General features: G+C 38.1%; 1 protein-coding gene across 4 annotated transcripts; it reads left to right on the forward strand.

Moving 5' to 3' along the window:
• The first annotated feature begins 8,864 nt into the window (after nucleotides 1-8,864).
• Nucleotides 8,865-117,273, forward strand: Rock1 (Rho associated coiled-coil containing protein kinase 1). Of its 4 annotated transcripts, none has more exons than XM_027403636.2 (33): nucleotides 8,865-9,137; nucleotides 34,622-34,703; nucleotides 42,996-43,096; nucleotides 43,582-43,719; nucleotides 46,815-46,990; nucleotides 48,065-48,149; nucleotides 49,371-49,515; nucleotides 51,836-51,974; nucleotides 54,521-54,612; nucleotides 63,964-64,123; nucleotides 66,345-66,405; nucleotides 70,374-70,459; nucleotides 74,303-74,351; nucleotides 77,843-77,978; nucleotides 79,061-79,152; nucleotides 79,245-79,491; nucleotides 83,215-83,321; nucleotides 85,082-85,232; nucleotides 88,287-88,447; nucleotides 90,111-90,295; nucleotides 92,836-92,905; nucleotides 94,494-94,588; nucleotides 95,850-96,015; nucleotides 97,658-97,751; nucleotides 99,443-99,531; nucleotides 101,915-102,103; nucleotides 103,043-103,202; nucleotides 110,159-110,229; nucleotides 110,433-110,521; nucleotides 112,618-112,696; nucleotides 112,845-113,106; nucleotides 113,913-114,120; nucleotides 115,833-117,273. In XM_027403636.2, exons 1-33 carry the CDS (start codon nucleotides 9,045-9,047, stop codon nucleotides 115,834-115,836), a joined length of 4,062 nt encoding a protein of 1,353 aa, XP_027259437.1. In that variant the 5' UTR covers nucleotides 8,865-9,044; the 3' UTR covers nucleotides 115,837-117,273. The 4 variants fall into 4 exon arrangements, with proteins under 4 accessions (XP_027259437.1, XP_027259436.1, XP_027259438.1 ...); XM_027403635.2 differs by having other exon boundaries at nucleotides 9,045-9,137; nucleotides 70,371-70,459; XM_027403637.1 differs by lacking the exon at nucleotides 8,865-9,137 and adding an exon at nucleotides 40,454-40,645 and having other exon boundaries at nucleotides 70,371-70,459.
• The last annotated feature ends 10,045 nt before the right edge of the window (nucleotides 117,274-127,318 follow it).

Consider the following 127,318-nt stretch of genomic DNA (forward strand, 5'->3'; position numbering starts at 1 on the left):
ATGGGTTTTGCATGCAGCCAACATTGATTATAATGTGCAAGATACTGGATCTTGGGTAGGAGAAGCCATCTCCAACTGTTTAAAAAGGCAACAGGAGATTAAAAGTTCTAGAGGTGAGGGTGGAAGGGCTTGGGAAGTAGAAGTGCCTTACAGAGGTCAACATAGGCACCAAGAGGCTAGAGGTTACTACTACTATGAACCAGAACCTTGGGGAGGAAGAGCCTTCCCCAGGAGACCACGAAGGCGCCAGGAACCTAGATGTTTCAGCTGTGATATAATGGGACATACTAAGAGAAATTGTAGACAAATGAAGTCTAACAATGCCTCATATGGAAGGCCACTGCCTTCTGGATTGTGTTGATGTGGTAAGGGCAGGCACTGGACCAATGAATGTAGATCGACCAGGGACATACAAGGAAACCCGTTAAGGCCAGAAAACCCCAAGGGAAGCCTCAAGAAGTCCCCCACATCGAGAAAGGTCCATGCATTCCCAGTAGCAGTGGGAGAAAATCTCTCACAGGACGAATAGGTAGTTCTTTGCCTATTGTGAAAAACGATACTGCTCTAGATGGTAGTTTGAATAGTGATGAAGAATCAAATGTGACTGGACAAAAAGAGAAACACATATTTTGGCAAACTTCTATTAATGACAAAAGGCCTCGGTTGAAAATGAAAATTAATTATAAAGTTATTACTGGCTTAGTAGACACTGGGGGCGATGTGACTATTATTACCCAAAAGTCTTGGCCTCAGAAATGGCCTCTTAGAGAGGCAAATGTACAATTTTTAGGAATTGGAACTCTATCTAGAGTTCAACAGAGTGTTAACTCGGTGGTCTACATTGGACCGAAAGGACAGAAAGGGAGACTAAAACCATACGTGGCAGATATAGTTATAAATCTCTGGGGTCATGATCTTTTACAGCAATGGAATACTCAGATTAATATCCCTTCAGTGTCAGATACAAATTATGTATAATCTTTAGATAGTAGAAAAGATCTGGTAAGACGCTGTGGAAAACGGTTACCAATCATCCATGCTGTACAGAAACTAGGTACAAATGATGGACCTTCAGAGGAGCCAAAGGCCCTGCCTTGAAGTGGATTCCAGATGAACCTGTTTGGGTAGGACAATGACCTATGACCTCTGAGAAGCTAGAGGCTTAAAAAATGTTAGTACAGGAACAGCTGGATGCTGGACAGATAGAGGAATCTACCAGTCCTTGGAATTCTCTGTATTTGTTATCAAAAAGAAGTGAGGTAAGTGGAGAATGCTGACAGACCTGAGAGCCATCAATAAGGTAATTCAACCAATGGGCTCTCTGCAACCTGGAATGCTGCTGCCTTCCTTAATACCTAAAGGATGGCTGATCATACATATTGATCTAAAAGACTGTAAACTTTACAGCTGTCTCTCCGAGAACTCTATTTCTCTTTTTCTAGTCCCTATTCAATTAAACCAATGCTGGATTTAGAGGTGAATTTGGCTTTCCTCCTCTATAATCCAAGCCCGTTGTTTAACTAAATTTAGAGTTTCTGTATTGTATCTAGAAGTCAATTGATGTAATGCAGAATGACAGAAAAATTTGGGGACTGTCTTTGTCTTTTCTTGGCTCTTTCTTTCAAGGTGTACACCCTCTTGTAATTGTTATTCTCCCATGGTTGCATTCCCCAGCATGTGTACATACACAAGCAAACATTTCTCTGCTAACTGTTTATGTTTGAGTCCCACACAGCCAATGAAGACCTGCCTGACAGCAATCCCTGGACACCCTGGAAAGAAAATGGGCCACACCTCCTCGACTGCACTGGATCCAACTTGCTCCATTTCAACTGACACTCCGGCCAAAGCTTCGGATACTGACTTCAATCAAGTTGAGGATTTCAAGCGAGTTCTTCAATCAAGTGAATCCCATCTAACATGGACTGGATACAATTCATTTAAGACTTTCACTATATAACATTTTCTTTCTACAGGACACCACAAGGCTTCCCATTTCAGCAGGAAGTAACTTGAAGGATGCTACGCCCCCTTTCCCCCATTGTTGTCACTTAGGATAGTATATATACTTAGTTAGGGATAGCTTTCTATTGTTTATGGTTGGAATTGGAAGGAGTTGTTCAGGCTTGGACACCTCTTTCAGATGACTTTAGGGTTTAGTTTAAATAGTTAGGATGTGACATAAGCAATTTGTTGTATCTTCTTATATTTCACCTTTACACTGTTAAGTTTTAATCCTCTTTTAGACTAAAAGGGGAATTGTAGGGGAAGCTGTAGCCATGCCTACGAGGGCATGGTCAGGGTGACGTAGAGTGAGAGTTGGTCAAGTGTCTGGTGTCTGGTTTCAGTTTCACTTTCTGCTTGCTGTACAGACTGCGGCTCGCCGGCTGGCTAGATTGCTCTGTAAGTAAGGCTTTTTCCCTATTAAAATCCCTTGTATCTCTACCTGGCTCCGTATTGGTAATTTCCTGCAATAGGGGTTAAAGCTGAAGATCAGAAAAGCAAAGAGGCCAGCCACCAGAGAGTTGTAACCTCTACCAATGCTCAGACTGAAGGGGGGGGGTTCTGCCCTCCAGACTGCATCTGTCTCCACCAAAACTCAGACTGCATTGAGCTCCTGTCTCCTCCATCTTACATTCCTCTCTAGTACTGGGATTAAAGGTGTATCACTCCAAGTGCTGAGGTCATCTTTGTGTGAGCTCTGTTTCTCTTTTAGACTGGCTCAATTTCGTGTAGCCTAGGGTGGCCTTGAACTCACAGAGATCCATCTGCCTCTGTTTCCAGAGTGCTGGGATTAAAGGTGTGTGCCACCAACACCTGGCCTCTATGGCTAACTAGTGTGGCTCCTCCAGGATTAAAGATGAGTACCACCACTGCTTGGCCACTATGGCTAGCTAGTGTGGCTCCTACAGGATTAAAGGTGAGTACCATCACTGCTTGGCCACTATGGCTAGCTAGTGTGGCTCCTACAGGATTAAAGGTGAGTACCATCACTGCTTGGCCTCTATGGCTAGCTAGTATGGCTAGCTTTGTACTTTGATCTTCAGGAAAGCTTTATTTGTTATATCATAACCAAAATATCACCACAACATTCTGTTTAAAGTTTGTCATCTCCATATTTACTTATGAATAAAACTTTTTTCCTGGACACTGTTTTGTTTTCTATTTCTGAGAAACTACCCCAAAACAGCAATCAAAGCAAAAATCATTTTATTATTTTATGATTCTGTTGTACAAGCAGTGCTTGAGGGATCAGCCAGTCTCTTATTCCATGTCTCATCAAAAGCTGGAGGTGACAGGTATCTAAGTATTTGAGAGGTGAATGAAGGAAGGTTGCAAGTTCAAGCACAGTTGGAGCCATATAGAAGATCCTTGGTTCTTGAGCAGGCCAGGTCTGAGGTATCTGTTCTCAAAGTCTAACAGACTCTTGGGTCCTCCCATGTACTGGTGCTAAATAAGCTAGGGCTCCTTGTGCCATGGTGATTTCAGTTAGTACAACTCCTCACAGCACAAAGCTGTTAGTTGCCAGACACTCTCAAAACTTATGCCCGGCATGGTGCCTGTGTTGCATTCTACTGGTAAAAGTCTCAGCCTAGCTTTAGTGTGGGTGGGAACTCCAGAGTGGATCCGGAGACAAAGTTCACCGAAAGCCATGTTTGGAAGCTACCGCTCACAACATTGCCGCCCCATGTTTACGAAAGCAATTGCATAAATATTCAACCAAGTGTATTTCCCACCAAATAACCAAATAAGAGAAATGTTGTTTGTTTCACTATATTGAAGACTACACTCCAATCTAACTTCTCTATGATCACTCCCAACAATGCCTCATTCTAATTCGTCTAGCAGTATAGTTTCTTCACTGTAGGTTCTAACATGAGTCTCATTTAAATTAAATGTTTTCAGTTGTCTGAATCACTAAGCCCAGAAAAGTTAAAAGAAAAATGGTCAACTTAGTCTATATGTTTTCATAGAGTTACCAACTCTATAATCTTTAATTGGTGACTAAGAACATTTAAAAAAAGATTCTAGGAGCTGGAGTTATAGCTTGGTGGCAAGACACATGCTTAGAATATGTGAGGCCCCAGCCTTAGTACTGAGCAACAACAATAACAACAAACCAAACTCAAATAATCAAGCAAACCCACAGACCATCTATTGTTATTCTTCATCCTTAAAGAAAAGCCATGTTTAATTTTTTAAGCACAGTAAAGATTAAAAGATACTCCTTTTTACTAGTTCTGTTTTGTTTACAAAAACTTATTACACCTTTTAAAAGATTTTTCTTTGTTAAACAGCATTTATGAACTTACAAAGTATATAATACTTCATGAATTTGCCTGTTCTTGCACCCAGGTCATGTTAGCCTTTTATCACTTCAGTTTTAGTTGTATGTACACTGCAAATGTGATCATTACATCTTATTTTTCTCACTTTGCTACAAGTCATGGAAACTCCAAAGGATGCCACTGGTTCTTGTACCCAGTGTTTAGAAATGGCTATCCAATCCAATGTTATTAAACACTGTCAAGACCTTCTTTACTCTGAACCTACAAAATCATTTTACATCTTTCCCTATGGACCATAATCATATTAATCTTTCTCTTACAAGGAATCATTTAAATTGTTGCTGATGCAAACAATACAATGCATTGTTGGCTCTCCATTTGGATTGAACAGTAGATGTAAGTCTTCCCAGTATTACTATTGTTGGGAAATTCTCTCTGTTCCATTTTGGTTCCTTTATGATTAATGATCAAGTAAGCCGTTAAGATCTTGAGCACCTGTTTCCCCATCTGTGGTACAGGTATACTCATAACAGAGTTTGTTTGAAATTATTATATACATCTTAATCTCTCTCTCTCTCTCTCTCTCTCTCTCTCTCTCTGTGTGTGTGTGTGTGTGTGTGTGTGTGTGTCTGTCTGTCTCTCTCTGTGTGTGTGTGTGTCTGTCTGTCTGTCTGTCTCTCTCTCTCTCTGTCTCTCTCTGTGTGTGTGTGTGTGTGTGTGTGTGTGTGTGTGTTTGTGTGTGTGTGTGTCCATGTTGGTATGCCATGTGCATGTGTTTAGTGTGTGTGGGGGTATCTTCAGAGGCCAGAAATGTCAACTCTTCTGGACCTGGTGGTTGTGAGCTGCCTGAAATGGGTTCTATAAAGAAAACTCACAACTTCTAGAAGAGCATAAACTGCTTTTAACTTCAACACTTTGTAGAGCAGTGCCTAGCTCTTGGTAAGCTATTTGTATACATCTTAATATATCCACCCTCCCCACCCCCCATTTTTTTTGCTTTTCCAAGACAGGGTTTCTCTGTGTAACAGCCTTGGCTGTCCAGGAACTCACTCTGTGGACCATGGTGGCCTCAAACTCACAGAGATCCACCTGCCTCGGCCAAGAATGGGTGCTGAGATTAAAGGCGTGCACCACTGTCACCCTTCAGCATCTTAATATATTCTTAAGTTTCAATAATAGAACATCATCTGCTATTACTTTTGCTTCTTAAAGAAAAGTTATTATAACTGTAGGGGGACAGGATCAACCAAAGAAACACACTTTGGCCCTGCAACCAGCGCCAAAGCAAAACACCCTGACCCTGAAACCAGATCCAAAGAAACACACTTTGGTCCCAGATTGAGAATCAGTGAAAGAAATATGTGCTGACCCTGAAATTAGAGCCAAAGGGCTAAAAAGAAACAAACTTGGGCCCTGAAACCAGAGCCAAATCTGCCCCAACCAACTAAATAGAAAATCAACCAATCCCTGAGCAGGGAAAAACCAACCAATCCCTGAGAACAAGACCTAGCCAATCTGAGCTCAAGGGATTGAAATCTGACCAATTTCCACCCTGGAAATCTTCTCTTTGGAAAAACTCTGCCCCTAAGAAGCCCTGTGCCTCTTCCATTTGCCGCTGTCCTCTTCACACTGGCAGAGGCAGCCACTCTTCTTGATTTCTCCCTCCCAATAAATCACTTGAATGAGGTTTGGGTGAGGCATTCTTTCACTGGAGCAGAGATGGATCCTGGAGTAGAGCAGAGCAAGACTGTAACACTTTTGCCAGGTAAACCTTCCCCTAGCCGATCAGGGGCAGAGTTGTTACACTCCAGTGAACTGCAGTAGAACTGTAACAACTTCGATGTGGAAGTCCTCCCTTACCAAAGTAGAGCTGTTACACTGGGGAAGCCTTTCCCTGGAGCAGGCCTGTAAGCCACTACACTTACTGTCACCTATGTTACTCCTTGACTCCTGTTTGCCAAAATACTTTTCCATCCAAGCTGTAACATTTAGTATTCCTTAGCTCCTGACTGCCAGGATCCCTTTCCACAATACTTACAACAATCATCAGAATAGCCTTATAGGTAAATACACATATGCTTCACATATACTTCTGGTAGGGTTATTGTCAATAACTTAACTTTATTAGTGTCTTATTGTCTTAGCTACCTGTACTTTTTCAAGTGTTTCCAAATGGAAAGCAATAATGTTCAGTTCTCTGAGAAAAAAAAATCCTAAGAATATCTTAAAATGGTAATAAAGGACAAGCAGGGCTTAGGAAATTTATTTCAGGGAAACTGCCAGATTATTTTCAGCCCTATGTTTAAAAATAAATCTAAATCACATGACTGATTTAAAATACTAGGGCCAAGAAAAGTCACTGCAAAAACATTTAATAAAATACCCAAGGGGGGCTGGAGAGATGGCTCAGGGATTAAGAGCACTGGCTGCTCTTCCAGAGGTCCTGAGTTCAATTCCCAGCAACCACATGGTGGCTCACAACCACCTTGAATGAGATCTGATGCCCTTTTCTGGCCTGCAGGGCACATGCAGGCAGAAGACTATACTTAAAAAATAAAATCTTTTAAAAAAATACCTGAAGTTTGTACCTAGTTTTCATCTTGGTTATGATTTTCTGTGAAGGCTTACTTCTTATCTTGATTTACACAGTGGACTTTATAGCTAAACATTTCTTGTACCTAATAAAATGAAAAAAGAAATAAACATTCAAACAATGAAGTGTTTCCCTAACCTCTAGCTCCCATGCTGGTGAACAGTTTAGAAGCCATTGCATTGCTTTTTATACAGGGGCATTTGGTTCATCTGTAGCATTTCCCAGTGTGAGGTAAAACACACCCATATGTTCAACCTCCAGAAATCTTTCATTTATCTATGAGCAAACCCAAGGATTGATTAGAAACAAATGCAGGTTGGCTTTCAGCTGAAGGCAGTGAAAAACAATCAGAAGCCTTTCAGCCTGTCACCCCACAGTCAATGAAGAAACTGAACTAGGAGGAGATGCCCATTATTTTCATAGCCCACATTAGTTGGGATAAAACCACAATTCTAAGTTTTACTGAGTGCCCTGAAGTTGAAAGAGGAGCATCAAGCAAGAAGACGAAACTAAAAGTTGATGTGAGAAAGGCAGCAGGAATAGCTTAAAAACATCGATTTTTTTCTATGAATTTTTCCTCTTTAATCAAATTGCGTTTAACTTTTATTGACTCTATCTTCCAGAGTCAATATTTTAAGGCTCTCTTGACACACACGGCGTGGGAACGCCGAGTGTGCCTGTGTGTGGTGACTTTTCCCATGGCATCGTAAACAGATTCAGCGTGGTGGGGCTCAAAGGGAGCTGACCAGAGTGGTCTGGAAAATCCAAATTCCACCGGTGCAGAAATAACTCTTTGGTACCTCCGGACAAAAAACATCCTCCTGCCCAGCCCAAAGTATCTATCTCTGTGATACCAAGCGTCAGGCCCAGAGGAAGCGAAGTTGGGACACCCGCCAGTAGCACCGCGACAAGCAGCAGCGAAAGGTCCACCTCCGCCCGGACCTCCGCGGCGGCTCCGCCCCCTGTCCCCGGGCCAGCCCGCCCCGCCCCCTGTCTCCCGGCCAGCCCCGCCCCCTGTCTCCCGGCCAGCCCCGCCCCGCCCCTGCTCCCGGCCAGCCCCGCCCCGCCCCCTGCTCCGGCACCCCGCCCCGCCCCTGCTCCCGGCCAGCCCCGCCCCGCCCCCTGTCTCCCGCCAGCCCCGCCCCGCCCTCTGTCTCCCGGCCAGCCCCGTCCCGCCCACCTCGACAGTCGCGACCCGGCCAGCCCCGCCCCGACAGGCGCCGGCGTGCGCGCGCGCGCGCGCGCGCGCGCCGCCCGGACTGTTCCCCTTCCGAACGCCCGCGCCTCGCCGCGCCGCGCCGCGCCTGCGCACTGCGCCGCGGCGGTCTGGGTTTGTTTGAACAGGAAGGCGGACATATTAGTCCCTCTCGGCCCTCGTCGCCCCACCCCCCCGGCGCTCGCCTCCGCCGCTCGCCCTGTTCCCAGCCCGGCCGCAGCCCCTCCCAGAAACTCCCTCCTCTGCAGCCGCGCGGACCCCCGGGTCGTCCTCCTCGCCCGCCGGCCGGCTCGCCTGCCGTCCCGCCGGAGCCTCCTGCCGGCCGCCGGCCTCGCCCTGCCCCGCCGGACACCGCCGGAGCAGCCCCGGCCGCGAGCGGATACGATGGGGGAGTGAGCCCGTGCTGGGGGAGCGGCTCGCGGCCGACGCGGATCCGTGGCCGGGCCGTCCGGGCCGAGAGGAGCCGGGGATGCGGGGTTAGACCGCCCCCGGCGGCTCCGCACCCGCCCTGCGCTCTCGCCTTTCCGCCGCGCCCTCCCTGGCTGCCCCGAGGGAGTCTCCACCCTGCTGCGCTCCCTCTTCCCGCCGCTGCCCTGCCCTGCGCCGCGCTGCGCCCCGCCATGGCGAAGGCTGTCGGGGCCCGCTAGGCTGAGGCGCCTCGCCGGAGCGGCCGGGCTGCTGGCGCCGGCGCCGCCGGGTGTCGCGAGGGGCTGCCGGGTGGGATGCAACTGGGGGCGTCCGGGCGGCTGCGGGTCGCTGTCACCCCCTGCCCGGGGTCTGCAGAGCACACGTCCCCTCAGTGAGGGCGAGCGCGGGGAGCCGGGCGCACCTGGTGAGCCCCAGGTTCCGGCTCGTCTGCCGGGCGGCTGCGTACCCACCGCCGAGGAAGTCGGTGGAACTTGCTTTCCGCTGCGGGTACGAAGATATTGTCACAATTAGCAGCATCATGTCGACTGGGGACAGTTTTGAGACTCGGTTTGAAAAAATCGACAACCTGCTGCGGGATCCCAAGTCGGAAGTAAATTCAGATTGCTTGCTGGTGAGTGCCGCTGTTTGCTTTGGGTTGCCGTGGGTTCCTCTTGTTTGCATTCTGGTTAACTGCGAGTCTCAGGTGTGCATAGTCATCTTGGGAAGATGCCAAATTTCTCTTTTGCAAGAATTTTGGAGCACCTGTAAACTTCATAGTTCGGGCCCCTTTTAAGCAATTTCACTGGTTCCCTGCTGGCTGCTCTCAAGTTAGGTTTTGATTCTGCTGCCAGTCCACCGAACGTAGTTAGAAACTGCTATTGCAGGTCTTCTTATCAGAACGGTTAACACGTAAAAATAGATAGTGTATCCTTTGTAGAATGACGATCTTACTATTAACCTTCCGGATTAGTTTGACAGTAGTATTGAAAAATCTACTATTTACAGGGGTTTTAGAATTGATACTGAGGAAGTGATTTTGAAGATAAAATTTTAGGTGTTTTGAGGCTAAAGAAACTTAGCTGAAACATCTATGGTAACTAATCTTAGGCCAGGCTTTTAAAACATCATTAATAAATACATTTCACATATATTAATAACTCTTTTTGATGGTAGTGAACTTATTATCACTTTAAAAAAAATTCTAAAGTTCGTAGATCATGAAAAGCCAAAATCCTACCTGAAAAATTGTCCAGTCATTGATAGCAAATACAATTATTTGTAAATAATTTACATTTCAGCACTGCTAATACTATGTCACAAACTGAGTTTTTCCATTTACTACTATATATTAATACTCTTTCAGTTCAAACAAAACCATGCCTGTTCCTTAAGCATCTTGATTGACTGAGCCATCTAGTTTAGTTTGCCCTTTATTCCTTTATTCCAAATCTTAAATATTCAACTATCTTTTGGGTATCTTTTTTTTTGGGCATCATATTAGCATCTTGATTTCTTATATTCTAAAATAAATTGTGTGGTTAGTATCCCTACTATCTCTGCCACTAATCTGGGCATTTTGTTGTGAAGTTTTTGGCAATACTAGTCCATGCTTTTGAGTTATTACAAAAGACTTTGAGTAGAAATTGAGGATCTAGATTGTTGCATAATCTCCATTCCCTTACCAGTTGGATTAATCACATTTGAGAATATGGTGCTGTTGGTGGAATAAAAAGACTTGAAATAATTATTTGCACCTCGTACTGGCTACTGTGTGCCTACTGTTGTCCGTCAATAGCTATGTGCCTCTTAGCACTCATAATTTCAAGTTTATGGGTTTTAGTATTACCAGGAGGACATAGGATTGGTTTGGAACAAACCTTTTTCAGTAGCTTTTTGTTTTGTTTTAAAGAGATAGGGCTCTATCTTAGTCATTGTTCTATTGCTGTGAAGAGACACCATGACCAAGTCTATTTTTATAAAACAAAGCACTTAATTGGGGCCTTGCTTACAGTTTCAGAGGCTTAGTCCATTATCATCATGGTGGGGAGCATTGAAGCAGGCAGGCAGGTGTGGTGCTGGAAATGTAGCTGAAAGCTACTCCTGATCTGCAAGCAGAGAGAGACACACACACAAACACTGGGCCTAGCACGGTCTTTGAAAACTAAGAGCCCACCCTCAGTGACCAACAAGGCCATACTTCCTAATCTTTTTCAAATAATGCCACTCCCTGATGACTAAGCGTTCAAATATATGAGCCTATGGGGAGCATTCTTACTCAAACTACTACAGGTTCTAACTATGGTGCCAAAGGTAGCCCCAAGAACACCTAGCCTCAAGCAATGAAATTCTTACTTCAGCATTGTAGGCATGCATAGTTTAGACTAGACTGTTCTGATTGTTAATTTATTGCAAGGACAATAAACAAACTAGTCTCCTATTTCATTTAAACACTTAATAAATGTTTCTATAGATCCAAATGTGAATTCAAATCCAGGTCTTGTTATGTGTGAGCTGGAGGAATTTTGTTTGTTTTTTGGGGGGATAGGGTTTCTCTGTATATCCCTGACTCCTGGGGGTTTTAGGTGAGTTATTTTAACCCCCAGAAACTCATTTTAACTTAAAGAAAGTTGTTATGAGAATTAAATAATACAAATTATCACAGTTTATAGTGGCTAGTAACCTGATAATTGGCAATCATTATTGTCATATTGTAGTGTTACGTTGTCTTCTTTAAGTGCAGAGTAATTTACCTGACACTTAAGGTTATAATCCAGATATGTATTGTTGAAACATCCAAAGAAAATATAACTGAAAATGTAGACATTAGATGGATTCAGCTAGGGGAGGGGTTTTTGGAGAGTGTTCACACAGTCATGTTTTATTTTGAAGTTATGGGAATTAATTCTAGGACCTTGCACAAATGCTTTACCTCTGACTTACATCTCTAGCCCCTTAGTCAGGATTTATAATGTACTTGCGGTAGTTTGAATAGGAATGTTCTCCTTAGGCTCGTATATTTGAATGCTTGATCATTAGGGAATGGCACTAGTTGATAGGGATTAGGAGGCATGGCCTTGTTGGGGGAAGTGTGTCACTGGGGGTACACCTTGAGGTTTCAAAAAGCCTATTTCAAACCCATAAACCCTCTTCTTCCTGCTGCCTTTGGATCCAGATGTAGAACTCTTTTTTGTTTTTTTTTTTTTTTTGGTTTTTTGAGACAGGGTTTCTCTGTGTAGCTTTGGAGCCTATCCTGGCACTCGCTCTGGAGACCAGGCTGGCCTCGAACTCACAGAGATCTGCCTGCCTCTGCCTCCCAAGTACTGGGATTAAAGGCATGTGCCACCAAAGCCCAGCCCAGATGTAGAACTCTTAGGTAACATTTCTGCCTGCCTGCTGCCATGCTCCTCACGATGAAGACAATGAATTAAACCTCTGGAACTATGAGCAAGCTGCAACCAAAGGCTTTCTTTTGTAAGAGTTGTAATGGTCACGGTCCCTTCACAGCAGCAGAATACTGACTGTCTTAGGGTTTTATTGCTGTGGAGAGACACGTTGTATCATTGGTTTATTATTTAAAAGCTAAAATTTACACATTTAAATGATATTGGGGTAGAAATACAACTGTAGGCGCTGTCTTTGGGTTGTGCTGTTTTTTTGAAGTAGTTCCTAAACTGACTTTAATTATTCTATTTTGCACTTGGATTTATATTTTTGTAAATTATTTTTTATAACTCAACCTTTTTTTTTTTTGGTTCTCAACCTTTCTAATGCTGTGAACCTTTAATATAGATCCTCATGTTGTGGTGACCCCCCCAACCATAAAATTATTTTTGTTGCTTCTTCATAATTGTAATTTTGCTGCTGTTATGAATCATAATATAAATTTCTGTGTTTTCCAATGGTCTTAGGCAAGGGTCATTTGACACCCACCTCCCCAGAGGGGTTGTGACCCACATGTTAAGAGCCATTGCTCTAGCTAGGGGTTTGTGCTTTTTGGTAAAAAATGATAATCAAGATACTTGCTTTTATATCCATTATAATATGTGTGAGCCCTGAGTGGTGGTACAAACTTGTAATCTTAATACTCAGGAGGTAGAGGCAGTTCAAAGTCATCTTCAGCTACATTGTGGGTTTAAGGTCAGCCTGGGCTACAGGAGATCCTGTTTCAAAACAAACAAACAAAATAAAACAAAACAAAATGCCCTTCCCATGAGTGAATGAGTAAAATATGTGTATGTATTTTATTTTTGTAAAACATAGCTCTTTTCTGTTTGGGATTATGAAATACAAAGTGTACTTTCCTTGTAATTGCTAAGTGACTAGTAGGAGGCTAGGTACTCAAAGTCTGATATTGTAGAGAGGCAAGAGGTTATCTTTAACTTTTGTCATTATTTAAAAGGTTAGCTAACCTCCAGTAATACTTTATCTCTAAACTGAAATAGTGGGTCATGTTAACACCTTTTTCTTTTTGCTGTCACCTAATAATACTTGGTGTTTGGAACTCTAAAAGACTATGGGGACACCATCGTGAGTTTAAAACAGTAATGGATCCTGTTTTCATGGAATTTTATAATTGTAGGAAAAGTAGTAAATGTCTATCATATTAAGATAGTGTTTGGGTAAGGCTTTGCAGGGAGATAGGGTATGTATGATCCATGCTTTTACTTAAAGGTTTGGGATATATTTAAAGACTTGTGGTAAAGCTGTCTTGAGTGTTGTCTTAAGGTTTCTATTTCTGTGAAGAGACACCATGACCACAGTAACTCTTCTAAAGGAAAACATTTAACTGAGATGGTGGCTTATAGTTCAGAGGTTCAGTCCATTGTTATCATGGTGGGGAACATGGTAGTGTGCAGGCAGACATGGTGCTGGCTATATGTTAATCAGAAGGTAACAGGAAGTGGACTGTGGCACTGGGTGGTATCTTGAGCATAGGAAAACTCAAGCCCGCCCCCACAGTGACACATTTCTTCCTATAAGGCCATACCCACTCCAACAAAGCCACACCTCCTAGTAGTGCCACTCCCTATGAGCTTATGGGAGCCAATTACATTTAAACTACTACATTCCACTACCTGGCCCCCATAAGCCTATACAGATATAATACAAAATGCATTTAGTCCAACTTCAAAAGTCCCCATGGTCTGTCACAGTCTAGTCTCAGCAATGCTTAAAATTACAAAGTTCTAGGTCTCTTTTGAGATTCATGGCAAATATCTTAACTGTAATCCCCTGTAAAGTCAAAAAAAAAAGCAGATCACATGCTTCCAACATATAATGGCATAGGACATACATTACCTTTCCAGAATGTTAGGGAAGGAAGCATAGTGAGTAAAAACTGACCCAAAGCAAGACCAATCGCCAGCTGGGCAAACTCCAAACTCTGCATCTTCATGTCAAGCTACTCTTCAGGTCTCAACTCCATTCAGCTTTGTTGACTGCAACACACTTCTTTCTCTTGGGCTGGTTACACTCCCTGTTAGCAGCTCTCCTTAATCCCATAGTCTTGCATCTCCAACATCTTGGAGTCTCCAAGGCAATCTAGGCTTCAACTTCACAGCTCCACAAACTGGGCTCTTTAGTAGGCCTCCATTTGGGGACAGCCTTAATACAATGCTGGACTCAGCAGCTTTCTTTAGTCTTGAGGCCCAAATTCCATAACCCATTTTGTTGTCTATTCTTAACTGTAAAGCCAGAACTATGTGGCTAAAACTGCCATGTTCTGCTGCTTCCTGGGATTGGAACATGGCCCCCCTGTTCAATTTTATCTTCATCAGCTTTCTGTTTTTGATTGTTACCTTTACTGCCTAAGTTTGGCTTTCCTTGAATTTGCTCTGTAAACTAGGCCGGCCTCAAACTCGGAGATCAGCCAGCCTCTGCTTTCTGAGAGCTGGGATTAAAGGCGTGCACCACTACACCCAGCTCTAGACTTTCCTTTAATTCCTTTTCACAGGTTGGAAATTTAGCTGGATGAGATCTTGCCCTGAGGTCACCACTCCCTTTATTCCTTTTCTTAATTTGTTTATCTCCTTGAACAGAGGCTTTATTTAGCTCCTTACCATATTTTTCCTTGGTCAGCTTGCTCCTTTTCATTATATATCTTTATTAGAGTTATCACTAATAGCTACATGACAGAGTCTGTTTTGAGATTTCTTCTGCCAATGGAATTAATCTAAAACTCTTGACTTTAGCCTCAGGCAGACATTCCCTAGACAAGAGCAAAATGCAGCTACTTCCTACACCAAAATATCACAAGGAAGATTTCTAGGCAACATACTAAAATTGTTATCTGAAACTTCTTGAGGTAGGCGCCGCTCTCCCCCCTTCCCCCATCAAATCACATTCACTACCACTGTCTTCCTACTAGTATGGACCATTAAGCAGTGCTTTAAAACATTCCACTGCTTTCCTAACCTAAAGTACCAAAGTTCATATTATTCCAAACAGTAACATGGACTGGCCTATCACAGCAATACATCAGTCCCTGGTATCAACTTCTTAGTTACAGTTTTATTGCTATGAAGAGACATTTCTTTTTTTTTTTTTTTTTTTTTTTTTTTTTTTTTTTCCCTGAAACAGGGTTTCTCTGTGGCTTTGGAGGCTGCCATGGAACTGGCTTTGTAGACCAGGCTAGCCTCGAACTCACAGGGATCCACCTGCCACTACCTTCTGAGTGCTGGGATTAAAGGTGTACGCCACTGCTGCCGACACCACCCAGTAAAAGAAAACTTAATTGAGATGGTGGCTTACAGTTCAGAGGTTCAGTCCATTATCGGTGGGGGGAGGGGCATGGGGTCCTGCAGGCAGACGTGGTACTGGCTACATCTTGATCAGAAGGCAACTGGAATAGACTGGGACATACAAGAGACCTCAAAGCTCACCCCTGTAGTGACACATTTCCTCCAACAAGGCCACACCTGTTGCAACAAAGCCACACCTCCTAATAGTGCCACCCCTATGAGCTTATGGGGGACCAAATTATATTCAGACTACCAAAATTGTGTCATTTGTGTAATTTTCATACATGAGTCTGGATTTTGTGAATCAGATTCACTTGAACTTGTTTAAAAATGGATTCTGAGCTTATGCCTAGCAAACAAAAATCAGAGTATTTGGGGATGATTCCTAGAATTTTGCATGAGATGTCGGGTTCTTAGACACATTCAAGCTGCAAAACTAGTTCTAGTGTGTGGGGGGGGTGTACAATATTTGAGTTGACTTTGGTAATTTTATAATGAAAAATTTCAAACATACAGAAGAAAAGTAATGTACCCTTGTTACCCAGCATTTGCATTTCTCACTGTCCATCATTCACCCTTTTCTTACTAGAGTATGTTAAATTCTGTGTATTATTTCACCCGTTCTCTCTCTCTCTCTTTGTGTGTGTGTGTGTGTGTGTGTGTGTGTGTGTGTGTGTGTGTGTGTACTCTAATGAGCATTCGTGTTTATTTTAGTTTATTTTGTTTGTTTTTTTGAGACAGGATTTCTCTGTGTAGTCCTGGTTTTCCTAGAACTTGCTCTGTAGATGAGGCTGGCCTCAAGCTGAGAGATGTGCACCTGCCTCTGCCCCCCAGTATTGGGAATAAAGGCGTGTGCCACCAATGCTGGGATTTAGTATGTCTTAAAAATAAAATAAAGGAAATTTTCTCATAGCCCCAATGAGTATTATATCTAAAGCAGGCATTCCTTGTTATCATTAATTTCCAATTTATATTTATACTTCTCAGAGTATCTAAAATATTGATTTTTGTTTTTTGTTTTTTTTTTAATCCAGTTACTTTATTAAAATCTAGGTATCTGCAAACCAAACAGTCCTACATTACATGTTAACTGGTTTTGTTTTGTTTGGTCTTTTAAGACTTTTAAATGGATGAGCAGTGGTGGTTTAACTGTGTTGGACTTTTTAGTAATTTTTTCTCATTGATGTGACTGTTTTCTTTTACATCACATCAAGAAGTAGATTGTGTGTAATTTTAGTATTCTTTCATATTTATTAACTAATTCTGTTTCCAGAAGGACTTGTCACTACCTATGACTGTTTACTTTGAAATACATTTCATGATACATAGGATGAATTCTTCAACTTTTAATTGCTACTTTGCAGAGGAAGGTATTTTTTTTGAGCCTTCCTGTGATAGGCTTGGCACAGACAGACTGTTCAAGAGTGTAGATAATAGTCAAGGAAACCCTTTAGTGAGGTGACAGTAGTACTTTTGGGACTACCTGCCACTGACTTAGGGACTAAATGAATGAATGAAGAGAGAAATGGGGGTGGAAGTTCCATGGAAAAGGGCCACATGTTCTAAGTAGAAACCATCATTTTGATATAGCAGTTGGCAGTAGAGGAGCCCAGGGGATGTCTCCTGGCTGCCTTCTCAACCCTACGGTCAGTCTCCTATGGTCTTTCTTTACCTGAAAAGCTACTAGGAGTGCATGTTTTTTGCCTCTGCCTCCCAAGTGCTGGGATTAAAGGTGTGTGCCACCACCATCCGACTGAATGTTGGAATTTTTAAAGAGTATAATAAAAAGTTCACTAATTCTAACTACTTTCAGTTAACTTTGTTAGATGTAAGTTTATTTACATTTCCAACTGTTAAAATTTAAATGAGATGCATTCCCCATGTGTTAATGTCCTTGTCCCCATCTGGTGGCATGTTTTTTTAAAGTTGTATAATATTTGAACATGGGGCCTAGTACCTAGGCCAATAGAACAGGCTCAGCTTTGCTTCCTGCCAGTTCTGTGTTTCCTGATTGCTGCTGTTTATCTGGATAGAGCCATTGCTTCTGTGGTCCTGAGAAATGTATCCATAAGGTTTGCCTGTAGGCAAGTCTGTGCAACATTATGGATGGGGAGGGTACAGCCCATTGTGGGTGGTGTGCCACAACTGCACAGATGACCCTGAGTTGAGAAGCAAGCTACTAGCCATGAAGAACTGAGTCAAAACAAAGCTCTCCCTCGGAGAGCTGCTTCTTTCAGTTGTTTTATCACCGCAGTGAAAAGAGTAACCATGACGAATGACTATTATGTTACCCTGAGCACACCTAGTCTTCATCATCTCAGGAACTAAGGAGGGTCAGGCCTGCTTAGTTACCTAGAGTGGAGAAAAGTAACTACACCTTGTCAAAACATTGTTTCAGATACAGTAGTCTTACTTTTTTTGCCACTTCTATGACAGGAGAAAAAAAATAAAATGTTTTCCCAATTGTTACCACTCACCTGCTTTTAGTTGTTTTCTATTCCTATGACAAACATCATAACCAAAAGCAGCTTGAGGAAGGAAGGGTTTGTTTGGCTTATACATCCTGGTCACAGTTGAGGGAAGCCAAGACAGGATTTCAAGTAGGCCAAGAACCTAGAGGCAGGAACTGAAGAAAACTCATTAAGAAACACCGCTCACTGGCTTGCTTCTGATGACTTACTCATCCTGCTTTTTTATATACAACCTAGCACTATCTGTCCAGGAGTGGCACCACCCACAATGGGCTGTGCCCTCCCCCATCAGTCATTAATCAAGAAAAATGTCCCCACAGCCTTGCCTACAGCCAAATCTTATGGATTCCATTTTTTCCAAATGACTCTAGCTTGTGCAATTGACAAAAAAACTAACACGTATACTCCCTAAAGGGGTTACTCATCTCATCCTATTTCTCATAGCTTGTAGTTGTACAGTGGGTAAGAGCATGAGTTCTGGAGTGGAACTGGTTCTGAACCCAACAAAGTTAGCCACTTATTAGCCTTGTGACTTTGGGCAAATTTCTTATGAGTTTTTAAGATTCAAGTGTATCATGTTCTAGTAAGATTAAGTATACCTTTTCTTAGGACTGCTAGGCATGTTAGAAAGGGTAATGCCTAGAAGTTCCTGATAATGAGTCAGGGTTAGCTATCATTGTCATCATTCATGTTGTTATTTATCTTCATTACTTTGACCTTATAGAAAAGAACTTGTGTTATCAAGTGAATTATTATTTACCTCTTCGTTCCACAGTTCAGCTTTTTTATTTAGTTGTATGATCTTGGGTAAATTATCTAACTTAGTTGAGCCTGAATAAGTGTATATATAGCTTATAAACTTCAGGATCATGGTAATACTTCATTTGTTTTAATTATAAAGAGAAATGAACAGGTGTCAATAGTTATTTTTCTCTGGGCTCAGTAGACAGAGACCAGGCCAGCTTAGAATTCATGGAGCTCTTTATCTGCCTGCCTCCAGAGTGCTGGGTACTTAATAAATGCTTTTGACTATGCTTTTCTGCTACTGTTTTCTTCATCCAAGTCCAAATTTTAACTCAGCCTTCTTGGACTAACAAACCAGTCTAGCAGTTTGCCAGTTGTAATCAATACTCTATTTTTTCCTTACTCTCAGTCCTGCCTCTTTGCATTGTCTTCATTGCCATTCCTCAGAACACACCTCTCTTCAGAATTGCTATATATAGTATTTCGTCTTGTTTGTTTTCATCTTTATATTCTCAACATCCATCATAACTACATTGGAATTTTGTTTTAAACTCTCACTATATCAGACCTCTTGTGTGGTTCAGTACCCATCTATATATAATATGTTTGGGGTTTTTTGCTTTGTTTTGAGACAGGATTTCTCAGAGTAACAGCTCTGGATGTCCTGGAACTAGCTTTGTAGACCAGACTGGCCTTGAACTCACAGAGATCCACTTGTCCCTTCTCCCAAGTGCGGGGATTAAAGGCGAGAGCCACCACCATTCAGCTGTATGCATCTGTTTTGTGTGCTAGTTTACCTTTAATAAGAATTTCTTGAGGTCTTAGCTGAATTCTGAATATTAATTCTATTAATATTTGTGTATTGTAAATCTATTCTGTACACTCCTCACTCTTAAATTTTCCTCTGAATTAATTTTTAGGTGATGAAACCTACCTTAAAATTTTGCATGTAAGATGAATTTATAGATTCAAAGAAAACTAATCTGATTAAATGTGAAGATTCAGTAAGTCTTTCTGTCTCTGCTCTCATGCTTTCTTTATATTGGCATCATTCTTTCTCCTCAGACAGGATTTAGTCACATATGAAAATACTGCTGCCCAGAGACCAGAGCATCACATCTAAACAGCTTTAGCTTTGACCACTAACTTCAAATCATTGACTGTCAAGTCTAGATCTCAGAAAGAAAAAAAAAAATCAATTTGTTATACTTAAGTTGGACTTCTACTTAACTCATCAGTTATGATGAGGATCACATGAGAATTATGGGAATGGCCAAAAGGGTTCTAGGAAAATGACAGCAGTGGGGCAAGGCAGATGATAGCATATCTATGTTCATCAGATATTCTTAGATGTTGACTAAGTAACTTAAACTCTCCTAAACTGCAGTTTTCCCAGTCTATAAAATAGAGTTAAGAATGTACTTCATAGGTTGTGATGAGAATGATGTGACATAAGCTTTGGACATTTTTCATAGCTGTGTTTGAAACCTCACAAAAACAGATAAGTAATTGGATTTTGGCTTCTTTTACCAACATGTTAAATTTGCCTGGCCTGGCTGTTCAGGTTACTGAAAGGCCTTCTGATGGTACCCTACTGAGATGCATGTCCCATACCATCTACAGACTTAAATAAAAGAAGTTATTAACTTCATGTATCTCTTAGAGTTTTAGATTATCTTAGTGAAAACAATGGGCTTGTTTTATAATGCCTCGTTCAGCTCATTCACTTCCTCTCTCTTAAATGTAGTGAACTAAAGTCTAAGGGTCTTTCATAAAGACTTTTTACCTACAATTGGGAATCTTTGGATTGGAAAGGTTTGAAAATTCAACCACATTTGTATAAACAGTAAAGAGTATACTGCTTATTGTATAAACAGTACAGAGTATACTGCTTATTGTATAAACAGTACAGAGTATACTGCTTATTGTATAAACAGTACAGAGTATACTGCTTATTGTATAAACAGTACAGAGTATACTGCTTATTGTGTAACAGTACAGAGTATACTGCTTATTGTATAAACAGTACAGAGTATACTGCTCTTGAAGAAGTCATAGGTAGATTTCAGTTTCAGTTAGTGCCTTTGATTCAGAGCTCAGATGATCTGCTGCTTTGATTTTGTCTCCTTTCCTGGGTAGACAACTTCTTGGGATTGCAAGATGATTGATTGTCATTAGCTTACATATTGCTTGTACAGTGAACACTAAAATCCTTCTGTTCTAACCTTCAGTTGGAGTTCTAACTGATCAGGCCAACTTAGCTCATGTGCCAGAATGTGAAACAGTGGTCAGAATACTAGCTAATGAGTTTAGGCCTGCTCATTTTTAGCACTGAAGGGTGAACCATGCTGTTTTAGAGGTGGATAAGGGAAGAGTAGGATTTGGAGCTCATGTACCAAGAAAAAGAATTGTGCTATACAGTCCCACATACTTCCTGAAGCCATCATGAAGGGAACTCAAGTAGTGATTATCTGCTTTTTTTTTTTTGGTTTTTCAACACAGGGTTTCTCTGTGTAGCTTTGGAGCCTATCCTGGCGCTCGATCTGGAGAGCAGGCTGGCCTCGAACTCACAGAGATCCACCTGCCTCTACCTCCCGAGTGCTAGGATTAAAGGTGTGTGCCACCATCACCCAGCAGGAAATTACTTTTAAATACTTCATTATTAAAATTTCTGACATTAGGAAAAGTATTTCAGTGCTGCTTTGAATGACCATGGTGAAGGATTTGCAAATGCTTATTTATTGATCAACTACAAGTGAGAACTAGCATTGATAGAAGTAGTGTAGTGGAATTTGTATTTTTAGTAGGGTTGTTAGATATTATTCCTCCTGCATCTCTTTGGAAACTACTGGTAGGAAATCAGAGTAAATCAAAGTAGGAATATATAGGAAAAGTCTTGCCTCCCATTTAAGACATTGAAAAAGCAGTTCATCAATATACTATGTTGGAGGGGGTTAGCACTTTCTGTTGGTAGAAAAAACTGGTTTGTTTCATTTTGCTTGGTAGACCTATTTTTTGTTGTGTGAGAATCAAATTTGATACCGAATCCAGGAAAAGTAGATCTAATTTTAAAGTTTTACTCTGTGTGTGTGTGTGTGTGTGTGTGTGTGTGTGTGTGTGTGTGTATGTGTGTGCGCGCATGCGCGCGCCCTCATGCACAATCATGCATGTGAGTATGTATATGGTCGTGTGTTGGATGGGTGTCAGGACTGTTTGGCAGGAGTCAGTTGTCTCCTATCATGTTGATTCTAGGGATCCTACTCAACTCAGTCTTGTTAGCAAGGACCTTTATCTTCTGAGATTGCTATTTGTGTGGGGGGGGTCATTTTATATCCAAACTGAATAAAATGATCCTTTAATTATTACATTTTTTAAATCCCAGTGTCCTTGCCTGCCATAAGAAAAGGGCTTGTTTCTAAGAACAAATATTTTCACAAAATCAAGATATTAGAAATTCTTAGATTTTTTTAAAATGAAAACCTTTTTTCTTTAATGAAAATATAAATAGACTATTTAAGACCTTGGCTGCTGGGCTACTATATTCTGTGACACTGATGTTCTTCAGGTGAGCCCACAAGCAGGGCCCTGATTGTCTTGTTCACAGGTGTGTCACTTGTTCTCAGAGCAATGCCTGGCCCTTGTAAGTTATACTATTATGTGTCATTGTCTCCCTCCCTCCTACAGTGGTTTTGAACTTCAGATGAGAGTTCACAAGCTAATAATGCTCATTTTTATAAGATTTGTCACATTTATTTAATCTTTACAATAGTCTTATGGATTAAGTGAAACCTATCATTGCCACATTATTAATACAATTACTCCTCAGAAAAAGGTTGAGCTACCTAACAGCATATAGTTAGTAAGTGGTAGACATGTTGATATTTAGTACATGGTACAGCAAGAAGAATATAACAATTTAATGTGCCTCAAAGATAGGTATTTCCTTTAGGGAGTAGGGAAGATAGGTATTTCCTTTAGGGAGTAGGGAAGAATACTTGGTACGCAGAATGCAGTGAATGTATTTTTAAATAAAATGAAAGTAGTGTGTAGGTCTCTAGAGTTTTGGTTGGCAAGGAGAGAGATAAAGTTGTTGAGGAAAAGACCTGAACAAACATTTATTGACAAGGTTGTGAAAACTTGTTGGGAACAGTAATCATAAACTTGATCAGATGAGGGGACTGGTGAGATGGGTCCGTGGGTAAAAGCAAAGCCTGATGTCCTGAGTTTGATCCCTAGAATCTATGGTAGTGAGATCTGACTCCCATAAATTGTCATTTGACCTCCACAAATATGACATGTGATGAACACACCAATAATTAATAAAATTTAAAAACATTTTTAAAAAAGAATATAATGAGATGAGGAGTAAAAGTGAGATCTTTGTCTGAATTTGCAGTATGATATGAGGTGAAGATAGTTATATATTGAGACCTAAACTGCCTGTGGAAGCAGCAGGAGACAATTGAGTGGAAGAGAGGCAGTGGCCATACCTGACATTTTAGAGGAAACAAATAGCTGTCTTGTCAGTGTAATTCCCTTGAAAGCACCTTGTACCTAGAATGTGAATATGTGCATTGTCTCCAATGTGTTGACTCAGTGCAAAGAAGCCACATGGGAAGGATTTTGTACTTCTGTTGATCTGTGTTCCTTGAGAGGGACATCAAGGAATTAGATGTTCTTTACTAGAGCTCTAGTAAAGCTATTTTATAGATAGACAAGTTTCAAGGAGATACAACTTTAGGTATGGATACAGCCAATAACCATCTTGACATTTAAGTAAGTTGAGGATTGTCTACTGTGGGTGTTGGCAAAGAGAATTGGAGCAATGTGCAGAGGCCCTCAACTACTCAGTTGGTGTTCTGGGTTTCCAAATGGTTGACATTAGGCTGCTACTGTGAATTGGATGTAAGAACAAGCAAAGATTGTAATGTGGAGGTTTGCAGACTATCTGATAGTTCATAAGGTTTAATTTTGTTGTCTGCAGAACTTGTGTTCTGGAATGTAGACTTGGGTCATCTGCCATCACCAGCCTTTGACATCACTAGCCTTTGACCATTCTGTGGATAAATTTTCTATTTACATTGAGTGATGATTTTCCTTGCTATCGTATGTTGATATCATTTGCTTCTCTGATATTAGCTATGGATCATGACTGTTATTCCTGAAGGTACTCATTATTCATCCTGAAATTTCAAATTTAGCATGCTCATGGCTTCCTAGTAAGATAACATGATGAATACTAACATGGTTAGTCTTCCAATTTATCCTGGGCAGGACAAATAGGCCTTTAAACACCCAGAAGCATGGTGTTCTGAAGAAGAATAATGGTGGAGAGTTATAGGGTGATGATTAATGACACCATCATGCATACCATTCAGTATTAAATAATAGTAATAGTTTAGGTAAAATAGGCAGAACTTTAGTTTGCTTTTATTGCTGAGACAAAACGCTATGACTAAAAGCAGCTTAGAAAGGAAAGGGTTTGTTTGAGCTTACAGTTTATAGTCCATCATTGAGGGGCGTCAGAACAGGAGTTAAAGCAGGAACTTGAAGACAGAACTGAAGCAGAGGCCATGGAGGAACTGGCTTGCTCTTTGGATTCATGATTTGATATATTCCTTACAGCTCTCAGGACAACCTGCCTAGGGGTGGCACTGTCCACCATGGACCGAGCCTTCTCATATTAATCATCAATCAAGAAGATGCCTTACAGACTTGCCTCAGAACAGTCTGACGTATCCATTTTCTCAGTAGAGGTTCCTTTTTCCTAGATAATGCTGTCTAGTGTCAAGCTGACAAAAATCTAAGTACAAAGTGGTTATGGGAAGAGTTAATATTATTTTGTTTGGTGAAGAGTTCACTGAATAGGGTCTTGGAATAGGAAAAGGGATTTCACAGCAAAGAGGGAACTTGGGGGGTTGGCAGGGAGGGTTGTGTGTCATCACTCAAGTATAAGGAAAAGATGTGTATTTGAGGAAGACACGATGGTCCTAAGAACTGAACATTGATTTGTTGAAGTTAACAGTATTGCCTTTGAGTATTAAGAATATGGTTATGTGTGGGCTTGTTTATGTGGATGTGTCACTTAGAAACACATATGTTGACTAGATATTGAAAACTTTTTTGTGATCATGAGCTTGGCTGCTTTGTGTGTTTATTTGAAACACCATGCCCAGCCTTAACTGCTTTTCATGCTTACAGGTTTTTTTTTCTATGTGAGATTGGGGTGGCATTAATAAATATCATTTGTCTCTATTGTATGATAAAATGTATCAACATTTAAGAAGAGCCAAGTGAGTGAGCCAGTATTTTTGACAAATGCATGATATTGTAAAATTATTTCTGAATAAAGTGATACATTCAAAGTGCCAATGTATTGTGACAGGTTGCATATGGAAGTAAATATTGAGAATTTGTCTCTCTTTTTTGGTTTGAAGTTCTTTTTTAAAATTAGAAACAGTTTCACTATTAAGCCTTGGCTGGTTTGAAACTCACTCTGTAGACCAGTCTGGCCTCAAACTCAGAAGTTCACAGTCTCTGCTTCCCCAGTGTCTGACTTCTGCTTTCTATTAAACTGAAAATTAAGAGATTAGTGGGTCTGAGGATTTAGCTAAGTAGCAGAGTACCTCTTAACATCTGTGAGGCCCTGGATTCAACTCTTAGCACACAGAGACTGAAAAGGGGAGGGAAAATGGTGGCGTTGAGACCTATACTTATGTGGGTGTATTTTGTATGAGTATAGGTTTTCTTTAAAGTATGCTTTATGAATTTGAAAAAGTCACCTATAGTTTTCTGAATTTCTCATGAGTATTGCATTCTTTCAAATGTATTATTTGTATCAGTTAATATGACCATATCCTTTTTCTCTTTAAATTTTTTTTTCTGGTTTTATTTATTTTTGTAGCCCTGGATGGCCTGGAATTATTTATTTTATTTTATTTTTTAATTTGCTTGGCAGTGGTGGTTCATGCATTTAATCCCAGCACTTGGGAGGCAGAGGCAGATGGATCTCTGTGGCCAGAGCTGCACAAAGAAACCTTGTCTTAAACAAAAACAAAACAAAAATACACATTTAAACTTTTTGAAATTACATTTTTAAAATTTGTTTTTTTGTGTGTGTTTGTGGTGGGAGTATGCACGTCTCAGCACATGTGTGAACAACCGGTGGGAATCATTTTTCTCCTTACATCATTTGGGTCATAAAAATTAGAACTCAGGTTGTTGGTCTTGGTATTAAAATAGTACCTTTATACACTGAGCCATCTGGCCAGACACTATGGTTTCCTTTTTAATAACTTGTAAGTCTTGCATCTTTGGAATAAACTCTAGTTGGTTTTGTTTATCATTTTTTATAGGTTGTTGCTCTACATTTGTTAATAGTTCATAGCCATATTCTCAAAAGATACTGGTTTGTAGTTTTCTTTTGTACTTCATCTGGCTTTGTTGTTGTTGGCTACACAAAATGAATTAGAAGTACTCTCCTTTCTTCTAGACGAGATTGTCTAAAATTATTGTTAATTCTCTTAAAGATTTGATAGAATTCTCTAGAGGAATCAGGTTGCTCTTTTCTTTTTGGTAGGAATTATACTATTAATATATTCATATTGAGTTATTTGCTTTAGTTTGTCCTCTCTAAGGAATTGTCAGCTTCCTCAAAACTGCCACATTTGTGTCTATTTTTTTAAATTATTGTTTCTGGGTCACATTTCCAGTATTTTCAAGATCTTTTGTGATACATCTATTTCATTTCTGATACTACTACTTTGTGTTGTCTGTTTTCTTTTGATAAACTTGCTAGGTTGTTAGTTTGATTGTTACTATCAGAGAACCAGCTCTGTTTCTCTTGAGTTTCCTTTGTGTATAATTTTATTAACAGTTATTTTCTCTGATTTATTTTCTCTGGATTGCTTTAGGCTTACTTAGTTCTGTCTAGTGTTTTTTGTTTTGTTTTGTTTTGTTTTTTTTGAGCATTACTCTTTTTGTTTTAGGCAAGCTGGCATTCTACACCTCAGTTTTTCTGCAGTCCAGCTCCTTTCTTCCTCCCTCCCTCCCTCCTGTTTTGTTTTTTGTTTTTCTCTGTATAGCTTGGCTGTCCTGGAACTTGCTCTGTAGACCAGACTGGCCTTGAACCCACAGAGATCCACCAGCTTTTTCCTTCTTAGTGCTGGGATTAAAAGTGTGTACCACCCCAGCCTGCATAGTGTTTTATGTCTTGAAGTGTGTACCACCCCAGCCTGCATAGTGTTTTATGTCTTGTTTGTTTATCCTTTTTGTTTGTTTCTCAAGACAGGGTTTTTTTTGTTTTTTTTGTTTTTTTTTTTGTATGTGTGTGTCTATCTCTCCCTGGCTGTCCTGAAACTTGCCCTGTGGACCAGACTGACCTCACTAACATCCACCTGCCTCTGCCTTCCGAGGGTCTGGGATTAAAGAGGTGTGCACCACCACTGCCCAGTTCAGAGTTTTTTTGTTTTTGTTTTTTATTTTTTGGATAAAGGCATATAATAGTACACAATTCCCTTTCAGCATTCACACACTTTGGGTATGTTGTATCTCCGTTTTTCTGTCAAATCAATATATATTGGTATTTCCCTTTGACTTCTTTGACCTGATGAATTTCTTAGAAATCTGTTATTTTTCCATGTGTTTGGAAGTTTTCCCTTTATCTTTTGTTTATTGTGGCTTGAATACAGTTTGATTAAGAGAACATATTGTTTGTTTTTAATTCTTCTGAATGGTTGGGATTTATTATGCAAAGGAGACAGACTGTCCTGGTAAGTACCTGTTAGCACTTGTAAAGAATGTGTACATAGTAGGCTGGAGAGATGGTGGTAAGCACTTTCTGTTCTTTTTTTTTTTTTTTTTTTAATTTATTTATTAGTTCCAGTTAGGGAACAAGCTTGTTTCACATGTAAGTCCCTTCTCTCACTCCCTCCCCTCACCCCCATCCCTTCTCCCCCACCCCCAGCTCACCCCCCCACCCCATCCACCCAACACTCCCCAGGCAGGGTAGGGATCTCAACGGGGGCTCTGCAAATTCCACCAAATCTTCCTGTGCTGTCCTGGGCCCTTCCCCATGTGTCCAGGGCCAGAGTGTATCCCTTCAGGTGGGATGGGCTCTCAAAGTCCCTTCTTGCACCAGGGAAGAATACTAATCCACCACCAGAGGCTCCCTGGAGTGCAGAGGCCTCCTTATTGACATCCATGTTCAGGGATCTGGATTAGTCCTGTACTGGCCTCCCCGACAGCATCTGGGGTCCATGTGCTCTCCCTTGTTCAGGCCAACTGTTCCTGTGGGTTTCTCCAACCTGGTACAGATCCCTTCGTTCTTCATTCCTCCCTCTCTTCAACTAAATTCCCGATTTCAGCTCAGTGTATATCTGTGGATGTCTGTCTCTGCTTCCATCAGCCACTGGGTGAGGGCTCTAGGATGGCATAAAGAGTAGTCATCAGTCTCATTTTAGGGGAAGGGCTTTTAGGTTATCCTTTCCACCATTGCCTGGATTGTCAGATCGTGTCATCCTTGTAGGTCTCTGGAGATCTCCCTGGTTCCAGATCTCTTCTCAGACCTATAGTGGCTCCCTTTGATATGGTATCTCTCATCCTGCTCTCTCTCCTCTATTCTTCCCCCAACTCAATATTTCTGCTCCTCCATTTCCTCTCCTCTACTCCTCTTTTCTTGCTCTTATTGTGGCAGCACCCTCTCCCCTAACCTCATGCTCCCAATTAGTTCAGGAGTTCATGCCACTTCCATTCCTGGGGACCATTTATCCCTTAGAGTCCTTCATGTTTCCTAGTTTCTTTGGTGAAGAGGATTGTAGGCTGGTAATCCTTTGCTCTATATCTAAAATTCATATATGAGTGAGTACATACCATGTTTGTCTTTTTGTGACTGGGTTACCTCACTCAGGATGGTTTCTTCTAGTTCCATCCATTTGCCTGGAATTTCAAGATTCCATTGCTTTTTTCTGCTGAGTAGTACTCCATTGTATAAATGTACCACATTTTCTCTATCCATTCTTTAGTTGAGGGGCATCTAGGTTGCTTCCAGGTTCTGGCTATTACAAACAATGCTGCTATGAACATGATTGAACATATGTCCTTGTTGTATGAACATGCACTATTCAGCATAAATCCAGCCACACTGAATCTTCTAGAAGAGAAAGTGGGAACTACCCTTGAACAAATTGGCACAGGAGACTGCTTCCTGAACATTACGCCAGTAGCACAGACATTGAGGTCTGCAATTAATAAATGGGACCTCCTGAAACTGAGAAGCTTCTGCAAGGCAAAGGGCACAGTCAGTAAGACAAAACGACCACCCACAGAATGGGAAAAGATCTTCACCAATCCCACATCTGACAGAGGACTGATTTCCAAAATATATAAGGACCTTCTTGAGCAGAAGCTAGCCACCAAAACACCAAACAATGAAACTAAAAAGTGAGGTGCAGAACTAAATAAAAATTCTCAATAGAGGAATATGAAATGGCTGAAAGACACTTAAAGTGCTCAAAATCATTGGCCATCAGAGAAATGCAACTCAAAACAACTCTGAGATACCACCTCACACCTGTCAGAATGGCTAAAATAAAAAATACCAATGACAATCTATGCTGGAGAGGATGTGGAGAAAAAGGAACACTCCTCCATTGCTGGTGGGAGTGCGAAACTTGTAAGACCACTCTGGAAATCAGTATGGCGGTTGCTCAGAAAAATGGGAATCAGTCTACCTCAAGATCCAGCCATTCCTCTCTTGGGCATATACCCAAATAGTGCATGTTCATACAACAAGGACATATGCACTTTCTGTTCTTGCAGAGGACCCGGGTTCAGTTCCCAGCATGCACATGATGGATCACAAGTCCCTGTGACTTCAGCTGCAGAGAATCCAATACCCTATTCTGACCTTCAGTTGCTCATAGCATGCATGTGATACACAGACATACATGCTACATTTTGGCAAAGCACTTGTGCACATCAATTTAATAAATCATTTTTTTAATTTTTTGTTTTTGTTTTTGAGACAGGGTTTCTCTGTGTAGCTTTGCAGCCTATCCTGGCACTCGCTCTGGAGACCAGGTTGGCCTTAAACTCACAGAGATCTGCCTGCCTCTGCCTCCCGAGTGCTGGGATTAAAGGCGTGCGCCACCAACACCTGGAGTAAATAAACCATTTTCTAAAAGAATGTGAGTACTGCTGTTTTGAGGTGGTATGTTTCATGTCAGATCCTGTGGTTTCACGATGTTGAGTTTCTCTGCCTGTTATTTTGCCGAAGTCTGTCAGTTGTGGAAAGTGAAGTGTTTGCATTGCCAATGAATGTATTTTTTCATTTCCATCAGTTTTTGCTTCTTCAGTTCTAGTTCCATAGCTATATGCATACACATTTAATAAGGTAGCTATGCCTTTTGATGGATTGACTTGTAACACTGTCACTTTTGCTTTTTGCTTTCCTTTGAGGACAAGTTTTAAGTGATGCTAATGTACTTTGCTCTCTCTCTGATTAATCTGTGCATAGTGAGTAGTTTCATCTTTTTATCTTTCAGCTTAATGTATGTTACATTTGAAGTGAATTTCTTTTTTCTTTGGTTAATAAACCCAACGTCTAGGCTTCCTTGAGGATGCTTTCTGTTCATTTGTTCTTCTGAATTAAGGCATGTTTTATGTGCCTTTGTCTATTTTGTGAATTTTAAAATAAAAAATTAGCCATTTGTTCCAGTGTGTTAACCTTGGAAATCAAATTAGATTTTCATTTTCCAGTGTTGTTTGGTTTTTTTTTTTTTGAGACAAGATCAGTTTCTTGCATGTGTCGAAGACTGACTTTGAACTTGCTTTGTACATAACGATCTTGAACTTCAATCCTTTTTCTCTACAGACTTGAGCCACGGTGCTGGTTTTTCAGTGCTCAGAATCAAACCTAGAGCTTCCTGCATGCCATACAAGCACTCTACCTCTTTGTTAGTGATTGCTGACAAATGTTTATCTCCAGCTGTTTGGATGGAAATTTCTTTTTAACATTAGAAGTACAAACACCAAAAGCACACAAAAGCGTAACAAAAAAGAAGACTACTTCTTACGGTCTATGCTGTTCTGTGGTGGCACATTCTTTAATGACTCAGCTAGCTAGGCTTGCCTTATGTTGAAAGTTTAAGGCCTATTGGGTTTATTGTTTATTTGTTTGTTTTTAAACGTGATTTTTTTTTTTTTTTTTGCCTTGGCATGCAAGTGATTTTCTAAATACTGTCACATACATGGCTGCTTTTGAGAATACAAATACCCCAAATGGTCTCACTGGGCCTATTACTGTGTTGTATTAGAAATCTCTCATATGCCCCCCATATCTCGTCTTGGTTCTCAGTAGAGCTTGTAGTAGCCTACCTTACACCAAAATTTTATGAGTAGCACTGCTGCCTACTTGTCTGCAGTCTCAATTATTTGAAGCAGATAAAGCCATTGGTTCACTAGTTATCTCTCATATAGATAGAAATGGACATAAACAGTAGACCCTTACTCTGTGCTGTCTTGGGGGTCAAGGTATGTGGGAATGGGACTCATTCTACCAGTTGCCCAAGACAGAAGACTGTCCTTGCCCGGGGATGGGTAGGAAAAGCAAGAAAAGAAGCTCCTTCCTACTCTTTTGATGAAATTTTTTTATTTGCCCATAAGCCTTAGTTTTCTGTAACACCTACAAAATTATTTGGACTACTGTCCAGTTAGTAAGGTGTGCGTGCGTGCGTGTGTTTAATGGCTTATTGATAATATTTATGGGGAGAGGAGAACCTAGAGTTTGCCAACTTGAACACAACATGTTTTCCAGGGTAAGGTGACGTGTACCTGTGGTCCCAGTGTTTGGGAAGATGAGGCAGTAGGATAAATAAGTTCAAGACCAGTTTGGCCTATATAGTAAGATCTAAAAAACAGCAAACTTAACAAAACCGGGAAATACTTGTATAAATATAGAATTCATTATATTTTTTCTGAAATATATATAGTTCAATAAGTCATTCAAACATGTACAACTGTCTGCAGTGTCATTTAATTCCAAATGATTTGGCTTCTTTTTCACTTGTTTGGTAGGTCCAAACTTGAGTGCCTTTTGTGTTGTGTTTTATATGTTAAGTTCCTTGTAGGTGTTTCCTCAGTCTTCTCAAGGGTCTCCTATCTTTATTACTGTCTGTGTTTTCAATGAATATTTCGCCTTGCTTACCTCTCAGGTGCCATTGTTTCCCAAGGCTTTACTCTTCATTCCTTTTCATTCTTTATTTACTCTTATTGGATAACTGCCTCCAAACCTCAAAAGAAAATTCTTTTTAATATTTGTTAGCTGCCATTTTGTTATTTATAACTTAAGCTCCTTGGGGAACTTTAATTTAGTATGTCCAAAACATCTTTTCCAGTTTTTGTTAATGAAGTCACCATTCTTGTAAGCTAGGCACACATTATCATTCTCAGCTCATCTTGCCCCTTGTAGTTAATCAAGTTCTTTTGCTTCTTTTCTCCACTCAGTTTTAATATTTATTTTAGTCTATTATCTGATTGTGCCTGTATTTTTACATCACAATATCCTCCTAATTGCTCCTTTTCTACCTGTGTGTTCTAGTGCTGATCATCATCTTATTTTATTGTAAGACTTCAACAAATTAAAGAAGTCATATGCCACTGTCCTCCTTCCTTTTAAACTCTTGTTCCCAAATGGGAATTGGAAGATAAACACTTAAATTTCTAGTCTGGTGTGTCATACTTTACTGTTCCCTAACCCATTTTTACAGTATTGCCTCCTCCAAATCCGTCTTAACCCTTTCCAGTCAGGAGCACTCTTCTCTAACTCCTTGCTTTTCTGCCTTGCTTTCCCGTCTTCATCTTACTCCTACTAGATCTTACCTTTATGAGTCAGCTCTCATATTTCCCTGCCTTTAAAGCCCTCCAAATTAGATAGTCCTTTCTGTTTATGTAGTCCTTACTTAAAATAGTTGGTAGATATCTTATATACTTTTTTGCTCTACTTCTGAATTCTTGAGAGACAAGAAGTTTTGTTGGTTTTTTCTTCTACAGTTTCTCTACACAAGAAAACTTAAATAATTATAACGGGACCTTTAAGAAATTCAAATTTCATATTTTTATTCATAAATTTAAAATTTTTATTTATGGGTATGTGCAGCATGTGTGTACTGATTTCTTCAGAGGCCAAAAAAGGCTATCAGGACCCCAGAAACTAGAGTAACAGACCCGATATGGGTGCTGGGAATCGAAAACCGGTCTTCCGGAAGAGCAGCAGTTGTTCCTAACCACTGAGATTTCTGCAGTTCCATAGTCTTCATTTTATAGAACTTTGGAGGATTTCTTGTCCTACTTTATGGTTGAATATTCATTCATATTGCTTGTATTGTACAGCTTTTCTACTGTATCAAAGTAGAAGCCTGAACCCCTCTTCTTTGCTATAGTGTTTTAACTTCCCTTAGCCTTAGTTGGTGTATGCTTTGATTACAATAGAATATCTTTCCATTAATTTTATTTCTTTGACTTAAAAAGACTTGAGTTTTGCCTGTAGGTGGCACTGAAAAACATAGATCATTCCATCTTACTATAGAATGAAAATATTTGATGGTAGGTCCAAACAGCTAGTGGCCAGATGCAGCTTGTAGGGGTGACCAGATTTTCATTAATAATTACCCTACCAAACTCAATGGTCAAACAAAAAGCAGTTGGAATTGCTGCATTATGGAAGATTTTAACATCATGACCTGAGTTGGCTCTTAAGATTTTATCACTATACTACCAAAATGTATAGTTTGTCATTCCTAGCAATAGGGAGACAAACTACAAATATAATTAAAGAAAAGTAGGACTGTTCAGGGCTTCACATGCTTATCCTAGTTTCACAAATCTGATACAAGTTAGATATAAAAATAGCTGCTAGTTCTCATTTTACAGTTGAGAAAACACAGGCTTAAAGAGGTTATGTGATTTGTCTTCTTAATAGCATGTAAGTACAAGTGTGTTTTTCTTTGGAATGTAATTTGTTTGGTTTTTTTTTTTTAAAGCTTGAAAATACTGTGGCCGGGCATTAGTGGCGCACACCTTTAATCCCAGCACTTGGGATGCAGAGACAGGTGGATGTCTGTGAGTTTGAGGCCAACCTGGTCTACAGAGCGAGTGCCAAGATAGGCTCCAAAGCTACACAGAGAAACTCTGTCTGGAAAAACAAAAAAGGGAAGGGAAGGGAAGGGAAGAAGAAGGGAAGGGAAGGGAAGGGAAGAAGAAGGGAAGGGAAGAAGGGAAGGAAGGAAGGAAGGAAGGAAGGAAGGAAGGAAGGAAGGAAGGAAGGAAGGGGAAATACTGTGACCTATCTGGAATTCATTGCTTTATTTGGATGATCCAAAATCTCTGTTCTCTCTATAGAGAACAATTAGTGCTATTACATAATCAGTACATAAAACCACATCGACAGAAGCACAACTCTTTAATGAAGACACTTTAGGGTTACCTGAAGGTGCTCTCTGCTATATCATACAGCAAGACATGGTCTCATTATCATTACAGACTTTCCCTTGGTCGTATGGATTGTTACACCTTCACATTGCCCAGCTCTTGCTTACATACTTAAATGTCTGGTTTTGAAAGGCAAAGGGCTCCTATTTGTCTTTTCTTGTTTGTTGTCCTGGAAGGTGCTTTAAAGAGAGAAAATGAGCCCTGTGAACACCTGTATGTTTTTATAATTAAATACACGTACAACTTGATTATGTGATTATGTGTGACTTTATTTCTAATTTTATGATTCATTAATTATTATTTAGCCATTACTCTGTAAAACATTTATAGTCACAAATGTAGTTTTTTGCTGAACACCTGTGATAAGTTTAGTAGTAAAATAAAATGGGATGTAAAATTTCGTGTCCTTGTAAATATACTTGTAAATATACTCATGAGTCATAATCGGATGCAGTCAATTTGGTGACTTTCCTACTTCACTGCTGGAAGCTTTAGAAACTTTAAAAACAGTGTACATGAAATAAAACATAATGGAACTTTTATCTTCCCTGTTGCTTATGTAGCCTTGTAAAGGATGTCAAATGAACACAAGATGAATTGAAGAAAGGACATTAAATATTAAAACCAGAAAATACTCTGATGTGCTAACACTACCTGTTTGTTTGTTCCTTTAGGATGGATTAGATGCTTTGGTTTATGATTTGGATTTTCCTGCCTTAAGAAAAAACAAAAATATTGACAACTTTCTAAGCAGATGTAAGTACTTTCTGTAGAGTTCAATGTTACTGTGCATGTAACTGAGTATCAGATTATTCAAGCCTGCTTCCCTTTTGTTGAATTTTTACTGTTTCGTTAGTTAATTCTATGTAATACTATTATAAAGAATGACACTACCTGCTGCACTAAAACAAGACACCTTGTGAGTGAAATTTTAAAAGCTAATTTCAGTACCTATCAAAAAAATCCACAAAGTAATTTGTGGAAAGGAGGATGAAAAGTAAATAAGTAAGTGTATATTTTAAAATGCATGTATGTGCATCTTCAAGTTTTAATATTATATTTGATCACTATCTTTGTTTATAAGAGAATTAGTTACTACATTTTGAAACCCACAGATAAAAATTGATTACATATGACAACCCATCATAAAAGGGTTTTCTTCATGACAGCTGGTTTATATGTGCTAACAGATGTTCTTTTCTAAAACTTTATTTTAAATTTTGAAGTTACTTAAAACTGTATAGTTAAAATAGTTTGAAATTTAAAAAATTAGCAGTAAGAAATAGATTATAAAATCCTTCCCACCCCATTTATTTGTTTCATTTAATATAGTCATACAAAATAGTTGTATTTTTTTCTTTCTTGCAATTTCTTTTTATCATTTCTACACAGAAGAGTTTTAATTGCCTATTTTGATTTTTTTTCTTAAAAATAAATCAGTTTTAGTTTTAGTACCAAATTCTGTGTTTGGGAACCTTTTTTTCTAGTGATGAAAAATGAGCCAAGTATTTTACCATTGAACTACCTCCCCATCTCTTTGAAGTGGGGAGTTTTAAGTATAAAATTGTTGCTAATTTCTTGTATTCTACTGAAAGAATTGAACCATTTTACTAGTTTATATTTGTTCACCCTCATACTTGATAACAGTGAAGTAACCAGAGATGGACTACTGCTGCTTGGTGAGGTTGATGATTAGTGTAGAGGTAGAGGGTAGAGTATAATTTTGACACATAGGGTAACATGTTGGGGAAAAAAAAGAAAACTTTCTTAATCTGCTATTGTTTTCTATTTTGTTTCTTTTATCTTGCACTGCATCTCAAGCCCACCTTAAACTCTGAGTGCCTTGCCTCACCCTCCTGAAAGTTTAGCATTCTATGTATGAGCTACAACATGTAATTAAGTTTATGTATTACATTTTATAAATGGAAACATTACTAGGATAGAAATAAGTAAAAGTCAAATGACCTTTTAAATTTAAAATTACATTTATATAGCTTATTTGAAATACTAAACTAGGGAAAAATGCAAGAAGAGTAATATTAATGGAACAAAATTTTTAACAAATCATAATATATGGTGATAAGTAAAAATCACAAATGAAGCTTTCTACCAGTAGTACAAAAAAATCATACCAGCATACTTTAACATATTAATAAAGGAAATGCATATCTTAGTAGATTCAGAAAATGATGCATAAAAATTCATATTCATAAATACCCTGTGAAAGAAATTTGTTTATCTTAATAAAGGAAACCTATAGTTTAGATTTTATTCTTCTGTATGTATGTATCCAGTTTTCTTAGTTTCACTTGTTGAAAGGCAATTTCTTTTCTAGTGTCTTTTTTTGGCATGTGTCAAATACTAAGTCACTGTGGCTGTATCTGTGAATTTATTTGTGGGTTATCTATTCCACTGGTCTATGTGGACAGTCTCATATACATTTAGTCACATGAGTTAGCAGTCATAGTCCTAGTTGTTTATTTGAGAATGAGTGAAGACATGGTGAGAAGAGTGAAATAGTGATTGTGAATATGTATAGGTTGTAAACTATTAGGAATATCACAAAGACTTTGCAGTACAAAATTTGTAATTATTTGCAAATTCAAAAGCTTGCTTATGCCCAGATGTTGAGGCCCATGCCTCTAATCTTGCAGTTGAGAACCCTGAATTTGGAGCCATTTTGAACTATGTAGTGGGAAAGAACTTAGAGGTAAAAAGCTTAGGAGGAAGAAAGGACATTTACTGGACACTGACTTTGAGGGATTGGGTTAAAATAGGAATATTGTGTTGTTAAAGGTGAAGAGATCAAATATGTCTACATGTGCTAGAAAGGGAATATATAATTCAGCATACACATATGCATGGTTGGTAACCTGGCAGTTTTCTGGGTGCTTCATTTGTTTTAGCTTAGTAAACAGAAAGAATATTCAGTGTAAGTGAAAATCAGTACGGGGTTTGTGAAGGATGTAAGAGAAAAACACACTACTGAAATACAGTGTCTGAAGATTTCTGTTCTAGTAAGACCAAAAACAACATGGAGAGAAAGAGTTTTATTTCAGCTTTTACCCGTTCCACATCAAAGTCTGTCATTGAAGGAACTCTGGGCAGGAACTGACGCAGAGGCAGTGGAGGGGTACTGCTTACTGGATTGCACTGCCTACCTTCTCATCTCACCTGGGACATCCAGCCCAGGGGGTGGCAGCACACACAGTGAACTGGACCTTCCCACATCAATCATCAATCAAGAAAATGCCCTGGGGCTAGAAAGATGGCTTAATGGTTAACAGCATTGCCTGCACTTCCAGAGGACCTGGTTCAGTTCCTAGCACCCACGGTGGTTCATGGCTGTCTGTGGCTCCAGTTCCAGGGGATCCGACACCCTCATATGGACATGCATGTAGGCAAAGCACCAATGTGCACATAAAACAAAAGTAAATCATTTTAAAAAAAAGAAAAGAAAATGCCCTACAGGCTTGCTTACTCAAAGGCCAGTTTGGTGAAGACATTCACTTGAAGTTCCCACTTCTCAAATGATTCTAGCTTATGTCAAGGTTACATGAAACTAGCCAGCACATATGCTATATTATATAGTAGGAGAATACTAGAAATTAGAATGAAATTAGAAATTGAAAGTATGTTAGGGAAATACATGATTGACAAATAGAATTAAAACTAGCCTGATATGTATGATTATGATTTAAATAAGATACATGGTTTTATATGTTTATCTAGACATGTTAAGCTGTGTAAGTGCAAACAGAGTAACTGGAGAGTTGGATTTAAATAGGATTGTTGTTTTGCCAAACTAAGAAGAATGCAGTAATTGAAATGGGAATATTGGAGAAATCAGTAAACTAAAAAATTTTCTAAGTGACCTGAGAGTCAGTAGATTTACAGCCATTTCATTTACAGTGAGAGATTTGTGAATGGAGATGGCAGCTGACTTCAACTAGTCTGCTGCTGGGTAGTCTAAGTGAGGTGAGAAAGTAGAGGTTATCGCTGGAGAGCTGGAGGAGAAACAGTGTCCTCAGATAAGGACCTGGTTTCCTTAAAGCCCAAGCTAAGGGTAATATTTACATTTTTAATAATTGGAAAAGTTAGAGGAATAATAATAATATATCATGATGTGAAGTAATCTGAAATCCAGATTTCAGTGTCTATAAATAACAGCTTTATTGGAACATTGTTGTGCTCAGCTTTTTTTGTTTTGTTTTGTTTTTCAGACAGTTTCTAATTGTTAACCAAGCTGGCCTTGAACTCAGAAATACACCTTCCTCTGATTCCTGAGTGCTAAGATTAAAGTGGTACACCACTGCACCCAGCACCATGCTCAGTTTTTAATGCCTCATTTGTGGCTGCTTTTGTGCTACAGTGGTTCAGTTGGATAGTTTGTTTTTTTGTTGTTGTTTGTTTTGGGTTTTGTTTGTTTGTTTGTTTGTTTGGTTTTTTTTTTGGTTTTTTGAGACAGGGTTTCTCTGTGTAGCTTTGGAGCCTATCCTGGCACTCACTCCGGAGACCAGGCTGGCCTCAAACTCACAGAGATCCGCCTGCCTCTGCCTCCCGAGTGCTGGGATTAAAGACATGTGCCACCACCCGGCTCAGTTGGATAGTTGTAACAGAGACCGACCATACATAGCCTTTGCTTATGCAGTGTGGTGTAAATCATACTGATATAATTACAAGTTGTATTTTAAGTGCCACATGTATCACATTTTACCTTTTTAGCTCGTATCTATTGTGTTCAAACAAGAATAGAAAAAATGTACTTTAAATGTCCTTTTGAGGCATGCTGTTATATTATCAAGTTAGCTGGTAACACATTTTTATTGTGCAGTTGACAGATCAGCTGTGCTAAAGAATACAGTATCCAGTGATGATATCAGACTGAATACCAATACTCCCAACTCAGAGGACAGCAATAGTTACATGAGAACTTAAAGTGGAATAGTCTCATCATAGTAGAATTTCTTACAAAAACAGAAAGTAAACTTATAAAATAAGTTTACTGCAAACTTATAAAATAAGCTATTGGCTTATCATATAGCTAAACAGAGGAAGTTATTCACTAATGGTATGTTATTAACAGCAACCAAACAAATATGAACAGAGAAAGAACCACTTGCTTAATACTGTTAGCTTTGGGGTAGAGTGCTTGCCTAGCATGTACAAGGACCTGGGTTCAGTCCTTGCCTGCCACCAAAATTAGAATTTGGACGAAAACAATTGCTCAAAGAATTAAGGAAAAGAAAACAGCTGCTATATTTTTTAAAGAATCAGTCTTGGGTGAGGGGGGTCTTTGCTCTCCCTCCCCTCCTTTTGGTTGTGTGAGTCCCTTGTGTAATAGCCCAAGCTTGGCCTGAAACTCAATCCTTTTGCCTCAGCCTTTCAAGTGCTGGGATTGTAGGCATGTATTACCATGCTCAGTTTGGGCTTCAGTTTGAGGTACAAATGTACCTTAGCAGTTATTCTATAGGTATCTTCTGACCATGTAGACTATAGAAAGTTTGGTCTTATTTCCTTTATAATGTACATTATAAAGTGAAATGAACATAACTGCTTACTTATTTTCTCTCTAGAACAGTGGTTCTCAACCTTTGCTTTGGTTCATTGCCCCTTTGGGAATTGAACCACCCTTTCACAGGGGTTGCCCCAATAAGAACAGGGGAAAACAGAGTATTTATATTAGGGTTCATAACAGTAGCAAAACTACAATCATGAATTAGCAACAAAGTAATTTTATGGTTGGGGTTACTACAACATGAAGAACTGTATTAAAGGGTTGCAGCATTAGGAAGGTTGAGAACCACAGCTGTAGAACATGGCCTGCCTATGCCAGGGATCCTATTTCTTCCCACCTTTAAGAATAGTGTGTACTACGTAGTGACAGAGTAAATATTTGTCTTACATATGATATCCTTAATTCTTAACCTCAGATCTGGTTCCTTTATAAGTTTGTCTATGTTTTATAAGATGCTGTATAGCCCCATCTCCATTTTTCTTAGTGCTACTATGAAATGATACTAGGGGGAAAAATCACTATGCTAATCCTTAATGTTTTTCCTGATTACTCATACCCTAATCTTGGTGTTTGGGTATTAATTATAATTGTTATAATCTGATCACATGCTGGTGATGAGAAGTAACAGTGGGTTTTAGGGTGTTAGTGTGATATAACTATAGAGCCCCCAAAGATTATTTATATGTAAAGGTGAAGATAAATGACTAATAATGTGAGAGGGAATAGTTTATCTTGGATTGATACTACACAACTATGTTAGAAAACATAGAATTAAAATTAAGAAGGGCCAGATGTAGTGGTGCAGAGGTAGGTGGGTTTCTGAGTTTGAGGCCAGCCTGGTCTATATAGTTCCAAAACACACAGAGCTGAAGTATTGAGACCCTGTCTCAATCCCCATCTGGCCCCCCAAAAATAATAAATAAAAATAGGAAGGTGTTTGCATGTAAAACAAATGGGACTATCATACTGTTTTTTTCTTGACTATTAGGGAAATTTCAGTGAAAATCAAGCCTAAGTTTCCTGTTGATGGAGTTTACAGATCCAGTAAAATCCAGTCATCTAAGATAGGTTTGGAAAAATCTTCTATTGTGTGTACTGTTGTCTACTTCAAAAGAATCATAAATAGCATCCCTCCACCAAGGAGTGCTTTGTTGAGTTTTTAAATCCTGAGATAAGGTGGGTAAGTAGTCCCAAATTCTGCAGGTTAGACTTTACTGTTTAAGTAAGTCTGTGCTTAGTTCTAGATTGAACTCTTGGTGAAGTGATATAGGGTAGCTAGGGCTGTAGAAAACTTAAGTTTGTTAGAACTGTTGGCCAGCAGACCTTTGCACTTGGTAGGATGCAAGCATGTGCTAGGACAAGCAAAATGTCAAGGAACTAGGAGGACCTATTTATTTCAAATGTTTTGTTTGCCAGTTTTCTCAAGATTTGCAACCTTTTTTTATGGTTCTACTCCTCTTATAACTAGAGTCTGGGATACTTTCTCAAGTGTCACTGGCCATTCTAAAACACAACCCCAGCTTAGGATTTTTTTAATTTCTCATGTGAAATGTTAAAATGCTCTTAAAATTCTCCCACTCCAGTCTTATCCTTACTGAATTTATCATTAACACCCTTCAGAGTAGTTTAGGTAAAGTGTAGATTTGATTTTGCTTATTTATCTGAGTTTCTTTTTACAGCTTCCAACCCATGCTAGTAGTTGTTGTTATTGTGCTTTGGTTTTTATATATTGAGTTTCAGAAACCTGTAATCTGGAAAACAAAACAAAACTTCCTATTATTAAATGGTAGCTTTTTTCTTTTATTTTCCTTGCTTGCTTCTTTTCCTTTTTCCTTTTTCTTGTTTTGGCTGGCCTAGAAGCTCACTGTGTAAACCAGGTGCCTTTGAACTCACAGAGATCTGCCTGTCTGCCTCTGAAGTGCTATTAAAGACATGTGTCACTATGCCCAGCAAATAATAATTTCTAACTACTGATTTACAGGCAAAACTCAGGCTCCTTAACCAGATTGGGGCTCCCCAGCCTCTTCTGCCACTTTAGGAAAAACATACTAGTCTAGCAACTAAGCCCTTGTGTACACAGTTTGACCACTCCATCACTTAAATGTTCCGTCTCCGTGATCTCTCACATGGCTAACAACTACTTTTCATTTCAGGTGTCATTGTCCCTAGAAAGTTTTTCTAATCCTTTCTCTCCAAGACAGGCTTTAATTAGTACTTCAGAAACCCTGCTTATCTCTTTTATACTGTTTTGAATTAGATTTTTCATTGTTTCATTCACTACCATTTGACCCTTTAGAAACACTAACAATGTTACCAGTTACCTTTCCATATCTCTAGTGATTACTTTAGAACCTCATGTAGAGTAGGCACAAATTACTTGTGTAAACGATTGGTTGAATATTTATCTGTATCTCTGTAGTGCCATCACGGTACTGTGACCTAGGAAGTTTATATATTTATCCTTGCATAGAAATTTATTAACATTGCATGTGTCTGTTGATCATAATTTACAACAATATTTAAGTTTAAACATATATTTTAACAGGAAGGCAAGAATATTATAGCTACCTTTATTAGAAACTAAAACTTTAACAATTTTTTATGTGTATGGACAACACTGAAATATGAAGCATTTCCATGCAATCTCATACCAGTGTTGATCCATATGGATTAAAATAGCCCTATTTTAATCTATGACCAAATTAGGAGCTAGACTATCTTTCCAGTGAGGATTTGTAAATTATTGTCATCAGTAACATGACAGGTTTGTTTAATTTCAGTAATCTCCACTGCATGTTTCAAAGTCTAGCTTAAGATTAATACTGTAAGTACTAAGATTGCCAGCTAGAAATTTAATTTTAATTCTTTAGTACATAGGTCTTTGATATGTTGAATTTGTATTTTTTTAAAGAATCATCATAAATGACTTAATAAACACAGTTTTATTTCATTGTTGTAAAAACATCTACCTATGTTTTCTAAATCAAATCTGATGTTTCCCTAAAATGCCAGAAATCAATTAAAATTAACTAATCATATTATTTTTGATGCAGCATTTATATTCAGCTTGGGGATGTACCTTAGTTGGTAAAATATACTTGCCTAGTGTAAATGGAGCCTTTGGTTCAACCCCCAGAACCACATAAACTTTGGATACATGAGATACTATTTTTAAAAATTTAAAAGGCACAGTAGTTTTTATATTTATAACTTGATGTCATTAGATTTTTATAAAAACTTTTGATATAATAATGAAATCATTACAGAATTTATTTGAAACAGTTCTTAGCATAGCAAATTTCTCTATTTTATAAGTTTAGATTTTACATTTGTCATTTATTTCAAGGGATAGAGTGCTGGAGCTAAACACAGAGCCTCATGAGGCAAGCACTTAACCACTGATCCATCCCAGCCCTAACTTCTAATGAAGAGTTGTTATTGCCTTTTTGTTGTGCTTTTCAGTCATTTGATTGTAAAGTAAGTAGTGTTCAGTACAATACTTTGGTGTCTTAATTATATTTTTTATACAGATAAAGACACAATAAATAAAATTAGAGATTTACGGATGAAAGCCGAAGATTATGAGGTAGTGAAGGTGATTGGCAGAGGTGCATTTGGAGAAGTTCAATTGGTAAGTTACTAAGAATTTTTATAAACAACTTTTTAAAAGTGAAAAACAAAACACTTGCCTGTTTAACAATCTTTGCAAAAATAATTGTTTTCATAAAACCTTTTCTTTAAATGGCATGCCTAAGGCATGAAAACCTTGGGTCAGATCTGGAGGTAGTAGGGAAGTGTTTTCCTTAAGCATTTCAGTAAACATCTCATGTCTCACAGGAAACTCCTTTCTAGAATTCTGTGGAATAAAGTTTTATGAACAGGGCAACATACATGATGGGACAGATTATGGGAAATATAAGGAATAGAAGATTTATTTATATTTATAACATTACTTGTGGTAATGAAGGTCCTGATACTAGTTAATTGGGATAAGTAAACAGAAACAAAGAAACAAAAACAACCACATTATTTAGTAAGTATTAAAGCCATGTTGTAAATTGTTCAGCAAAACATTGAGCTTTAAATGTTAACCAGTGGCTTGTTTTCAATTTTAAGGTAAGACATAAATCCACCAGGAAGGTGTATGCTATGAAGCTTCTCAGCAAATTTGAAATGATTAAGAGATCTGATTCTGCTTTTTTCTGGGAAGAAAGGGACATTATGGCTTTTGCCAACAGTCCTTGGGTTGTTCAGGTATGGTTTTGATCCTGTTTTCTTAATGTTGTACTAGTTTGTAAAAAACATGTCTGAGACATTTATTTTTTTAGAACAGTAATAATTTATTGGTGGTTATAAAATTGTCTAACATATCACTAATTTTGAAGTCATGAATTTTGTTGCGTTATCTTTGGAAAGTTCAGAACAAAATAATTGTTTTGTTTTGTTTTTGTAGAATTTAATCTGCTTTGATTTAAGAAATGTAATTTCTACCCTAACTTTAGGGTGTGTGTGTGTGTGTGTGTGTGTGTGTGTGTGTGTGTGTGTGTGTGTGTGTGTGTGTGTAAACATGAGGTCCTCATACCTTTTTAACTTCCTAGTCATGTAAATGTCTCTTTTATTGAAGTAAGAGAGTGGGGACATAAGAAGATTGAGTTTCACTAAGGCCCAAATAACACTGTGTTGGCCTTAAGTTTTTAGTGCCAGGGAACACATACCCCAATGTCAACATGGTGTAGCACAGCCATGGCCACAATACTGGAGGCAGAGGCACAAGGTTCTGGAGTTCCAGGGAACACCCTATCTCTAAAAGAAATACATAAGTTCTAGTAGTATTGATTGCCATTGGCCAACTTATTTAAAGTTCATGGGTCATGAATTTCCTTGCTTATAAATATGAAGCTGTCTTTAAGATCTTTTTGATCTAGACAGGATCTTATGCTAGGCCTCATACTTTTGTGTAGCTGAGGATAGCTTTGTACTCTGAGCCTCCTGCCTCTACTTGCTGAGTGCTGAGGTAATAGGTACATGCAACAAATGCTTATAACCAGTGAACCATCTCTTTAGCTCCCATATTTTAAATTTGAAGTCTCCATTTTTTGTCACCTGTGTATATCAGGGTTTCTTAGCTTCAGTATTACTAACTTTTTGTGCCAGGTAATACTTCTTGTCCTTTTTCTTTTGTTTTTGAGGAAAGGTCTCACTGTGTAACATTGGTGGCCTGGAATCCTATATATTGGTAAGGCCAGCCTGAAACTGGTCATTGGAGGCATATGTTGGAGTTGATAACTCCTGAAAAATGGATGCTTAGTATTATTTCTGTTAAAGATTTAGATATCTTCAAGTTTTATTTTATTTATTACATTGTATGTAAGTAAGGTAAGCTGCAACCAGAATAACAATGCTTCTTTAATTATGGTACTCAAGTGAGAAATTATACATTTACTCTGGGGTAGTCATGAATTAATGCTTTATTTCTCATCCTTACTCCTAAGTTTAGTTACTTTTAATTTCATGATCCATGGGCATATATTGTATGAGTGTTTGTGTGTGTGCGCAGGTGCATGTGCATTTGTTGAGGCAGGATGAGAACTAGTGCCATTTGCCTTCCTCCTTTGAGACAGGATCTTTCATTGATGCAGAATGCGGCTGGCCAGCAAGTCCCAGCTATCCTGTATCCATCTCCCCAGCCTGGAGATTACTAGTGAATGCCCTACATTTTCACATGGCTTCTAGGGATCAGACTCAGGTTCTTGTGTTTGTTGAGGCGAATGCTTTACCAGCTGAGCCATTGGTCCCTGATTAGTTTTTAAATTAATAAAAGTGGGTAAAAGCATTTGTTCTTGAAAACTTGAAGACATAAGTTCAAATCCCCAGCACCAATGTCAGCAGTTAAGAGCACTTCCAGCTGTTCTTTTAGAGGACCCAGGTTTAATTCCAAGCACCCACATGGCAGTTCACAACCATCTGTAATGCTAGTTACAAGGGATCTGATTCCTTTTTTTTTGGCCTCTATAGACACTAGGCATGCATCTTCTGCATAGGCATAATTGCAGCAAAAATACACACACACACACACACACACACACACACACACACACAAAGACTTGGATGCAACAACATGTGCCTGTAGCATAGCACTGGGGGGGATAGATACAGGCAGATCCAAAGAGCTTGTTGACTGGCAGCCTGGATGAAACAGCAAGCTTCCAGTTCAGTGTGAAAGCCCATCTCAGTGCTGAAAGTGATAGACGATACCCAGTGTCATGATCTGACACCAGCATACTAAATGTAAATCCACCACATTGAGCACAGACATGTCACATAAAAAACACATAAAATCAATTGAAGCAAGCCTGTTACTAAAATGATTAAATGCTATTGAGAAAATGAAATGTGAAGGCTTTAAGACATCTATGTAAGTCTGGTGGTGTTTTGTTCTGAAATAGTGTTTACTGAAAAACTGCTTTTTTCTTTTTTTTTAACTTAAGCTCTGAGCACACAATAGATTTATTCCCAATATTTTACGGTTTCTTGCTAATGATTTTGGTCTTCCTTCTAACAATCCAAAAAGATAGTTGTTGTTAGATGCACTCCAAGTTAGAGGTTATGTTTATTTATTTATTTTTGTTTTTTGGGACAGTTTCTCTGTGTAACAATCCTAGCTGTCCTGGAACTAGCTTTGTAGACCAGGCTGGCCTCGAACTCACTGAGATCCGTTTGCCTCTGCCTCCAAAGTGCTGGGATTACAAATGTGCTCCACCACTGCCTAGCAGAGGTTATGATTATTTTGTTCATTAAAAATGTGTTAAATTTTTTTCAGCTGCCAGGCATTTAGATACTAGTTGAGAATTAGGTTTGCCAAGTAAAATCAATTTACAGTCAAAAACTGTGATCAGTCAGAAACACGGAGAGGTTAAGCAAATTTCCAGAGCGAGGCAGCTAATGCAGAACAGTTAAGCCAAAGCCAAGTTCATGAGACCTGAGAGTTATAATGTTCATTTTAAAGTTAACAGTAAACTCTCATGTGCATGTTAAAAAATAGAAGTACAATATTTCATTGCTTAAGAAGTTTGTCCTTGTTGGAACTATTATAAAAACCTTTCAGTATAAAAACTTAGAGCTATAAAATGACTCCCGTTGCCTCTATGGAATATTTAGTTTATAGCTCTTTGGTGTGTGTGCATAGGATCCTTGTGGTGTTTATGTTTGCCCTAAGAATTGACCTGCACTTAAAGCTGTCCTATAGTTCAACCATTTACTTCCATCTTATAGTAGTATTTTTGTTAGGTATTAATATGAAAACAAAATGTTCCAAAAATTATTTTAATTATTTTTCTTTTAATTTGTAGCTTTTTTATGCATTCCAAGATGATCGGTATCTCTACATGGTGATGGAATACATGCCTGGTGGAGACCTTGTAAACCTGATGAGCAACTATGACGTCCCTGAGAAATGGGCACGATTCTATACTGCAGAAGTAGTTCTCGCATTGGATGCAATTCATTCCATGGGTTTTATTCATAGGTAAAGATAACAATGCTTTTAGTTTCTTACTTTTTGAAAGGAGTAGTGAAAGAGAACTTAAACATCACTTGATTAATATTTTCTATTCCTGGCCTACTTAATTTCTCCCCTATGACACAGGTGGCATGTTAGAATTCTAGTGCATTTAGCTTAATCTTGTTGTAAATATATTCGTTAATAATGTTAATCTAGTTTTATAATTTTTATATCATGTATTAAAAGGTGAAAACTATTGCCAGGCATGGTGGTGCACGCCTTAATCACAGCACTCCGGAGGCGCAGAGGCAGGTGGATCTCTGGGAGATCAAGGCCAGCCTGGTCTACAAATTGAGTTCCAAGACAGGCAGCTAGTGCTACTTATTACACAGAGAAGCCCTGTCTCCAAAAACTAAACATAAAATAAAAATTGTAAAGTGGTTTCCAAAAGTTATGTGATGAGTATTACTTTATTTTAATTTTTATTACCATATTACACATAATAGGTTTGTTATGTTTTTACTTCTGTTTAATGTATTTTGATCATATTCATCACCTGTTACCCATTCATGTCCTGTTCCTACTGATCTTCCTGTAGCCAACTAATCTCCCTTGTACTTTAGTATCTTTTTTCTTCCCTGTGACTTTAATTTGGGTTGCTTACAGGAGTGTGGTTGTGGGGTCATTTTCAGGAACATAAGGATTTAGCAGTGGCAATGCCGCTGAAGGAAATGTCTTTCATTCCCTAGGCAAACATTGGTGTTTCATTTGCCTTCTGTGTATAGATGATACGCATTTTTTTACTGAAGTTACTGATTTTATCATAAGAATCAAACTGTGAGCTACACACAGAGACCCTGTCTCAAAAAAACATAAAAAAGAAAAAAAAACTGCATTTAAAAACAAACAAACAAAAACCCAGTACGTAAAGGAGTGTTTTGATGCACTTGAGTCTCTGGGTGTGAATAAGAGCACATACTGATTTAGGTTGTCTCATGTAGGTTAAGGGGACTTGGTCTGAAGTACCTGCTTCATAGCCTTTGTCAGTGTCTGATCTGTTTCAGTAATACTCTGTTGTTTGTTTTTTCTCTCACTCAGAGATGTAAAGCCTGATAACATGCTGCTGGATAAGTCTGGACATTTGAAGTTAGCAGATTTTGGTACTTGCATGAAGATGAATAAGGTTAATTTTTAAATTCTAATTTTGTTTTGTAATTCAAGATAGTATTTCCTTAGAAAATGCTGTTAAAAATTCACTAGCCATATCTGTATTTGTCCAGAATCAACAGGACCATATTTGTTGTTCTTGTTACTGTGGCTACAATGTTGTATTAGTAACTTGTCAGTGGTTTATTTTTCCCTCTCTATTTGGGGTAAATGTAGATTGCTAGATTTACTAAATCTTTCATAACAGCTTTGTCATATATATTACTGGTAAGTAGAAAGGGGAATTAGTGCAAATGTTACTAAATGTTAAAATCATAAAAATGAATTTCATATGTTTCAGAAATATTTTATGAATAATTGCTGTCTCTTAAAATATACAAGATTTTTGTGGTTTAAGAGTGAGTTGTGGGGCTGGAGAGATGGCTCAGAGGTTAAGAGCACCTGCTGCTCTTCCAGAGGTCCTGAGTTCAACTCCCAGCAACCACATAGTGGCTCACAACCATCCCTTATGAGATCTGGTGCCCTCTTCTGGTATGCAGATATACATGGAGGTAGAATGTTGTATACACAATAAATAAATAAAATCTTTTTTAAAAAGTGAGTTGTAAGACAAACTCATGTTCGCTATTTGTATAATAATAATTTATATGTATAGCTAAAAGAGGAAATATGCCACCTTTCTTAGTTTATAATGGCTTATTTATATTTTACAGCAATTAGAAATATATAGTTATCATTTTGAGATATTGATTAAAAGGAAAAGCTACATAAAAACTATTGTGTCAACATTTAGTTTTAATTCAATCGAGTAGGTAAAAATAAATATTTTTGGAGGAGGGCATTAAAATGCAGATTTTATAGTTATTCCATGGTAGCACTGTTAAGCCCTTTGCCTTACACATGCTGCTCAATTTCATTTCTGTCCAGCTAGCTTTTCCCTATTTTTATCACAGTTCTAGCACAGTCAGATAGTTTGGTTAAAATATGATGAAATCAGTATTTGTATGTTGTGAAATGCTTTGTTATATAATCCTGTCAATCTCTTTGCCTTAGTTTGGTCTCTGCAGTTAATCTGCAGTCATTATATTGGCAGTTAGAAGAATAAGAAATGTTGGCATCTAGTGAGTACTACTGTGAATAGTGTGTTTTGGTATGATATTACATAATTCAGTTCTTCTTTAGGCTATTTTAAATTGAAAACAATTAAATCCTAATCCAGGCTTGCTTCTCCTTTTAGGAAGGTATGGTACGATGTGATACAGCAGTTGGAACACCTGATTATATTTCACCTGAAGTATTAAAATCCCAAGGTGGTGATGGCTATTATGGACGAGAGTGTGACTGGTGGTCAGTTGGGGTATTTTTATATGAAATGCTTGTAGGTGAGTAAAGGAGCTGTGCGCGTGCGTGCGTGCGTGTGATCAGTGCTTTTGTGCCCTGATTTTTAAATTATTTTATGTGTATGAGTATTTTATCTGCAGTGAATGTTTTGTCTGTGTGCCATGTGCATGCCTGACTGTCCTGCAGAAGGTGGGGAATAGAGCTTGGGTCCTATGTAAGAGCAGCAAGTGTTCTTAACTGCTGAGGCATTTCTCCAACTTCTGTTTTGTGTAAGCATCTTATGTTTTTCATCCTAAACTCATCACTTGGCTTCTCATAAAATACTATATTAAGCAGTATTAATTTGTGTGAAATAAACATGCTCCCTAATGTGTTTTGTCTGTGTTTTAAAAGTTGTTTATAGTATAACTTTGTGATGTTAACTGTTTTTTCCTTTTTCTTTTTTCTTTTAAATTTTTAAAATTCAAATTAGAAGCAAACAAGCTTCACATGTCAATCCCAGTTCTCACTCCCTCCCCTCCTCCCCCACCCCCTACCAACCCCTCACCTCATCCCCCCTCTGCTACCCAGGGAAGATAAGGCCCTCCATTGGGATTGCCAAAGACTGTCATATCATCCAGGTCAGGCTTAGGCCCTCCCCCATAGCTCCAGGCTGAGAGAGCATCCCTCCACGTGGACTGGGCTCCCAAAGTCCATTCATATGCCAGGAATAAATACTGGTCTGCTACCAGAAGTCCTGTAGATTGCCGAGGCCTCCTCACTGACTGCTATGTTCAGGAGGATCTGGATCAGTCCCGTGCTGGCCTCCCAGCCATCAGTCTGGGGTCCATGAGTTCCCTGTTGTTCAGGTCAGCTGTTTCTGTGGGTTTCACCAGATGTGTCTTGACCCCTTTGTTCTTCACTCCTCCCTCTTTGCACTGAACTGGGTTCTAGGAGTTCAGTTCAGTGTTTAGCTGTGGGTGTCTGCTTCTGCTTCCATCAGCTACTGGATGAAGGCTCTAGGGTGGCATATAAGGTAGTCATCAATCTCATTATTGGGGAACAGCTTTTAAGGAAGCCTCTCCACTATTGCTTAGATTGCCAGTTGGTGTCATCCTTGTAGATCTCTGGAACTCTCCCTAGTGCCAGATCTCTCCTCAAATCTATAATGGTTCCCTCTATTCTGATATCTCATCCTGCTCTCCTCTATTCTTCTCACAACTCAGTCTTACTGCTCCCCCATTTCCTCCTCTTCCTTATCTAAAATCCATATATGAGTGAGTTAATACCATGTCTTTTTGTAACTGTGTTACCTCACTCAGGATGGTTTCTCCTAGTGCCATTCATTTGCCTGTGAATTTCAAGATTCCATTCCCCCCCCCCCTGAGTGGAACCCCATTGTGTAAATGTACCACATTTTCTCTATCCATTCTTCAGTTGAGGGGCATCTAGGTTGCTTCCAGATTCTGGCTATTACAAATAGTGCTGCTATGAACATAGCTGAACAGATGTCCTTGTTGTATGAATGTGCTTCTTTTAGGTATATGCCTAAGAGTGGAATTGCTGGAACTGGAGGTAGACTGATTCCCATTTTCCTGAGGAATCGTCATACTGATTTCCAAAGGGGTTATACAAGTAGGCACTCCCACCAGCTATGGAGGAGTGTTCCCCTTTCTCCACATCCTCTCCAGCATAAACTGTCATTGGTGTTTTTGATTTTAGCCATTCTGACAGGAGTAAGATGGTATCTCAGAGTTGTTTTGATTTGCATTTCCCTGATGGCTAAGGATGGTGAGCATTTTAGACTCCTCTATTGAGAATTGTCTATTTAGTTCTGAACCCCACTTTTTAATTGGATTATTTTGTGTTTTGGTGACTGGCTTCTTAAGTTCTTTGTAAATTTTGGAGATCAGTCCTCTGTCAGATGTGGGTTGGTGAATATCTTTTCCCATTCTGTGGGCTGCCTTTTAGTCTTATTAACTGTGTCCTTTGCCTTACAAAAGCTTCTCAATTTCAGGAGGTCCCATTTATTAATTGTTGATCTCAGTGTCTGTGCTACTTGTGTTATGTTCAGGAAGCGGTCTCCTGTACCAATTTGTTCAAGGGTACTTCCCACTTTCTCTTCTAATAGGTTCAATGTGGCTGGATTTATGTTGAGGTCTTTGATCCATTTGGACTTAAGTTTTGTGCATGATGATAGATATGGGTCTATCTGCAGTCTTCTACATGCTAGCATCCACTTATGCCACCACCAGTGTGTACTTTTAGTTTAACAAATATTTATTTTTTTTTAACCAGGTAACTGATAGATTCTTTCTTGAAAATATGTATTTTTACAAATGTATTTCTTTGACTTTCATTTTTTTCTGTCAATTTTTTCAGGTGATACACCTTTTTATGCAGATTCTTTGGTTGGAACTTACAGTAAAATTATGAACCATAAAAATTCACTTACTTTCCCTGATGATAATGACATATCAAAAGAAGCAAAAAATCTCATTTGTGCCTTCCTTACCGACAGGTAACTAATTTTGACACTGTGTTTCCTTTAGTTGTTGTTATGTGTATACTGGGGCTCCAGCATACAGGTTAGCCCTACTCTCCTCTCAAAGCCAAGTTGTCACACTTGCACAGCATGTACTTTTTCCTGCTGAACCATCTCATCAGCTTATGCACTTCTTTAAATTCTAAGGTATTCCCTCTTATCTTGCCTCTCAGTTTTTAAAGTTCTTTCATGAGAACTATTGGAATTTAAAAGCCGATGTCTTGAAAATTACTTACGATAATGAAGCCTGACAAAAGGTTAGGATATTGTGATATCCTTTTTGGCTGTCAGCTTAGTGCATACGAACAGGCGGCTAATAGCCAGATAATTTTTCTTTTGTTGTATTTTAACTTAATTATAAGACTGATAACTATTGAATCTTGGATTTTTTGTTTTTCTTTCTTCCCACAAGGCTCAGGCTGTCCTGGAATTTACTTTGTAGACCAGACTTCCTCAGACTCAAAGAGATCTACGTGCCTCTGCCTTCTGAGTGCTGGGTTAAAGATAGGTGACACCACACCTAGCTGTACATTTTTTTTCTTGATGCATTAAAACCTCTGAAATTTGTGTGCATCTTTCATCACTGATTTGCACTAATGGAAAGCATATTCCTCTTAGTTACAAAAAAGTGATGATACACCAGTTTTGATTTATACTAGTTTTGATTTGGTGGTATATAGTATTAAAATTAGTGCCTTTCTTATAAACTTAGTTATGGCTGTTGTGTTTTCCTACTGCAACAAGTGTTTATAAACAGATGTGATTTTGAAACAAAAAAAATGGAACATTTTATACACTTTTGTAGTTTACTGTAATATTTATGTTTGCAGTTCTGGAAATTGACCCAGGACTTAAGATATACAGGAAAGTAGGGATTTAGTTCAATGGAGTACTTGTGTAAGAACTTGGGTTAATTACTTTGAATGCACAAGACAGAATCAAATAACTTTGTAAGATTACATTTAATGTTGGTTGTATATTCCTAATTTAAGTAGCAACAGAAGCCTATATTTATATATATTTCAATTTGATCTTTAATTAAAATTAATATATCTTGAATATGTTCTTTAGAGCTTGAAAGACACAGTTCAGATTTTTACTTTTTAATGTAAGTAACTGTCTTGTGTTGTATGTTTGGTGCTAGCCATATAGAAATAAACAAGTTACATGGCATCTGCCTCAAGTAACCTCATAGTTCTCTTGGGAGAAATAGACAAACATTCTACAGTGGGAGTTACAGTGAGATAAGTACTGTGTACCCATGAATGTAGCCTGAGAAATCGAGTCATTGAAAGATGCTAACAAAGTGTTACACATATAAAACAATGTTTGTAACTTTTGAAAAAATCGCCAAAAACACCTATTTTCACTGTTTTAGTTCATTATGCCCTCCAAAAAGAGGGTAGTGGTACTTGTGGATTTTGTTTTTATTCATTGTTAAGTGTTCCTGACTGTTTACTGCAGACTGAGCCCAAGACATTGTTCAATCTTATGTGCTATGCCACTGGACTACAGTCTCAGAGTAGTTTCATCTGGCCTTGAGTTTGTAATTCTCCTTCCTCTGCACTTACTGACAGGATATAGTCAAATCCCCCATGCTCTGCTTTGCCATTAAAGGTTTTCATTGATTAAAAAGGCTGAATACGCCGGGCGTTGGTGGCGCAAGCCTTTAATCCCAGCACTCAGGAGGCAGAGGCAGGTGGATCTCTGTGAGTTCGAGGCCAGCCTGGTCTCCATAGCGAGTGCCAGGATAGGCTCCAAAGCTCACAGAGAGAAACCCTGTCTGGAAAAAAAAAAACAAAAAAAAAAAGAATGAATAGGGTTTTTGTTGTTGTTTTGATTTTTTGAGACAGAGTTTCTCTGTAATTTTGGAAGCTGTCCTAGAACTTGCTCTATAGACCAGGCTGGCCTGGAATTCACAAAGATCGGCCTGTGTCTGTCTCCCTAGTGCTGGAATTAAAGTTTTGAGCCACCAGCTGAATAGTTCTTAAAAATAAAGTGGAAATTAAAATTTTAAATGTTTCTGGGATCTTTGGTAGAATTTGGTATGAATTAAAGTTTTTTACACAAAAACTTTATACCACAAATTTTAAAAACAAGAAAAGTCATTGTGTTTGACTTGTCATATAAATCTTTTTGTCTGGGTTTTCATTAACAATGAAAAATAGGAATAAGTCTGCTTTTTTATTGTTTTCCTTTCAAAAAAATTTCTTTAATGTCAATCTGCTGTTTTTCTGAAATTTTTGCTGATAATAGATTTTGGTTTTTTCAAGACAGGATCCCTCTGCATAGTCCTGGCTGTTGTGGCACTTGCTCTGTAGACCGAGCTGGCCTCTAACACAGAGATTTGCCTGTCTCTGCCTCCTGAATGCTGAGAGTAAAGGCATGAGCCACCACACCCCACCTGATAATTTTTAAGATGACAGATCCGCTGAGATTTGTTGTTCTGTCACAAAGAAACCTATACAGGTTATAATAAGATCTTAAATGATTTATTATGTTTCCTCTTCCTTTCTATTTAGAGAGGTGAGATTGGGCAGAAATGGTGTAGAGGAAATCAAACGTCATCTCTTCTTCAAAAATGATCAGTGGGCTTGGGAAACACTCCGAGACAGTAAGTTATTTTTTTTTTTTCCCTTGGGCACTCAAGAGTGTTTGAAAGTAGTTGTAGGAAGTTTAAAGTGCCTTGCTAAATATTTGTGTATAGTTGATGAAAATAAGTTCACAGTGCTTTATAAAAATTGTCTAAGCCTAGTTAAAAAGAATATTTGATAATGCTGTAGAACTTTGTGGAGCTGTGCCTCTCATGTTACTTGCACATACCATACTGGTGGAAATAGAGTTGGGCTCAACAGTCATAGTTGATACTTGATCATTTTTGAGTTACTCTCCATATAGAAATAACTATAGGCTTAGTTATTTCTGTATGAAAAAAATCAGTAAGTAGGAACAATTGGAATCAAAATGTTTTCCCAGTTGGGCGGTGGTGGCACACACCTTTAATCCCAGCACTAGGGAGGTAGAGACAGGTGGAACTCTGTGAGTTCAAGGCCAGCCTGGTCTACTGAGTGAGTTCCAGGACAACCCCCAAAGCTACAGAGAATGCCTGTCTTGAAAAACAAAACAAAAAATGTTTTCCCCTGTTAAAAGACTAGTTTTCTCTTATTTTAATTAATACTTAAGGTATAAGAAGGCTATGTTACTGCTAAGTACAGATTGTAACTCAGTTTTTGTATGGACATTGGAACTTCTGGTATACTTGATTTGAAGATTGCAGTTGTGAAATAAATACATAGTATGCTAGAAATTTTCAGTCATTGTAGAATATTTCCTTAGTTTTTATAAAAGAAAGTTAAAGTTACAAGGTGATCTGAAGAAAACTGTACATAAGTTATATTAATATGATGTAATAGCACCAAAGATATTCCAGATTTGGAAAAATTTTAGAATTTTCTTTCCTTTTTATTTATCAGAAGAATAATGCTGCTATGTCATAGTCATGTACTCTCCTGGATTCTGTTAGGAACATTAAGAGTGTGGAATTCATGAGACAGTGGTAGTTTTTACTTGAAGGGTAAATTTTTTAATTAATTTTGAAGAAATGGGTTAAGGATATTTGCTAGTTTTAGTGGTATATTCTAGTTATCAAAGATTACTAAACAAAGTAGTTACATATTTTTATAACATATTGTCCTAAGCTAGAAACTTACCAAGAAGAAGGAGAAGCAAATTACTCTAGAGGCCGATAGATTGTACTATAGCAAAAAGTGTCATTGACTGTGTACTTACAGGCTTATTAGAGAAGCTACAGCAGCAATGTGACCTTGGGAGAACTCAGTAACAGTTACACCTAGGGAAAAACCTGCTCAAATGATAGATGGGATACTATTATTGTGTTTAGGCTGCAAGGCTAGACAGCAACGAGCAGGAAATGAGGCAGATAGTTACACTGAAAAGTTTTGTTCTTTTATTCATGTATGCTTTTAATAAATTTAGAAAGGTTAAAAAAAAAAAAACTAAAAAAGTATATATGGAGACCGAAGAGAAGTATCTTTTGAGTTGTTTTTGATTTTTTTTTTTTAAGAATTAGGAAATATTCAGGTAACTATAGAATAACTACATAGTAAACCATTTTAAAAATTGGATGGTTCTATTTCTCTTTTGGCTTGAAAAGTTGGTATTAGGCGGAAGAGAAATATTTGAATCCCTATTTCAGGCCAAGTATGATTTTATTCCAGGCATTTGTCCTGACCTGCAGGACGTCAACTTGGGGCAAGAGAGTCAGGGATAGGGAATGGGGACAAGAGACACAGAAAGAAAGACCACAAAACAGGGTTCTGATCAAGTGGCAAACTTTACTTTTCTCAGGCTAGCTTATATAGTCGGCCGAGCAAGATATGGGGAGGGGGTAGGATGGGTTGTTTGTGAGGCAGGTGTTAGTGTAGGCAGGATATTAGGAAGCCACAAAGAGGATGTTTGGGAGGGTAAAGAGTTTATGAGTAAGAGGCCCAGGAAGGGTTGCCTAGGTGACTGAGCCTGTGGGTGGAGGATTGGGTCAAGTTGTTTCTTTTCTTGAGCTGAGGTTCTAAGGAGCTGCTATGTAAAGGTTAACTATGTAGCCTGCCAAGCATGGCCTAGGATCTCATGCCAAGCCGTGAGATTTGGCTCCCAACAGGCATTGGAAGAAACAACAGTGTCAAAGTTTCCCCTTGTGCAGCTTACAGTTGTATGGGAATTGGAGTTCAAATCCATGTCACTTTATTATAACGCGGCATGTCTTTCATAAAACTGCTTTTATCTATTTAAAAAGTGGGGGGAGGACTTATAGCTTTAAAGCAAATGACTTTATACTTAATAATTTATTGCTGTCTTTTGTTATTTTTTTTTTTTTTTTTTTTTTTTTTTTTGGTTTTTGAGACAGGGTTTCTCTGTGTAGCTTTGGAGCCTGTCCTGGCGACCAGGCTGGCCTGGAACTCACAGAGATCCGCCTGCCTCTGCATCCCGAGTGCTGGGATTAAAGGTGTGCACCACCAATGCCGGCTGTGATTTTTATTAGTATTGTCATTTCTTTATATTTTAAAGAGTTGTATTGCTTTCTGTTTTCTAGAGGTTTTTTGTTATTGCTGTTGTTTTGTTTGTTTGGTGATACTGAGAATCAGGTAGAGGATTTTATGTGTTCCAGACAAGCACTGTACCACCAAACCACATGTCTATCCTCACAGTTTTGTGGTAGTCTTTGTTAGATTCAGCATACTTAGGAGCATTTTTATAGTTTTTCTTAAACTTTATAGGCTCTGCTCTGTGATTATTGGAAAACAAAAAGCTGTAGAACTACTATAATTTTTTTATCTTTCCCCGATTCCTGAGTCTTTATGGCCTTCTCCTAAAATGTCAAAATTCTTTATTCTGAACTGGACTTAATGAATTAAGCTTTAAATAATTATATATAATGATTATAATTCCTTTTGATGATTCCTTTATTTTTAATAACTGGATGTTTGCTTACATGTATGTATATGTAATGTGTGTGCCTGGTGCCTACAAAGGCAAGAAGAGGGTGTTGTATCCCTGGGACTAGAGCTGTAGATAGTTTGCACTGCCATATGTGTACTAGGAACCAAACAGGCTCCCCAAGAACAGCCAGTGCTCTAATGGCTGAGCATCTCTCCAGTTCAAACTATTATTACTTTTAATACTTTTGAGTTTCCATTTTTCCTTGGTAAAATTGCTTTTCTTTTACAGTTCATCTAGTTTTATAACTCAAAATGTTTTAAAGTAACCGTGACAATTAGTCTCCTAGTCAACCTGTTTTTCTCCATGTCTCCTGAATCTATTCACCTTTTATTTAAAGGCATAAAATTTAGATTATAAGATTACTTTTATATCTACTTGAGACAGAGTTGAAGAAGTGACAGGAGTATGAGATTAAGTTAGAAAACTGGGGCTGGAAAGAAGGCTCAGAGGTTAAGAGCACTGACCGCTCTTCCAGAGGTCCTGAGTTCAATTCTCAGCAACGACATGGTGGCTCACAACTATCTATAATGAGATAAAGCACTCATACATAAAATAAATAAAGCTTAAAAAATAAATAAATAAATCTTTAAAAAGAGAGAGAGAGAGACACAACTAAAGAAATGAAAAGACCCTCTTCCCCTGAAGAACCTTACCACACCACAAGCCATTGGCAATGCAGGGATTCAAATCTACATCTGTGTGATTTTCCAGCCTTTGATCATTTTAATATTTTGTTCTATTTAAAGATTTTTCTCCTATTTAATAATACTTACAGAAAAATAAGGCTTCAACATGTTGACAGTAAACTTTTGTGTGGAAGTACATGATCCGATGTTTATTACATCCAGTGTTGTGTTATAATGCTGTTAACCATAGTGTGGTTACCTGCAAAACATTTCCTTATTCATCATCTCATTGGAAAGAAAGTACTGACATTGCTTAATCTACCTGTAGCTGGTGAGAAATACATGAGGTACCAGTGACAAACTGTCTGCTTATGTCCTTTCAATTTAGTAAGAAACAAGTGAGTTTTATTTATTAAGACTCATACACTCTCTCTGAATTTTACACTCTCATGGTAAAAACTACTTAGTTAATAAGGAATTTAGGGTCTAACTTGCAAGTCAGAGCTTTTTAAAAATTTAGACTTTGTTGACATTGTAATGGATTCATTTTTGTTTTAAATAAGTATTTTTCCTTTGAAGGAGTAGAGTGGGCATGACAAAATCCTTTACTTTAGTCATATTTAACTTGTATCAGCATTAAATATATTCACATTGACATACAACATCATCATTGTGAATCTCCAAAACTATCATTCCAAATTAAGAATCTTTATTCATTAAATCTAATGTCCTTTCTTCTTTCTCCAGTTGACCCACATTAAGAAATGTATAACTTTCTGTCTCTATGAATTTGATTATACAAGAGATACCCTTATTTAAGTAGAACACCATAGTATTTACCTTTCTATTGCAGGCTTGTTTGACCTAGCTGATATCTACCTGTCTCATCTATGTTGCAATGTCAGTCATGGTTTCCATTGTTAGTATGTATGCCACATTTTGTTAAACCCATTTATCAGTCATTAAATATTTAGATTTCTCCACTGTCCAGCTATTCCTCGACTAATGTTAGTATAGAAATATATTTATTATGTTACATTATAGCTATTTTATACCTTGCAGAGTATATATAGATGCTTGCAGAAATCTTCAGTCTTGAGTATCACAACGTGGAATTTAAGAACCATTTGCATTTCCGTGTTTTTGAAGAATGGATCGTTACCCACTCTGATGCCGCTCATAGTGGCTTTGGTTTGCAGCTTCCTAATGACTACTGATGTTAAACACCTTTATGTGTGGCCATCTATATAATTTTTTCTTTTCCCTACTTTTAATTGGTTCAGCTTTTATTTCTAATTATTATTCTATGCATTTTTAAAAGTCTCATGAGTAAAAACTAGGTCGTTAGTAAATAATCCTGGCTTTTATATTAATCTATGTGGTTATCTTTCCTTTTTTTAATCATATAACTGATTACACCTTTGACTCTGTGCATCTTCATGTGGGTCTTTTGGAGGCTTCCTTTATTTGTATTCAGTTCCCTAGATATTTAAATTCATGTATTTTATCAGATTTGGGGAGTTCTGGACTTTATTTCTTTAACTATTTTTCCTGCCTCTTTTTCTCCTTTTCCTGCCAGAACTATTAGGATGTACATGTCCAGTTGATGGTGTGCCACAGTTCCTTTAGGCTCTGCTTACTTTTTCATTTCACTGCCAGAATTTATTTATTTATTTATTTATTTGGTTTTTCGGGACAGGGTTTCTCTGTGTTGCTTTGGAGGCTGTCCTGGAACTAGCTCTTGTAGATCAGGCTGGTCTCGAACTCATAGAGATCCACCCACCTCTGCCTCCCGAGTTCTGGGATTAAATGTGTGCCATCACCGCCTGGTTACTGCCAGAATTTCTATTTGGTTCCTTTTTCTATTTCCTGATAGTTAAGGCATCATTCTCCTGCTTCTGTATGGTTCTTATAAAATTGTATTTAGTAATTGAGATGTCTCGGATTTTTCAATGATGATTTTTAACATTTTTTTTTTCAAAAATGCCCTGTGAATGAACCATATATTGCTTTAAAAATACACATGTATGCCTTGTAATTTTTTTGTCAGGAGTCTGACATTTTGAATGTTACAATGTTAGCTCTGAAATTAGACTAGTCCTTTAAGGATTGTTGGTTATTGTTGCCTGTGGGCATTGACTGTCCAAACTCATTTTATAAAGTTCATGTCCCCTGTCTATGGTCTCTGTTCTGTTAGCCAATTACAGAAATTTCCTGAAACACAAAATTGTGAGCACCTGTTTTTTTTTTTTTCTTACCTTTATTTTGATTTTATTAATTTATGTGTATGTGTGTTCACCTGTGTGTATGTATGCATACCACATGCATGTAAATAAGCATTAACAAAAGCCAGAAGAGGGCATCAGCTCCCCTGGAACTGGAGCTAAAAGTGATTGTGAGCCACTTGATGAAGGTGCTGGAGACAGAACTTGGGTCTTCTGCAAGAGCAGCAAGTACTCTTAACTGCTGAGCCATCTCTTTGGGTCCACAAGTCCCTCTCTTTTTAAAACATCCCCTGCTTGTTTTAAGGTGTTTATTAGATCATATGGTTAAGAAAGTTGCTTCTGACAGTTTTTGCTAAGAAACCTTTACTTCAGTAGAGAGAGGTGTTTTGGGGATTCCCTGTTAGTTTTGTTGATGCTCACCAGGTTATTGGCTGGCTGTTTGTTTATTTTCCTTTTTTGGTTTTTTGAGGCTGGGTTTCTCTGTTCCTTTGGAGCCTATCCTGGAAGGTGTTCTGTAGACCAGGCTGGCCTTGAACTCACAGAGATCCACCTGTCTCTGCTTCCCTAGTGCTGTGATTAAAGGTGTGTGCCACCACCGCCCAGCTATTGGTTATTTGTTAACAAAGCCTGTTTATAATTAAATACTGTTGACAATAAGCCACTATTTCTCATGTGATTGGGTGGCACTATACACAGACAGTCTAAACATCTCAACTCTGAAGAGAGATTTTAGACCTCTCCCAGGATGTCTTCACTTACATCTCAACAGTTTTTAAAAAATAGCAGAAAAACCTTGACACATTTAAAACTACTCTGATGGGCAGGTAAGGTGGCTCAGTAGGTAAAGTTGCTTGCTACCAAAGGCTGATCCTTGAATTTTAAACCAGGATCACCGTACCTACAAGTTGTCTTCTGACCTCCATAATATGCCATGCTATGCCATGGGCATGTATGCACACATAAGTATAATAAAATATTTTTAATAATCAAAAGGAAAACCAAGTACACTGATAACAGCAAGAGAAAATACGGCACATTTGTTGGCTTCTTTAAAATATTCCTATATGATATTTTTTCCATTTTAAAATATTAAATATTAAATATTTTAATTTATATGTATGAGTGCATGCACATCTGCACCATTTAGTGCCTGTGGAGGTCAGAGGGCATTGGATTATTCCCCTGGTGCTGGAGTTATGGGTTGTTGTGAGCCCCTGTGTAGGAGTTGGGAACCAAACCTAGGTCCTCTGCAGGAGTAACAAGTGCTCTTAACTTCATCTCTCCAGCCCCAAGTTTTATAGTTTTGTTTTGAGCAGGGTTTCTCTTTGTCATCCTGGCTGTCCTGGAACTTACTTTGTTGAACTTGAACTTAGAGATCCTCCTGCCTCAGCTTCCTGAGTTCTGGGGTTAAAGGTGTATACCACCACACCTGGCACATTTTCTTTTCTTTTCTAATTTTTATTTAAATTAGAAACAAGCTTGTTTTCCATGTCAGTCCCAGTTCCCTCTCCCTCCTCTCCTCCCCTACCCTCCACTAACCCCTTAACCCATCTCCTTTATGCTCCCCAGGGAGGGTGAGGCCTTCCATGGGGTATCTTCAAAGTCTGTCACGTAATTTGGACCAGGGCCTAGGCCCTCTCCTGACTACATGATAATTTTAAAAAGTTTTTTTAGCTTTAGCAGTTGACTAGATAAATCTGTTTTGTGGACATGGGAGCAGAGCCTGTTGTCCTTAGCATTATAAAGCTGTTTAACAGTATTCATGGACTCAGATGCCAATAGCATTTCTCCCTCTATTCATGATAGCTGCAGTTGTGTACATTGTCAACTGTTATTTCAGTGGACAAAAAAAGTTCAGATTGAAAGCTATTGTTTTAAAAAGTAAATTTGCCAGGTGTGGTGGTTCACAAATTTAATTCCAAGCACTCAGGAGGCAGAGGCAGGCAAGTCTCAGTAAGTTTAAGGCCAGACGAAGCTTCACAGTAGGACTCTAAAAAGGAAGGAAAGAAAGAAAAAAAGAAAGATTGGTTGATTGATTTATGATTAGTTTTGCCAAGACCATAATTTATTCCTCACTTTGCAAATCAGACAGTTGCTATTACTGGGATGATGACATTATCTAATTAGGAAATTCTTTTGACCATGAAAGTGAGTGGTAGAAAGGCCCCTCCTTCCCCCTTTGTTGTTACTGTTAGTTAATGTTATGGCTTTATTGGACTAACTTGTTGGCTTTGTTCCAAAATTGGCCAAATAGTTTTTTTTTTATTATTTTTATATGAATTAGAAACAAGACTGTTTTACATGCCAATCCCAGTTCCCTTCTCCCTCTCTTCCTCCCCTACCACCCCCCAACTAAAACCCTACCTATCTCATACCCTTTCTTCTATTCTTCCCCTGACTCAACCTTTCTGCTCCCTCATGACCTCTGCATCCTTCCTCTTCTTCCCTTCTCATTCTCGTAGCTCCCTCCCCCCTCTTCCTGTGCTCTCAATTTGTTCAGGGGATCATGACCCTTTCCCCTTCTAAAGGGGACCTGTATGTCTCTCTTAGGGTCCTCCAACTAGCTTCTCTGGCAGTGTGGATTGTAGGCTGGTAATCCTTTACTATGTTTAAAATCCACATATGAGTGAGTACATATCATGTTTGTCTTTTTGTAATTGGGTTACCACACTCAGAATGGTTTCTTTTAGTTCCATCCATTTTCCTGCAAATTGGCCAAATAGTTCTATTGCCTAAGGTTGAACTTGATAAATATTTTTCTTGCCTGAATCCCAGTGATTCAGAAGAAAAAAATAGCTCCTTTATATAAGAAAGTCCATGAAAGAAGATCAGTTGGTTTTGCTCACATTCATCTTTTTCTCTAAAGAAAGTGAAATAATTGTGTCAAATGTAATGATCCAGTATTTTCTTGGCTGCTCTGTCTTTACACTAAAGATTTTATACTTTAGTATCATAGTCAAGCTCCAGAAGACATTAGGAACATTAATTTCTTGTGGTATTTTCTCTTGTATTATGAATATTTAAACAGTTCCTAGGGTTTTACATTGTTATTTAGGTGCCCTTTAACTTTATCCCATCATGAATGATTTCCTACATCTTCTATTTCTAGGACAACTAAGAAATAACTTTTATTTCTGGTTTTCTGCATGACAGATTAACAACTTAAAAAAAAACTATTCAGCAATTAAACCTTTTTTTTAAAAAAAGTATACTTTGTTGTGTTCTGTAGCAAATCTTAATTGCTTGCAGCATTCAACTTAATCTTGAAGCATAAGTAACTGAGTGTATAATCATTTTCATTTAATTTTGAATTCTAGTAAATCTTAGTATTATAGAATTTAATGCATCTTATGTTAGGGTTCACAAGTTATTTAGAAACAAGAAGCCATCAGTATTTAGTGTGGAATTCTGTTTACTTGCTTTAGATGAAGTCTGTTTTGTTGCTCAGTATCCTTGAACTTCTGAGCTGAAGCACTCCTGACAACCTCTTGAGTAGCTGGGACTAGGCACATGCTACTGTGCTGAGCTGATGTAGATCTCTGATCCACAATATTTGTATACTAAGTTTGAAAAGAACAACTACTTTCTTTCTGCTTTTAGCTGTAGCACCAGTTGTACCTGATTTAAGTAGTGACATTGATACCAGTAATTTTGATGACTTGGAAGAAGACAAAGGAGATGAAGAAACATTTCCTATTCCTAAAGCTTTTGTTGGCAATCAACTACCTTTTGTAGGATTTACATATTATAGCAATCGTAGGTAAGTATACTAAGCAGTAATTTAGGGGTAAGTGATAATTTTTTATATTCACAAAATTTCTTAAGACATCTACATATTGTTAAATCTCATTCGTGTTCAGAATATAGTTTTTCAGGAAAATCTATATTGAATTATGTAACATATATATTTTTTAAAGACTTATTTATTTATTATATATACAACATTTTGCTTCCATGTATATCTGCACACCAGAAGAGGGCACCAGATCTCATAATGGATGGTTGTGAGCCACCATGTGGTTGCTGGGAATTTAACTCAGGACCTCTGGAAGAGCAGTCGGTGCTCTTAACCTCTGAGCCATCTCTCCAGCCCCTATGTAGCATATCTTAAAGTGAAAAATAACAGATGAAACAATACTGTTAGTACTGATAATTCAGTCACTATTTTTATTTAAAGAGTTATGGCTCAAAAATTTTGGAACAACATAAGACATTTCTTCACCATATTGATGCTACTAAAAGCCCATCATAATTAGTTCTTGAAAAATTGTTTCCTCCAAAAGAAAAAATATTGAGTGACCATTCCCATGAATGATGTAACATCAAATAGTACCTATTGTGTAATGTTGGACAAATAACTGTAACCTTTAATGATTCAGTCCCCAGAAAATAGGGATAACAATAATGATAGCAGTGGCTCCTGCATAATTCTTAATTGTTTAAGGGCTACATGAATAAAATTGTAGTAAAGCACAGCTGTGCTTTGCATGGAGTGAGCACTCAGTGTTAGCTCTTATGACCACTGGTACCATCTGCTGTTAGTACCTGATAGACATAGCTTTACATGTACTTAAGGCATAAGCTTAACCTTTGACATTATTTCATTGTGCTGGGCATTCATCCATTCAACGAATATATTTGATATCTTGCTCTTTATCACATGTATGATCCATACTATGGTACATTATAAGATACGGTGCATATCCAGTGAGAAAATGGATGATCTGTACAATATAAGTTAATAAGTTCTACTCAATAGAAACAAAGTGCTAGACCAGTACCAGGCAAACAAAGCACATGACAAATCTTCTGGTTTAAATCTGCACATCATTGTTGTTCATTACTTCAAACTTTTGTTTTCATCAATTTATTCTTCATGGTGTGGTTTTAAATATGTAGCATGATTACTAAATTTTAATTATAGCTAATTTTACTTTAAAGAGTCTTATCATTTTTGTCCAAATTTTCATAGTGAGGGATTTGGTCTATTGTAGATAGAAAACAAGAGGGCACTGTAGCCCTGCCTCCTAAACCCAATTCTCCAGGGATTTACTTAGAACAACACTGGGTGTATGTACAGCACCAGTGACACCTGAGCTTTCATCATAGAAAAGCCTACTATTTAACTCCTTCCTTCTGGCAATTACATAATACTGTAATACTTATGTTGGCATATGTACACAGGAGATCTGGATAGGTTTTCCTAAAGTCTGATTTTATTTGTTATATTATTTAGGTTATAATGTTAGGAAATAACTTTGACTGCTTTTCTAAAATGTCTAAGCATTTTGTATAGTATGTGAATGTTCAGTAAAATGAAGTAAATACAATATTGGTAACATTTTTAGTAATCATATCTGTACTATGGAGCTGCCTGGTTCTATGCACTTTTATTAGTGCTATTTTGTAGCAAATCTAAAATATAGAAATCTGTGGGAGAGCCTAAAGTGTGTTGCTAATGTTTTAAGAACATTTAGAATTCTCTTTCTCAAGATACTGAGTGAAGAATTAAAAATAAAAAATTAAAAAAAAAAACACATAAAAGTTCAAAGCCTGGATGGAGTTAAAAGCAAAATTAGAAGAAACACACTGAAGTTGTGATTTCTTTGAATTTTAACAGCAACTATTGGAATACTTTGTGTAATAAATACCACTTTGTTTCTTGATGTTGCTGTATCATTACTATGTTTTCATTTAAGTATATTTAAAATTTGGCAAGTTTTTATTTTCATTCTATTTTATACAGTATAAATATTGATATATTTTCCTATAAAATGTTTTATAATCACAGTATTTGCTTAAGAACTATTTAACTTATATGTCTGTTTCTAAAATAAAAATTAAGCTTGTACTTAATTTTTTAAAATTAGCTAGTATAATACTGAGCATAAAACAAGCACAGCATACTTTTTGTTTGTCTGTAAATATTGAAAAGGTGGGTTGTTGTTGTTGTTTTTAATTCCTTACCCTGTACCCTGTAGATACTTACCTTCAGCTAATGCCAGTGAAAATAGAACCAGCTCCAGTGTGGATAAAAGCTTGGTAGGTATTTCTTGCTGTCAGTCTGGTATTTATTTTTAAATTCACAGATAATGTAGTTGTATGCATGCTATTGAGTAAGCGTATGTACTGCTTATGATGTGCAGTTAGTGAGTTTATATATTTATGACATTCGTTCGTTTGCCTGTTGGAGACAGCGTTTCTCACTTAGCCCTTGCTGTCCTGGAACTCGCTTGTGGACCACACATATATATGAATAGAAAGTAAGTTATAAATTGTTACTGATTGGCAATTATTATCCTTTAAATCTTTGAATTAGGAATGTATGAGAAACCATTTTGTCATTAAGGAAATTGGAGATTGAGCATAATGGTACATGGCTGTAATTTTAATACACTGGAAGCTGAGCAGGGGAGGATCACAAATTCAAAGCCAGTTTTGGATATGTGGGGTTCCAGGTTAACCTGGCTGTATCAAAAGGAAACTTTTGGACTAACAGCAGAGGAAAGCCATTGCTCCTATACTGCTGGGAGGAAGGAGAGAGAATTGTGTTGCTATAGCTCCTAGAAAGCCTGGCATAATAGAAGAGGAACGCAGAATATAGAACACCAAGCATAACAAAGAAGAGTATTGGGAGACAAACTTCATATCCCCAGCTTTCTTATTTTCCCTTGTATTCTGAGACTAATCATAACACAGCAGATCCAGGTAATGTAGCTTGTAGGTTTTATGGCAAAAGTAGAAGGTGTTATGTAGCATGAAAAATAAAAGCCCGTAGACAGATATTGGGGTTCAAGATGAAGATCAGAAAAGCAAAGCAGCCAGTCACCAGGGAGTTCTTGCCTCTACCAAGGCCTGGGCGATCCTGTCGTCAGTGTGACTGCAGATTGAATATAAACTGAGACCCTAAGCTCCTGTCTTATACCTCTCTAGTTCTGGGATCAAAAGCGTGCGTGCACCACCACTGCCCACCATCTATGGCTAACCTAGTATGGCTGCTGGGATTAAAGTTGTGTACCACCACTGCCTGGCCTCTATGGCTGTGGCTAGCTGTGTATTCTGATCTTCAGGCAAGCTTTATTAGATCATAAACAGAATATCACCACAGTGGTATATTTTTAAGACTGAAAGGGAGTTGGAGAAATAGAGAATAATCGGTAGTTTCAGCGTAACGTAATTGTTGATTCTTTGGAATTAGGACTGTATGATATACATAAGTATATTATTAAGGAACTTGGTGTGTTCTAGTTAGAAATTCTTTCTGGTGTTCATGTGGCTAAAAAACAAGCCTTCCTTCCTTAAATTTAAAAGGACCCTTTTTAGTTAAATAGGACTTTGCTGGGGAAAATTCCTACTTTTAGGAGTAATTGTTATTCTTAAAGCATTCTTAAAATACCTTATTTACATAGGACACTTTTTGTTTACTTTTGTGTTGGACTTTGGGCATTTTCTGATACTGGGATTAAAGCCAGTGTCTTATAAGCTTGACCACTGAGTTATATCTTCTTCATCATTTTGCTTATGCTTTTAACAAGAAGCAAAGGAGTAGCAATTATTTTTTAAATTGTTTTTACATGTTTTTCAAGATTGAACATTTTTATGCATATGTGTGTGTGCCTGGTGTATGTTGGGTACACTATGTGAGCACAAATACCTGTGGAAGACAGGAGGGAGTGAGCCTCAGGTCACCTGGAACTAGATCTACAGGTGGTTGTGAGCTCCCTGATATGGGTGCTAGGAACTGAACTCTGGTGCTCTGTAAGAGTATTAAGGGAAGGTACTATGTAGCTCTTACTGGCCTCAGACTCGGTGTCTAGTTAAAGATGACCATGAACTTGAGCCTTGTACCCCTTAATCCCAAGTGATGATATTACAGGTATGGGTCACTTACATGCACTGTATGTGATACTGGGGAATAGAAGCCAGGATTTCATGCATCCCAGTGCATCTGAGCCATTTCCCCAATGATACATATTTAGTTTTTACTTGGTTTGGTTTTTTGAGATAGAAGCCTTCCTAAGCTATGATACTATCTATGATGACCTTGAATTATAAATTTTCTGATTCCACCTCTGAAGTGCCAGCAGCCATTTTTTAAAAAGCAGTTACAGTTGTTTTCCTTTTGATGTATTTTCTCTTAATGTAAGAAAACATATGATTTTTTAAAAAATGAGAAAAGGGGAAAGGAACTAGTCATTTTAAAAAAAACCAAAGTGTGTGTGTGTGTGTGTGTGTGTGTGTGTGTGTGTGTGTGTGTGTGTGGTGTGTGTGTGTGTGTGTGTGTGCGCCGCGCGCGCGCGCGCGCGCTCGCACCTTTGCAGGTCAGAAAAGGGTGCAGGATACCCTGGAGCTGGAGTTACAGGCATTTGTGAACTACTTGATAATGAATGCTGGGAATTGAACTGAGACCCTCCAGAAGAGCAGTAAGTGCTCTTAGCCACTGAGCCATCTCTCTAGACACTCATCACTTTTTTCTTTTGGGCTTTTTTTCTAAACATTTTTAAAATCACTTTATTTTTGAAAATTATAATTACAACCTTCCCTCCTTCCTTTCCCTTGATTCCTGTCCTCTCATGATGCCCATCCTTGTTTTCTTTCAAATCTGTGGGCTTTTGAATTTTCATTCCAAAAACTGTTGGCAAAATATATAGCTAAAAGGAGCCCAAAAATTATTAAAATGAAAATACTACTTCCTAGGGAAAATAACAAAAAATTTTTTTGTAATCTTGTACTTCCTGGATTTTCTCTAGGATGTAAGTTAACTAGTACTTGAGTAAATCTTCAGTTGATTTATTTGGATATTCTGGATTGTTTTGTTTTGTGGTTATTCTGTGTTTTGTTTTGTTTTGTTGTGATTGTGTAAATTTCCACTAGTGGCTGATGTCTTTGGTTATCACTATTCCTTTGCAGTACAATTTATGTTAGCCTAAAACTGTGTACAAAAATCTGATTTAATGACCAAATCTCCTTGAAAGTTGTAGCTGAGATGCACATTGTGAGGCCAAATATAATGAACAAAATTTTTCTTACTGCTTTAGATACTGACTTTCCTTATTTTTTGTTGCATTTACCATTGTAATTTTAGTAATTAATTTAATTCCTCTTGTTTTCATGACTTTTTAAATTTTTAGCCCCTTTCACTGCTCAACTAATATTAAATGTTTCCCATAGTGTTTGTATCCATAGACTCACATGAATGCCCATTTTATTTCTCTTAGCTCCACACCTGAATCTATCTTCCTGGGTACTTCGCAGACACATAAGACTAGACCAGAGTTAAACTGACAATCTTCCTCTGTCCAAACCTTCACTGACAATGTTCTAGATTTCTTGCCTTTTGTAATAGTAATATCTCTGTTTTTTGTTTGTTTTGTTTTGTTTTGTTTTGTTTAATTCTTGCTTTCTAGATCTATCTTCTAACTAACATACTCTTCATGCTTAGAGCCAGGGTTTTGCTACATACCCACACCTGAATTGTTTCAATAGCTTCTTACCTGGATACTTTCTTCCTAGTCTGCTGCCCTTTAACTATTCATCTTACTAGTTAAATTGGGGTGTGTGCATATGTGCATGTGTTGCATATGTGTATGTGAAGAGATCAGATCCAGAGATCAGATCCAGTATCTTCTATTACTGTCTACCTTATTCTTTGATTCAGGGTACTTCACTAGAGTTCACTGATTGACTAAGGTCATCTTGTCTTCACCCTCCCTGTTTAGCAGTGGGATTGCAACCATGTGCAGTCATGCCCAGCTTCTTATGTAGGTGCTTGTGTAGCAAGTACTTCCTAATGAACTAATTCCTAGCCCTAGAATAATAGTGTTTTGATATACATATGAATTATGCCCAAGTGTATTGAGACAATACCACTTAATATTGTTGAGAAAGATAAAGGATTAAACTAAATAGCCATATTCCAAATAGCTATACAATAGTAACAAAAGGTGTTACTTTTAATTTCTGTAGACATTAACAGAATGAAGGGTTTTTTTGTTTGTTTTTTAAAGCAGGAAAGTTTACAGAAAACAATCTACAAGCTTGAAGAACAACTGCATAATGAAATGCAACTAAAAGATGAAATGGAGCAGAAGTGCAGGTGAGACTGTCCCTCAATGATGTTCTCATTAGGAGTTATGTACATATTTTATATTTTAGAACATACAATATACTCTGTAAACACCTGGAGGTATATATAAGATGGGATGTTAAAGTTGATATTTATGCACGTCTATAAAAATGTGTCTTGGCTAGAACTGTAAGTGGTATTAATGACTTGGAATGTAAAATTACAGTAGAGTGGGTGCTTTGCATTCAATGGCCCTGGATTTGATTCCCAGCACTGCAAAAAAAAAAAAAAAAAAAGGAAACACTTGTGTTCCTGTTAGTTACATATGTTTTCTTCAGACTGTTTAAGCTCTATTTGCTATGGTAGCTTTTAAAAAGTGTGCTTAGTTTTCATTCGTTTAGTTGCCTCATTTGTTATGTTTCCCTCCTGATTTAACTAGCTAATTGAAGGGGCTTTCTGAAGTGCAAAATAATGTTCTAACCTAAAATGACTATCATACTTCCACTGAGATTTTTCTAGAACATAATTTTTTGGTTTTCTTTTTCCTGGTTGAATCAAATTCTATTGATAACATATATTTATGATATAGAGCAGTGGTTTTCATCTTGTGAATCACGACTCCTTTAGGGATCAAACAATCCTTCACAGGGTTCACCTAAAACCATTCTGCATATCAGATATTTACGTTACAATTCAAAACAGTAGCAAAATTACATTTATGAAGTAGCAATGAAAATAATATTATGGTTGGGAGCTACCACAACATGAGGAACTGTATTAAAGGGTCACAGCATTAGGAAGGTTGAGAACCATTGAAATATTCAAAGGATGATCAAGGTATTTTAAAATAACCATAATGTTGGTACTTGTTAACTACATATAATAACTTTATAATTACATTTCATGACTTACTGAATAAGTGAAATATAATTATAACAGATACTGTATTCAATAAATGGAATTGGGAAAAGTTGAAAGTGCTGGAGGCATAGTAAATAATTAAGATTTTTCTCTGCCTACCTTTCCTGGTACATTATATAATTAAGTGTGTAATTTTAAAATTTAAACTGAAGTCAAGATTTGGAACAAGTTTATAAGAGTAAAGAGTAGAAAGAGGAAAGGAATAGATTCAAACTTACATAAATACTAAGAAGTTCCTGCGTCAAAACAAACAAACAAACAAAACCTAGGGGCAGGAAAGATAGCTCAACAGTTAAGAATGCTTACTGCTCTTGCAGCAGCTGTGTGAAATGATTCACAACCACCCATAAGTCCAGCTCCAGGGGATCCAACACCTCTCCCGGACTCCATGGTTATCTGCGCTCAAGTGTGTACATACCTTGCCCATAGGCATACATGTACACATATTTTAAAATAAAATAAATCTTCAAAATTTTAAGAAAATTTCCAAAGTAACTGGTGGTGTTGGTAATAAGGGGTTTAGGGGAGATATCAGAATAGCCACAAATGGATAATAATCATATAAAAAATGTATAACCTCAAGAAATAGAAATGACCGATTTTAATCAGCCCATAGTAGGCTGAGGCAAGAGGGTTAAAAGTTTTTTTTTAACACAGGCACTCAAATAATTTTAATTACATTTGTTCAACAAAGATTTTAGTTTGTGTCAAATAATGTCCATACCAACAATATAGTACCAAATAAAAGACGATATAGCCCCTGCTTATGTAGAATTTGTAAACATCAGGGAAAATAATGTAGATAATTATAAATCAGTATAATATATGGTAAATTAGGGAGAATAAAATGATTCAGGAGTAAATTAGAAGCATGCAATATTTGGAGGCCCTCTAATCCCAACATTGAGGAGGTGGAGCAGGAAGGTCACAAGTTCAAGGCTAACCTCGGTTTTTATATACATACATAACCATGCCTGCTCCCCTCAAAAACCCAAAAAGATAAAAAAAAAAAAAAATGAGGATTATATCAGGAGATACTTACACTTTGTTGGGTGTTTTTAAAGACCAGAGCCAGAAAGTTGGGCATAGCATAAATAACAAAAACCCAGAGACAGATATGTGTTCAAGCTGAACATCAGAAAAGCAAAGCAACTGGCCACTAGAGAGTTCTCACCTCTACCAATGCTCAGGCCAAATGATCGGTCTACTGAAACTTAGATTGCACCTCCAGACTGCACTGTTTTCTACCAAGCCACAGAGTCCTAGACTGCCATGCTGTCTCCTCAACATGGCTGGAGACTGACTTTGCCTTATATACCTTATATACCTACCTAGTGCTGGCATTAAAGGTGTAAGTTGTTATTCTTTTTTGGATGATTTACTCTTGTGTAGCCCTGGGTGGCCTTGAACTCAGAGAACCATCTGCCTGTCTCCTGAGTCGTGGGATTAAAGGTGTGTGCCACCAACGCCTAGCTCTAGGGCTATGGCTGTGGCTAACTGTGGCTTTATTAAGTCATAAACAATATATAACCTCAATGAGTGAGAAGAGGAAAAGAAAGTATTAAAGTCCAGGAATTATACGTATGTAGAGGCCTTGTTGTAAGGGGACTTCATGTGTGTTAGATGAGAAGAAAAGTCAGAGATGGGCGGGGCAAATATGCAAGCTCAGAATATTAATGGACTTTTGTTTGTTGTTGTTGACAAGATAAGGGATTTGTAATTTACCTTAAGTATTGTGGAAATACACTAAAAGTCATTAAAGAGGTGAGAAATGGTTCACCATCATCCACTGGCTTTTAGGCCAGGTGGGCATGATAGCTACTGGTAATTCCAGTTCTCTGTAGGCAGAGTAGAGATGGATCCTTCTAGGCAAACTGGCTAGCTAGACTGGGCCAAATTGACAAGTTCCAAATTTTCCAGGCTGCCTTAGTAAAAAAGTGGAACATAATCAAGGAAAATACTTAATGTCAGTTTCAGGCCTCTACATCTATGTATCTGCACACAGGGGCCCACAAACATGCACACCTACAGATTGAAAACAACTCCCTAATTATTTGGTTGGCCTTTTATTTTTCACTTAATTGATTAAAAAACAAAAAGGGAAGATGAGTCAGGGATAATTCCTGGCTGATATAAACTATTTGGACATTCTAGAAGAAAAGCAAATTAATATTGAAGGGAGCTGTATAGGACAGGTTAGTTTTGCATGTGTGGAATGAGGTATTTGAGATATTCACATGAGCATATTACATATACAGTATGTGTAGAACAGAGGTTCTCAACCTTCCTAATATTGTAACCTCTTAATACAGTTCCTAATGTTGTGGTGACTCCCAACCTTAAAATTATTTTGCTGCTACTTGATAGCTGTAATTTTGCTACTGACATGAATTGTAAAGTAAGTATCTGATATGAAGGATTCCTGATATGCAACCCCCAATGGGGTTGTGATTCACAGGTTGATTCCCACTATGTTAGAAGGTCAAAACTGTGATTAGAGCCAAAGAAAACAAATTGTGGCCTCGAGGCCAGCGTAATCCACAGATCACTACAGAGTGAGTTCCAGGATAGACTCTTAAAGCCACAGAGAAACTCTTATCTTGAAAAACCAAGATGGATGGATGGATGGATGGATGGATGGATGGATGGATGGATGGATGGATACATACATTCATTCATTCATTCATTCATTCATTCATTGTTCCACAGAAGCAGATGTCTTCATCAGACAGCCAAGAGATCACACAACAAACACACACACACACACACACACACACACACACACACACACACACACACAGAGAGAGAGAGAGAGAGAGAGAGAGAGAGAGAGAGAGAGAGAGAGAGAGAGAGATTTTTAAGAAAATCAAGTGAAAAAAGTAAAGAATAGGTGTTAAAACTGGGTAATGAAAGTAAATATATCTATAATCAGTATTTTTTTTGTTTTTGCAGAACTTCAAACATAAAACTAGACAAGATAATGAAAGAATTGGACGAAGAGGTACTTTTTAGTTTACTAAGTATTTTTTCTTCTCTTTTCTTCTCTCACATTAGTTCATTTCTAGTGAAAATCTTATTTGAAATCATAAAGACATAACCAGAAAATTAAGATGAAAATTTTACCTTAGACTCTAGGTTCCAGTATACAGATTATACTTTAGTTTCCTTTATTCTTTCTTCTGTGACCTTGTTGAAAGTTTAGTACATAGATTTCAGTTTTGTGGTTCTTGATAACTGAAAAGCAAAAAGAAGCAAGAGATTAAAAATAGAAGCTGTGCCCAGTGATGGTGGCAGACGTCTTTAATCCCAGTACGTGGGAGGCAGAGGCAGGTGGATCTCAGTTTGAGGCCAGCCTGGTCTACAAAGTGTGTTCCAGGACTGTTTGACAGAGAAACCCTGTCTTGACAAACCCAGTAAAAAAAAAAAAAATAAAAGCTGCAACTATGTCAAAAAGAGGCAGATTGAGAAGAAAAACATAAAATAATTTGAAATGATTGATATAGACATGATACCACATGACCAATAGGGCTTAGAATTGGTTTTATAAGTATTCATGTTTTTCCTTCCAGCCTGGTTTTATTAGCAGATAGATATTATTTTATACAAATATATAATACATTTTTATTCTTAGCCTTCTAATGTGTGTGATCACTTTCTTAGGCAGAAATAGACAATTTTGATAGTATTCTTCTAATGTATAGTTGTATAATTTCCTTTTTTAGATTTAATCTTTGTTCTCTTTTTCTTCCCTGAGGTAACGGTATTTGTTTGGGCTTTTGTTTGTTTGTTTGGGATTTTTTTGTTGTTGCTTTTTTTCAAGACAGAGTTTCTTTGTGCAACAGTCCTGGCTGTCCTGTAGCCACCTGCTTCTGCCTGGCTGTAATTGTATCTGTTAGTGATATTTTTCCCTTTAACTTGTGTCTTAGGACATAAATGTAGTCATCTAAAGATTTATTGACAGCATTTTTCCATTAGCCACAGGTCAGTATGAACTTAGTCTTACTTAGCACTGTATTTTTTCATTTTGAGTGTTTTCAGAATCAGTCCTAAATTCAGATAAACTAGGTTGAAGTTACTTATCTTTCTAAATTCAAGAATGGGAGGAAGATCTTAATTACTAAATTAGCTTAATACTACTTAAAGAGGGGCAAAGTGAAAGTACTGTTCCCTCTTCTTACCACTAAACACAGCTAAATCCCCTATACATTAAATGTAAAACAAATGTAAAGAGATCTGAAAGGTGTGAAGAAAGCAGATCTTTCTTGATTCCTAAGAAAAACCACGGATGTGGGGCTGAAGCTGTGGTTTATGGAGTGCTGGTGTGGCATGAGTTCAGTACTCAGGATCTCATACAGGAGGGATGCACATGCCTGTAATCCTAATGCCTGGGAAATGGAAGCTCGAGGAACAAAAGTTGAAGGTCGTCTTCAGATGTACAGCAAGTTCAGGGCTAGCCCGGAACTCATTAGACCCTGTCTCAGAAAATAAAATAAATAGTGGGAATACTATGGGTCTCCTCTCCCCCGTCCCCCAAAAGCCAAGAGTAGACTTCATAGCCAAGGCAGATCTTATCCTGAGCCATAGAGTAAACTTAAAAGAATCAGAATGATAGTGTGTCCTGACCAAATGTAATGAGTAGCAGATAACAAGAACATTGAACACAGAAAGTCAAAAGAGGAAAAGAAACACTCTGAAAAAGGATGAAAAATACATTGGTATGTTGATATCTTTAAGCTTCTATGTTAAAAAAGAAAGTTGAAGCTTTTCATCATTGAATAGCTACATAATTAAATGAAAATACAAAATTAAAATTTGTGATATGAAGTGCCTAAAGAAAAGCTTATAACACACGTGTTTATATTAGAAGAACAGTCGCTAGTGATTGATCTTAACAAAAGCTCTTATAACACACATGCTTATATTAGAAGAAAAGTCGCTAATGATTGATCTTAACAAAAGCTGTGAAAAGGGTAAAAGCTGAGGTTTTGGAAATGACATGAAGAAAATAGACAGAACCAGAGAACCTGTTTGAAAAGATCTGCAGAACTGGCAAAGCTCTATCAAGACGGAAATCGGTAAAGTAGCTGTGTATAACACTCGGAAAGTGAATCCATGAATTTAAAACTCCCCATTCCCACAAAGATGTGAATCTCAGTGACCCCATAACTTCACTAGAGAATTCTGCCAAGTTTAAAGAGAACACTAAATAATTTACAGCACCTCCAAAATAAGAACACTTCCTAATTCATTTTGTTAGACTGATAACCTTCTACCAAATCACAGATTATAGAGCACACTATCAAATGGAAGTCCTTAGCAAAATGTTAACATAGATCTCAGCAGCACATAAAAAGATAATGATAATGTATCAGGAAAACAGATTGAAGAACAGAAATACACTCTTGCAATTATGGCTCACTGACCTTTGACAAAGAGGAAAAGCATTTTGGGAGAGTAAGTGTAATCCTTCAACAATGGTACTGGAACAATTGTGAGCCAAGATCTGAACCTTAATGTGTCATACCTTGTGACCATTAACTTAATAGTAGATTTAGATATAAATATAAAAGAGTAAAGCTTTTAGGAGCTTGTCTTGGTGATTTATGCTTAAAATCCTACCACAACCTCCTGTATACTGAGATTGTGTGTGTGCGTGTGCGTGTGCGTGTGCGTGTGCGTGTGTGTGTGTGCCAGTGCCATCATGTCCAGCTTCAAGTTGGATTTAAAGTTCAAAGAGGTGGTTCAGTAGGCAGAGGCTCTGATAGCCTGAGTACTACCCCCATACCTTATAAGGTGGCAGGAGAAAATAGGTTCCTGTGAGTTGTCCTCCAGCCTCCACACATACAATGAGTTTTAAAGTTAATATGGCAAAATCTTAGAACTGGAAATACTATGGAGATCTGTATCACCTCTAAAATCTGATAATATATTACATAAAAGATAGTGTTTACTTATAGATGGGGAAAGTACACAGTAAAGCAGAGTTTCCTGATGTCAGGTCTTAAATGTAAAAACAAAGCAACAAAAACCTGCCGACACTGGTAATACTGGTGATGGTAGTTCAAACACAGAAAGTGTGTCTGTGTCTAGTTCAAGTAGGAGTGTCTTACTTTTTATAAGACATGCTTTATCTGTTACTGTAAAGTTGTCATTTCAGTATACTACCTGGGGCTCAGGATATGGCTGAACATTACTGTAACCTTAGTTTGGGAATGCAGTATGGAGACAGGTGAGCCAGTTTCAGTGAGAGACCATATTTCACGAGATATAGAGGAGAAACGATAGAGGAAGGCATCTGACATCGATTGCTGCCTCCACACACGCGCATTCACACATATACTGTATGCACATACTCACAACTGAAAAGAATATACAATCTGATTTTAAGCAAAAAAAAAAAAAAAGCATCTTAAGGTTTCATCTGAAGTATTTTTTTAAAGAGCAAACTATCAGTATTGTTTGCGGTTGTAACTGTTGTTGTTATGATTCTAGGGGAATCAAAGAAGAAATCTAGAGTCTGTGGTATCTCAAATTGAGAAGGAAAAAATGTTGCTACAACATAGAATTAATGAATACCAAAGAAAAATGGAGCAGGAAAATGAGAAGAGAAGAAATGTAGAAAATGAAGGTAAATTGTTATTTTGAAAAATGCTGGACTATCTAGGCAAACACTGAGCTCTCTATAAGTTTTTTAAGCCATTTGGTAACAATGACTTTATTTCTAAATTATTTTATAAATGTGCTTATAAGTATGCAGTATGATATATACATAAGGCTCTTCATATAGGGCTCATAACTGTATAATGTATTTAGTGATACAAAGATATTGAACTATCAATCATAAAAATATACAGCTTAACAAACCATCTCCTTATGTTGTTAAATATGTATATATTTCAGTAGATATGCATGTGAAAATGTATGTTTGATATATTTGGTTTCTTCTTAAGATATTGATTCAAGATTGTCCTAAGAAGGAAGAAAGCCAATTAAAAGAAGATATAAGGGAAAAATTCTTGTTATTCTACCATTTACTGTCTTTTGATTTTTGTACATTTTAAAAGTATTGAATTATTCAAGTAATTAATAATGTTCAAAAGCAAATAAAAAACTAGCTTTATAACTAAATGTGGTGCTTTCCTATATCTCAACACTCAGGAGGTTCAGGCAGGAGAGTCACTTGAGCTCTTGTGTTTGAGAAGAGCCAGCAGGGAATAGTAAATCAAATCTCAAAGAGAATAAAAACAAAAAACAAACAACAACAACAAAAAACAGCAAAAGGAGCTGTGTATTATTAACATCAGTAGATTGGTCCCATGAAGACCATAAAAGAATTTAGAGTACTACTGTAACAGAAACAAAGCTAGCTGTTTTACTCTGTATTAAAAAACTCTGTTCTGTTTGTTGCTTGTTTTTCAAGGCAGGGTTTCTTTGTGTAGCCCTGGTTGTCCTGGAACTAGCTCTGTAGAGCAGATTGGCTTTGAACTCACAAATTGAATTCTAGTATTAAAGGTGTGTGCCACTACTGCCTGGCAATGCTCTACTTTTTGACAGATTTAGAATATAAGAACTTGTAAGATAGAGTTTGGTTTTGGTAGTGGGAAGGGACCTAATTTCACTGATTGTTGTAGTCTAAGAATAAATTTCATTTTAAAAGATGTTTTTTTCTAATAAAAGGATGTAATTTCTACATATTCTTTGACTTCCTAGTTTCTACACTAAAGGACCAGTTGGAAGACTTACGGAAAGTGAGTCAGAGCTCACAGCTTGCTAACGAGAAGCTGGCACAGTTACAGAAGCAGGTAAGTTCTTCAGTGGGATCCTCTTAAAATTATAGTTAATTAAAAGAAATGTGATCATGTTTGGTCAAAATTCTTTTTTTCTTTTTTAATAGTTAGAAGAAGCCAATGACTTACTTAGGACAGAATCAGACACAGCTGTAAGATTAAGGAAGAGTCACACAGAGATGAGCAAGTCAATTAGTCAGCTAGAGTCCTTGAACAGAGAATTACAGGAGAGAAACAGAATTTTAGAGAATTCCAAGTCACAAGCAGACAAAGATTACTACCAGCTGCAAGCTGTATTGGAAGCTGAGCGAAGAGACAGAGGGCATGATTCTGAGATGATTGGAGACCTACAAGGTAATACTTTTTCTCATGTAAACTGTATGTCACATATAATTTGCCATTGTAAGTTTTTGTTTTATTCTTATTGTGATGTGTGTGGATGCATGGTAGAGTGTGCTATGTGTTGCCATGGGGCAGAGGAGTACAACACCAACACCTGGGTGGGGTGGTCAGAGAAAAACTTGGTAGAGGTAGCTTGTTCTTTCCACCCTTGATCTCAGGTTGTCAGGCTTGCATGGTAAGCCCTTTATATACAAAGCTATCTCGTCAGCCCCCAGTTTAAGCATTTTTAAGTGTATATTTCAGTGTCAGTAAATACATTCAACGTTACTATCTATCTGTCCACGAATCTCCAGATCATTTTTATCATCCCAAACTAACTGCCTGTTACACAGTAACTCATCCTACTTTCTGTGCCTGGGAACTAGACACTCCATGTTCCTCGTGGAACACACAGTTTTTATCTTTAAATTTTGTTTTTAATTTTTTGTAGGCTAGGGAATCACACCTAGGATTTTAGTCATGCTAATCTACCATGTAAACTATAATTCCAGTCCTGTTCTTTAACTTGTGCTTAAAAATCTATAAAGTGTATAATTTAGCTATGCTTGGTGGTTTGTTGTTTTTGTTTGTTTGGTTGGTTTGGTTTTTTTGTTTTTTGAGATAGAGTTTCTCTTTGTAGCCTGTCCTGGAACTCACTTTGTAGACCAGGCTGGTCTTGAACTCACAGAGATATCCTGCCCCTTCCTCCTGAGTGCTGGAATTAAAGGTGTGTGCAACCACTGACCACCTCATGTAGCTACTTTTTAATATGAGGCTTTTTTTATATATCATTGCTCTCACAGAAAACAATTTGGTGTAAGTAGAAGTGGTCTTTCTATAGAGCTGGCATAGTGTCTGTATTTGTGTTGTGCTGTGATCCTTTCACAGATGTTTCTGTGAAGTAATTTTTATAGCCAAATTTTTGAATATTTGGTTGGAAAACTTGCCTAAGTTTTAAGTCTTATTCACAATTCGCTTAATCCAGGCTGAGAAGGGTTATTACTCCTAAATCTCAGGAATTCCTTGGTTGTGGAAACAGGACCCCTTACAAAAGACCCAGGGAACTAGGAAAGGTTGGAATTAGAAATATTAGCATTCTTTGTGACACTAAAAAGCAAATCAAACATAACTGATAGTGAGTAAAAGGAACAGTTTTAAAAGGTAAATACCATTTGATTTGTTTTCCAAAGATGTCTGCCTTTGCTTCCTGTATATTTTCCTGATTTTTGTTGCTCTTCAGTAGCAACATACGCTCTACCTACACAAAAGACACACATGAGAATTTTCAGACCTCTCAGGAAAGACTGGAGGATAGGGAGAGTATGTTTTAACCTTAGTCATGGAAGGGAACATATTTTGGGTCTCATGGAACTTAATTCTGAGGAGAGAGGTCAGGTCAGTTTTTGTGACTACAGAAATGGAAATTAGGAGCTCCCATTGGCTCATCACTGAGGAAAGTTGAACAGTTTTATTTCTCAGGCACCAGGCTTCAAATATATCCAGATAAAACCAAGGAAGGAGCATCATCGTAGTTACTGGGAAAACTCCACACTTGTTTAAGTCAAGTTTTTCTCAGTGCTTTATTTTGGGGGATTGGGGGAGATGGTTTTTTGAGACAAAGCTTCTCTGTGTAACAGTCCTGACAATCCTGGAACTCTGTTTGAGGACCAGACTGTCCTCGAACTCACAGAGATCTGCCTGCCTCTGTCTCCCAAGTGTTGGGATTAAAGGCCTATACCATTATGCCTGGCCTCACTGCTTTTTGTAAAGCAAATTAGCTGAGTGAAAATCTCATTGCTCAAAGATTAGTTCCATAAATTCTTCCAGTTCTTAAAAATGTTTGTTATCTTTTGCTTATGACCAAGCTTTGAACTAATTACTTCCAAAGTTGAGACCATCATCATGCTTACTGTTTTTTTAACAGAATCTTTTAGATATTAGTGAAAGTTAAGAAGGGTTTATAGTATAATTTACTATATGCTTGTCCTTTTTATTGCTTATTTCATTTTATTTTTTACGTAAGAGATAATCCTAGTTTGGGGTTTTGTTTTGTCTGAAACCATCTCAGTGTGTGGCCCTGGCTGGCCTGAGAACTCACAGAGATCTGCTTGCCTCTGCCTCTTGAGTGTCGTAATATCCCATTCTGGATTTCCTGTTGTCACCCACCAGTATAATTTAACGTATTATCCCACACTCATAGTACTGAACATTGAGATTTAGATCTAGAAGCTCGATCTGTCTAGTAACTCAATGTGTCTCAGGTAGGGTTTGAACAAGAAGACTTTAATAGTGGTTAAATGTAAGGAAGCAGGAGAAGTCTGCCTTTTTATTGGTAGCATTTGGTTGTTGTACAGTCTTTTTTTTTTTTTTTTTCAAAACAGTGCCCATCATTATATTCAGAAGGTTGTACAACTATCTCCTCTATCTAGTTTTTAAATTTCATTAACTTCTAAACACATTTCACCCATTAAACTTCCTAATTTTCTCCACTTTCATGTAGCCACTAGAAGCTACTGATTTTATCTCTGAATTTACTTGATCTGTATATTTTCTGTAGGCATCATGTAATGTGATTTTTTTGCATGAGGCTTCTTTTGTATAATGTAATATTTTTTTAATTTTTATAATATGTATTAGTATCTCACTAAAGGCTAAGTTTTGTTTGTACTACAGTTTTTATGTTGGTAGAGCTTACAGATTCACCTTTTTGTTACTGTAAATAACAATGTTGTGAACATTAATTTACAATATTTGCCATCTGTGTTCTTTTGAATGTATAATTTAGGTGTGAAATTGCTTGGTTGTGTAGTAATTCCATGATTTTGTGGGATTGCTAAACTGTTTTCTACAGTGGCGGAACCATTTCATTTTCCCATGTCAAGGAGTTGGGATTCTGTTTTTTCTTCATTTTGTTGTTAGCATTCCTAATGAGTAATGACGTCAAGCATCTGATACCCAATTGTTTCTGCACCATTTGTTTTAGAGGCTGATGTGAGGGTTGGGGGAGGGAATGATTGGGGCTATTTTTTCCATCTAAAAGTAATTCTAACCAAGCAATAATCATCTTTCTCTGAACCTGGGTTTCAATTTTAGTTTTCAGTGAACAGGCCTTGTTCTTCCTTGGTTAAATGTCTTTTTAGGACAGTGGTTCTCAGCCTATGGTTTGTGATCCCTGGGGGGGGGGGGGTGGTATCAAACCACTCTTCCATGGGGATGGCCTAAAACAATCAGAAAGCACAGATATTTACATCACGACTCATAACAGCAGCAAAATTACAGTTATAAAGTAACAGTGAAAATAATTTTATGGTTGTAGGCCACCACAATATGAGGAACTGTATTAAAGGGTTGAAGCATTAGGAAGATTGAGAACCACTAGGCTAAAGAGATAGTTCAGCAGTTAATAACACTTGCTGCTCTTGCAAAAAGGACCAGAGTTAAAACACCAGCGCCCACCTGACTCTTTAGAACTATCTGTATGTCACTCCCATTCCAATGGGCCCAGTTCCCTCTCTGGTCTCCATGGGCACCACACGCAAATGGGGCACAACATACATGCAGGAAAAACACTCATACACATAAAAATTCAAAACTGAACATAAACAAGCACCTAGAAATCCTCACTCTCAAATAATCACAATTCTGATTTATAATACCATAAATTAATTTTGCTTTATCCTTTCCCTCATTTCATAGCACGAATTACATCTTTACAAGAGGAGGTGAAACATCTTAAACATAATCTTGAAAGGGTAGAAGGAGAAAGAAAAGAGGCTCAAGACATGCTTAATCACTCAGAAAAGGTAAGTGATTTAAAGAGGCTCAAGACATGCTTAATCACTCAGAAAAGGTAAGTGCTTTACTGTCTAATTATAGCTTGGTTGTCAGAGGTCATAAGGTAGTTTTATACATTCATTTGTAGCATTTGTACTTCATTGTGTGGTTGGTTTCTTGGTATGTGGGAATGTATGTGTGATGTGTTTGGCATCTTGTTACTAATTTTTGTTTGTACTCTAAAAAGCTTTGGATGCTTAGTGGATAATCACAGTAATTTGATTTGGAAATAATTTTTAATAAGAAAATTGTTCCTATGGCTGGAAGATGGTTTATCAGGTAAAAGCACTGGCTGTTCTTCCAGAGGACCCAGGTTCAATTCCCAGCATCCACATGGCAGCCCCCAATTGTCTGTAATTCTAGTTCCAGGGAATCCGATTGCCTCATACAGACAACATGCATGCAGGCAAAACACCAATGCACATTAAAAAAGAAATTTTTCCTAGTTCCTTTGTACATGGGTAAAAGGGAGGTATTAATCCTTGCTATGTTAAATCGTATGAAAACAGAAAATAAAGGACTAGACCCTAACAGATCATGCATGCTTCTTCCATGTTGTTAGGGGGAAAAGGGGAGGGGTGTGTAAAATAAAAAAGACCAAAGGAATTGGCTTGTGCACCACTCCCATCCCTCCCTCCCTCCCTCTCCTTCCTGTAAGATCATGCTTTGTGGTTTGTGTGGAGACAAGTATAGGTTCCAGGGTTCTAACTGGGGTTGTCAGGCTTAGTGGCAAATGTCTTTATCCATTGGGGTCATTCTGCTGGCCCTCGAATTTATTTGGACTTTTATCAAAATGTCACTTCTGAGTACCTTGCTGAGGAGAGGATCAAGCAGTTACTTTACAGATGTGGGTCTTAACTTTCACTGTTTCCCTCAGAAATGATTTTAAAAGCCTCTACTTTGGCATATTCTATCCCAGAGGGGTTTTTTGTTTTTGTTACTATTCTCTCATATATTACGTCCCCAGTCACAATTTCCCCCCCTTCCTCTCCTTTTAGTCCCTTCCCCCATCTGCCTCTCCCCCAGATGTTCTCCTCTTTTTCCTTTCAGAAAGAGCAGGCCTCCCAGATATATCAACTGAACATGGCACAACAAATTACAGTAAGACTAGGCACATAACCCCCATATCAAGGCTGGATAAGGCAACAAGAGTAGGATAAAAAGGGTCCCAAAAGCAGGTAACAGAGACACCTCCACTCCCGATATTAAGAGCCCTACAAGAACACTCAAGCTACACAACCATAACACATATATGAAGGGGACATAGCTCAGACTCATGCAGGCTCCCTGTGTGGTTCAGGCTCAGTGCCAAGCTGGTATAAATGTAGGAATAGGATAAAAAGAAGGAAGAGTAAACGTACACAAGACTGAAATCCATTCTTACTGTTCTCATCTGAACATTTCACTGCCTTGTTCCAAGATGCTTCATTTTTTAAAGGGAAATAAATGTGAATTTAGATATAAATATAGATGAATGTCTTATATTTTTAAAAAGTTTTATTTAGAGCAAGAATTGAATAGCAAAGTGAAAGATTGTTGCATTCATTTGTGACTCTAGTGTGACACCGTCCTGACATAACCAGAGCAGAGGGGCCTCTGCATCAGTTGCAGGGATGCGCTCAGTGGGGAGGGATGGCAGCGAAGGGGGATGGTGAAGTGTTCATCTCCTGTGAAACACTGAGCAATTTAGAATTGATTCTAGTCCATGGCTCTCATTCTAATTTTTTAGGAAAAGAATAATTTAGAGATAGATTTGAACTACAAACTCAAGTCTTTGCAACAGAGGTTAGAACAAGAAGTAAATGAACACAAAGTAACTAAAGCGAGGTTAACTGACAAGCACCAGTCTATAGAAGAGGCAAAGTCTGTTGCCATGTATGGTAAGTGTTACTATTTCTATGATTTGTTTTAAATAATGCTTATACAAATTTGGTTTTGATCAAAACTTCATTTCTATGACAGAGACTATAAGTAAGCATTGCTACCTAAGAAGAGAATATATTTTATTATATCACTCCTTTTTAATCACAATTTTACCTTCTATAGTTTCCTCATTTTATTTACCATATCTTCACTATAAAAGTTAATGAAATCATAGTAAGCATGCTGACCTGAAATCTCAGCACTGGAGAAGCTAAGGCAGGGCAATTGTGAGTTTGGGGTTTGGATCTAAAACAAATTAAAGTCAATGGATTTTGTGGAATATCTAACTATGTAAAGATATGTTACATTTGTTTATCTTATAGAGTATTGCTTTAACTAGGCATAGATGTGTGGTGCATTTAATTATGTATAGATGTGTAACTTTTTGTTTATGCTGCATTTGTTTAATTCCGTAAAGATGCGTTGCTGTTTTACCTTGCCTGCCTAAGGTACCTGATTGGTCTAATAAAAAACTGAATGTCCAGTAGCTAGGCAGAGGAGGCATAGGTGGGGCTGTCAAGCAGAGAGAATAAGTAAGAGGAAGAATCTAGACTCCAGAGAGAAAGGCAGAAAGAAAGGGAGATAGATGCCCACGACTAGCCAGCAAGTCAGCCACCAACCAGTCAGACATGAAGTAAGACATACTGAATGAAAGAAAGGTAAAAAAAGCCTCAAGGCAAAATGTAAAGAAGAGAATAAGTTATAAGAGCTAGTAAGAAATAAAACATAAGATAAGGCCTAGCTAGCATTCTTAACTAATAATGAGTCTCTGTGTCATGATTTGGGAACTGGTTGACAGCCCAAAAGAAAGCCTGCTACAAGTGGACTCTTCTTTTTTTCCCCAGTTTTTCAGTCTGTCCCTTGATTTTTCTTCATGATCCATTTTGGACTTCATTGTTACTTAGGTTCTTTTTTTGCCTCTTTTTTTTTTTTAATTCCTTTATATTTACTTTGTTTTATAGCTTCCAGCCACAATCCTAGTTTAAACCAACCAGTTGCCTCATTTTATTATTACTTCAGATGTACCTGAGGTCAGTGTTAGTCCATTGTATTATCTCCAACTGCAGTTTTAATTGATGTTCTTAAAAGACTGCTCTTATTATCTGGAGAATGCTTTGAAAAGGAGCAATGGAAATAGGATGATCTATAAACTTAAACTGATGTTTCTCTCCCAGAGGCTTATATGAATTATAAAATACTCAGCTAGTAGCTCAAGCTTATTACTATTCTCTTACATTTAAATTAATCCATTTCTATTGGATTGCCATATTGTAGTGAGATAGCCGTCATGTCCAAGGACCATGCTCAAATATAAGTTAAATGTAATTTAAGCAGATGGCTATCACAGGTTCCCGCTCTAAGGATCTGCACAGGCTGCTTTTCTGTGACCCGACTGAAAGCAACAGAGAGTGCTGGGGTCAGGGACCCCAGATCTAGTCCTACCCTCAGTCACATCCACACCTGTGACCATACCCAAACGTTTGTGGTCAGTGCTACAGGTGTGGGCAGGGTGGTTATCTCACCACACCACATGGCTCGTGTGGCTTTACCTGTCTTTCAGCATCTTGCTTCTTGAGCGACTAGCTGGTGTCTTTCCTGACTGCCCTTCTTCTTACCCACCTTAGTTTGGTTTTTACACCTAATCTTATCCTGCCTCACTATTGGTCAGTCAGCTTCTTCATTAAACCAGTCAGAGCATAATTTACACAGTGTATAGGAATATTCCACAGCAATGACCCATTAGAAAATTAGGATCTGTGCACTGGTGGTGAGCAGAAGGCATTGAAGCAGAAGCACAAAGGACAAAAATGTGATGGAAGGAAGCAAGAAAGACTCAGGTATTTAGTTTGAACAGCTGAATGAATGGTTATGTCCTTATACAGAAATTGATATAAGTGCAATAGAAGTGATTTGGGGATTGGAGCGAAAGGTATTACTTTCAGTGTGTTAAGTTTGGGGGCTAGGGATATATTTCAGTGGCAAAACACATGCTAAGCCTGTGTTCAAATCTCAGCACATCCCCGAAAACAACAACTGATTACTTTTGTCAACTACCTAGATGGATATATTAACTACTCAATTGGTATGTAAGTCTGGAACTCAAGGGTAGATATCTGGAGTCCAAACATAAGTGAAGTGAATTTGTGTTACACTGGAGAGAAGGGATTCAGGAGACAGTGGTTATGTTAGTACAGCTGTATTTATAAGGTTAGGGAAATTTGAACTTCAACTCTAATTGTTTGTCTTGAGACAGTCACGCACCAAGAATAGCAAAAAGATTTTCTTGGTTATACAACCTTCTACTGCCATGACTGTGGTAAAGTAAAAATTCTCAGAATTTGACTTACCGTATCCCAGAATAAGGATCCTGTTAAATGCTAGGGTCTTCTGATAATGATTGAAAGAGGTGTTCTGCAACATGGAATCTTGTCATTGAGTTGAAGAATTCCTGTCTATAGAGCTTTTGAAGTTTTTCCAAACCAATGCAAGAAAGAAGCCAGGTACAATCCTGGCGCATGCCATTATTCCCAGCACTCAGGGAGGCAGAGGCAGGCGGATCTTTGTGAGTTCGAGGCCAGCCTGATCTACAGAGGGAGTTCCGGGAAAGCTACACAGTGAAACCCTGTCTTGAAAAACTAATAAGCAAACAAATAAGTTAATGCGATTAATAACTTAAGTCATGTTTTTCTATTCTTTACCTTCATTTCATACCTTATTCTTCTTTCCAATTACACTTCATCTTCCAGTCTAGACACTATTGAATTGTCTCCTCTCCTTTGGGCAAGGGCTAGATTGAGACTTATTATTATATATTATATTATTATTTTATTATATTATTATATTTTATAATTTTTTTCTTCAGATCGTCTTATCATGTAAGTTACTAAAATGCTCTTAGAACTTTTATAATTAATACCTATTACAGTTACAGAATAAAATCAATAGAGATTTTAAAGACCAATTTCCAGACCATTTAAAGTGAAAAATATTAAGTGTTTGTTCTGTTGCAGAAATGGAAAAAAAGCTGAAGGAAGAGAGAGAAGCTCGAGAAAAGGCTGAAAATCGAGTTGTTGAGACTGAGAAACAGTGCTCTATGCTAGATGTTGATCTGAAACAATCTCAGCAGAAGCTAGAACATTTGACTGAAAATAAAGAAAGGATGGAAGATGAAGTAAGACACAGTACTAACTTTAATTTTATCCTTCTTTTAAAAGAGAAACTATTCTAGGTTGTGACTGGAGAAATTTTATCTGTATTTGAAACAGATGATTTGAATGAAGTATGTATTCACTGCTATACTGTCATCCCAGAACTTAGAATTTTCATTTCAGATAGCTATTAAACATTAATTCCCTAGAAGTTGTTCCATTGTGTATCACGACAGTGCATGCAACTGTGTCAAAATGTCTTAGTTCCTCTTAGAAGCTATTTCCTTAAAAAAAGACTATGGAAAGTATCTGTGCTGTCTAGAAAAGCATTAAAAACAATTAACTGCTGCTTGGAATAGCTTATATTGATAGAAAACATGTAGTACATATTTATAATGCTGCTGACAAAAAGATAAAAGGCATTATGTATGTTGGTGGTTACTTTACTGTAAGTATTTTAAACATTATTTGTAAGCAGCCTCCAAGACTTGTCTTGCTGGAGGCAACATTGGAGAACAGATGTGTACTTGTAAGAAGATGTGTGAGTCATGGGAAAAGAAAATGGGTCCAGAGATGAAAGCATGATGTGGAGCTGTCACAAGAGACATTTGGTCTCTAAAGTAACCAGTGTTCTTTTAAAACTTTATATACACCTGACTAACAAGAGATGAGAAATAAACTAGCAAGCAGGTTATCGCTGTCTATATATTGAAAGTTTGGAAGATGCAGCTGGAAGTTGCTTAGATGTTAAGGACATTACTGCTCTTCAGGAGAACCTGGGTTTAATTCCCAGCACCCACAATGGCAGCTCACAACCATTTGTAACCCCAGTTTCTGGGAACCCAGCACCTTCTTGTGGCCTCTGCAGACACCAGGCACAGGCATACCATGTAGGCTAAGCACCATAAACATAAAGTAAAATTAAATTTTTAAAACAAGTGAACTCCAAATTTTTTTTAATTAAAAGAGAACTCAAAATTGGGGTTATTAAGATGAGTAAGATAGGTAGGTATATCTGTATACTTTTCAGGAACAGACAGTTTAGAAAGCCCAATCATAATTTCAAGCACAACATATGTGTGACTCTATAAAAATTAAGGAAAGCCTTGCTAAGGGTGTGGTGTTTGGGAACTGAAGAATAAAACATCTTAAGATTATTCATTAAGTCTGAGCATGCTGTAGTGTCAAACTGTCCAGGGAAAGGACAGAAAGGAGAATTGCCTGTACAACATGCAGGTGAAGGGTTAGTGCTATCCCTTGCAGACAGCAGAATGAACATGTGTACACTGCTGCAAGAATTTTGAGTTCATTGGCTCCTACAGTAATAAATACTTAATATTAACTATTTTTTTTTAAGTTTTAGGATCATATAAATAGAACATATCAACATTTGTGGAAGAACAGCTAAGTTCAAGTACTCATTTGAAATGTCCCTTCACACATGACTTTTAACCATTATTTTCCAAAATTTCCAGACTAGGTGAAATTAAGATTTTTTCTTTTTCCCACAGATTTCATATCTAAAATTTAGATACTGTTTTCACCCTAGTAAATATGCAGTAATAGACACAAATTAGAATAATGCAAAAGATAATAATGTTCTTGAAATTTGATTAGTAGCCTTTCAAATATCTAATGAATTTCTAAAATGATTAAGATGATTAAGATCGGTTTTCTCATTCATAGGTTAAGAATCTCACACTGCAGCTGGAACAGGAATCAAATAAACGGCTATTGTTACAGAATGAATTGAAGACTCAAGCATTTGAAACAGACAATTTAAAAGGTTCAGAAAAACAGATGAAACAGGAAATAAATACTTTATTGGAAGCAAAAAGATTGTTAGAATTTGAGTTTGCTCAGCTTACAAAGTAAGTTTTAAAAGTATCTTTTAGTGTTTCATTGACCTATAAATACTTGATATTTTGTGTGTCCAGATGACTTCAAAATTTGTGAAAAAGAAGACAGAATATTTTTATTTAATTATTTTCGTATGATAAAAGAATTTAGTTTCAAAGAAGGTTTGCAAGGAAGTTCAGTCATTAGAAGGACAGGCTTATTAAATTAAAATTACAGCTATTTAAAGGAAAAAGCATAGATTAGTAAAGCTTTTGGCTTTACAGTCAGTCTGTTCATGGTGGAAATAACCAGCTTTCTCATGATTTTCATATCTATAAATATCATTACATTTCTCCAGACTAGCATACACAAATGAAGGCTGCCCTATTTGAGAAGAAGTGTTCCAAATGGCTTTAGTTTAGTGATTACAATTAGACTTGAGGTGAGGATTGTTTTGTTTCTTTGGTTCATCTCAGAGTTGCAGTCTTTTTTTTTTTTTTTCTTTCTATTACTGCTGAGATACCATGTGCCTGCTTACCTGAGATGAAGACAAATCAAGGGTGTCATTGGCCTGCTTTAAAATGATAGGAAAAATGGGTATTCCTTATACCAAGTTGTGATTTTATTTCCGCCAAATGTATGTTTCATACCTTTAGGCCCATTTTGTTGCTTTTGTATTTTGGGTGTGTTGTCACTCTCCCCGCCTTCTTTTTTTTTTTTTTTTTATTTTATTAGTTCTAGTTAGGGAACAAGCTTATTTCAAGTCCCTTCTCCCTCTCCCTCCCCTCACCCCCAACCTTCCTCTCCCCACCCCAGCCCACCCCCCACCCCATCCACCCACCACTCCCCAGGCAGGGTAGGGCCCTCAACGGGGGCTCTGCAAAGTCCACCAAATCTTCCTGTGCTGGTCCTGGGCCCTTCCCCATGTGTCCAGGGCCAGAGTGTAACCCTTCACGTGGGATGGGCTCTCAAAGTCCCTTCTTGCACCAGGGAAAAATACTAATCCACTTCCAGAGGCTCCCTGGAGTGCAGAGGCCTCCTTATTGACATCCTGTTCAGGGGGCTGGATCAGTCTTGTACTGGCCTCCCCGACAGCATCTGGGGTCGATGTGTTCTCCCTTGTTCAGGTCAACTGTTCCTGTGGATTTCTCCAACCTGGTACAGACCCCTTCGTTCTTCATTCCTCCCTCTCTCTTCAACTAAATTCCTGATTTCGGCTCAGTGTATATCTGTGGATGTCTGTCTCTGCTTCCTTCAGCCACTGGGTGAGGGCTGTAGTTCCTGGGTCGGTCGGCGGAATGCCCTCCCCGCCTTCTTAACCCCAAGAGGGTTTCTCTGTGTTATTTTGGAACTCATTCTGTAGGCCAGGCTGGCCTCAAATCTAGAGATCCGCCTGTCTCTGCCTCCCAAGTGCTAGGATTAAAGGTGTGCACCACCACCACCACCACCACCACCACCACCACCACCACCACCACCACCACCACCACCATTACGCCAGTTTCATTGTAATAAGTTGTCCATTTTTACTAAGTTGGATTTATGTTGGCAAATTTCTTTTTTTCATTTAGAAGCCCCATTTTTACCAGTTAATACATATGCCATTCACTGATTAGGTAACTTCTATAAGAAAAAGACTTCAAAATTGTGTTATTTTTCCAGCTCATCTGGTGAGGCCTCACTGCCCAGCTCCATCTTGCACCTTATAAAATGATGCTCTGCAGAGAGCATAGGCCCTTTCGTAATGGGAGCACATTGACTGTGGATCTCTCCAAACCATAAAAATGCCACTGACACATTTTCCCCCAAGCAACTGTCAGCATTCAGTAGACATTTGTAATGTGTTTTCTATCAACTACATGGCTTGTTACTAAACTACAAAGCAATTTCTATCTAATATTAAAGCCTAGCAGCCTGGGATAAAATTATTAATCCTTGAAAATCTGGGTCTTTGAGTTCCATTTTGTTCCTATGTATTTGAGTCTACCTCTCCTAGGAGTGTTCTTTTTCCTGTGAGGTGTGTTTACTGTGTGTGATAACATATTTTGTCTTTCTCCTTACCAGTTTATTTCTTTTCTTTTCCTTTTATATTCCCTAAGTAATTATTTTTATACCCCTTCCTGTTTAATTGCCAAAATATATTACACTTTATATTTTTCTTTAAGTAATTTATGATCTCTGCTTTTAAATGTTTACTACACAAAACATTTAAAATACATTCCTGTGACCTTTTTTGCCTGTAAAATGTATTTTTGTCTTTTTTCCACAAATATTTACAGGGAAAAAAACAAACCATAGCGGTGTCATTGTTTTATGTCGTGTTTGGAGAGACCCACAGTTAATGTGCTTCTGAAGGAAGCTTCCATTACGAAGGGGCCTGTGCTCTGCACACCATCATTTTATAAAGTGCAAGGTGGATCCTGACAGTGCAGCCTCACCAGATGAGCTAGAAAAATAACACAATCCTGAAATCTTTTTCTTACAGAAGTTATTGTATCAAACCTTTTGTTTTTTAGTAACTTAATGAAACCCATCATAAATATGAAAACTGATTGCTGATTTTCTTTTGTCTAAGGCAATACAGAGGAAATGAGGGGCAAATGCGAGAGTTACAAGACCAACTTGAAGCTGAGCAGTATTTTTCTGTAAGTGAAAGTTACTTTTTTTTTAAAGATTTTTATTTATTTATTATGTATACAACATTCTGCATCCATGCTTGCACACCAGAAGAGGGCACCAGATCTCATTACAGATGGTTGTGAACCACCATGTGGTTGCTGGGAATTGAACTTGGGTCCTCTGCAAGAGCAGTCAGTGCTCTTAACCTCTGAGCTATCTTTCCAGCCTCCAAAAGTTATTTTTAATATAGAGACTCTAAAAGCAGACTTAAGAAACTTAAGAGGTTTTTGGTTTTTCGGTACAGAGTTTCTCTGTGTAGCTCCTGGCTGCCCTGGAACTCACTCTGGAGACCAGGCTGGCCTCGAACTCACAGAGATCCTCTTGCTTCTGCCTCAAAAGTGCTGGGATTAGGAGTGTGCTACTACTGGCCAGCTTGAAATTTAAGAGTTTTTTTCTGAAAATTATATTTCTTTTCAAGGTTCATTGTCTGTTTAAATTGTGAAAGGTGGGAGGTGGTGGGACCCCTTTTTGTGCAGTTTTCCAGCAGTTAATTACCACCAAATCACAGCCATAAATAAAACTTTTGATAGCTGGACATGGTGATACAGGCCTTTAATCACAGGGCTCCAGATGCAGAGGCAGGTGGATCCAGGCTAGCCAGGGCTACAGAGTAAGACCTTGTCTCAAAGACTTGTTTTCTGGGCATGTAATGTATACCTAATGCCCAGCACTTGGAGACTAAATTAGAGTGGGGTGGGTTTCTTGAGTTCAAACATAGCATGGGTCACACAGGAAATTCTAGCCCAGTCTAAGCTCTTAATACCTATCAAAAAAGTAAAACAAAAAAAAAAAATGTTTTTAAAGACTTTGTTGAAGACTCTGCTTGCCTATAAGCACTAATTAATATGTGTGCTCATGAGCATATTTAGCTTGTAGAAATAACTAATGCCTTAGATATTTTTCCTGTTTAGCTCAGTCTATAGTTTGCTTTGGTTTTGCTTTTTTGAGACAGGGTTTCAGCCCTGGCTGTCCTGAAACTCTGTAGACCATGCTGGCCTTGAACTCACAGAGATCTGCCTGCCTGTGCCTCCAGAGTACTTGGAATTAAAGGTGTGTGCCACCACCACCTGGTTGTTTGTTTTTAATGGTTTATTTTTATTTTATGTGCATTGGTGTTTTGCCTGCATGTATGTTTGTGTAAGGGGGTTGAATCCCCTGGAGCTGGAGTTACAGTTAGTTGTGAGCCACTTTGTGGCTTTTGGGAATTGAACCTGGGTCCTCTGGAAGAACAGCCAGTACTCTTAACCACTGAGCAATCTCTCCAACCCCAGCAATTTCTTTAAATTATCTTAAAAGTTAAAACAAGTTAAATTGGGGGTATAGAGATGGTTCAACAGTTTAATTTAAGAGCAGTCTGCTCTTCTAGAGGACCCAGTTCAATTCCCAGCATCCACATGGTGGCTCACAACTATCTGTAATTTCAGCTCCAAAGGATCCAACACTGTCATACAGACATACATGCAGGCAAAACACCAATGCTCATGAAATTAAAATTAAAAAAGAAAAATTCTGAACTCACCATAAACATTTCATTCTTATCACTTGTTTTCACAGACACTTTATAAAACCCAGGTAAAGGAACTCAAAGAAGAAATTGAAGAAAAAAACAGAGAAAATTTAAGGAAAATACAGGAGCTGCAAAGTGAAAAGTATGTTCATTTTGCTTTGGAACAGAACAGGAAGACATTCATAAATTTAAGTTGAAAGGTGGGGGAGTAGGGGTCCCATCATTCTGATGGGGCTAATTTATTGGACTAATTAATAGCAAATCAGATTAGTCAGCATTAAGACTCTAGATTGAGAGCATCTGGCTTTCTCTTCTGGCCACTTTAAGATCCAGGCAACAACGCAGTAAAACATTCCGATAAAACACTCATTACATAAAATAAAGTAAATAATTTTTTTAAAAGAGGAGGTAGTGGTGATCATGGTTAGGGATACTTAATTCCCCAAATTTACTGAGAAACTACAAAAATCGAGGAAATATACACATGGCCAAGAGAGGATCTTTGGAACAAACAGACAAATGAAAGTAATCTAGTCCAAGTGTAAATGTCAATTCTGAAAGTTAGTTTGAGACAGAATCTCTTGTACCCAAGGCTGGCCTTAATCAGTCCTGCTGCCTCCACCTTCTTTGCAAATGGTAGAATTCTAGACTTGACCACCATACTCAAGCAATTCTGAAAAGCTTCAGAGTATACTTTCTAATATTTCTGGATAGTTCACAGTGGTTTAAATCTGTATATTTTCATAATCTCATGAATTACTTAAAGATAATGTAGTATAACCCTCTCAGTTTATAAAGTGTAAGTAACTTGCCCAGTAGAAATTCGCATGATTAGTGATGTGAATAAGTGTCTTGAATCTGACCTCCAGGTGAGCCAGTGGTTTTTCAACTTTGCCTTCCCGTCTTACGTTCCAGACCCACAGCAATTTTTTTTTTCTAAAAGTAAATAGCTTAAGAAATTAAAATCATTCTTTTCATGAGTATTTTGTAGTGGATTTAAAGTTTAAAAAGTAAAATTCTTGATTCTGTCATTTAGAGAAAATTGTGTGTAGTTTTTTTGGGAATGGTGTTTAGTGTTTTCAGAGAGACTCTCACTATGTAGTCCAGGCTGGCCTTGAATTCTCAGTCTCTCTGCCTCAAGATTTCAGTCATTAGAATTACGGGTGTAGGCTGGGCAGTGGTGGTATATGCCTCCAATCCCAGCACTTGGAAGGTAGAGGATCTTCAAGATTGAGGACAGCCTGGGTTACACAGAGAAACCCTGTCTTGGAAAAACAAAACAAAAGAACTACAGATACAGGCTGCCATGTCTAGTAAGATAATTGTTGTCATTTATGTGATCAAGTAAGAAGAATGAACTGAAATTTTTCTGTTATTACTCATTTCACTTAAAACTGTTGCAGAGAAACTCTTTCTACTCAGTTGGATCTAGCAGAAACAAAAGCTGAGTCTGAGCAATTGGCTCGAGGAATTCTGGAAGAACAGTATTTTGAGTTGACTCAAGAAAGCAAGAAAGCTGCTTCAAGAAATAGACAAGAGATTACAGATAAAGATCACACTGTTAGCCGGGTAAGTGATAGGTGAATATCTGACTGAAAATGATTTAAGTCAAAATAGGTAACATTTTAAAGTATCGGGGAGTGTGTGCATACATATTTACTAATGCCTCTTATGTAAAGTGACCTTTCTGTACTTGTGTTTATCTTATCTAAAACAGTTGAGAATGATAGAAAGTCTTATTCAGCACACTGGGTTTTTTTCCCTGCTACAGATCTGTGTTACAATTTATTGGAGTAAATGCTTATCCTAAACTCATTTTTTTTATTTTCTTACTATGTTAAGAGTGTTTGTATGGACTAGATTTCTTTGAAATTTGAGTCACTATTCTGGGGTAAGAAGAAACTCACTGTTAATAATTCATTGTGATCAAAATCAGTCCTACAATTCTCTGTTGTTAAGGTCCATACTGTACTCTGTATAGTAATTTGGGATCAGTGGGAGTTACAGAAACTTTTCTTTGGAAGTTAGCAAGCACTATGATGTAAACACGCCTGGGTTCAAATCCTGGCTTTGCCTCTGAGGAGTTTTGTAATTTTGGCAAATCTGAGGCTTAGAGAATTAATGCAATCTGCTGAGATCACATAACTTCTCAGAGGCAAAGGACCTGAGTTTGAATCTCTTAACACCCTTATAAGAACATGTACATGGCTAGCTACCCTTGTCTGTAATCACAGCTTTGGGAATAGAGACAAGCAGATCCTGAGAGCTTCCTGTGCACTCAGACTAGCCAAAATAGTGAATTTCCTGTTCAATTAGAGACTGTGCCTCAGTGTCTTAAAGGAGATATAGAGGAAGATATCCCATGCCTGCTTTGGATTTTGTATGCCTATGCTCCAGCATGTGGCTGTCCTGAACTCACTTTGAATTCACTTTGTAGACTAGGCTGGCCTTGAACTCACAAAGATCCACTTGCCTCTGCTTCCTAAGTGCTGGATTAAAGACAACCAGCTACATTACTAGATCTTATCTTAACCTTCTCCCTACTTCCTCCCTCACCCAACCAAAGGGGTTGGAGGCAGGGGCAGAAATAGTGTTCTTTCTGTGCAGTTGTTACTATGATTACAAGAAAACAGTATACTTGGAATAGTCAAGGCTGAACATAATATTTTCATCATCTTCAGATGAGAAAACTGAGACACAGGAGAATGACTTGCCCCAGGGTCACATAGGTTAATAGCAGAGCTAGGAACAAGTTCAAATTTCCTAGTCTTGCATCTAGTTCTGTTTATAATACACCTTTTGACTTTATTATGCTTAACATATATAAACACATACACATACATACATGTGTACACATACCATTTTTAGAAGGTAATTATTCCTAATATATTTGTAACTTACGTATTAACTTTTGGGGGGCAAGGGGGTTTCGAAACAGTGTTTGTCTGTGTAGTTCTGGTTATTCTGAAACTCACTCTGTAGACCAGCCTGGTGCTGAACTCAGAAATCCAATATTCTTTTCTTCCTGCATGCTGGGATCAAAGGTGTGTACCACTATGCCTTGCTCACTCACATATTTTAAACTGGAAACTAGGCATTTTCTATAGTTAAAGTAATATTTAACCGGTTTTATCAGCAGAAGATGTTAAGCATTGTTTTAAAGATTTTTAACTTTAAGTATGAAAACATAGTCTTTGTTTGCTTTGTTTAGCTTGAAGAAACAAACACCATGCTAACCAAAGATATTGAAATACTAAGAAAAGAAAACGAAGAGCTAAATGAAAGGATGAGGACAGCAGAAGAAGGTATATGGCGTTTCCTTAACAAATGACAGTGTGGGGCTGGAGAGAAGGCTCAGCAATTATGAGCACTTGATGCTCTTACAAAAGACCCAGGTTCGGTTCCCAGTTCCTAGAGATCCCACACCTTCTCACAGCTTCTGAGGGCACCAACCGTACACATGAGACACGTGTGCAGCCAGGACATTCATACACATAAAATAAAAATAAATCTGTTTTAAGTTTGTGATAATTAATTTTTTTTTAAGCTATAATATGAGGGCTAGTGAGACAGGTCATTCACTAAGATAGCTTGCTGTTCTTACAGAAGACCCAAGTTTTGTTCCTAGTATCCACATTTGGCAGCTGACAACTAACCTCCTTGTAACTCTGATTGCCTCCAAATGCTCCCTACCAGAGTGCATGTGCGAATGCATACACACCTTTATTATTTTTTTTTAGAAGGCAAAAGCAAGTTTTGATAGTATAAACAATTTAGTGTCTCTAAAATCAGTATCAAGGTGATTTACTCTTAAGGTTATGAAGTCTGACTTCCAGCAAGATGTGTCCCTATACATGAATACATGAAGGTGCAGTTTTAATGCTTCATTAAACCAACATTGATTTAAATCCTGTCTTTCATGGACCTTGTTTTCAGGACAGGAATTATCATACAAAAATCCATCCAAATCCAAGATATTTTGGAGAACTGTTGTCTCCTTGGTAGACCCTCTCCATGTGATCACCTTCAGTCAAGATGGCCGTGAAGTCACTTGATCTCCCTCTTCCCCAACCCTAGTCAAAATGGCCAGTGCCAATGTGGCTACACTTAAGTTTAAGTTAAGATGGTGGGAAACCATGTGTTGTTTCCCAGAACAGCTCTAATTTAGAGTTACAAGTTTTAAGTTAACTTCTTGTTACAGATTTTTAACCATAAATATTGGGATTCCCTTAGCTGTTTTTTAATAAAGTAAACATTATAACTTTAATGACATGAATCTCTGTCATTACATCAGATTCAGTAGCCAGAAAGCCCAGAGGCGAATTCTAAGCCCAGGCAGCTAGTTGCAGTGTAACAGCTGAGCTATCACCAAGACACACAGAACATAGTAACTCATGCATCCAATACTAATCAGAAACAAACATGCAGTGCCCACATACGTTTATACATTTAACTGAGCCTGATGCAATTTTGCACATACCTTTTTTAAAAAAGCGAAAAACAATGTAGCCATTCATGACAGCTGACACCTTTCATTTCTGCACTCAGGAGGCAGAGGCAGACTATGAGTTCCAGGTCAGCCTGGTTGAGACCATGTCAATAAATAAATAAATAAACAAATAAATAAATAAATAAATAAATAAATGCTAATTCTGTGATTAATCATTAGTTGTTTTTTACATTGCGTTTTTTAATACTTGTTTTCGGGTATTAACTTATGTAGGCTTAAGAATTATATTAATGATCTGGACAGGGAACAAATTCATGCAGTCCTAACACCTGAGAGGTGGAGGCAAGAGAATTGGAAGTTTAAGGGCATCCTGGGCTACATATATGTAAAACAAAATCAAGTAGATACCTTAATGAAATTACTGAAAGGTACTGTGTATTACTGTGTAGTGTATAGTAATTTCAACAATTGAGGACATTGTTAGTTTGGAATGCAGATAAAATTATTTAATGCTGTACAGTAATGTTTTACCTGATTTATTGGCAGAATATAAGTTGAAGAAAGAGGAAGAAATAAATAATCTTAAGGTTGCCTTTGAAAAGAATATCAGTACTGAACGGACCCTGAAAACACAGGTACATGTGCCGTCAGTCCTTGCACTCAAGCATGGTAAAATCAGAAAACTAATAATTGTTCTTTATGCTTGTTTTTTACTAAATGAAGGTCATGGGGTTTAGCTTTTCGTTAGAATAAACAAGATGAATCCCTGTTAAATATAGAAGACTTACATGAACGTAGAATTTCAGTTAAGAAAGTTAATTCGTCTAGTAATTTCACTCGTAAGCTTATGATGATGCAGCTCAATAGAGGAACAGCTGCTTTGTGTGCATGGGGATCTGACTTCCATCCCAAGAAAGAGAATGTTTTTTTGTTGTTTTGGGTTTTTTGTTTGATTGTTTATTTTGTTTTGTTTTTCAAGACAGGGTTTCTCGTATAGCCCTGGCTGTCCTAGAACTATCTCTGTAGACCAGACTGGCCTCAAATGCACAGAGATCCACCTACCTCCACCTCCCAAGTGATGGGATTAAAGGCGTGCGCCACCATTGATTGCCCAGCAAGAAAGGAAGACTGTAATATAGATTGTATTAAAAACCTATTATTGACAGTAGAAAACATAAAGAAAAGATATATTAGATCGAAAGTCAGAAACATAGTTTGGGAATAAGAAACAGTAGAGGTGGTTGGCTTACCTTTTTTTTTTTTTTTTTTGCATTTGATTATGTATCTAGGTCCCTTTGATTTTTGTAATTGAAACCTAATGTCTTGACATGAAACCCTACCTCAAGAAAATGTGTATGGGGCGTTGTGTGTCTTGTCATTTTACTAAGTTACTAGTAGTGGTGGTTTTTGTTTTTGGTTTGTTTTTGTTTTTACAGTAATTGTTTGCTTTTAATTTAGTTAAATAATTGGCGACAAACAATTTTATGTTTAAGTAAATCTTGTTAGGTTTATTAGTCAGTAATCTAAATATGCATTCAATTACTAAGGGGTGCCTCATCCTAGGGGGAACTTTACTATTAACCTACTTTTTAAACTTTGTTTATTGTGTTCTCTGTGTCACAACCCTGGCTGTCCTGGAACTTATTCTGTAGACCAGGTTGGCCTCAAATTGGAGATCTGCCTGCCTCTGCCTCTGCCTCTGCCTCCTGAGTGCTGGGATTAAAGAGGGGGGTGGGGGTGGGTGGTGGGTGTGGGGTGTGTGTGTGTGTGTGTGTGTGTGTGTGTGTGTGTGTGTGTGTGTGTGTGTGTGTGTGTGTATCTCTATCCATCCATCCGGACAATTGAAAGAAATGCAGAAGACTTTAGTAGAGGTTGCCTTTGAGGAACATGGTGTTACACTGGCTTTTCACATTCTTTGTTTCTGAATTTATTTTCAAAGTAAAAATATGTGTTAGATTTATTAGTAGTAATTATTATTACTCTTACTCAGGGGTGCCTCATCCTAAAGGGAACCTAATCAATGTGGGTAAGAGCTACATTAGGGCTTCTTCTGTCTTAATGGGGGGAGGGAAACTTATCATTTTCCTTTTTTATGTTCCTATAGAAAAAAGCCATGACTTCTACCCACTGTGAGTACTATGCATGCATATGGTAGGCATACATACATAGAAATAAACAAATACTCATACACATAAAAACAAACCTTTGAAAATAACAAGGTAGAGAGCTGTTGAGGAAGATAACAAATAACCTTTGGCCTCTGTACACATGTGTACACACATGTGTGCACATGGGTATGCACACAAATACAACAAAAGAAAAGGAGTTTCAATATGACCTAATCACCTTGTTTTCCTATTTGCCCAAAGGAAAGAGATTTCTCTCTGGCCTTTTTTCCTGTACTTACAGTGCTATGCCTGCCTTTACTCCTTCATGTGTTTTCCTTGTTTATCCATCCCCTAACTCTCCTAAGAAACACATGGAACTGAGTGCAGTGGTGTACACTTTTAATCCCAGCGTTCATGAGGCAGAAGCAAGTGGAGCTGTCTCTGAGTTTGAGTAGTATGTAGTGAGTTCCAGGCCAACCAGCTACATAATGAGACTCATAAGTAAGTGGGTAAGTAAATAAGAAGGAAGGAAGGAAGGAAGGAAGGAAGGAAGGAAGGAAGGAAGGAAGGAAGGAAACGTGGTACTCTAGGGAGCTTTTCTTATCTAGGAAGAACATAGTTATATTTCTTTCTTTATATGTTGTATGCAGTAATATACTGCAGTACTGTTAAAACAATCAATTTTTCTTTGTGTAAGCCTGATTCTTACGCTGGATTAAATAAGGTATTAGTATTAATTATCTGAACCACCACTCATGAATAGTTTGTTCCATAGAAGCCTAAGTTTATACACAGAGACCAAGAAAAAAAAATCTGTGTAAGTTTGAAAGCCAATATATTTTAATAGACATTAAAATTGAATGGGTACAGTATATAGATCCTTACAAATACTGTTTTAATGTTTAAACAGGCTGTTAACAAATTGGCAGAAATAATGAATCGCAAAGATTTTAAAATTGATAGGAAGAAAGCTAATACGCAAGATTTGAGAAAAAAAGAAAAGGAAAATAGGAAGCTACAACTGGAACTTAACCAAGAAAGAGAGAAATTTAACCAAATGGTTGTGAAACACCAGAAGGAGCTGAACGACATGCAAGCGGTAAGGTCTGTGTGTGTGCGCGCACACAGAGACCATCTCCTCCATGTGTCAGTCTCTACCTGTTAACCTGTCTTGCTTAAAGTAGACTTACTCGTGTAAAAGTTTATGTTTTAGTTTATGGCATTTACATTTTGATCATACATGCTCTCTAATGTGAACATTTTTCCTGAAAATTTTCAAAGGTGCTCTCTTAACTCTTAGTTGTCATTATTTCAGTAATATTTACTAATTAGCAGTTACTTATTATGCTTAGGTTAGAGGATCTTGATATAAGTAGCCTGTTTTCCTACTCAGTGTCTTCTTTTCTAGAATTAAAATACCAGTAGTATTTTATACTTCTTACATGTCAATAACAAAGTTATGAACATAAAATGGTCTCAAGACTCATTTTATGTATTTTTTCATACCTTATATTTAAGAAGAAAAGAAAATTTTCTTAACAAAGTAGGGTGAGGGGCTGGAGAGATGGCTGTGTAAGAGTATTTGTTGTTTCTGCAGAAGACGGGTTTGATTGCCAACACCCGTATGGTAGCTCAGAGGCATCTGTAACCCCAGTGCCAGGGGATCCAGCAGGCATGAACATGGTATGCATACATGCAGGCAGACAAAATATTCATATACATAAATAATATAATTTAAAAGGTAGTGGTTATCTTTAGCATTGAACTAAGAAACAACCTAGTTCTGTTATAGTTGTCAGGCACTACTAGTAGCATACTCCCATCCCAGATACTTGGAGCAGACAGGAAACCTGCTTGAGCTAAAAGTTCTGGGTGGGCCTGGCCAACTGTGTTTCCAAAAGAAACCCAACCATAGTAATAAACATCCATGGTGTATAGCATGTTTCACACTTAATTACTCATTTACATTGCAGTTATTAAATTTTAAATTATTTGAGTCTGATTATTTTTATTATCCTGATATATTTTTCAAAAATAGCAATTGGTAGAAGAATGTACACACAGAAATGAACTTCAAATGCAATTGGCTAGCAAAGAGAGTGATATTGAGCAGTTGCGTGCAAAACTTTTGGACCTTTCGGATTCAACCAGCATTGCTAGTTTTCCTAGTGCTGATGAGACTGATGGAAACCTTCCAGGTAAGAAAAATTCTGTTCTGTCATCTGGGTTTGCTCATGTTTTTTATTTTTCATTCCATCATTTTGTTCTTGACTCATTAAGAAGGAATTGTTTTTAATAGCCAAGACATATGACAGTTATTTGCTTAGGTACATTTTGTAAAAATAAAAGCAGTCATAAGCAGGCTATTCAGATATACTGAGGATGTGTAAAGAAAAGAAAATGATTTTTGTTTCTCAAGACAGGGTTTCTCTGTGAGCCCTGGCTGCTCTGGAACTTGCTCAGTAGTCCAGGCTGGCCTGCCTCTGCTCTGCCCCACATTCCCCCCCCCCAACCCCTGTCCTGCACTTAGAGGTGTGCACCACTGTGCCTGACTCTGACAGAACCACAGTGGCTATATACAGAAAGCCTAGGCAGTGTTTTAGTGAGAAGCCTGCAGTAGTCTTTGTCAAGTTGTAAGTTTGCAGAAATAGAGAAAAGGTGATACTGTTGAAAGGACAGAGGGTGAGGGGAAAGCTAACCAGAAAGTAAGCACAAGTAAACGCCTGATGTTCCTTTTCTCTGTTTCCCTAATTAATGTAAGTAAAAACAAATATCAATAAATAGATACATAGATATTCTTGGCTTAATTGGAGTTCAAATGAAGTGAATAGGTTACAGATACTAAAATGTATAGCTGGAGAGGTGGCTCAGTGGTTAAGAGCATTGTTGCTCTTTCAGTGGACCCCGGTTCAGATCCCGGCACCTACATGGTGGCTTACAACATCTGTAACTACAGTTCTAGAGTATCCACACAGGCAACAGGCCTCCTCTGACCTCCACACAGGCAACAAACGTATATGTAGGCAAAAAAAAAAAAAAAAAGCCACACACAAACACACACACATCAAAATAAGATAATTCTTAAAAAGTGTAAAGCATGCAGGATGCTTGTGGTGCCAACATTCTTAGTTCAGTGTTTCATATGTGGGGTTTTTTTTGTTTTTTTGTTTTTTTGAAACCACATAATGGAAAATAGATTTTGTTAGTATATTTTCTGTATAGTACATGAGTAAAAAGATACTTTTTAAAAGCTGGACAGGTAATGTATTTCAACAAAATACACTTCTTTCTATTTTTGTAAAGTTGATACGCTACTTTTGAAATTTTTTGTTGCTCAGGAAAGTGGTACTCAAAGGATATGTATAATATCTGCCCACTTGCATTGGTGTCTTTGCCCTTATACTTTAGCCCAGAATCAGGTTTTTGTGAGAGTTAATGGAAAGAAGGATTACTTGCTATTCTAAAAGGCCAGGGATGCCTTCTGATTCTCAGTGTTTGCCTCTCTTATACAGCTTATGCCTCTGGACAATAGTAGCTGTGGGTTAATAAGAACCTCTGCTTTTGGCTACTTAGACATTCAACATCAGACATAGTAGCAAATACAACTTATAGAGGCTTTTGATTATTGTCTTAAAGTTTTTATTGCTGTGACAAAAAAAAAATCATGACCAAAACAGCTTGGATCTGGAGAGATGACGGAGTGCTTAAGAGCACTAGATTCTTCCAAGAGGATCTGGTTCCATTCAGATCACCCATGTGGTGGCTCATAAGCATCCGTAACTCCAGTCCTGGGGAACCAACACTGTCTTCTGATCTCTGTGGACACCCGGCACTTATGTGGTACACAGGTACAGATATAGATACAGATATAGATATAGGTATGCAAGCAAAACACTCAGACATTTAATCAATAAATTATTTTGAAGAGCAACTTATATTTCTTGGGTCACACTCCATCTCTGAGGGAAGTCAGGCAGGAACTCAAGCAGGAACCTGAAGGAAGGAACTGAAGCAAAAGCCACAAAGGAACACTTCTTACTGGCTTGCTTCTCGTGGCTTACTCAGCCTGCTTTCTTATACAATCCAGGACTGCCTGCCCAGAGATGGTGCTGCTCAGAGTGAGCTAGGTCCTCCTACATCAGTTATTAATTGAGAGAAGTTTACTGCAGTGTAAGAGGGAACTTGTACACAGCTGCAGCTGGTTCCTGATGTTGGCAGGTAGTCTCAATATACCTTTTGTCTTCAGCACCTTCTATTTAGCATATATGAATCCTGTATGAGAGCTTCTCAAATGTGCAAAGCCTGTGCATTTGAGGTTCCTCTTCCCAGGTAACTCTAGTTTATATCAAGTTAAAGGGGTGGAGGACAGCCAAGACAGTTACCACAGTCATTTAGTTTTTGACTGAAATTATAAACTCATTTTTTTGTTAGACACAGGATACTTCTGAAGTAAAGGGACTCTATTTAATGTCAATCCAAAATCCCAAGGAGGGCTCTCTCTTTGTCCCATGCATTTCTGTTAGCTTGTGATGTCTTACTGGTTTTGTCTAAATTTCAGAGATTTATACCTTATTAGGAAACATAATTAGAAGACTTGAATTAAAAGATGAGTTGGTGTGATCCAGACTGGCAAAACACATGAGGTGGTTTGATTGGCAGGCTTCAGGTTAGGAACCCTGATTAACCTGGGAGTCTTTTGGCAAAGGGATTTAAATGTTTTTACTGGCTCTGTTTTGCATTTTTGTCTGTTTTTATTTTAAAGTTTTGCTTAAACAAAAACTTTTAAATATTTCCAGATATTTTGTTTATGAGGCTATCAAATGTCAAAGTACTCTTGGCATCACTGTGATGTCAGTGTAGGAACATTAGAAAAAATACTGCAAGCTGAATCCTGACTTTCCTATTGAATGTAGAAACTAAAGGATAATCTTTCAAAATTACTCTTCCTTGAGGCTAGAGAATGGCTTAGTTTTGAGCACTTGCTGCTCTTGCAGAGGACTGGATTTGGTTCCCAACATTTTTACGGTGGTTCACAGATATTTATACTTAAGTTCCAGGAGCCCTGATGACCTTTTCTGGTCTCCTTTGACACATATATAGTAGAGTTACATATAAACAGGCAAAAGCTCATACATTAAAAAAAAAAAAGTAAATTACTTTCCCTCCTGCATTAGTTATTTTGCTCCCCAGTAGAAAATTCATATTAAATTCACTATACACTAGATAGTTGTAACACAAAAAAATAAAAGACAGATATTGCGGTTCAAGCTTCAAGCTGAAGATCAGAGAAGCAAAACAGCCAAGCCAGTAGCTCTTACCTTTACCCAGCTGAAATGACAATCCTGTCTCCACAAATCCTCAGAGGCAAAAAGCTCTCAGTTCCTGTCTCGTCCTCCTTATATTCCTTTTCTGCCCAGCCATAAAGTCCTGTCTCCATCTCCCTGGAGCTGGTATTAAAGGCATCAAAGGCATGAGCTCTGTTACTCTTCACTCTGGTGTAGGCCAGGGTGGCCTTGAACTCAGAGATTATCTGCCTCTGTCTCCTGAGTCCTGTGATTAAAGGTGTGCACCACCACTTCCTAACTAGCTAGTATGGCTGCTGGGATTAAAGGTGTGTAACACCACTGCCTGACCACTATAGCTTGTGTGTGGCTTTGCTTTCTGAATCCTCAGGTAAGCTTTAATAAATCATCAATAATATATCACCACAGATGCTTAAAAATAGTTTTTGACAAATAAGAAATAAGGTTTTGTAAAGTATTTTAATATTTATCCTTAATATAAATTGCATATTATTTACTTGTTTAGAATATTTCTTGAAGAGGACTAAACTTTTAATTTTACTTCAGGTTAGTTAATGGGGGCTGGAGAGATGCTCAGCAGTTAAAAGCACTGCCTGCTCTTCCAGAGGTCCTGAGTTCAGTTCCCAGCACCCACTTGGTGGCTCAAAACCGTTTGTAATTGTAATCTTATGAAATCTGATGCCATCTTCAGATTTGCAGGTGTACATGTAGACAAAACACCCATATACATAAATACATCTTTTTAAAAATTAGTAAATGAATTTGCATATTATAAAAGGAGAACTTTAAATAGATTGTTATTCAACAGTTAAAATAATAACTTTTTAAAGTACATCCTATATTTTTAGTTCAGTGATTTGGCTTTATAAGTAGTTGTATAAATGAAGTGACACCATTTCATTATTTCTCTGAAACATCATTTAATATAGAAATTCTAACATATCTTAGCTGTCTAATGCTTAGCCTCTATAGTGCTTTTCATGGGTATTTTGTCATCAGTTAAATCAAATTTTTCCTAAGCTTCCTAATTCTAAAAATCTTAGAAAAGCATGTTAATTCTCTCACTTATCACTGAAGTTCCTGCCTCAGGTTTTCCAGCAGGTGGTGATCTGGCACACTGTGAATATGGAGAATATAGCTAAAACATTGCATGGTGGTTCTCTACCACTACTAAATTGGATGTAATATATTAAAGTAAACTTTGGTGATCATGATATTTAAATTGCCTATGTTAGCTATTAATTTACATCCAATTAGGCTCAGTGTGTTATGTGAGTGAAAGAGTCAGTTGTTGATGTTGCAATGCTACAGACATTTTTCAAAATTGCTTTATAAATATATAAAATCCAAGTTAGTTTTGTACTTCTGTGGTAAAGTGTTGATGAAAATCTAGTCTAAGTTCTGCGCTTCTTTCTGGAGAGCCTAACTTGTATGTATGGATGTGAAAGGTGAATTTACAGCACTTGGGTGCACATTGCCCCCCTGGGCCAAAGTGGTGGCTTTCAGGACCTAGTTAGATACATTAGCAAAGAGAGGAAACAGAAAGGTAGTGTCATTGCTCTGGCATGAGCTTAGCCTCTAGTCTAAGCCATCTCTTGAGAGAGGGAGAGAGTGTGTGTGTACGCCTGTGTGTGCACACATACACAAATGTACACACATATCTGTGTTTAAATTTATACTCTTGATCTTAGTTCTGTTCTTAACCCAAATGTAGAAAATCACTGAAGTGGGTAGGGACGGGTATTTTAGACTACACTGTTTTGTATAAAGGTCAATATTGAAGGGCTTTTATTTTATCGAGGAATTACTAGTATTAGACATCCTAAACCACACTTTAAAGTAAGAGATCCATTTTTGCCATATTAGTGGAAAAATTTCCTAGTAGTATTTCTCCTTTCTTAAGATAAAAGATTTATGATGATCAATATATAATGAGTAGCCTTCGCTACATTATTTAATATGAAACTGCCTGTTTGGTTTTTAAATTGTAATCATTATTTAGAGTTATGTGGCTAATTTAGAAAAAAGGCAGAATAGCAAAGTAATAAGCCATAGGCTTTATGAATCAAACATTAGGGTATGGTCACTGTTCTCTCAAAACTTGAAAAAACTATTTAAGAGAAAAATAATTATTGATAAAATAAACGGTAGGAGTAGTAAAGAAAAGACTTAGGTAGAAATAGAGAAAACTTGAATTTAACTTACCACAATTTGATTTAATGAACCAGTGTTTTCATGAGGGTGACTTAACACAGACAAAAGCTTGGTTTTGTAAGTTAAGTAACTGGTAGTAGTAGCAACAAAAAGAATATTACACCCAGTAACTTACTATTGTGAGACTTGAGAATAGACTAACATTCTATTTTAGAAACGTTACTTCAGAAGTTAAGACATACTGGATTTTTATAGATACAGATAAAGGAGGCTTTAGAAAGTCAGCCACTTTTGCTAAGCCCAGGTGTCATAATTTTTTAAGTGGAGAGTGACAATAGAACTATATATAAGAATATTACATCCTATATTCTAGGACTTTATAAATCTTAATTATGAGCTATCACTTGTAAAGCATTTTGGCAGTCAAATGCTCAGTAATGACATCTGTAAGACTGAGCTTTTAGCTTTATGTGAAGAGGGAAAAATAAATGTTCCTACTGGGATTATAATTTCAGCCATAAATCACACTATATCAGTGTACTTTAAAATTGGTTACCTTTCTATTTTATGTTTTAAATATAAGATTAATATAGGAAGAACTTGAGTTTTCCTATCTTCAACCCAATATAACCATCTCTAAAGAAATCACCTGTATTTCCCAGACACTTCTGATAAACTTTAGATATATTTAACCAGATGTGGTGGTCTACACCTGTGATCTCAACACTCAGGAGGCTGAGGCAGGAGGATCTCAAAATCAAGGCTAGTTTGGACTACACAGTGAGATTGTCTTAAAAAGTTAGAAGCTGGTATAGCACCGGTCTAGCATGCCCACTGCCCTGAGTCTGATGATAGTGCCACAAAAGGAATAAATGAACTAGCAGCAACAGCTGCCATAAAAGGCTTTAGTTATAGTCAGCAGTTTATGGTGTAAGTACTAGCAGTTAACCTGCCTGTTTCTGTGTCTTTTTCTGTTTATTGAGTTAAATATGCATAAAAAATATAATACTTTATTAGTTTGAGAAGGGTTGGAATTAGACTTACCTACAGAAATAAGTGCCTTCCAATCAAATGTGATGAACAACTTTAGTGAAATTGTTGCGTGTTTTACTTGAACGTTAGTTAATTAGGATATTTTACTGAGAAAACAAATAAAATGCTTGTCTCTTATTCTTTGTATCTAGTTGGTTCTGCCTGCATTCCTTATTTATTTATCTTCTACTCTTGTCTTCTGTGAGTAATAGGACACCTCAGTACTTTTGCCTGCTCTTGTGTAAATCATGGCTCGGAATCATTCAACTTGCTGCATTTCTTTCTTTTCTTTTTTCTTCCTGTTTTTGCTGAATATTTTATATGAATTTTATGTAATATTTAAAGCATTATATATCATGTCCATGTAAGCTGTAATCCATTCCAGTCTTGCCTGGCTCTTAAAGACATTGTTATTCATACCTTTTCAATTGAGTACTAAATGTTAATTGTATGGGGAAAGTGGCTTGGGATTTTTTTTCTTCAGTCTTTGTTAAAGTTAATTTGTGTGATTGAAGCATGAAAGAACAAATTACAGCATTTATTCATTTAGCTGTTTTCTATTGCCTGTTGCTGCATGCTGTCAGACAACTTGTAGTTTTCCTTTTGGTTTTATAATTTAAGATTGACTAGTATTCTTTTTTTTTTTTTTTTTTAATCTCTCCTAGAGTCAAGAATTGAAGGTTGGCTTTCTGTACCAAATAGAGGAAATATCAAAAGATATGGCTGGAAAAAACAGGTACCATATACCTAAATTCTTCTCAATGATATTTTTTACATGTTTTACTATAAAGCATAGAACTTGTATTAACTGCTCTATTACTAACTTTGGTTTTAAATTAATACAGTATAATGGAGACACAAATGGGAAATATTATGGTAGTCACTTTAAATCAACTTAATGTTGATCTTTTCGTTTTTCTTTGCCTTTTGTCATTTCAGTATGTTGTGGTAAGCAGCAAAAAAATCTTGTTCTATAATGATGAACAAGATAAGGAACAATCCAGTCCATCGATGGTGTTGGACATAGAGTAAGTTGCCTTTGAATCTTTATTTATTTATTTATTTATTTATTTATTGCAGATTTTTTACAGTTACTTGACTGTTTACTTGAGTTATTTTTATAATGGCTTGACCTTTTGTGTGAAACAATGTTACCTATTTTTCCAAACAAGATGGCTCAGTGGTGGGTAAAATTTGCATCTGCTGCAGAAGTCTAATTGTTTGAGTTCTGATCCCAAACCCTATGTAAAAGGTGGATGCAGTGGGGCAAATTTCCAATCCCAGCATACCACTACAGGGAGTTGGGAGGCAGATGGGAGTCTCTGGAAGGCCAGCGAGCTTGGCTTACACAGTGGCAAAGAGAAGGTGTCTCAGAGAAGGTGAACCAGTGAGGATCAGCACGCTGCCCTTGTCCTCTGACTTCCATATATGCACCATGACGTGTGTGTGCCCACACTGACACAGACAGGCACATGTACAAATTAATAAAGTCTGACTATGGCAGACTGTGAGAAGGAGTATCTCAAAAAGTAAAATTGGGGCTCTAGAAGTGCCTCAGAGGTTGAGTACTTGCTGCTTTTGCAGAAGACTCGGATTTGATTCCCAGCACCCATGTGGCATCTCACAGCTATAGCTGCAGTTATAAAAGGCTTGGACAGCCTCTTCTGGCTTCCCCAAACACTAGGCATACACATGGTGCACATACATATACACAGGAAATTTTTTTTTAAATTTTTTTTATTAGTTCAAGTTGGGAGCAAACTTGTTTCACATGTAAATCCCTTCACCCTCTCCCTCCCCCCACCCCGACCTACTCCCCACCCCATCCACCCTCCACTCCCCAGGCAGGGTAGTGCCTTCAATGGGGGCTCTGAAAGGTCCACCAAATCTTCCTGGGCTGGGCCTTGGCCCTTCCCTATGTGTCCACGGCCAGAGTGTATCCCTTCACTGGGATGGAAATTATTTTTTTTTAGTGTAAGATTGTTTAGTTAGCATACTGACACCATCAGTGGTTTATGTTACGTAATAGAAGCAAAAAGCTGGGGTGTTTTAGTAGTATATGAAAGACTTAGTAAGCATAGGATTTTTCTTTGTGTTCATTCTCATACATTATATTATTGTAGAGGTGTATATATACATATATATATATGTACATATATAGTGTATGTAAAGATACTAGGTTCTACATATAAGCTTATAGACAACTAGTTGGAAAATTTTAAGTGTACAAGATAAATTCAAAATGAAGTTTGGTAAGTGCTATTCAAGAGATACATAAAGTTAAATGAAGGACTGTCAAGATGTCGCAATGAGTAGCAGTGCTTGCTGCTGAGCCTGATGACCTACATGTGATCCCACAAAGTGGAAGAAGAAAATAAACTCCAGAAAGTTGTTCCCTAACTTCCACATAGGAGCTGTGGCATGTGCACCCATCCATAAAATGCACAGTACATAAGATGTTTTTATGTTAAATAAGTATTTTTTGGAGCTGTTACTGGTTAGAATGAAAACAAAGTTGAGAGAGCCCTGGTAATACTTCAGTCTGTTTAAAACATCAGTTATGAATAATGAACTTGAGTGGAATAGTAAAAATGAGACTGCATTTAGTTTTATAAAAACAAACTGCCATGTTGTCTTTCAAGTGAATATGCAATCTTTCATTTCTACCTTCAATATATGAGTGATCTATCTTCTCTACATTTTCATCAGCATTTGATGTTACTAGTTTTACCTTTAAAGGTTTATTTTTACTATCTTTAATTGTGTGTGTGTGTGGTGGGTGTGCACATGAGTGTAGGTGCCTTTGAAGCCTCTTAATTTGGAGTTAGTGGCAGTTGTGTGTTACCAAATGTGGGTGCTAGGAACCAAACTTGTCCTCTGGAAGATCAGTATACACTCTTAATCAATGAGTCTTAAACAATCATCTCTCCAACCCCTATTGTTTCTTTTAAAATTCCGATATATATCTCAAATATATATATGTATACATATATATCAAATGATTATTGGTGTTGAACTTTTTTGTTTGCTTCTTTGCTACTTACATGTTCTCTTCAGTAAATGTATTCCTTTTGTTACCAATGAGATTCTTATAATAGATTTATATCATTTATCTCTGTCTTAGTAAATTGTTTCATGTCCGACCGGTAACCCAAGGAGATGTGTACAGAGCTGAAACTGAAGAAATTCCTAAAATATTCCAGGTACAAATGTTACATTATAATAATATAATATTAAGGTCTCTTTTACCTCATCATAAGTGAAATAGATAGCTGTGTTTTCATGCATTTAGAATTTTTGTTTACAGATTAGGATTTTGCTGTAATCTTTCTCTGCCACTCCTGAATGTAGATCCTGTATGCAAATGAAGGTGAATGTAGAAAAGATATAGAAATGGAACCAGTTCAACAAGGTGAAAAAACCAACTTCCAGAACCACAAGGGCCATGAATTCATTCCTACACTCTACCACTTCCCTGCCAACTGTGAGGCCTGTGCCAAACCTCTGTGGCATGTATTTAAGCCACCCCCTGCCCTAGAGTGTCGAAGATGCCATGTTAAGTGCCACAGGGATCACCTAGACAAGAAAGAGGACTTGATTTCCCCGTGCAAAGGTAAGGTGCAGTGTGCGAGATGTCTCAGTGGCGCAGATTCTGTAGGTTGGTCCTAAGGTGTGGTGTTTTGGCACCTGAGGAAGGACCATGCAAGCAGTCCTTTGTGAGAGACAGTGATTCAACATTTAGTGGGTTTTGAATGCAAATCATCCCCTTTTCAATTGGCAGCCACTATTTAAAAAAGAAAAAAAAAAAAAAAAAAAAAAACCTGAAAGTTTAGAGAAAAGCTTAGGGTGAGTCCCACTGCTCCCCTTAGAATTTTCATCTTTCCTTATTTTCCCACAGACGGCACCTCACAGTGAGGCCAAGGAAACCTATGTAGACTGACTGCTCTCAGAAAAGCATAGGTTTGCCAGGTGTTGGTGGTGCACGCCTTTAATCCCAGCACTCGGGAGGCAGAGGCAGAGGATCTCTGTGAGTTTGAGACCAGCCTGGTCTACAAGAGCTAGTTCCAGGACAGCCTCCAAAGCCACAGAGAAACCCTGTTTTGGGGGGGGGGAAACGGAAAAAAAAAAACGGAAAAAAAAGAAAAGCATAGTTTCTACAGATGCATATGCTTGTTTTACTGTTAACAGTTTTTGTATTTCTAATTTTTCTTGTGTTTATAACTATTGGTTTTGATCTTTTTCGTTTTTTAGAAAAAATTTCAGTCTTAGCCACATTGAGGCAAAGATATTGTCTAAGGATAATTAACCATGATATCTTAAAAATTAAGAACTTGAAAAACTAAGAATTTAATAGTTTTTAATATTGTATTATGGCTTTAATTGTGAAAGTTTTGTGGGGATTTTTGTTTTTTAATACAGTAAGTTACGATGTAACATCAGCAAGAGATATGCTGCTGTTAGCATGTTCTCAGGATGAACAAAAAAAATGGGTAACTCATCTGGTAAAGAAGATTCCTAAGAACCCACCATCTGGCTTTGTCCGCGCCTCTCCTCGAACAATGTCGACAAGATCCACTGCAAATCAGTCGTTCCGGAAAGTGGTCAAAAATACATCTGGAAAAACTAGGTAAAGACTAAAATATTAACCTTTTAGGAAATTGTGTATTAAAATTAGAATTTTAGGGATTGAAGGGTTGGCTTATCAGTTAAGAGCACTGGCTGCTCTTCCAGAGGACCTGAGTTCACTTTCCAGCAACCACATGGTGATTCACAACCATCTATGACCGTAGTCCCATGGGATCTGATGCCCTCTTCTGGAATACAAATGTACATGCAGACAAAATTAGAAACCTAGTAAGGCATCAGGCAGAGGCAAGTGTGTCTATGTGAGTTTGAGGTCAGCCTGGTGTACAGAGCAAGTTCCAGGACAGCCAGGGCTAAATGGAGAGACTCTGTCTCAACAAATACTACTGCTGCTGCTACTACTACTAATAATAATAATTAAAAGCCTTTGCTACCTTTAGCAGCACACAAACTAAAATCAGAACTGAATTGCTTTCACCATAGAGAACATCATTTATATATAGGTAGGTCTTAATGTATAACTCACTCGAAGGGTTTTATGAATTAGTTTAACTGATTGCTATTAGGAATTAGTACATAAGATACTTTCATGCCGAGTTTCTGTCATAGATTGGGATATATATGACATGGTTTGGCCCTTGTTATTTTAACCCACCAGAGTAACATTTTTAAATGCAAATGGATCATTGTAAAATGTTCCTCATCTCTTACACTGTGTTCGTATTGAGTTCTTTTGAAAATCAACATTAGTTGTTAGTACTGATGAATATTGTATTACAAATCAACTTCTCAGTTAAATCCCTCTTTGTAAGTCTTTGATGAGAATTTTTTTCAAAAATATTTTATATGCTACGACAGTTATAGGACACGTCTAAATCCTGCCCACCCTACCATCCACTTCTCCACCTCCCCCACCCCCTGGTTTTTCCAGACAAGGTTTCTCTGTGTAGCCCTGGTCATCCTGGAACTTGCTCTATAAACCAGGCTGGCTTCAAACTCAAGAAATTCACCTGCCTCTACCTCCTGGGTGCAGGGGTTAAAGGCTGAACCACCATGCTCAGCTTGAAGCTGCCTTTAATTCACTTACTGTCTTCACTCTCTACTGTTTGTAGCAAATCTTATTCCTTGACATGAAGTGTGCCCTCTTCTTCTGTATTCTCAAGCCTCCACACTACTACAGTTGTCACAGCATTCAACTGAACTTCTAGAATGCTATTTCAGCCACCTGGTGTAGGGTATAAACAAGGACTGAAACCATTTAAAATAAATTTTTGAGTAAGGAAATGTTTTCGCTGCTGGGCCATGATGGTACCACACCTTCGGTACCAGCACTCAAGAGGCAGAGGTGGATCTCTTGAGTTCAAGGCCAGCCTGGTCTACAGAGTGAGTTCCAGGACACTCAGGGTAATACAGCAACACAGAGAAACCTATCTCAGAATACAAAACAAAAAAATCAAAAAGCAAAGAGTTTTAGAAAAAGAATAGAAACACAAAGGAAATCATATTATGGTATTGTTTTCCTTCCTCTAAACTTTGTGATTACTTATTCTTTTATGTAAGTATATATATTTGTCTATGTTTTTAGGAGGAGTTGGGGGTAGTGTTGATGGTATTTGGATGCAGGGCCTCCTGCATGCTAGCCAAATAGTCTACCACTGAGCCACACTGTCTCCCTTCCCTCCAGTTGTTGTTTCTTATATTTTCAAACCAAGTGTCTTTCTTAAATTTCAAGACTCTTTTTTTTCTCTCCAACAGTTAACCATGTGACCTACTGCTGTGTTGGATTCATGTGGGATGCTACCTTCTAAACCAGGCTGTTTAACCACTCTGAGCAGACAGGCTGTTTCTTTGATACCGCAGGCTTTTCAGGGTTAAGATTGCTGTTATTCTGTCTCTGTTTTGGCACAAAAAGCACACTGAGGATTGTTTTTGTTTTGTTTTGTTTTTTCTTGCGGGTTTGCCTACAGGTAGATTAGATTAATTATTACTATGTAATGCAAGTACAGTTGGGGAAAGCTTAGCTAGTTATATTTTTTAAGGTGCTGCCTTTTTGAATTTATAAGAAAACGCCTGTCGTCATGATAGAACAGTTTTCCCTGTGTGAGCAGGAGGGAAGAACTTTCACTTTCAGTGGAATGGCCGTCACTGTCAAGACCAGTTTGTGGAAGGAGTAAAGAAAATATCTCAAAATGAGACAAGTTTTCTGTTTTTTAAATGACTTAAGTTTTTGTGCTCTTGCAAGACTATACAGAACTATTTTAAGAACATAGTGATGTCACTTGAAGCTCAGTGCCCTCACTGTAGAATTAAAAGCCTTACTGTTGATTACCCACAGTGGGTTTTAGGGAGAAATATATTATGCTTTACAAAATACTGTATATGTTTCAGCAACTTTGTAGATTGGGGACTGGGAGAAGACAAAAGAATTACATTTAATCTATGCATTTTTGCCAAGCCATATTGAGTTATTTTACTACTAGAGACTAACTGTACAAGAGAACCAAGTTTAGAAGCATTTGTGTGGGGTACATCATTTCTGTAATTATATATTGTATTTCTTTGTGGTTTTAACTGAAAAGACATTAAGTTAACAAACATAAAAATGTATGCACTGTTTGAAATGTAAATTATTCTTAGAAAACTTTCAGTGGGAGTTCGATTACCCTATGAGTGCCTTAATTTGAGAATTTTTTACTGCCATAAGTACAGACTTTTCAGAAAACAGATTTTACAAAAAATAATGTGTGTCAGTGGGCTTTTTCATTGGTAATTGGTTTAATTTAAATATATAGGTTTGTTGAACTTTTATAAATTGAGTACAATCTTTGCACCAAACTACCTGCTACAATAATGAAAGACTATTAAAACTATCTGCAAAAAAAAAAAAAAAAAAAAAACGATTTAAAGTTGTACCAGTAGTAAAGAATTATGAACTATATCCATGATGTTTTCCAGTTAACATAGGAATTACCATATGATACCATTCATCTCTTCCAGTAACAAGAGTTGATTTGTATGGGCAGTGTGATTTATTTTTTTTAACCAAATACCTCCTCAGTAATTTATAATGGCTTTGCAGTAATGTCTATCAAATAAGCACTGGAAAACCAGTCTTCTCTAGGGGATCTGCATGTTTCAAGTCATATTGAAAGCCGCACTGATGGATATGTAATAATAAACATATCTGTTATTAATATGCTAATGACTCTGTGCTCATTTAATGATAAATAATTTATGGATGGATAGTTTTAATATTGACTACTATGGTATTTTCTCATGGCTGGAATGAGATGGCATACTAAAAATTATTCCATGATTGTATACAAATGTTTGCTAAATTTTTGTGAATAGATTAAAATTATTTTTTAAAGATAAAACTTGGCTTGGGCTCTAAAACAAGAGGTACTATTGTACTATTGTTCAAGTGAAAAGTTGGCCAGTGCTTGTTGGAAAGCAGTTCTCCATGGGTCTTTTGCAGTTCTGCACTTATTGTGAACAGAGGCTGTGGTAACTTGTGTTTGGACCATCACAAATACCATAAACGACAGCCAGCGTCTCTATATAATCAACAGCCTTAGATGACAGACTCTTTCCCTTCAGAGGTCCCTTTACAGCCAGTATATCTCCATGGTTAGTGTCAGGCAGATGTGCTTAAGCTTATTATAAACAAATCACATTCCAGGGCCGGAAAGATGGTTCACTGGTTAAGACCACGTTTGCCTTTCCTGCAAGACCCAGTCTAGTTCTCAGCATCCAATATCAGACAGCTCACAACTTCCTGTAGCTCCAGCTCCAAGGGTTCTGACACCCTCTTTTTTTTTTAAATTTTTTTATTTAAATTAGAAACAAGATTGCTTTACATGTCAATCCCCAACCCCTTTCCCTCCCCTCCTCCCCTGCCCCGACACCCTCTTCTGTCCTCTTGAAGCACAAGCACGAAGATAGCATACACACGCATACATATAATTAAAAACAAAAAGACTGTGTTCCTTATGCTTGCATTTCCTCACCTATTAGACAGAAATACCCTGAGTTCAGCACCCACTTGACCGCAATGTACTTCCTATCCTGGGAACTAGTGGAGCACAAAGCTCATGCTGCTTGCTATGCTGTGAGTACAATAGTACTCATTTCTTCCTCATCCACATGTCTCCTGTTGTCTTCCAAGATGTATGAACTGTGACACTTAACTTGTGACTTCATTTTTAGAGCCATCCCATTAAGTAGTATGTTGAGGTTGAGTAGCCAGCACAGTTAATAATAAATATAAGGATTTTTTTTTTTTAATGAAACAATAATCTGAGTATCACATTGCTGAGACCTAAGTGTCTTGAAGAAGGACTCCTAAGGCTGCCTTGTAGAACTACGTCTCTACTGTCCAAGCATATTACAGTACTGTGATGGCCAGAGCATGCTGGGATGAAGAAGCTGGTGCTTGGCAGGGCTTCAAGTGTCTGCTGCATCCGCAGACTGACTGTGCTTTTTTGCCGCTTGGGTATTTCATATCCGAACATATCCAGAACCCTAGCTCAAGGTTATCTGAGAAATAATGCAGCTTCTAGATTTCTCTCCACCTTGTTCCTGGAAGACACTAATGGAGATTCAACAGTCTACCTGAGAGAGATGGGGGGCACACTTGTAGCAACCAGAGGTTGGTGTTGGGTGTCTTACTCAATTGCCCCCTACATTATTTATGTAACATGGCCTGGAGCTCACCAATTTGGCTAGATTAGCTGGCCATCAAGTCCCAGGCAGTACCACTGGGCCTACCTTTTCTACATGGGTACTGGGGGATTGAATTCAAGTCCTCATGCTTCCAAGTCAAGCACTTTACCATTGAGCCATTTCCCTTGCCCTATTTCTTTTTGTATACTGCTTTCAGGTTTGATTTTCTCTTTATTTTCAAGGTCTATTTAGTGTGCATTTAAGTTACTTATTTCTGTTTGCTCCTATTTTTTAATGGGAACGATCCAAATACCCTCAGCTCCCAGAATTTGTCTCATCCTTGGGAGTTCCCCTGTGATGGACAGTTCTGTCTTCTCCAGATCCAGTCAGGTGATGTATCAAATGCAGGTTACACTTCTGTGCATTTTTTAGAGTTCCTATTGGGAATGTTCCCTGTGCCACCCTCCATAAAATCTAGCATGCTGCTTGGGGCCTGTCTGATAGTTCTCCAGCAGACCCTTGGTATTTGCTGAGTTTCTCAAGAGTACCTTGCCTTTCTCTGAGGATAGTTGAATTGGTGGTACACCCTTAAAATGGAATACTCTTCAGCGCTGAAAAGGAATGAGCTATCAAACTTTGAAAAATATAAGGAAACTTGCATGCATATTGCTAAGTGAAAGAAGCCAACTTCAAAATGGCAACATAGTGTAAGATTCCAAGAAGAAAGACGGATGGACACTTGGAACACTGAAGATTTTCACAGCAGTAAGATTACCTGCATATTTTGACCATGGTAAAGGAAAAAAAAAAAAGATCAGTGTATGGCATACAGTGTGTCCCAACTTAAGCCATGAGTACTACTTTCTCAGTTCTGGCTAATTAACCAGGGCACCCCCTCTGTCATGGAATATTGACAGTGTGGGAGCCTAGGAGGTGCCTATGTGGAAATTCTTGTATCTAATGCAGCTTTTTGAAAAGCAAACTGCTTTTTAAAAATACTCTTAAGGGGCTGGAGAGTTGGTTAATGGGTAAGAGTGCTTGCTTCTCTTGCAGAGGACCTAAGTTAGTTTCCAGCACCATGCCAGGAGATGTACAATTGCCTGTAACTCTAGCTCCAGGGAGTCTAATGCCTTCTTTTTTGCCTCTGGGGCACCCATGCACATATATATGGCATACACTCACAAAAGTGTATACATAAGCATATGAATAGAAAGAAAAAGAAATCTTAGGCAGGGCATGTCAGTGCACACCTTTAATCCTTGCACTCTGGAGGCAAAGGCAGGCAAATCGCTGAGTTCAAGGCCAACTTGGTCTACATAGTGAATTCCATGCTACCCATAGTTGCATAGTGAAAACCTCTCTAAAATAAATACAAGTCTCCTTTAAAAATTAAAAAATAATCTGTTGGTACTGAAACAGGTGAAGGCTGAATACCTCCTAAACACCTATCACACAAGACACCATGTAAACTTTATATAGAGACTAAAAAATAACTATAGACCAGAAATGAAGCAACATGTCAAAATGGTAAATGGAGTTTTACCGTATAGTGGGCTGGAAGTAGACATTGGAGACCAAGATACTAGGTTTTGCAGATCAACAAACTAAAATACTCAACTTCAGAAATTCAAGATTTTGATGCTGGAGGCAAATGAGGAATTACAGCACTCATGAAACAGGCAGGGGGAATGAATTGAGCAAAACAAATTGTGGTTTCAATGAGAATAGCCCCCATAGGATCATAGTGAGTGGCACTATTAGGAGGTGTCACCTTGTTGAAGGAAGTGTGTCACTGGGGTTCGGTTTTAAAGTTTCAAATTCTCAAGCCAGGCCCAGTGTCACTCTTCCTCCTGCCTGGCTATAGGGATGTAAAATGCTACCAGACTTCCTGACATACCAATAATGGACTAAACCTCTGAACCTGTAAGCAAGCCCCAAGTAAATGTTTTCCTTTGTAAGAGTTGCCAAGGTCACCAGTTGGATCTCTGTGAGTTAGAGGCCAGCCTGGTCTGCAGAGCTAGTTCCAGGACAACCAAACCCTGTCTTGAAAAACAAACAAAAGAGTTGCCATGGTCATCGTGCCTCATGATAGCAGTAGAAGGGACTGGGGGTTTTCTGTGATAGGCCCTAATAGTGCTTTTCTTGGAGGGATGTGGATTTTGGGACTTGGGGCTAGGAAAGCAGTTGAATGCTTTAAAGGAGGCTTAATGGGCCATACTAGTTGTAAGACAGTGGTGCTGAGGGTTTTTTAAACTGTGGGGGGCCTGGTTCATGGAGTCTCAGAAGAATATTAGTATGTGGCCTAGAGACTATTGTGATATTTTTGGCAAGAAAAGAAAAGAAAAGCTTGGTGACAAACGACTTTAATCCCAGCACTTGGGAGGCAGAGGCAGAGTATCTCTGTGAGTTTGAGACCAGCCTGGTCTACAAGAGCTAGTTCCAGGACAGCTTCCAAAGGCACAGAGAAACCCTGTCTCGAAAAACCAAAAAAAGAAAACAAAGGGCTAGTGAGGATGTAATTGAATGAGGCAGGTTATGTTCCAGCCTCAGCAAGCACCTGGTTGAGGTTTTAGAGTAATTTTGGAAATCTCCCTCCACAACTAAGGAGAGTGCTGAAGCCAGGCATATGTTGTTGCAGGGTATTCACCAGATTGTTTGCACATGGATTTAAACTGAAAGAAAGTCTTTATTTACCAGCAAATCCCAGTGTAGCATTGAGTGTTCTCAGGGCGAGGGTTTTTTGTTTGTTTGTTTGTTTCCATCCTATTCTCTTTTAATTTAAATTTTTTAATTACTACTCATATTTACATATCCATCCCCCCAGGGTGAGCTTTTAAGCACAAAACCACGCTCATGCTCCAGGTTAATGTTGGTAAACACTATATTTCAAGTGGAATGAACCAAGAAAGACTCCAAGATGAAACCAAGCTTTGCAGCAGCAGGGAAAACAGCCTATGGACTGAACTCCAAGCAGCCTTGCAGAAGGGTTTCAATTCATTGCTACACAAAAGGCCTTTTAGTGCCACAGTCCTGCTGCAGCCTGGGTCCAGGTCTTGAGATAGGGAGGGTACTAAGAAATGAATGCCCCCAAATAGCTCCAGCTGTCTTTATACATCAAAAACAAGCATGTTTTTCTATACTAACAAGTCAGTTTTCCCATTCTCCGTTAACCTCCATAAGAAACAAATACATCGAATATATCCCCTTCCCCCCCCCCCCCGCCCCAACTTTCACATCAAAACAGCTTTAAACCAAAAGCAATACTTATCAGTTTGCTAGCTTGCCAAATGTTGAGCCAGGTACATCCTGTCTTTACAAAACTAAAAGGTGATTGACTTAGGCACACATTTTCAAGAACAACAATCTCCTCCAAAACTTATTTACAGAAATAGGGGTGATCTGCCTCCAATGCTGTCAATACTGAAGTAGAACAGCTACCAGGGTCTGAGGTGACAGCTGGCATCTCCAGACAAGAAACCTGAGAGGCAGCAGCTCCGAGAGAATTTGGAGGGAAGATATTCTGGGAAAAAATGGGTTTCTGGAAATGATCACATCTGTCCCATGCATGATTGTGTGACAAAGTGACACTAAAACCATCAAGAGCATCTTATGGCCGTGAAGAGTGTGCAGGCCAAGCACTCCCAGCAGTATTCTGCACTGTCCCCAAGTCCACTGGTCCTTGCCCAGTGAGACTGTCACCTCGGGCTTTGTACTCATATACTGGTTTGAAACTAGGCCACACAGCTCCCAACATTTTAGCAAATCAATTTCTGGATACCAGAACCTTTGATCCGATCTAGGAGTTGTCTGAAGGAGCTCATTACCTAAGCAATTCTCAGCCATTGTAATACTTCCTGGTTTGCCAGGAATATCTTGTGACTTAAATCATACAAATGTTTTGAACAGGAAAAGCAACACCATAAATCTTAGATAACAATCACTCATTATTTACAAAAGATTACTTCAAAGCCTAGGTGGCCATCACTCGGGGGTAAACGCATGCACAAGGGCTCTCCTCAGTTTCCCACTATATGTTGACATTTCAGGTAACACAATAGTTAGTCAGAAGCAGAATTACAGAAACCAAAAAAGGCAAGGTTAGTACATTTTAAGACTTTCCCAGAACTATACAGACTTTGATGGATTAGGTCTTTGTTTCATTTTGGCAGGTGGTGCTGTCTATGTGCTGAGTTTTACAGCCTGAATGGCACTTCCATTATGGAGTCAGTTGTGCAAAATTCTGAGGACCTGTTACATCCCCCACTGGTCTTAGTGAATGAGTCAAACCATGGATTCATCCTACTTTAGTGTAAGATGTAGGGCCCTGCTGTTAATACATTCAAAATTAGAATAAAGGCCAAGTCGGTGTTGATATTTAGTCATGGGGACTAAAAACAGACACTGGTACCAACGATGGCAAGATTTTTTCTAGTTAGTCCTTTTTTTGTTTGTTTGTTTTTTTGGGGGGGAGTTTTGTTTTTGAGACAGGGTTTCTCTGTAACTGCCTGACTGTCCTGGAATTTGCTCTGTAGACCAGGATGGCCTCAAACTCACAAAGATCCATCTGCCTCTGCTTTCTGTCAGCTGGCATGTGCCACCACACCCGGCATTAATTACTCTTGATCAATAGAAACAACAGATTTCTCCCTGAGCCATATATAGTTTCCTTTTTCTCATGAGATGCCTAAGCCTCTCCAATTTTGTAGAGCCATTTATGTAAGGGAATCTAACTTGTTTTAATACCCCCAGGTCCTGATCAGCCTGTCTACTTAGTTTGGAAAGCATCAGAAGAGGCAAATAGTCATACCCACCAAGTAGTCTCAGGGGCTTGATACTATTACTGTTATCCAGATGAATTAACCCATAAGGCAGGATAGCAAACATCAGAATAAGGGGAAGTGCTTAGGCTAAGTCCTCTGACATTAACCTGGGTCCTCTGGAAGACCAACCAGTGCTCTTAACTACTCAGGCCCCAGGAAGCCTCACTTTTATGATAAGAACCCATATTTTTATGGAAACTTTTGGTTTTGGCAACTAGGGGATCCAGCCATAGGGCATGCATAAAATTGTTTATTTGTTTTTCGAGACAGGGTTTCTCTGTGTAGCCCTGACACTCCTGGAACTCACTCTGTAGACCATAATGGCCTTGAATTCAGAGATTTCTTGCCTCTGCCTCCTGAGTGCTGGGATTACAGGTGTGCACCACTATTACCCAGCTAGACATGCATAGAATTGTACACTTTGTATTCCTATCTCAAAAGATAAACTCTCAAGTGTTTCCTTTCTCTTATACAACCAGACACTTAAAGTGGGCATCAGTGAACAAAGGTCTAGATAAATTATGGATTGTTGGATTCATATCCATAGTACAAAACACAAGACTAAGGAGGAGGTAGAGAATCAGGGAATGGAAGGGCCTGGGGCCCAATGAAACCTTCATTTCAATGGGTCCGTAGTCCAGAGACAACAGTGTCTGACTTTTGCTTTCTGATCTGGGTGTGGTGAATCCATGGTGTAAATCCAGCTATCTTCACTGCAGTAAGAGTGGAGAGAATCACCTTGTAGGGTCCTTTCCAAGTTAGTTCCAGCATCCCTTTGGCTACTCACTTGACCCAGACAGTACTACTGGACTGGAACAAGGGGAAACTGGTGGTGGACCCTGAGGTTTGGCTGGATCTTTCAGATGATCTTTATGGATGACTGAAAAGGGAACTGTAAGAGAGTTCTGCCAACTTCCTGGGAAGCAGTAGGGGAAGTCTTCCAAACAATTTCATAGAGAGTAAATACCTCCCTAATGGGGTGCAGGCAGCCCAAAGCAAAGGAAGGAGGCCTATCCATCCTTTCCTAGACTCTAATTAGAGGTTTGTTGAAATTGGGTGTTTTCTTCTTTTTTTATGTTTTGTTTGTTCTTTTTATCTGGCCAGAACTCTGAGGTCTATTTGTACAATGAAGTTTTAAAAGCTTTTAATTGAAAGGTTTTGGATGTGAAAGCCGGCCATTGTTGGACACCATTGTTAGGTGGAAGCCAAATCAGGGGACCAATTCCTGGAGGAGGAGCTTTTTAAGCTACTACTTGAGCCTTTTTAGTCCAGGTGGGGAACACTTCTTTCTGTCTGGAAAAGCTATCTATAAAAGCTAACAAGTATTTTATCTTCCCCCAGGAGGCAAGATCTCGGTGAAGTCAGTTTTCTTATAGTTCACCAGGGTATTTCATTTACACCCTTCCTGGGTAAGGGCTTTCTGTTTTTTATTCATTTGAGCACAGACCTGGCATCTGGCTGGGACATCTGCACCATGCTGCCCAGTCTCAGTCTAATATACTTTGGTCTGAGCAACTCAGAATGTTCTGTGGACCAGAGATGAGTATCTGGTTAATTACCAGAGTTCTGCCAGTTGTTTCTTTCCCTCTCATGTCCATCATCTGCCTATAGGTTTGAATTGTCTGTTTCTTCTTTACCATGGAGTCTCAGGAATCACTGGGTCATAGTATGTTATCAGAATATTAGTAGGCCCCATTGGTCTTAGGGCCATTTGTCAGGTAGCCATGTTAGCAGCTCAGCAGTGAAGGACAGAAATTTGCAGGGGAAGCCAAACAGCCTCTAGGAGGGCCAATATTTTTAATGTCTTTTTTCTCAGTGGTGAGAAGCCCTCTTTCTTTATAGATCATACCATGGACATACCCATGAGTAAAAGCATACTGACTGATTGTCCATGTACATGGTGGTAGCCTTTCCTCCCCACCTGAGAGCCTGGGTCATATCAATCAGTTCTGCTGTCTGGGCTGAGGTACCTGGCTTGAGACAATTTGTTTCAGTTACAGTAACTATTATAGCTCCCATGTACCTGGTTGTGGTGATATTTTGTTTATGATCTAACAAATAAACCTTGCCTGAAGATCAGAGTGCAGAGCTAAGCCACTAGTTAATAATACACACACTCCAGTTTCACAATGCAATGGTGTGGTAAATTCTGTTGTAAATTCCTCTGTTTATGTCTGAGCATTTTTCTTTTTTTCACTAGTATATCTTTCTAAGGCCTGCACCCTATCAATCCACTTATCATATTTAGCACAAAAAACCACCAAGGCTATTATTGATAAGATGCTAATTTCCATACTGACAGAACTTAGTATCCGTATTATATCAGTGTCAGTTAAATCATTTATCTTCTCATATTCTGCTTCTAACTTCAAGCTTTCTAAGGTAGCAGTATAGAGAGTCCTAGCCCCCTGCATTGTTATGTTTCCCAATGTTTTTTTTTTTATTCATTTAACTTTATTTTATGTGCATTGGTATGAAGGTATTTAATCCCCTGGAACTGGAGTTACAGACAGTTGTGAGCTGTCATGTGGTTGCTGGGTATTGAACCCGGGTCCTCTGGAAGAATAGCCAATGCTCTTAACTACTGAGCCATCTCTCCAGCCCCATATTTCCCATTCTTAATATAGAAAAAAAATTTATTTTCAATATTCTTTAGCTCTCTCCTACTCTTCTAGTGGATTCCCCAAATCTCTCACCAATCCTATGGACTTCTCCAGGCAAGTAGCAGTCAACTGCTAGCCTGGAGACATCCAGACAGCAGATGCAGCAGAGGCAGCTGGTGTTACCCCCTCCTTCCATGTGGTTTTACCACCGTTGGGTACCAATTGTGGTTTTAAGTTTTTTTATTATCTACAGTGGCTGTCCCTGGCTACACATGGTTCCTCATTACCACTTCCTGTCAGCTTCTTGCCGACTCATCCTCCCCTGCTTGAAGGTTAATTTTAATCAAACACATCTTTTAATTGTTAACAAAAGCAGTAGGAAAAAAATTCAATACACTTTAAAATAATACTCCCCAACAATAAACGGAAAGCCATCAATATCATAGTCTCTGATGAGAAGCAGACTTACCCAGCAAAACTTTGATGTCTCACCCTCTGTCAAAAGAAACCAACCCTCTAAGACTAGTCCAACACCAAGCTCCTATAATTGTTCAGCTAACCAGTTCAGCTGCCTTTGTCAACATTAAACAATACCAATGACCCTGGAAACAAAAGGGGAAATGCAGTCCATATTGCCTGGCTTGGAGGGACAAGTATTCTGGAGCCCTGCCAGTCACCTGAAATACAGCTCTCTTTCCTGTGATGAGAACTGGGTCCTCTGAGTTTGAGTCTTCCAGAGAAACTGGAATCCACTGTCTTGAACCTGAAAGATGCATCTTCATCCTCTCATTGGCAGGGGTGAGTCACCACATCTTTGCTTTAAATGGACAGACCCAGTGAGAGGTTACAGTGGGCATCATGTCTTAACCAGGTTACCAAAGGATTTAAAGACACTAAATAAGACTTCCTGCCCTTCTGTCAGAGGTTTCTTGAGAAAATAGATTATAAAAGGGCCACCGAGGGACTGCTGCAGAGTTACAGACCTTGGGCTACAAAATGTTTGCTAAAAATGGCCCATCTTTGTAGAAGGCTACCTATCCTGGCTACCAGCTACAGGGAGGCAAAAGGAGCCTGTCTCAGAGTAGGATTGCTGCCATCCTTTAGCTCCTAGCTCCAAAGACAGAGAGAGACAGGTTCAAGAGTTCCTTGATGC

The sequence above is a fragment of the Cricetulus griseus genome, chromosome 2, assembly GCF_003668045.3.
Source record: "Cricetulus griseus strain 17A/GY chromosome 2, alternate assembly CriGri-PICRH-1.0, whole genome shotgun sequence".
NCBI classification, from domain to species: Eukaryota; Metazoa; Chordata; class Mammalia; order Rodentia; family Cricetidae; genus Cricetulus; species Cricetulus griseus.

Bases quoted from the DNA above. Each gene is read 5' to 3' on its own strand.
- Rock1 (XM_027403635.2), top strand. From the start codon at position 9,045: ATGTCGACTGGGGACAGTTTTGAGACTCGGTTTGAAAAAATCGACAAC. The intron at 48,150-49,370 runs GTTAATTTTTAA...TTCTCCTTTTAG, and splicing joins CTTGCATGAAGATGAATAAG to GAAGGTATGGTACGATGTGA. The intron at 66,406-70,370 runs GTAGGTATTTCT...TGTTTTTTAAAG, and splicing joins CCAGTGTGGATAAAAGCTTG to CAGGAAAGTTTACAGAAAAC.